The sequence below is a fragment of the Leuresthes tenuis genome, unplaced genomic scaffold, assembly GCF_036924035.1.
Source record: "Leuresthes tenuis unplaced genomic scaffold, fLeuTen1.0.hap1 SCAF_2, whole genome shotgun sequence".
NCBI classification, from domain to species: domain Eukaryota; kingdom Metazoa; phylum Chordata; class Actinopteri; order Atheriniformes; family Atherinopsidae; genus Leuresthes; species Leuresthes tenuis.
The window spans coordinates 26,438,429-26,579,447 of NW_027325356.1; the positions used below are offsets into that span (position 1 = coordinate 26,438,429).

At 39.6% G+C, this 141,019-nt stretch overlaps 11 protein-coding genes and 1 long non-coding RNA gene across 16 annotated transcripts; 4 read left to right on the forward strand and 8 right to left on the reverse strand.

Annotated features, from left to right (window-relative positions):
* Window positions 1-10,893: 10,893 nt before the first annotated feature.
* Window positions 10,894-18,016, reverse strand: stk16 (serine/threonine kinase 16). Its single transcript, XM_072380836.1, has 8 exons — window positions 17,933-18,016; window positions 17,516-17,640; window positions 16,891-17,110; window positions 16,681-16,814; window positions 15,087-15,174; window positions 14,197-14,325; window positions 13,134-13,255; window positions 10,894-12,398 (listed from the first exon to the last, which is right to left on the reverse strand). Exons 2-8 carry the CDS (start codon window positions 17,599-17,601, stop codon window positions 12,260-12,262), a joined length of 918 nt encoding a protein of 305 aa, XP_072236937.1. The 5' UTR covers window positions 17,602-17,640; window positions 17,933-18,016; the 3' UTR covers window positions 10,894-12,259.
* Window positions 18,017-18,709: 693 nt separating this feature from the next.
* Window positions 18,710-21,655, forward strand: LOC140302082 (PEST proteolytic signal-containing nuclear protein-like). Its single transcript, XM_072380838.1, has 5 exons — window positions 18,710-18,805; window positions 19,407-19,633; window positions 19,945-20,019; window positions 20,114-20,169; window positions 20,316-21,655. Exons 1-5 carry the CDS (start codon window positions 18,757-18,759, stop codon window positions 20,422-20,424), a joined length of 516 nt encoding a protein of 171 aa, XP_072236939.1. The 5' UTR covers window positions 18,710-18,756; the 3' UTR covers window positions 20,425-21,655.
* Window positions 20,805-30,105, reverse strand: LOC140302081 (interleukin-18 receptor accessory protein-like). Its single transcript, XM_072380837.1, has 12 exons — window positions 29,948-30,105; window positions 29,537-29,768; window positions 28,950-29,103; window positions 28,600-28,768; window positions 26,961-27,032; window positions 26,513-26,648; window positions 26,210-26,361; window positions 23,880-24,017; window positions 23,536-23,646; window positions 23,340-23,444; window positions 23,149-23,264; window positions 20,805-22,230 (listed from the first exon to the last, which is right to left on the reverse strand). The coding sequence occupies exons 1-12, from the start codon at window positions 30,033-30,035 to the stop codon at window positions 21,991-21,993; spliced, it is 1,713 nt and encodes a 570-aa protein (XP_072236938.1). The 5' UTR covers window positions 30,036-30,105; the 3' UTR covers window positions 20,805-21,990.
* Window positions 30,106-30,624: 519 nt separating this feature from the next.
* On the reverse strand, window positions 30,625-35,829 carry LOC140302499 (interleukin-18 receptor 1-like). Its single transcript, XM_072381316.1, has 9 exons — window positions 34,462-35,829; window positions 34,012-34,192; window positions 33,736-33,871; window positions 33,535-33,600; window positions 33,324-33,441; window positions 32,127-32,266; window positions 31,867-32,010; window positions 31,343-31,495; window positions 30,625-31,269 (listed from the first exon to the last, which is right to left on the reverse strand). The coding sequence occupies exons 1-9, from the start codon at window positions 34,773-34,775 to the stop codon at window positions 30,938-30,940; spliced, it is 1,584 nt and encodes a 527-aa protein (XP_072237417.1). The 5' UTR covers window positions 34,776-35,829; the 3' UTR covers window positions 30,625-30,937.
* Window positions 35,830-41,957: 6,128 nt separating this feature from the next.
* On the reverse strand, window positions 41,958-48,215 carry LOC140302500 (interleukin-1 receptor type 1-like). Its single transcript, XM_072381317.1, has 10 exons — window positions 48,108-48,215; window positions 45,780-46,029; window positions 44,868-45,054; window positions 44,605-44,749; window positions 44,399-44,461; window positions 43,814-43,937; window positions 43,500-43,680; window positions 43,224-43,410; window positions 42,908-43,060; window positions 41,958-42,337 (listed from the first exon to the last, which is right to left on the reverse strand). Exons 1-10 carry the CDS (start codon window positions 48,151-48,153, stop codon window positions 41,958-41,960), a joined length of 1,716 nt encoding a protein of 571 aa, XP_072237418.1. The 5' UTR covers window positions 48,154-48,215.
* A 279-nt stretch (window positions 48,216-48,494) lies between these two features.
* Window positions 48,495-56,663, forward strand: LOC140302083 (coiled-coil domain-containing protein 81-like). Its single transcript, XM_072380839.1, has 16 exons — window positions 48,495-48,594; window positions 48,694-48,755; window positions 48,839-48,992; window positions 49,413-49,597; window positions 49,694-49,768; window positions 49,858-50,029; window positions 50,945-51,059; window positions 53,099-53,192; window positions 53,616-53,762; window positions 53,868-53,963; window positions 54,448-54,617; window positions 54,710-54,788; window positions 55,270-55,380; window positions 55,506-55,615; window positions 55,696-55,821; window positions 56,078-56,663. The coding sequence occupies exons 1-16, from the start codon at window positions 48,519-48,521 to the stop codon at window positions 56,214-56,216; spliced, it is 1,911 nt and encodes a 636-aa protein (XP_072236940.1). The 5' UTR covers window positions 48,495-48,518; the 3' UTR covers window positions 56,217-56,663.
* Window positions 56,664-87,998: 31,335 nt separating this feature from the next.
* Window positions 87,999-90,973, forward strand: LOC140302086 (serine protease 23-like). The gene is made up of 2 exons (XM_072380842.1): window positions 87,999-88,299; window positions 88,920-90,973. The coding sequence occupies exons 1-2, from the start codon at window positions 88,274-88,276 to the stop codon at window positions 90,094-90,096; spliced, it is 1,203 nt and encodes a 400-aa protein (XP_072236943.1). The 5' UTR covers window positions 87,999-88,273; the 3' UTR covers window positions 90,097-90,973.
* A 1,448-nt stretch (window positions 90,974-92,421) lies between these two features.
* On the reverse strand, window positions 92,422-102,420 carry tmem39a (transmembrane protein 39A). Of its 2 annotated transcripts, none has more exons than XM_072380840.1 (10): window positions 102,378-102,420; window positions 102,114-102,290; window positions 99,466-99,628; window positions 98,085-98,307; window positions 97,834-97,917; window positions 97,559-97,713; window positions 96,320-96,677; window positions 95,994-96,181; window positions 95,783-95,903; window positions 92,422-94,117 (listed from the first exon to the last, which is right to left on the reverse strand). In XM_072380840.1, exons 3-10 carry the CDS (start codon window positions 99,576-99,578, stop codon window positions 93,878-93,880), a joined length of 1,482 nt encoding a protein of 493 aa, XP_072236941.1. In that variant the 5' UTR covers window positions 99,579-99,628; window positions 102,114-102,290; window positions 102,378-102,420; the 3' UTR covers window positions 92,422-93,877. The 2 variants fall into 2 exon arrangements, with proteins under 2 accessions (XP_072236941.1, XP_072236942.1); XM_072380841.1 differs by having other exon boundaries at window positions 102,384-102,400.
* A 4,695-nt stretch (window positions 102,421-107,115) lies between these two features.
* LOC140302089 (immunoglobulin-like domain-containing receptor 1) lies at window positions 107,116-112,582 on the reverse strand. Of its 2 annotated transcripts, XM_072380847.1 has the most exons (10): window positions 112,346-112,582; window positions 111,441-111,611; window positions 110,551-110,700; window positions 109,972-110,091; window positions 109,608-109,754; window positions 109,252-109,374; window positions 108,906-109,072; window positions 108,134-108,156; window positions 107,458-108,100; window positions 107,116-107,305 (listed from the first exon to the last, which is right to left on the reverse strand). In XM_072380847.1, exons 1-10 carry the CDS (start codon window positions 112,401-112,403, stop codon window positions 107,267-107,269), a joined length of 1,641 nt encoding a protein of 546 aa, XP_072236948.1. In that variant the 5' UTR covers window positions 112,404-112,582; the 3' UTR covers window positions 107,116-107,266. The 2 variants fall into 2 exon arrangements, with proteins under 2 accessions (XP_072236948.1, XP_072236949.1); XM_072380848.1 differs by lacking the exon at window positions 108,134-108,156 and having other exon boundaries at window positions 107,458-108,069; window positions 108,912-109,072.
* LOC140302092 (uncharacterized) lies at window positions 108,006-108,194 on the forward strand. The gene is made up of 2 exons (XR_011914946.1): window positions 108,006-108,089; window positions 108,153-108,194. It is a non-coding gene; the product is annotated as an uncharacterized lncRNA (long non-coding RNA).
* Window positions 112,583-116,478: 3,896 nt separating the features above from the next.
* Window positions 116,479-134,813, reverse strand: LOC140302087 (uncharacterized). Of its 3 annotated transcripts, XM_072380843.1 has the most exons (10): window positions 134,598-134,813; window positions 131,766-132,152; window positions 128,824-128,943; window positions 124,802-124,858; window positions 122,029-122,175; window positions 121,780-121,947; window positions 121,229-121,357; window positions 120,550-120,895; window positions 119,743-120,478; window positions 116,479-118,042 (listed from the first exon to the last, which is right to left on the reverse strand). In XM_072380843.1, exons 1-10 carry the CDS (start codon window positions 134,758-134,760, stop codon window positions 118,007-118,009), a joined length of 2,289 nt encoding a protein of 762 aa, XP_072236944.1. In that variant the 5' UTR covers window positions 134,761-134,813; the 3' UTR covers window positions 116,479-118,006. The 3 variants fall into 3 exon arrangements, with proteins under 3 accessions (XP_072236944.1, XP_072236945.1, XP_072236946.1); XM_072380844.1 differs by lacking the exon at window positions 124,802-124,858; XM_072380845.1 differs by lacking the exon at window positions 121,229-121,357.
* Window positions 134,814-136,146: 1,333 nt separating this feature from the next.
* LOC140302088 (cell surface A33 antigen-like) lies at window positions 136,147-141,008 on the reverse strand. The gene is made up of 7 exons (XM_072380846.1): window positions 140,823-141,008; window positions 139,906-140,072; window positions 139,603-139,819; window positions 139,039-139,203; window positions 138,086-138,202; window positions 137,835-137,964; window positions 136,147-136,688 (listed from the first exon to the last, which is right to left on the reverse strand). The coding sequence occupies exons 1-7, from the start codon at window positions 140,860-140,862 to the stop codon at window positions 136,271-136,273; spliced, it is 1,254 nt and encodes a 417-aa protein (XP_072236947.1). The 5' UTR covers window positions 140,863-141,008; the 3' UTR covers window positions 136,147-136,270.
* Window positions 141,009-141,019: the final 11 nt, after the last annotated feature.

Below are 141,019 nucleotides of genomic sequence, written 5' to 3' on the forward strand. Positions count from 1 at the left end.
ACACTAGTTGGTTTAGGACTACCTTTGGATTTAGAACAGATGCAGCATATTTTATGAAAACATGTCTCTCTCATCGTTAAAAAAAAGAATATGGATACGTGCGCTAATATTCTTAAACCTCTTCTCACCTTTATGACCTTCAACATTGTCCTCTCTGTTTTCTTGCATTTGCTTCCTCTCTTGCTCTCTCTTTTGTTCTTCCCTCCCTGAGGCTATCGGCTTGCCCTGACTGTGGCATTATGGAAATAAATTGTTCCATTAGGTGCATTGTGTGCTGCCATCAGGTCAGCCACACTGAGGTATTAATGGACACTGGCTTGACTTTGATTAAGATGAAAGATTTATGAAAAAAACTCACCGGTGGCATTTCATCGAACACAGTTTCTTTAGTTGTGTTCATGCACACACCTGACTTTCCTATTTTTATCTTTTGGACTTGATTATTGATTTTGGAACACTACGAACTCTGATAGCGGGATAACTTCCTTCCATGTTGAAGAAATAAATAGCTACAAATTCCGACAGAGTATTAGGGCCACATTAAAAAAAAAAGAAGATAATAATAAAAAATAAATATGGTGAGAATAAATTACGAGAATAGTATTAATTCTATCAGTGAGCAGAAACGTTTAATTAATGTTTAACATGTAGCCTATAGCACTACATTAACCAATTACAACTTTATTCTCGCCATATTTAATAACGACTTTAATCTCGTAATCAATTCTCGCCATATTTAATAACGACTTTAATGTCATAATTAATTCTCGCCATATTTAATAACAACTTTAATTTCGTAATTAATTCTCATCATATTTAATTACGACTTTAATCTTGTAATTAATTCTCCCCCAATTTTTTTTTTAAATGTGACCCTAATTCTCCGTCGTAACTAATACACTAGAAATATAAAAAGAAATAAAAAATTCTGAAAAATACAAATGTTCTTGAAATGTATCCTAATATACTAAACAATGTAAGTCTGGTAGTAACAACATCGTAGATAAGCAGCAGCAGCGTAAGGAGCAGCATAAGAATGAGGTCATTAAACACATCATGTGTTATGTTTCAGCACATGTGCAGCAAACAGGCTGTAATATCAGACCTATGAATGACTCATAACTTAAGATACTTGACTGGCAAGGGTGTTTGTTCAGTCAAAACTTCCTTGTGTAGGCAGATCCTGCTTGTTGGAGCAGTTATTTGTTCGGAGGATCTAAAAGCTCCCATGATGAGGAGGTTTTAGAAGCTGACTGTGTGACAAGATAGACTATGAATAGATTAACACAACAGTGAGGTCACCATACCTAATACATAGATGCTGAAGAGGAAGAGAGAATGGTACTTTCAGTTTAATTTACAATCTGTATGACTTCCACAGAGTGATATTGAGACAGTCCAGAGTGTGAGGGCACAGGTTAACAGGAAGAAACCTCTGGCAGAACCAGACTCAGGAACGGTGGCCATCAACCTCGACTAGCTGGAGTTTGAGAGGACAGGAAAGAGGAGACAAGAAGCACCGTAACACCAGCACAAGTATACCTGCAGAGAAAGAGAAACACAAGTTAATGACAACAATAATGTTACATGTACATAGAGAAAGAAGAGAACGGAGCAAGGAAAGGTGCCTCGTGGGAGGTCCTCAGCAATCTGGGCCTATAGCAGCATAACTATGGGATGTTTCAGGGTCACCCGAGTCATCCCTAACTATAAGCTTTGTCAAAAAGAAAGGTTTTAAGCCTAATCTTAAAGGTGGAGAGGGCGTCTGCTTCCCGGACGTATACTGGCAGCTGGTTCCACAAGAGAGGTGCCTGATAACTGACTCTGCCTCCCTTTTAGAAACTCTGGGAATCACCTCTGGAAACCTGCAGTCTGAGAGCGAAGTGCTCTGTTGGGAAAATATTGCACTACAAGATCTTTAAGATATGATGGAGCTTGGTCATTAAGAGCTTTATATGTGAGGAGAAAAATCTTAAATTCTATTCTGAATTTAACAGGGAGCCAGTGAAGAGAAGCTAAATCTGGAGAAATATGATCTCTCCTGTTAGATCTCACCAGAACTCTGGCTGCAGCATTTTGGATCAGCTGAAGGCTTTTCAGAGAATTTGTGGGACAGCCCAATAATAAAGAACTACAGTAGTCCAATATTGAAGTAACAACTGCATGGACTACTTTTTCTGCATTACTCCGAGACAGGATGTTTCTAATTTTGGCAATATTACAAAAGTGAAAGAAGGCAGTCCTAGAAACCAAGAGGCCAAGGCAGTGGGTGAGATCTATGCACTCACATTACACCCAGCATGTCCAAAGTAATTTTCAGGGAGTGAAAGGGTGAGCTTGTTCTCCAGCCCCACTTTCATCCCTGAAGTGTTGTGGCCATGTTCTCCAGTTGACTTAGCGCCATTTCACCTCCTGCCCTTGTTTCTGAATAGCAGCAGCGGTTACATGCACTTTGCCCACACTGTAAAAAAGGATTTGCTAACTCAACTTGACTCAGTCTTGTCTGTGTGTGGCTTTGACTGAGTTCAGTCAACATAAAATGTTACGTTTAAAACACTTAATCTTAAAACACAATAAGCAATATATTAGTTTATTAATACACACAAAGTTGTGTATTTTGATAAATTAATCAATATACACAACTTTTAGTACGTTGACTGAACATTTTTTATCAGTGCATGCTCTGCAGGTTAATGTGGATTTAACTAAAATCCTTAGAAAAAGTGTCCAACTTTTTGTACCTTGGGCTACGAATCATTTGGGCAAGCCTGTGTTGAAACAGCACCTCTTGTACTGGATTGTGGATGCAATAGCCTCAGCTCACAGCTGTATTATTGGCCTAACACAGCTGTATTATTGGCCTAACAGTCTTTCAGGTATTATTTTAGGGAGTTTCACCCACTCCTCCTTTTTTTTGTCCTTTTTTAGATTGTACAAAACAAAAAAATGATGTACTAATCTTGCTTGAAATGTTCAAATGAGTCTTACATCTTTATACTTTTTGGAAATCAGTTCAGGTATGTTTACTTAGCTGCTAAATAAGCGTATGCTTTCTACCATAAACTCACAGTTAAGGCAACTTTATAGTTTTGTCACACGTTTATGAGTGCAGACAGAGCAGTTGGAAGAGACTCACTATCTAAAGAATCTATCACATTACAGGGCTTTGGTGCAGGATATCAGATCCGACCACATATTGTTTTAAAACCTGTGTCATCTATTCATTTTGCTAGTATTATTCAGGCCTTAGTTATGTCTTTTCTTCACCACAGTTGTATGTGTGAGTGTGTTGTATGTGCATACAAGTGAGGCTGATCCCATTTATCAGACCAGTTAACCCCTGGCAGCAAGTAGTAATTCGGAGCAGGACACCAGCAGGGGAGGCAGGCACTCGTTCTAATTAAAATCCCCCCTCTATCTACCCACAGACTACCTCCTCTCCTCCGGCATGAGAGACGATGACCTTCCAACCCTGTTGCTTCCATCTTCCACCTCAGCCCTGCAAACAGCAAAGATACATGAAAACTGTTCTGCTCTACTGAGAGTTTTATAAAGAAAGAAATTATTTATTTAAATTATACGACTAATTTTAAGTAAAGGACTATTGCAACTCATTGCCCAATACTAATGCATGAAAGAATTTATAAATAATCATATATAAAAGTATCTTGATGGTAATTATTTTAGTCACATGGTAGTTGATGACCAACAAAATAGTTGGACGCCTTGGTCATAAGTGAATTTTGATTAAAGGCAGATCAGAAAAACAGGAATATTCTTATTATCTTTATATAAAGTGAATGTTTAACAGTTTCACACATTGATCTTTAGGAGACTGAGTGTTTATCTGCAATAACAGTATTTGCTTTCCCAGGACCATTGAGCTAATCGACACATGATGATGATGCTTTTCCCTTTTCAACCAAGTACGCCTTCACCACACTGTTGACCTTTTCTAATCCAGCCTGTTTTCGGTGTGACATATGATCTTAATGGTGACTCAAAATAAATGTGTCATTCCTTCACTTGTAAAGTGATGACAGTGAATAAAGTGGCATTAATGTGAATAAGTGTTTGCACTGGTATGAAAGTGTAGAGCTGGCTTTTGTGTGGCGCACAGGGTTCAAAAGGTGGGTTAAGATCGGGGCAATCTGTCTATGTGACAGCATCAAAGCAACTGACACCAATTGTGGTGACAGAGGCGTAGCCACCGTGGCTGTTTGTGAAGGTTACACATGAACCTGCATGTCAGCATGCAGGTACAGGTAAATGTTCTAAGGTGTGCACAAAATATGCACAAATTAGAGGATGAAACACTTTAACTCTTAAAAGAATATGTTATGTTTGCATGCAGCAATCAGTTAAAATAGAAAAGAAATAAGAAATATCTGCATATCAGATAAAGACAGAAAGCCCAAATTTGGCATTTGTAGCTGGCAGACAGATTAAAAGGTTTGCAGGTTCTGTGTTAGGGGGTAGGGTTCATATTTATTACATATGTGAGGATTAAATGCATACAACTGCAAAGGAGACTGACTGTTAAGCCTCTGAAAAACTGAAACATTGAGGTAAAAAATGTCATGGTCACAAAATTTCGAAAAACATCACTCTTTACTTTCACAATTCACAAGAAAAGTATTGTATCAAACAAGTAAAAATGTAGGTACAAAAAAATCTAAAGCAGCTGAGAAATAAAATGGTACTTTTTCCTGTTCCGCTACACTGACTTGAAACAGAAAGCAATCAAGATTTTGTTAGTTAACCAGGACCACAAGTCATTTTACAAACCCTTTAATAACCTCTAAATTGAGTGTTTCAGAGTTGTAAAAGTTCTGTAAATTAAATTAGATTAATAGCAAATACAGATATTATTTGCATTAATTGATGATTCATTAAATCTTTGGAAGATCATATTAAATAACTTGAGTGATGTGTTTTTATCCATTATCTTATCTATATTCAACATACAGTTTGAGATAAAGACACCATTTTTTAAATTCAGCATATAATGTGTAGATGACCGTCTTCTGATGATAGTACTACTGCTGTCAGTCCAAGGTATTTGGGCTCCTCTGCGGTAACAAAACTAATACAGAATGGGAGTTAAACATTTTATTTTTTTAAGTTGTGTTTCTGATATGTGCAATTTGTATTTCTAATGCTTTATAAGGTATTTGCCAATTTTTCTCCCTCTGTCATTTATTTTCATCTAATGTGAGGCCTCTCAAATTCCACAACCACCCTCAATCTGCAAAGCTGGTGCTCTCCATAAGCTGCTGCATGTATGAGATATCTTGTCAAGAAGCTGTCAGTGGGAGGTAAGACTTCCCATTCTACATAATGGTCTAAAGTCTACATAAGCTGATGTTCAAATAGCAGTTAGAGAGGCAGTCCAAGAAGATGCACTTACAACAATACTCAAGAATTATTAAAATATTCTGATTTACTTTTGCTTTGCTGTCATGCCAGTACTCATTTCAAATCTGCGGTAACCGTTTTCCAGTGGGATAGAGGCAAATAGCTTTTCAAGTTGATGCGAAACACTTTGATAGCTGCGCATTTATAGAGCCAGTTCCTGAGTTATTTGGAGTTGTGATGATTCACCTGCAGATTTTCTCAGTAATATTACATTTCCTTCACCACAGATTTGATCTTTTTTGTTCCACTACATTCACCAGCCAGTTGCATCTCTGTATTGTATTCAGTTTTAACACAAACAAGACGAACTTCCACATGACATGACGCCTACGGTCACTAAATTAATTTGGACTAATTGTGGTTTACATCCAAAGCTTTTGAAAAATCTTTTCTGACGCTGTTGGTGTCCAACTGATGAGTTCCTTGTAATACCAATAAATGGGGTTATTTGTTATATTTGTATTCTATTTACATAAACTGAAGAGATACGAGTATGTGTCTGCATGCATGCATGCATATAGAGGGTCACGTCAACATCTCATTTATGTAATGGCTCCACATTTATCGCACCCTGACATGACTGACGGCTGGAAATTACATCACTAGCATTTAAATTGTTGTCCCTCTCTCTGCAAAGTAATGCATACTAAGTGATGCAGATTTCACCAACAAGCCATTTTATACACTTATCCACAGCATCTTTATTCCACCTTCTCGAACACACACATACACACTTTAATCCCCGTCACACTTTCTGTGTTTCATTTTACTATCTTCACAACCTCTCTGTGTCACTGGGACATCCAATTGGCATAATTGAGCCAGGTCAGATGATAAAGAGACCCATAACAATCGATGGAGGTGAAATAAAAAACAGCTTCCAGTTATTACTTATGTGCTTTTCCTGTTTCAGTTACCACCTTTCCCTGTACATGGCAGTTTAACAGACTAGGACTGTTGGGTTTATTTGAAGAAAAACTTTGACGTCTAATAAGGAATTAGTGAAGAGGCACGAGGCAGTGAAGGGAGCAGAAAAGGAGAGAAAAGAGGTTCGGCAGTATCAGAGCTGAGATAGATGAGATGTGACAGCCTGCCACTCTTCTCATCAGCATGGCACAGCTGTCACAGCCCTATTTCAGGAAAATTAAACAGCCTTACGGTAAACTTGCTGGTCTGGGAGGAGGGGCTGCAGGGGCGAGGAGTGTGTCTGTGAAAATGAATAAGCTTAGGGTATGCAGATAGGCTTTCTGCTTTTCTCCTCCCCCAACTTGTTCCCCTCCTTCAAGCACTATCCTCGCCTTTTGACATGATAATGGCACCAAATTGATGAAGACACTTCACTCTTTCAGTGACAAGTCTACCAGCAAGGGACATAAATGCTTCCTCCACGCCTCCCCATCCATCATTCAACCAGGCCCTCCCTTCTGCATGCTCGGCATAAGAGGGGTGGAAACTTGTTTAATCAACTAATTTGCTCTCCTATGGCCACCTTTAATGACCATGCCACCTCTGGATTATCTTGTCATCTTATCCACTTAATCAGTGCTGATGAACTGTTCATTAAACTATTAGCCTCTCTTATGTTTTGCCATGCTTAGCAAAGGTTACAGGCCTGTAATTAAAACTAATATGTTAGGTCACACTTCCCTCTTTAACTTGTGAAATAGAGGCCATATTGGTAGCATTTTTATGACAACAAAGATGTCTAAATTCCACATTTAAAAAACGAGCAAATAAAATTAATATCCTGACAACTTTGAAAACATATAGGCAACATTTATGTGCATAAACTGTGAGAAAACTGTGAAAATATATATATATTGGCAGATACTGCCAATATAATGTACAAGTGATGAAGATGTTCTTAATATCACCATATTCATGTGTATCGTTTTTAATTATTTCTTACTATCACCATAAAAGTGAGTGTTTCCACAACTGGTGGCATCTGTTGTACCATGAAGGCTGTTGGGTTATTTTTATACTACAACAATTCCTGGTGTAATGTTATCTTAGATTAAAGTAACCCCGATGAGTTGTGTCAGACATGTGGAGACATGGAGACGGGTATCAAAAGACAACAACACACTTTTACCTCGTTACATAATTTTATATTAGAGAGTCATAATATCAAAACCAAATGCCTGATATCGGACTAGTACCACATATGCTACCAAATCAGCTCTAATTCCCTTTAGGCGTCCTGTGTTGTCTGGCCCAGGACCCCTCGGGTTGCGGGGTGAGGCCTCTGTGAATCAGGACTAATCCTTGGATGATTGATTACATTCAGTTTGAAGAAGTTTTCTTATCAAAGCCTTAAACGCTTTTATTCTGTCATAGAAAATACTCATTTTGATATAGCTTAGCTGGAACTCCGATGTGTCTTCTAATTGTCCCTTTATATAAGAACATTTGTAAAACATCAGCAGAGTTATGTGGACAAGACAGCTTTATCTTAAGACTCTTCCGTAGCCCTCCAAATTTCCCCACTGTAGACTTAGAGTCTGCCATAGTTCAGCGATTCTGAGAAATATATAGCAGCCCTGATATTTCTTCTTTTTTTAAATGCATAATACATGGTAACTTTCCTCTTCAGAAATCCATCAGCGTTCAAGGCAGAAATGGAGGTATGTATCTTTGTGTTGTGGTGTGGGTGACTTAGATAAAGTAGATCTGTCCGGTCTGTCTCTTCTAAGACCTATAGCTCCTTCCTAGCTGCCAGTTTAAGCCACTTTCTTGCTTCTTCAGCAGACCATGCACCTACAATGTTGATGAAAGGGTTGTGATGCCTTTAAAAGAATTCATAACATCCAACCTGTTCTGACCTTATATGGCAAATAAAAACTATCGATCCTTCCTCCCTAACACCTACTTTAAAAGACTTATTGTGGAGCTCCATTTCATCTAATCACTTGGCAAAAGAGTCAAGCGTCTAAATAAAGAAAGAATAAATAAAAAAGTCTCAGGGCCAACGTGTTGCTCTCACCTTTGTAGATGAAATTACCCGAAAAGCTGTTACAAATCAATATAATCAATGCAATCAGCTAACTGACACAGGCAATCTCCTGCCAGTAAGTAAAAATACCCCCAGCGGAGATCTTTCAATCTCTAGTGCCATAATTGCCCCCGAGGGCGACGTTAGGGTGTAGCATTTTGTACACTTAATTAAATTAGCGAGCTCTGTGGACAGGGTGGGTGGCTGATTTCACAAAGAACGGATAGCACTGGCTGTGTGCCAGTAATTAAGGCAATACCTTTCTTGATTACGCCAATCCTCCTTAATGAACTCATTATGCATTTTAACCCAAACACTCCCATGAATTAATGGGCACACAGAAAGCTCCTGGATGGAAAGAACGCTCCGATCACAAGTAGAAGTCATAATTCATCCACTCAACGCGGTAGACGCAATGTCCATATTTCTCCCTCTTTCAGCTGCAGCCAAGACTAATTTGGACTTGAGTGACAGCAAAAGTTCTGAGTCTGTGCACATAAAGCTTTAAAGAAATAAAATCTCCCGCCTGGCAAGTAACAACACAAACTTACTGGACTACTTTACAAGTTCTCCCTTGATTCACATCTGAATTCAATGTATTCAAAGGACTTTTGTATGGTCATTTTGCAAAGATAAGATAAACTTACACACGACCTCATGGGTTCCAAACATATGTGCAAAAATGATTTAAAGAGACCTAGGAGCACTGCAAACTGGGAGCAGCTCTACACTGACCCATAATGCTTTGCTAATTAAATAATTCAGTAATTGATTCATAGCCAAATCAATAAAGCCTGCATATAGTTTATGGTGTGAGAGCTAAAGTGTATTTGTGTTTGAAGTCTGGGCTCAGGTTTCAAATGAAACACACACACAAACACACATACATAAGATTAAAATCACCAGTGCTTCTTACAAAAGTGCATGGAACTGGTGCTAAAATGTAGACAAACATTGAGTTGACCTTGCATATGTGCTGTATGACATCATTCAGCCCCTCAGAGGAAAATGATTGTGAATATAAAAGGTGAAGCCAGAGTGTGACTGTGTGTGTGTTTCTGTGCCTGTCACCCCATAAACACAGCTCTGTTCTATACCCAGTCCCAGGGGAGTCTGGGTTGGTCGGTGGGTCTAGGGAAGAAATCAGATGGGATATTATCATTTCAAGTGTAATGACTTCTTAGGGTGTCTGTGTACTAAAGGGCATATGCATTGTAAATATGTGGCAGGTTGTGTGTATTTATGACTGGTCATATATGTGTGCTTGTGCCTGGAAAGGTAAGAATTACCATTGAAAGTAATTGCAGTTGCAGCGAAGTGTAAGATCTCACTGATCTGAGAGGATGTAAGGGTTGTAAATCCTGCTACATGAGCAGTTTGAGTCTTGTTTTCTAGTATGTGTGCACAAATATGGGCAATGGCCAACAGTGCTCAATACTGGCAGATAAGGGTTGCCAGGGGAGACAAATCTTTTAAAATTGTGACAGTTTAGGCTTTATGATTTAATTTTAAACTGTAGATGAAGAGTTCACTTCTTAAACTCAGTTAAACCTTATTTTCTTAAAAATAAAATTTTTCTCAACTCAGTCATTGGTTCCTCTGAATAATTGCAGAGTAACAGTGAGGGACAGTTACTGACATCTAGTGGTGAAAATGGAGATGGCAACCATCTCAGGTGCAACTTTCAAGAAAGAAATTTATATCAGAAGCCTGAATCATCTGTCTAGAAAGAAAAAAACTGTGCTCTTCCTCAGTTCCTTATATCTGGGAAAAGACAACTGATGAGCTGCTGCCTGTACATGCACCATGTAGTTTGATCCTTCATTTCTCAAAAGTGCCTTTTCAACAGAACTCTTCTACATACCTTTGTGGCTGTAATATGGTGATCTTTGTAACTGTTTCAATTCTAACTGTGCAACTTTGTGCAACAAGTTGTCTTTTTAAAGTAACAATGTTGCATGATTGCAAGGATTCACTCCCATTCAAACACTGTAGCATTCATGATCATCTTGGGTCTTGAGACTTGAGACAAAGGGAATTAAGAGATGCAGCATTTTCCTGGTGACCCTCAAAACAATATTTAACCCTACTAGACAGTAAAGAAGTGAATAAACTATCATAAAAGCATCATCTTTGTTTGTGATGTGATGCATTCTTGTTGGTTTACGTAAATCAAACACTTAAAATAAGAACTTGTTGGATGAGCAGAAAGGAAAAAAAACACATGGAATAAACACCACACAAACACAGCGCTTTCTTTCAGCATTAAGTAACTCTGTTTTAATAAATTGTTTGAATTGGGTCAACATCATCTACTAGCGTTGATCAAACGTTTCAATGATTCAACAAGACTGATGTAAGTAAAAGACTAAATACTTGTTCAAACAAGTTAATATTCCAATTTTATCTGATGCTGAGAGAAAGTTTATTCAACAAGCTAATTTTTTAGTGTAAAAGATGAAAATGCATTGGAGAACTGCTTCACATTTAAATGTAGGATGCCATTTTATTTCACAATTATTAAAAAGTATATACAGAGAGCTACACAATTATTTGCGATATATTCACCCTGTACTGTGCAGTGAATAAGGGAACATAGTTTCAAAAGGATTTTTAATAATCAAGAGACCCGGTCTTATTAATATCTGAGACTTTCACTAATACACTTAATATATTTCTTACCTGTAGCATCAAATCAGTTTTATTTTTGCATTTTACTGCAACAAAAGAGTTTTATAGTAACTGGTCATGACCACAATTTGCATCAAATGATAATATATTTGATTTGCATGTCAACTATGGGTCAGATACATTGCAAGTATTAACTGTAGCGATCACATGGTCCTATATCACTGCATTACAGTCACAGAAGCATTCAACTTAAATGCATAAAATATTCCTTTGTCATAAAGTTTTAAAGGTACCGTTTAGATCCATTGAGAAAGACCTGTTGAGATGTGACTGTACCCTGAGAGAACAAAAGTTAGAAAGAAAATCAGAAGTAAAAAGGAAACTGAAACAATGAACCGTTTAAAAAAAAAAAACAAAAAAAAAACCACCACCACAAAAAGTGAATTAAAAATGCTATTCTGTGATGCCAGGTACAATAACTCATTTACTTACAGTTAATACATCAGCAGTTCCACACACTCATGAAAATGTCACTGTTTCTGTTCTTTGGGTGTGCAAAAATGATGCCTGACCTTTTTCCCCCTCCATTTTGTGGAAGAAGAAACCCAGTACTGCATATTATACAAAGTCAATGCAAACGTGAACAAACGTCATGCAACTATGTGAAGGGATGACTGTAATGGTGGAGCACCTTTGTGGCCAAATGCAATATTGCAGACGGGGAGCACTCTGCCGCTTAACTTCTCTCCAGTTCAGGCATAAAGAAAGTGAGAACAGGTGTGGAGAAAAGCTGAAGGTGTACACTCAAGTTTACAGCACACGCATAACCGAGAAGATGTTACACCCAAAGCGATTAAAAAATTTAAATGAATGGGAGAGTAAACCTCCTTTGTAGGGAATTCAATCTGATATTTACTAAACTCAGGTAGAATTAATCCCATTTCTAAAAAAAATCAAAAAGACATTGTTATCTTACAGGAATGTGCTAGAAATACACACAGAGCATTTCAATCATTACAACGTTCTGGTTGGATTGATGATTATTCAGACTAAAACTCCCCTACATTTGCAAAGCTCGCCAAGATGTGTGGAAATCAGCTCCAAGGCTTTTACACGAAACCCAATAAATAAAAAACATTTGAGCTGGAATTAACAGAAGTTCATTGAGATGTGCAAAAGGTGTTCAAGGCTCCACATGAAGTGCACCGTGCACGATCAGACCATGTTGGTTTGGGTGTTCGGGCTGCGACTCTGCAGGTCCTGTACCTGGTCAAGAACCCAGCTGATGTTTGGTCTCTCCTGAGGATTTGAGACCATTATAGAGCTCAGCAGCATCTGCAGGCCCTCTGAGTAACTGAAACAAAAGATTTAGTCCATAAGGATGGTGCAAACCTTGGTAACAGACTCTATTTCCGCCTGCATTCTCTGCACTAAAGAACTGAATGCTTAGAATCTTGTTAAATCTCATTTGAATAAATGGTTAAATAGTACTCAGCACTGTCAACACTGAAACACACACCCACTTCATGTTTAAGTTATTTTACTGGATGCAGCCAGCTGTCAGTGTCTTCCTATCTGCTGCCGTTGGTCACTAATTTGCAACTATGTTTTAATGTCTCTGTTTTGTTTTTGCTGCGACAAAAATGTATTTTTATCAACTGTGTGAGTCTTTCATGTCTGTGATAGTGTCTGCTATGAATGATAACTTTATAAACTCCATTTCTTCTTATCTGTTACTATTCAGTGTGTTGTAATGATTTTAATTTCTATTCTAATTCTACATTATGTCACACCTGTCCAAGGACAATCTGCCACATTTACGATAATGATCATTAGTGTGTACTGTCCCGGTCGAGTAAGTTAATAAAATAAAGAAAGTGAACTGCATACTACCAATGGACAGTAAATGTAAAGGGTTTTAAGTGGATGAAATGTTTGGATATTTTATTTGCTGCTAATATGTCACACTCGGTCCTAAAAATCAACTCCATGGATACTTAAGAATTTGTGCAGTCTTACAACTATCAAATACAATCACAGAAAGTGACAAATCAATGGGAAACTCAAGAGTCACTGCTTAAATACTAACTTGCAAGTTGGTGGGATAGTCACTGGGTTCTGGACAGCCAAAGCAACACTGTCCCCTCTCTGAAACACCAGATCATACGGGCCCTCCAGCATCATCATGCAGTACAGCACACAGCCAAGGGACTGGAGGAGTATGTGAAAACCACAGACAATCAAAGAAGAAATCATTTAGTCACAGAACAAACAAGTCATTTTCATCTGACATTTCAGTAGGGATGGGAATTGTTAAGAATTGAGCAACTCCGGTTCCATTATTGATATCGCTTATCAATTTGATTCCTTATCGGTTGTCTTATTGATTCTCATCCAGGTATATAGTACAAATGGCTTTAGTTGCAGTAACACTTTAATTTCATGTATGCACCGACATTTTATCTATTTATCTCTGTCATTTTACTTTTCCCTGCCTCGATGAAAGGGGTAACTACAGGTAAGCGGGAGCCTGCCTCTGATAATGCCTCAGAGCCAGCCTCACTCTCGCAGTGCTCGTCAACTAAATGTTAATATCAGATGGAAATTATTCATACAGTATGTCGCTAACATTATTACAATCAACAGGACCTGGAAGTTCTACGTTACAGGGCTATCAAGTTTTGAAAGCAGGCAAGAGCGAAAGCCCCCCCCCCCCCCCCCCCCCCCCCCTGTGTTGTTGTTATAAATATTAAGTGCTCTGCTCAGACTCTTGGGAGACGTGCTTGTTTCCTGCCGTTTCCATGTTTCAGCACGTTGGAGGTATTTCCCCCCTTTGATGTGACCAAAGCTCTGCACATGTTGTAACTGGCCCTAGTATTGTCCTTTTTGGTGAAATATAACCAAACTTTGGAGCGCTTCTGCCTCGCCGCCATGTTGGAAACTTTGAGCCAAAATTTAAAGCGTGCACATGTCATCGCGCAAATGCGTCAAACAGATCGTTAGGCAGGCGGATTAACAATTCCACGGAATCCAACTACTGGGAGCTCAATTCCCATCCCTACATTTCAGAGATATGGTGATCTCACAAGACTGTAGAGAACACTACTGGGAACATGATAAAGCCAAGAGGGAAGAGGACTCCAATACCTTACCCAGATATCTGTGCGCTCATCTATGATGCAGTGGCTCTCTACGTTAAAGAGCTCTGGAGCCCTGTAGGATATAGTGCACCGCTGGGCTGCCCAGTCCTGTATGGTCATGGCTTCCCTGGATCCTCTAACCTGCAATAGAGTCAGTTATCAAAACGTTATCTTATTATGGAAATGATCGAGTCTATAATGTTAAAATAATGAGCCTTCAAACTCCTATAATAAACAGCTTAATATCAAAAGACTGCACGATGTTTGGCTATCTCAGGGATGCTCAAGTAGTTTCTTGAAACAACAAATGCAAAGTGTTCAACACAAATGTTATAAAAACAAACTTGCATAGCCAAAAGACCACAACAAAATTAAATCATCTTTATTCACCAAAAAAAAAAAATGACGTGGGAAAAAAAAGAAAAACATTGAAAGAATTTTAAATAAGAGAGCAAAAGAATAACTCAAGCAAAAACCATTACATGTTGCCCGTTTTAAGATGAATCCGTCACAACATAATTTGTGATTCTACTCGTTATACTTTTCACATTGGTGAATCATCAAGAAAGTAAATGGCTGTACTCCAAGAAATCACAGATGACGCACTTCAATGACATGAACCTCTTGAGGTTTGCTGACATTCAATCTTTCTCTGCCATCTAGAGGCAAAAATTCAGACACCTTAGAAAAATAAGATACAGTACGATGGTATTCACATTCACCCACACAAGAACTTGACTGTGAACAGCCCAACCACACTTTTGTGTTCAAAGCTATATGTAGAACAGATAGAGAAAGGTGACCTCAGTGAGAAAATCTAACTGCGGTTTCAATATGTTACTGACTGCGTGTGGAAATCATCTAGTGATCAGTGAAATCTTTCATACATCCTGCACACTAACCTCAATTCTTGCACAGTTCATTGAACCCAGATCCATCAAAACTGGTTTGTCACCTTCATCCAGAAGCACGTTTGTTGGCTTCAGATCTCTGTCAAATCACAGCACATTTCATGTGTTCAGATGTGGGCGAATTTGTTAACCCATTTAAACATGAGATCTCTTTGGATCTCTATGAACTGCAAAGTTATCTCCAGCAAATCATACATGGGTGACTCAGTGATAACTAGCACAGTGACCAAACATTATCACATTCCACAGTATTTTATTTTCTATTTCTTTTTACTGAAACTAGGGCTTTGCGCCTATCTTTACGCTCTGATTCACACAGCACATGAATATGCTTTGGGATAAAATCAAGTCTCGTTTTGCTGATGCTGACAAATACTTAAAAGTAATCATGGCTGATGGACCTCAACATTTCCAGCCGCAAGGATCCGGCATAACTTAGCTGTTAAGATTAGTTTTATCCTTAAAGCTGATTTAGTGACAAAGGAATATTTCCAGGAGAAGGCAAACATCCAGCTTGAAATCGTTTAAGGTCTCGCAGGTGCATCCAGACCGGATGCAAACATGCAGTCTCAAATGTTACTCTTGAAAATGCACTACGCATCCTGTCAGCACTACGTTCCTGTTCGAGTCAGCTTTTAGCATTATTGGTAGAATAAAACAAAAGCGCATAAGTGGCTTTCACAAGAACCCACAAAAATTCCCCACCACTGAGAAAGATGAACAGTATCATGAGCATTACTGACAGCTACAACGTCCTCCTCCATCTTACAATCTGTTCAAACAGATCACATTTTTTTTTGCAGTGATGTTATTTTTTTTGTAACAGAGGACTCTGTCTATGTATCTAAATTTTAATGGGGGTATATATATATATACACCCCCATTAAAATTTTACTGCATTCAACAGCAGTTTACCTGCATGTACCTCAACACGGCCTAATTAGCAAAGGGTTGAGTGGAAATACAGGTCAGCGAAAAGCAGAATGAAGCGTCAGCTCCCACCACTTGCACAGTAAATGGAAAACGTACCGATATGTTTGAACACTACCTCACTTATTAATAAATAAGACATTTTTCTAGGGCACTGGGTAAAAAATTCTGCAAGAAGTCCTGAGTGAATGCCACCGTCCAGAAAATCTCTAGAGCATTTGGGGACCTCAGTGCATGTGTGAAAACGGCCAGAATTAATCTCTCTTTCTCACAGATCAGGTGCGTTCCATGAAAAAAAAAAAAAAAGAGCCTCAACAGGGTCCAACAGAACCAACAGTGAGTTACACACCTAAAAGATAATAGAGACAGACAATTTTCCAGATGGCCCGTTGATTATCAGCTTGGTGTGTAATGGATCTATTGAGAAACTTTAAAAAGAATTCTTTCTTTCTTTAAAAATCTAATGATGAGCAGTTTCATATGACAGAAATTTTTGCTTGAAGATTTTTAGGTTCTTGTATAAACATACATTTAACCTCAGGACACAAATGGGAATAGGTCTTGGCGAGCATGTAGAAATATGGACACTTGTGGAAAACTACATATGATGCAGATTCAAAGTGAGCTTATAAATTCTCATTCAACATTACTTTACCTGTGGGCATAGCCTTTTTCATGAATGGCCTTCAGTCCAGAGCAGATCCCACGCAAGATTTGCAAAACCTGTTTTTCTGGCATTGAGCTCCCCTTGTCTCTTAACTTCTCCAGAACAGACCACAGACTTCCTTTCTGTACACACATACATACAAAAATCAGAATGGGAGAATTTCCCTAATGTTGTTTTGATGTAGCTGTTGCCACTTACTCTAATATAAGGCAGAAGCAGCCAGGCCTCTGTCTTGCCTCCATGATCAACAAAGGAGTACGCAACCAGGCTCAAGACATTGGGATGATTAAACATCTGATGCATTTCCACTTCTGTCTGAGCTTCATGGCGACCTTCACGGTCATGACAAAGGATCCTCTTCAGGGCATAGAAGTGCCCATCTTTGACCCCTTCTACCAGATCAACATAACTGAACCCACTGAACAGAAATCACAGAAAGAGACAGAGTTTAGAAACAGCATCTGAACACAGAATAGGACTTTAAGGATAAGAGTGGTAATATTCTATATTTATTTCTGTTCAGAAATCTTATAAAAAGTCTAAATTAACATGCACTTAACACGTCTGTTTCACTGGTTTGTGGCTTCCCTTGTTGTTAGAGACTCTCGTTCCTGCTAAAAAATCATCTTTGAAATCCAATTTTCTTTTCAAGCTGTGTAGGTTACTCCTTGTGTAACTACACAAAGCTGTGGCACCGTGGACAGTACCTGCACTTTTTGCAGTTTTAATTAGTTATATTACAAATATAAAGCATTAGCACACTTATCCATACTTCTGTAGATTAATGAAGATGAAAACATATTACACAAGCATGTCACCTTACCCTTCGTCTAGTTTCTGGACAAAGTAATATTTTTTGTTATCAATAGTGATGGAGCCACGAGAGCATATGCACAGAGTCTGCCCCATCTTGACTGGTACATTGTTTAACCCCAAACTTTGAAGGGCCTATGAGAAAAAAAACAACTTAATATAGAGACAGCATGACATATAGAAAGGTAAGTTGCTGTCTAAAACGTTAATCACTGACAGAAAACTGCGAAATGTTAGTCCAGTGACTTATTAAGATGGCAAAAAGAGTGCCAGACTACGAACGTTAGCTAACACAACACATCAACAATATCGATTGTTGCTAGGACAGACAAAAAAATTACTTTAGGGTCGATTTTTAACGTATCAATTCCCTGATATGATTAGTTGCTATACACAGTAACAAGCTGTGTCATCTTGTTATTCTTACCAGCTTTCTTTTCACCAAGTTAGCTTAATTTCATTTTTTTTTTCTTTGCTGCTGCTGTGGCGGCGCTTCTTCTTCTTCTGATATTAATTGGTGGTTGGCAAACAACGTTACGGCGCATTACCGCCACCAACTGACAAGGAGTATGGATGAAGACAGCCAGCCAAGAAAAACAAATAAAAACTCCCACTATATAAATATATATATATATATACATGTTCTGTTAATGTCCTATGTTCTGTTAATCAGACCAGATAATACCAGATGATAAAATATGATTACATAACATACATAAACTCAACTGTCTATAAGGTCAAACTGCACTTTTATTTCAATCATCTTTATCCTTCCAGTGTCATATTTCTTACACTTAACCATAACATGTTCTATTGTTTCTTCTTGATTACATAAATTCACATCTACCCGAGTCGTGTTTACCCATTATGTAAAGTATACTATTAAGCCCAGTGTGTCCCAATTTCTTTTGTTTCTTCCAGTCTATCTCACGTCTCCCACTGTCCTTTGAATTCTATAAACTCAATGTCCTTTTCTCTCATCTTCTCATTGCTTTGCCATCTTTCCTTCATTCTACTCTTAATGATAATTTGTTCTTCTATTTTACTATGGACCCCTTTGCTTTAAAGATTCATTATCTCTATTATCTGCACTTTCATTTTTCTTTAACCCTATCACTACTCTGACTCCCTTATGCGACTCTTCTTCTTATGCTTTTTTGTTCTTCTTCTTCTCTTGTAAATACGAAGCTTATTTGGAGCACAGCGCTTGAAGAAGACTATCGGCAAGAGCCGGTAAATTTGTGAAGAGAGATGATGGCGGATTACGAGCATAACAGCACAAATTGCACCGAAGATGGAGGTGATATTTATGGTGTTTAAAAGCCTAAAATATAGTTTTAGAAAGAAACATGTAAGAAATGAACTTGATGTGCCTCCTTTGGGTTAAAACTGGCCTGGCTTAAGAGTAGAAGTTCTTAGAACTTCATCAAAATAACTTATTGTTAGCTTAAGATAGCTAATGCAAGTAATATTAACATTGTCCTAACGTTACCCATGTAGCTACAAGATAAATTGCCCAATAGATATGATCAATTTAACAATATTACAATGCAAATATTTGTTTTCGTATACTGATTTCTGAAATAGTCCACACTCTCCTTGCTCGTAAACCTGGCGTTAGCATTGCTAGGTCGCAAACAGCTAACCTAAGCTAGTTAGCAAAAGCGTTATGAATTCTGGAGAACTTCAGTTGTGAATTAACTGGAAACTTTAATATTGCTAATACTTTCGTGCACACACAAGACCATGAGTGGACTTAGCAATTGAAATGGTATATGAGGAATTAAGGTAATCTGTGAATGGTTGATGGCTAGTCAAACAGGTAAAAAGTGATAGCTTTTATCATTCCAAGTTCCCAAAAAACAGTTGTTCACCTTGGTGAGTTGTCTTGCCTCAAGCAGGGCCGCAGGAGGAGGGAGACAGTGTGAAAACTAAGCCTGTCTCTTGTAGCACTGTGGGAGGACACGGGACCGCACTCAAACGCAAATCCCAGAATTTCACTCCTGAAGATGAAGACGAGTCCTCAGCAGACCCACCAGCACCTCGCAAAGTCTCCAAAATAGGCCTTAACTTGAGCAGTAAGATGGCGATGAAATCAAACCCCATATCCATCAAATTTGGTGCACCAGTAAGTGTGAAGCAACACACATCACCCGCTTACAAATTCTTTATATAAAGTTATATATTTGATAAAAGTGTATTGCTTTTAGTCGCACACAAGCATGTAAGCACCAACATGTAAGAACAACATATAGGAACAACAAAAGCATGCAAGGCAAAGTCCTTTAGGGATGTACATGCACACTATTTGTGAGGACAATTGTGAGGATTTGAAACTTCTGTTGTGATTTTAATTTTGACAGCAGTATGATATGATGCTGCTTGGCTTGTTTGGAATGTTTATGTATTTATTTGTGTGCATGTCCTAACCTGTACTAGAAACCCAAAGAGACTGTACCATCAGTTCCTCCAAAGAGGCCAGGGCTGGCATCTGTTTTTAATGAAGATGATGATGTAAGAGCCTACAGTACACAGCATTGTGATTGTTGTACAGATACACGAACAATAGATGTGCAGAGGCTGACTTTCGCTTCCACTTAATTTATAGAGTGAACCAGAGGAGATGCCGCCAGAAGCAAAGATGAGGATGAAGAACATTGGCAGGTACTTGCACAAAAATGACACACCTTATGATTGTTTCCTCTCTCTTCTTTTTACAATAGGAGACGGCTTCTGAAATTTTTACTTTCTGCACCTCATGTTTTGTGATTTAGTCTGACTTTTTTAGTAACTGTCTGCCATCTTTTTAGGGAGACACCTACATCTGCAGGTCCTAATTCCTTCAACAAGGGAAAGCAGGGCTTCTCTGATCATCAAAAACTTTGGGAGAGGAAGCTGAAGGCTCAAACAGATGAATAACTAACTCACTAACTTAGATTTCTGTCACTAATTGATTATTTTGTATTAGTTAACCATGTCAGATATCTATAAAGGCTCAAATGTTTCATCGCTGTAGCCTTCGTTTTTACAACTTATCAGCTTTCTGGACATTCAGTGAAGAATACTTTCAGCCTTCAATGGTTGTGACTGAACTTGTTTACGTTTCTAATTGCTGGTGGTGTATCTTAAGAGGAGAGAATGTCAATCCCCCCTTTGTATGAGAGGCGTGGACCGGTGATGGAGAAGGGATAAATTAGCCAGGCTATTGTATAGTGTGAAATCTGCTACAGTTGCTCTCTGCAGGCTAATTAGAAAATCGAGCATTTTACACCCCTCACGCTTTTTTTTTTTGTCCCCTGACCTTTTTCCAACCTGAAACTGGTTAGGTATGGTCCTTTGTGTAAAAATGTATATAGAGTGGGGCAGTTTTTTATCTTTTAAATTCACATATTGAAGTGGGAGTTTGAGTGTTATGTAAATGTGAATGTGTTGCAGAGCAAATTAAACTACATGTACAAATGCATTATTTTTAGTTGGTTTCTCAAGATCATTGTAAAACCCTTTGTTTTCACCATCTGTGCCACCTCTGAAACTATATTCCATTTGATTTGACCCTTTTGAGTTTGATTTACCAGAGCTTAATGCCAGTATTTATGGTTTTGCAACACTGTATTTCCTTTTGCTTCTCTAGATCTCTCAAACTTGCTTGAGAAATATGGTTTTGTTCATTTTATCTCATCAGTCGGTGTCTATTTTGTTGTGAACGATGTGTAAATCTGAACCATCCAGCCATGACAGCAGTTTACCAGAAAAATGCTATCTATTGTAAATAATCTCTTCATTGGTCAAAATACTTGTTTGCAGTGATTTGGCACTTCTATAAGCTCTTTTCATGGCTACTTTAACATCAGATATATAGATTCTGTCCTTTTATTTATACTAAATAACTTACCTCACTGACTTATCCTGTGCCTGAAACACTTTTAGGAATTTCTCCTCAACCAAAATATACACTTTGAATCCTTGTGCATCCCCAAATAAATTATATAAAAAATGACTGCCACCATCTGTTTATCAAAGATCTGTTGAGTGTGTGTTTCAAAACCTGTCAAAAAAGTATTTGTCAAATGTTTATTGAAGACTTGTTAGCTGTAACAGAATGCATGATGAACAACACTGTTGTACAGCCATAAAAAGATTAATGAATTGTTTATAGTCCCCATGTTTGTGTATCCATTCTTTTGATGTTTCAAAATGTTGAGTTAGTGGGAATCTGGAGTTTTTTTTTTTACCGTTAAATAGACTGATGCATGCAAATGAAAAAGTCTCACACGAGGGCCTGAGCTTTGCAGGGAGGGTGACTCACTTTCCCCTGCATTTGAAACACATTGTAATTTTGAAACTCTGCCAACTGTAACTTTTTTTTTCATACATTCAGATTTTGCACTGGACTGAAAGCAGTTAGTAATGTAATTACACAAGTTTTGTGTCTGCATTTCAAAGGAAACTGTACCTCAGGTTGGAAAAATCAAAATCACAGTTATTTCATTGGCTCTGCATAGCTGAAACAAGCCCTGATCTGTGATTGGGCATGGCTTTCCTTAAAGAGCTCCAGAAGCTGCTTGTGGCTGTGGAGGATTTGTATGAGTTCCAGTCCAGACTGGGAAGCACCCTCAAGGCTCTTTGTACAAGTTGGGATAGCGAGGTATCTGGGTGGATTAGGGATACAGGACGTCCATCAGTCCTTATTAAAAGGACTTTTACTCCAGACTTTTGCAGCAAAGCCTACAGATGTGGAAGAAATAACATCATTATTAGAGGTAAATGATTAGTTTATATATTAGAATAAATTTTCCTGATTAAAACGAATGCACATGTCAAGAGACATGGGAAAGTAACACATGAGCTCTACTCAGAGGTTAACATTGTTACTGATTGTGGTTTACGCTACTTTTCAAAGGAAGTGTCTCACAGTTTGGAACCACTGAGAGTTTTTTTTCCCTTTTTTTGTATGTGTTCCATTCAGGATGTGGGTTGCAAACAACCTCAACCCAGGTGCAATTGCTTCTTGTCCTGAAAAGGGTGAGGTTTACTAAAATTGTAGGTTATGGAAACTGATCAGAAAGTAGAGGGGTCATATGAAACAAACTTGTGAAGACACTCTTTTAGGCGCTATTGTATGTGCTATTTGTAGACCCACATTAGATTCACAGTTGTCAGTTTAAAATGTCATCTTCTTGCTAAATGTAGAAATGTGAGTTATACTTTTTTATGAGAGCAAACTAAAGGACTGAGCAATCAGCACAGTTAGACCAGGGCCATTGCACCTTCTTCTACATTTAGGCAATTCATTCTATTTTAGCATAAATTTCAGTAATGCTAATCCATCAATCCTCATTTTTCTACTCATATTGATCCTTGAAGCATTAAAGTATAAAACACAGGTAGCTGAGAATTACTGATGACTGAATTACTAATGATTATTTGATCTGGAATGCTATCCTACTGTCATGTTTTGAGCAGCATGAATGCGCTGTATAATTTCAAGAGAGCCTGCAGGGGCCTGGGTAAGTCTATGGACTGTGGTTAGTAGTCATTTTCTACATGTAACCCACCTAATCTATAAAATATTAAAATAAACTGAACAAAATAAAAGAAAGGAACGTTCATTACTGTCCTACTTCCTGGAAAATACAGGCCTACCTGGACTCCTGATTCCAGTACAAACACAGCATCGCTGTTGGCGAGGTAGTCAGCTGACAGGACACAGAGAAGCATTCGGCTTCTCTTTATTGCAAGAGCCACATCATTTGTATAAGCTACAAAGAAAAATGAATAAATATCAAGAATCTCTGTGGGCAACACAAATACACACATACAGCTAATCCTCTGACCTCCTCCAGGTAGAATATCTCTCTCCAGCAGGCAGAGACGATACCCCCACTGGTCCTCCAACACTTGCGGCAGCAGCACTTCCAGTGGTATATTAGATAGACATGCTGACAATGAAATAAACTCAGAATTGACTTTGTCACCATAATAATTTGAAAATTAATTCCAGATTGAGACATTATGCATGTAGGCTCATACCTTTCTCATAATCATAAGGTTCTGATTTGGAGGAAAGGGTCAAACCTCCTGCCACCTCTGCTGATGGGGAACTCCGCACATATGACAGCAACACATCGAACAATTTCTCCTCTGATAGGAGAAGGATGACATGAAAGACAAGTTGGATATCAAAACATGAGAGGTATCAACATGCTTGACATACTTTTTTAAAGGAGTGATGCAGGTTAAATAAACTGACATCACATTTGTGGCATGTTTTGTAATATAACTTTTTCTCAAAGTCAGACCCCAGCAACTGCTATCAGGATGGCAGAATATGCATATACTCTTCTCCGTGGTGATGTGTGTTTCTGCATTCTGACCTCCATCCTGTTTTCTATATTGGAATTGGGATCTCCAGAATATTCTTAATTCCAGCCATTTCACATGCACGATGATTCCCAGTCCAGTTACCACCACGAAGGATGCTAGAGGATATCCAACAAGTGATGGCCATATAACTGAAAACAGATCCAAAACATATTCTTAGACCTAGACTAATATGTCTATAAAGCAACAATAAACTTTCATTTAGTAAATATTTGCTTATTCATACACAAAGGAAGCACAGAGCAACTCGAAAATTTGTGAACAGTGACATTTGTGTTCACCTGATGAGTCCAGTACTTTCTTCATTCATTCTTCGCGTTCATATTTTAAATTTGGATGTCTGCCAAGTACTGAGGCTAGTTTAAACTTAGCTTTGGCCAGGTATCAGTTGGTGCTGGCAATGATGGTGGTGGGCAATAAAATAAAATAAAAAATCAGCTTAAATACACCTATCAGAGGAGAGCTTCAGAAGCAAAGGAAAAATCTCTAGGTACATCACATAGAGTTATTCAATTCACACAGAAACATTTTTTTTCATCAGCTGTAAAAAAAAATTCACTCTGATTGCAGTTTAAATATTTGATATCAGTCAATGAAAATGTGCTTTTTGTTTTTTTTTTCCCTTGTCCTGTCCAGCATTATGGTAGCAGAACTGTAATCTGTACCGTTTTATGCCAAACACATTTGCCTTGCCAAGGGAAGCTTTATGAATGTAAAGATCCTCTTGAACTGCTTATTATTTATTTTGGTTACAATACTTTACATGTAATAGTGCCAAACCTAACAGGGGGACAAGAAAAAAGGAAGTGCAAAGAAAAAGAAAGAGAAACAAGACAGAGATCGAAAGAAATGATCGTAGAAAACAATGAAAAACAAGGTAAAACCAGACAAGTAGCTGCCACATCTGTAGAAGCTAAACAGAAAACATCCTACAGTCTCTGTAGGGAAACCAGGTGGAGAACCATCAGGAGCAGCTCCAAGTAGGCAAACAGAGAGAAAAAAACAAACAAAACAACAACAAAAAAAGCACAAGCAGCAATAACACCAGCAGCAAGTACATATAAAATAACTGTGGATACAAATAGTTTGAAACCACATGACACAGCAACTGTATAACAAGCACGTGACTGGGTGAATGAATGTGTGTGTGCCAGGCTGCTCTCACTCACAGTTCGTATGAAAAAAGTTAAAACTATACATCTAGATACGTATTGGCACTACAACATCTAGGACCATCCTGTCAGCCTGGGCAAAGGGATATAATTGGCCATATTAGGTCATTAGAAAATATAATATTTGGTGCTATATATATTCTGTAGATTATGGGGAAAACCGAGTCTAAACTGGTCAAAATTTCAAAGTCTGACAGTGTATAAAGCAGATGTCAATATTTTAAACACATGTGGCCAATAATTTAAAACATGTTTAAATTGTTTCATCCAGCTTGGTCTTAATAAGGGTCTGAGAACGTACACCTCAAAGGGCCTTGCCTTGGAGGGAGATAATTAAACTTTAGTGTAGGACAAAAGTGAAGACATCATTGGAAAGGTCTTGACCTAGGGAGTAACATATGTCAGAATGAAAATTGTGGGCATCTCCTGCTCCTCAGAGGTGACCTTTGAACCTTGAACCTGAAACACTTACAGGCCTACAGAGCAGTAACAAAATGGGCTACAGACCAGTTGTAAACAGTTTTGGAAAGCTCTTGACCTATACTACCATCACCTGTGGGACACCTGTAGGGGGCACCACTAAGTAGGGTCAAATCCCAGAAAAAACGTGATTTCACCCCCTTAACTATAAGCAAGATCAAATCTGACCAAACCCCAAAACCTATAATAAGTCTGAAAGTTTCCTGGCCACAGTTTCACATATTAGAGAAAACACATTCAAACTACAAAACATATGGTGCTGCCCAACTGTTTTTCCTTTTCATGTCAAGTAATTAAATCAAAATAGGTTAAATGCTGCCTTTTGCCTAAATGCTGACTTTTGCAGCTATGTGAATATATCAAAAGTAGTATAAATAGGGGTTCTGGCAGCCTGAATTTGAACAGCTATAAAGTTTTGCTGCATGGCAGCCCATCCACCTGCCTCGTCATATACTTCATGCAGCTTGCAGCAAAGGCTCTGACCTCATCGACTTTCTCCACTCAACTTTTAATGTAAAATGTATAAATATCTGCCCGATCAAATACCCGATGCACCCTGCGCAAAGCTTTTACTGTTTTTTGATATTGCATGTGGAAATTTTTCAGCTGAAATCTAACATCATTATGAAATGTAGCATATCAAATTATTAAGGTGGCAAAAGAAAAGTTACCTTGAAATTTCCTTTTAAGTGCGATTGTGACACTGGAATTTCCGACAGTGTTACTGGCGATGCAGGTATACGTGTGGTTCAAGTGTTGCAAAGCCACATTTTCTATGATGGCTTTCCATATGACCAGACACCCTTTAAAATTGTTTTCCTGTCTGCATGACAAAGGGAGCTTATCTGTTTTGCATTATAAAACATACTTATCATTAGATCCTTAGATTTTGCAGAATCTCAAACAAGCATAAAATGCATAATAGTTAATTGCCTAAAAAGGCAAAAATGGATTTTGCATCTATGGTGACTCACTCAAGTTTCTCCATGTGTAGTAGAGTCCTATTCTTCATGTTGCCGCCATGGTTCATGAACCATTGTACTGAAATAGGGCAATGCAACCCTATTTCAAATTCAAAATATATTTTACATGTCAGATTGTGAGGCCGATCTGGAACGAGTAAAAACAGCAATTAGAAGTAAGCCCATAAAAAGTCTGTATATGCATAAGAGTGATAGTATATTCTACATGAGGTCTGTCATGCCTGATAAAGAGATGTACAAATGAGTTTATATATGTAAACTGAAACAAAAGTCAATTATAACAAGTCATTAGTAGAATGATGTTAAAAAGTTTCTAAGAGATATTCCAGAGTCAATTTCGTCAATACAAGTTGAACTAAAATTAAACCGAGAATAAAAACTGTTAATCATTGTCTAACAAATTCCTGATAGCTATTCTGTAGCAGCTTAATTAACTTACCAAGCTCTACTTCTTCTGTCATGTTGGCAGAAGGATATCTAATGTCAGGAGGAGCACTTGCGTTAAGACGTGCTGTGTGGTAATAAGAAATAAGGTCAATTTCACTGTCTATTTTACAAGGCTTCTAAAGAAAGAACAGACCACAGTGTGAGTTCTTCTAATGACATACAGCCACACCAACACGGTAGAAAAAAATCATGTTTGAATGTGTACCTCAGACAAGTGATTCTGTCCAGAAAAAACAAAATGTTTTCTGAATAATTCCTTTTTTCAAGTTGAAATAATGTTTGGGATGTTTGCCTTAGCATAGGGTTGTGATTAGGAGTTTGTTACTGTTAGTTTCAGCTGTACAGATGTAAGAAAGCTAAGCCAAATCACAGTGCCCAGATTACCAAGAAATGACTAAAAACCTAAATTCTAAAAGAAAAAAGTCCTTTAAGACAGCTGGGAGATGTACCGGTGTCAGAATGATGGCAATATATGTGTGGAAATGTAAAGGTATTGCCCAAGAGCCAAACCATAGCAAGTAAATTGATTAAGATGCTCCCAAACTCATCATTCCAAACTTACAACTAAAGTAACAAGGGAAATTTTGAAATCTATTAGCTATGTAATCATGAATGGCCAAGTAAGTCTGTCACCCAACATAAAAATGATTATGATCAGCAATCCAAACAAGCAGGAGTGGAGTATAGAGCCATTACAGCATCACCAGAGGGTTTTAACTGCAAAATTTAAGCAGTCCTTACCTACAAGCATGGAACAAATAGCTGGATATATCATTGCTAAGCTTTATTTGGTGGGCTAAAACTATAGGGACTACACATAAAATGCAATTATTTATTTCAACCAAAATATATACACTCTTAAATATATACATTAATGATCTATAAAATGGTTTGAAAATTTGAAAAGCAGTAGTGTCTTAGAAGGATTTATGAAATAGCCAAATAAACCTCCTTGCAACTCCTGTCTACCAGTTATTATTTTGATCTTGACACACCCAGTGAGTGTCAGAAAATAGCAGCTGTATTTACACATTATGAAAGCATGTTGTGACATAACATTATGAGCTACACAAACAAAACTGACTTAGAGTCAACCTTACTCCATACTCTGTTCAGTGATTAGTTCTCAGTGTCTGCCCTGTGATGTGAATAACATCTCCCAATGTGAGGGGGTAGAACGGTCAGATGTTTTACCTTTTCAGTGTCTTCTTGACAGTCTTATATTCAACCAGAGTCAAGCAAAAAATATGCTTCACAACTCTGTGTGAACAAACACAGGAGAGCAACAACGGTAACCACACGGTCAACCACTGGCTACAGAGGAAGCTTAGTGTTTTTTCTGAAGATAAAGTAGATGGCAGGAAATGTTGAGTGTTATGTTAGATAAAGATGTTTTATGATATTAAATATAAAATCTCTTCCAAATATGAACATGTATCTTTTTAATTGTTGTTTGAATGTTTGAAAGTTCAGGTGGAGTAGACACTCCTCAGTGTATTTATGTATCTTGTGGGTACTGTGAGGAAAATCATTCAATACAACAAAATTAACAAAATAGAGCTGTGTGAACACATATATATATGTTTATACTTATTTTAAGTAAAAAGCCCACTCTCAAACACAACACTTACGTATGACTGTGACATTTACAGCCCTCCTTAAGATCCATGTGACTCCTTGTTCCATTATTTGTCTATCACAGAAATATACACCGGAATCAATTTGACTGACTGTGCAGAGTTCTAGCAGTCCCTCCTTTTGACAGGAGTCTCTACGCTGCTCTGCGACAGCTTTGGCTCCCTGTAAGAAACAACACTTAGCAACACTTACTCACTCCCAAATGACACTAAAGGAGCACCATAGTGAGTTAAAAAACTGACACCAATGGATCCCGATCATGCATCTATGAAGAGTTGTAAGTGAGTTGGATGTAGATTATTTTATGGTAAAGTGGTTTATCTTACACTTGTATGTACTTTACCTTGAACCAAACAGCACCTGTGTTGTTACTACAGGCGAGGCCAGGGCAGGAGATAGTCCCACCAATATTCACAAGCAGCATCACACTGCTCTCATTTGGCAGAAAGCATCCCAGACTGATTTTCTGCAGTACCTGAAGAGTAAAGACCATCTCACTGCCACCAGACAGCAGAGACCTGAATATTTAGCAGAAATTCTTCCACTAACATGATTTTTATTCATATCCAAAAACATTAGATTAAGAAAATTGCAGTAACATCCATTAATGATCTCACTATTACATAAAGCAGGTTTAAGGAGAATGAATGAATGGGATCTTGAATACTGGAACAAAAACTATTCAAATTTCCACGATACCTGGGTCAGAACTACAGTATGTTATAAGGAAGAAATACCATTTAAAACCCTTTAATGAGTAAAGAGTTTATCACTTATCAAATTATAAGCTTTTTCTCCATTGTGGTATCCTAAGGAAATAAACATCACTTTACTACACTCAGTGATCACACACTTTGTCAAACATTTTAGTTAAAGTTGCTTTTGTAATGATTAACATTAAATGATTACATTAAATAGAGCATTACTTACCCATTAGGGCTTGTATATTTTCCAGAATGTTTTATTTCAGTAAGAAACCCCTTGCCACAGCTGAAGGTTGGGCCATTATTTCCCTCTTTATCTTCTTCAGTCCTAGATCTAATAAGCGTGTGGAGACCCACGGTATTGTTTGGAGATTTAACGCATGGTATCATGAAGATTTCCCCCTCCACAGCTTTGTAGTGCCGGTGTGTAAGTTGCCGATGTGTATGTTGCTGAAAACCTACATAAAACCACAAAGTCTGTAGATGTTTCTATGTCGCATTTTTGTTTAATTGGTTTTGTTCGCGAAGATCACAAATGCCATTGATAATTACATGCATGTCGCCTTTGAGCCCTTCAGCGTTTTAAGAAAAGATTTTTGGATCCATAATTTTGAGATATAATTCATAAATTAAATACCTTTCTCTTTTTTTTGGTGATTTATCGCACAGCATTCTTGTGAGAAAACGGGCAAGATAAAGCAAAACAGAAGGATTGCAGTTTCCATGTTGTGTTGTAAAAGCCTGTTGATGTGGTTCACAACAGCGATGGCATCTGCTGATCTGACTTCTTAGTATTTCCTCTTGTTCTCAGAACCAGAATTCTTTGTATTTTGCCCCTTTTCACTGTTAATATTCACACCTTGGTTGGTACATTCTATGGGTGAGTATTTCCACAGGACGTGTTGTGAGTAGTATAGCACTGTTTCCTGTTTGCTTGTGTTTGAACCTGATGTCAGCGGGAGAAGCCACTTCCTATCATTTATACTTAAGTGCGGCGCACAACAGACTATGGCTAACCTCTGACTGGTAGATAACCCAGTTTTCTGGGTCACACGTGCACTTTACTGGCCTGACATATATGAAAATGATAATCTGAGTTTTTTTATTCATTTTTTTTACTTGGCTTTGTTTACTACAAAATTTAAACATGATTTAAACTGTAATTTGATTGCAATTGGCCATGTAGCTTATGTGGACAAAGTAGGCCTGAATTTTTTTTATTATTATTGCATAACAGTATTTTTTTACTACAACAATATAAAGGGATAACATAAGTGCAGATGATTTACACTGATGCAAGGAAAACAAACAAAAAAGAGAAAGTTGTACAAGCACAGTGATGGTAACAGCAGTCTGTATTTTTTTAACAAAATTTGACCTATTTTACTGTACTTCGGAGTATTTCTAGATGCTTTCTAATCATCTATCAAAAATAATGAGCATTCAAATATTGGCTCTGGCCTGTGTAAGTATATCACTGTCAAAATAAGGAAAAAAAAGAACAAAAAAAAAAAGAAAAACAGCTGCTGTTTGCTAATCACATGTCCAGAACTTGATGTAAGATGCACTTCTTTAAGGAGACAGCTTTAAAAAACTTTTTGTGGTCTTGTATGTTATTGTAAAATAACTATAAGACATTGAACAAGAGGTGGCTACCAACAGACTGTGGTGCTGGTAAGTTATAGCGCAGCTGCTTCCAGAAGGTAGAGGAGGGCTGCCGGCCCTTCCAGGTGACACAATGTCCAGTCTCGCTAAGGAGATGCAAAGTCTCTGCTAAGGAGCCTGATCTTGACATCTCGGTTTGCTCAGTGTTGATGAAAATCAAGCGAGTGTGCCTCTCCACAAGGGCTGCATGGATGGCACTCAGCAGACCAGATCCTTGTTCTGATGCTTGAGAGCTGGGAACCAAAACCACTGTCCGGCTCTGCTCAACGCAGTTTAACACAGCCTCTGCAACAGCTAAAAGGAGGTAGAGTTCAGGTTAAATATTACTTCATTACCACTTACTCAATCAGGTGTTTTTTAAGCTTACCATCCCCTGGCAAGACATCTCGATCATAAAGACAGAGACAGTAACCAAATCTCTCTTCCAAAGTACTCTCCAGCCATTCCCTGTCATCTTCATTCAGTCCTCCATGTGCGTCGCTCATATACGACATCAAAAAGGCATCATAGCTTTTTCCATCTAAGTACACAACAACAAACTTTGTCACTGCCACCATGTTGACTACAGTTCACCACACAGAGTTATTCTTTTCAGATATACTTCTTTTTTTATACACCTTTTTCACACTTGACAAATGTTTTATCTTTGTAACTTTGAGACTTCTTTGGCCACTTATCTAATGACAACTGTAAATTTGTTTTAAGTTTTTGCTCTAATGGACTCTGATGAAGACACAGTACTGCTGAAACATTAGTCTCTTTGCACAACTAAAGGTTGCATTTCACTTCAGTGTGCTCCATCCGTCTTTTATCCTTTGGAAATATGCTTTCCTCCAGCTGAAGAACTGAGAAGTGAAGTTATATTTAGCTTAATATGAATATGATTCCTACCTGAAGTGCGCCTTCGACACCCAAGAGTGTCTCTGAAGAACAGAGTAATGTCAATTTTAAACTTCACATAGATAACTGCTGTCACGGCTGTCACCACCACGATGCTGATTACGCACTGAACCAAGGAAATGTACGAATGGAGAGCTGCAGGGAAATGATTGAGAAAACAAAGTTATCAAATAGCAGTGTCAATCTCTATAATTTTCAGATTATTTCAAAACTTGTCACAAAAACATTGAACACATTACAACAATACGAACGTTTTTTGGTGAGGGTGATGTTGACAAGCTGGGCAGGATTACTGTCATCTTCAAGCTTACAGGTGAAATTTTTGGACAAGTCTTCCGCGAATACTTCTGTAAAAACTAAAGATGACGTCATCTTTCTGGTATCCTTGTTGCTGAGAAGGACAGGAAGTAATGGTGAGCAATACGTTTATTTGTGAGCATGGACATCGGAACTATTTCCGCACGCACACTTATCAGATTTGATTTGAAGTTATCTTACAATAGCACGCCGTTATAAGAGAACCAGAATGGATGAACACAGCATCTTTATTGTAAAGAAAATGGAACTTTGACAACTAAATCAAGCCATTTAAGGAACATAACAGCATTATTTGTACCCTTGAATGTGTCGTTTATTCAGTTGTGATACTTAACATACCCAGGCATAGGATAGCACATAAAATACACCACAAATGAAAAAAAGAAAAGTCTGCGCTCATGACTCAGGGCTTTCATGCATTTCCAAAAGTGGACCTTTTCTCTGTTGACCTACTGATGAAAATTTTAAGCAGGGTCAAGACATCGTTTTCATCCATAAGGTCACTGTTAGCGTTCATAATGGCCAAATGTGTGTTAGTGTCTACTGCGTCATGGTGTTGCGCAGCCAGGTTTTCAGCCTGCGCAAGGCTGATAAAGAGCGACAGATAATATATATACAGATAGGGCCAGACAGAGCTTAAGGAGCTTCTCCACTTCTGACAGCATGGAGCGGGTTTGGGGCTGCAAGGTTTGCAGGATGGCCGAGAGACAGGCGGTTTTGAAAAAAAATCTGAAATCTTTTTTTGCGACATTTCAGCTGGCTTTATTGAACTTGTGACATTAAGCTGACACCAACAGATCAAAACAACAATGCAAATGCCTGCAAAACAAAAGTCATGTTTTATTTATTTGTTTAGCCTGCGTCACACTGGGCTGTCAGATTCTGGGCTGCATATCACATCAAAAGCATAGATCTATGCATTAATTATATGAAAGAGGTAAATATAAATCACACAATTTAGTTTCAATTCAGATTCTTAATTTTTTTCAAGCGTAATGCAGTGGGTAGGGAGGCCTCATGGGATGCGGGGCAGTGCGCATCTAGTTCCGACGTCTACGTTTGCGAGTGTTAAGTGTCTACAGATAACATCAATACTTGTAAAAGGTCTTACATTTGAGTTCAGTACTCACCATGTAAGATTGTAGAAAACTCGACCTTTGGATTTCCTCGATGGGGCTACATGCAGCCAGAACAGCGACTCATCGCATGCATTTATTGTGGCACTACAATCAATCACCACTGTTGTGCCTGGAAAAAAGGAATTTGTAGAATAATTTAAAGTAATAACGCAGATTGGTGGCAAATGTCTGTTTAAAACAAGGCTGCATATTAAAAGCTCACCCAGTTCCACCTGAAATACATCTCCATCTTGTGGTGAATTGATTGTTACATATCTCTCAGGCTTTCCTGAGCATAAAAGAAAAGAGAGAACACACACCTTTCCTCTCAGCATATGGTTTCCTGTAACCATAAATCCACTACTAGAAGTAATTTTCTTTATACGTGGTAGGTATTTTTTCTTTAGCACTTTCTTGTGTTTACCTGGTTGGACGTCGAGTTGAACTCTCATGCTTCTATGGTAGATTTCACCATCATACACGTAAGACCTGGTGCAGGTGTAGTTACCACTGTTATTTTTTTCAACACTTCTGAAGTATTGTTTTGATGGCTCATCATCCTTCCCAATAAAAAAAATTAAAAAGCATAATTAAAACAGAAAAAATATACATATATCTGTATGGTAAGGTGGAACATTCATACTTTTCATGTTATCTAATCTGATTTTATCCACACACCAAATCTACTGTGTTTTATTACCTTGATCCATGTAATATCTCTCAATGTAATATTAAGGGTATCAGCAGCAGGGATTTTGTCCTCAGGACAATACAATGTGCAGGACTCTTGTGTGTAACATTTTTGAAGATACTGGCCCCTCCCCTTATTCTCTTTGGACTGACTTGTGTACACTGTGAGCCTGGTCTCTCTGCTGGTATTCCTGTCACATCACAAGAAGCAAATAATTGAGTGATTTTAGTGAGTTCCACATCAAGAAAGGTTTGTCATTGTTTGACACGATCTACTTAGGATATTCACTGTACATTTATTTGTTGAGCTGTTTGTTTTATTGTACCAGGGAGAAATATGTCTTGCAAACAAGTCATCACTTGGATGACTGATATTAAAAACACACACATGCTATTCAGTGCAAATGCATGCAAGACATGTTCCCCATAGGCATAAAGGAGGATCAGTTTTGGACCCTACCTGTTAGAATAACACGTATAATTCCCCTGATGGTTTACAGATGCACGAGGAATTACAAGACAGTTCCCATGAACTGCCACACCCATCCTCTTCTGCTCAACCTCTGACATTTGGTTGGAGATGTACTGGTTAGTGTCCTTTTTCCAGAGCGTTTCAGTGTCATTGCAACACAACACCACTATTTCACCTGCCTTGACATATATCTCTGTAAGATTCAAGGGACATACACCTGCAAAAGAGAATAACAAGTTAAATTTTGTCAAAGCGTGTAATATTTGCTTCCCAGCTCCCTGTAATGTATTTGCCTTGCACATCCCAGTTGCTTTTGCTTGGTTCCCACTTTCAGGTTTCCCACCTGTCTTTAAAGGTAATACGCTCTTGTTACCTCATAAGATACAGTCTAATAGTAAATAATAAATGAGTAAACAAAGAGTATTTTTTGTTGAAACAACCATCTAGGTAATTTGTTCATACATTTAAATACAACCCATAACCATGTCCTGTGAAGTATTGCCCCTGTTTGAGGGTCAGTCTCGAGTGTATCCTTTAGGAAGCCACAAAATCCTCTTAAGGAGGAAGGAATGGCGCTGAATGGCACTGTTATGCAAAGTACTTTCAATAATCCATGTGCTTTCAACCATGGCACATATTCAAGACCGTCACTGTCATGGATGTAACTGTTTGTTTTGACAATAAACATGCATTTGCTCTCACACACTGAACTTCACATACTCTTCAAACATGGGTTGCTTTGGCCTGCTTGTTCAAATGAGCCAAAAGGTCATATACAGGAGGAGGACCATCTCGAATGTGGTATGACATTGTGCAATTTACTATCATAAGGTGTGGCCCAGTATTGTCTAGACTAGAGAAGATAGCAAAGAGTAAAGCTCCTTTCGTCAGTTTTTTTTAAGAATTCAACCAACTTTCTTTGAGGCAGTCAGATACAGTACCTCTGGGTCTTTCCACTCACTTAGGAACCTCCCTAGAAAACAATAGTCAACCTCTACATTAACTAAGCACTTTATTTCTCTAATATTGGTTCTGACATCACATTTCACTTCACCATGTTTTCTTGATGACTACAATGAAATAATATGCATTTAATAGCAGGGTTAAGGAGCGAGCCAAACCCATTCTGGTTAAATTGAAATAAAAGGCGACATATAAATAAAGCAGAGTTAAGTTGAGTTTAAATGATAAGAGCGTTTTATTCTGCTTAAGTTGTGTGTCTGTTACCTTCTTTGTTGTACATTTACCTTTGCAAAGTTGCCAAGTGCCGCAGACAAATAGAGAAACGCTTCAGCTGAGAACTTCAGCGGCTACATTTCATGCTGCATTCAGGGAACACAGATTTTCTTAATGCCTTCTAGATCAGGGAACACAGATTTTCTTAATGCCTTATAGAACAAGTCAAATAAAACTTTAAGAAAAAAAATAAAAAGGCCGAGAACCAAGTTTAAGTAATGGTTATCCAAAGACAAGTTTAAAGTACTGTCTGAAAATATTTTCTTGGGGAAAGTTATTAATATGTTTTAAAGCTGAAGTTCATAGTAATTACGGATGCGGGCTGCCGAGCAACGCTTCCTTTAGGTAGGACCTCTTTATTCGCTTGCAACAGAACGCAAATGATGTTTTTGGTCATTCTGTTAAGTCTATATTTTGTATTGCCAGTCCACCTTTAGTAACATTTTGATGCCATCATTGAAAGCTACTATGTCCGTAATGCATATTTCTGTTGCTTACGTGTTGTTCGGTTTTTTTATTTAAACGACCGAGTCTCCAGAATAAATCTGCTTTCTATTTGCTATACCTGCCTCGCGCGTCAGGTGGATTGTAACAAACATTTTAGAGGTAAAATGAAAGATTGAAGTGAGCAGCCAGCATGTGGAACCACTAACCCCTGTTCTTACCTACAATGAGTGTAAGGAGAAGCAGAGGAGTCACCATGACAGGCGTCATCAGGTTTCACCAGCAGCCTCATTAAAGTCGTGTTGCTGTGTAAACGCCAATTTATAACCCCTGCGTCTCCCAAGGCACGGGTGGCATTTCCTCTAACTGGGTTGCGTGATGAGGGAAATGAAACAAACTTTTAGAAGATAAATATCCCCAAAAGCATGCCATAGCACCCGCAATTTCTTGAATTATCCACCAAAATGTTTTTTTTCCTGCTATTTTTTTTCTCGTGTTTTGCCAGATTTTATGAACATGCATTTTGTTTTCAGGAATCCAACAGTTTTTTGTCCAAGATTTGTTTCCAGCTCAGTATCAGATGATAAAATACAGAGTATGTGTATATGATGTTTTGGTTTCGTGGTTCCCTCTCATAGCATGAGCAGCGCATGACATCTGAGGAAACACACTGCTATTTCTGTTTCATTTTCAGAAGAATTAAAGACCTTAATGTTAACATGGAACACGTGTCTGTTAGTGACTGGCGGTGAGACACCCACAGACACTCTTAAAATAGAAATAAATTGAAGAGTGCTGCAAAACGGAATTAAAGCAGTGGACATGAAGGAAGATGAGCTGTATTGATATGAATCAGTCAGAGAGTTTGTGTGAGGATTTTTTTGAACACGAGCGGCATAAGCCATTTATTCTAAAGTTCATGAGACATGCTGTTGGATTAATGGCGCGGTGGGTCCTGTTACAGCATTAAATTAAAGTTATATTAAAGCATATGATCTAGATGCCTAATGTGAAGAATCAGAAGTAAAAACATTAAAATAATACTAAAATACTATTAGACATTATTCAAAGTACCAACCCTTGTAAAGTTGTCAGTGTATGCTAATTCTAACAGTTTATGCCAGAGTGTTTTCATTTCTTCAGATTCATGACTTATGAACAGGTTTTCCCAAATAAGACATTGAGGTTAAAAAGTCAAGAAGTTCAGATGGATGAAATGGAGTATGAAGCTCTGAAATGAAGGGGAATCAGACAAGCCTAATTCGGATTACATGCAATTTGTGCTGTTCACACTGACATGAAAATAAAAAAAAGAAAAAGAAGAAAAATCAGATTTGACATTCAATCTGAACGTAGCCTTTGAGTCCCTTTATGGAAACACTCTGTCTTTCTTCACAGTAATACCAAAAGCATTGTTTAAGTGTTGACATAAAAGGACCTGACTAAGCTTTTCCATAACCACAGACATTGCAAAATTGTTTCCACTGACAAATGACAATTCTTCTTGGCTATGTGACCTTTAAGTGCGAAATCAAAAGGACTTTGCCTTTTACAACAAGTGGCTCATGTTTCCACGCTTGGATTTTTCTTTTGATCTATTAAGCAGACAACTTCTATATGAGCGAGATTCTTATGTGCTTCTTCTAAAATCAGCTAAATGAGTCACATAGTTGGCTATAAACACATAGACACATTAGCTGACTGATGCAACAGCACCATAACACATGTGACTACAGTATCATGACTATATGATGACATTGTAGCTGTGGTGAAGTTTAAGTTATAGCCCCAAATTGTAGCTACCCAGTGTTTGACCATAACTCACAGCTGGTTTGAGCAAAAGCCTTTAAATTTATCTGATTCAAATTGAACTGAACCTGACTGAAAGCAAAGAGACACAGAAACAGATGAGGATGAGTGCAGTGATGAAGTTAAAAGAAAAGGGATGATTTCAGGTGCTCACCGATTGGACGATTTGTCACAAAAATAATGTAGCAAATATTTGTGGTTTCACTGCTGGCAGAAAGTCTTGCCCTCCAAGTCAGAGCCTTTAAATGATCTCCACAGAAAATAACAGAAGGAAACAACTATGCTTATCAAATACACAGAAAGCTCATTAACACCGAATAAGTATCCAAAAGGAAAGGGAAAACCTTCCACACCCTCAGTACGGTTCATGCTCAACAGTGATCACCACTACACATTACACTACTTTGCAAAACATTTCACTTTCAGACCACGGCACTCTCCTCAAGAGGCACTGTCAACTGCCCTGTAAACTCAGCTCAGAACTTCCCACAAATGCTCCCCTCCACACCCAATTTGAACCGGCAGGCCTATAAAAATAGACAATTAATTTAAAAGGGAAAAAAAGTTCATTTAGCCTGCAGCCCTCAGCTAATGGCACACACGTGAGTTAAAACCACAATAGATCTTATGTTTTCCTTTGAATATTCAAATCACTTAAATTAAAGCTTAGACTTGGCATCTTCTGTTATTTCATTTCATAGTTAAATCATTGACACAGGGAGCCTGAGGAGCAAAATACTGAAACCGTCTAAATCCGGTGCTGTAAACGGTAAACGCTGTATGTTGATATTGTGTCACCTCCAAGTGGTTTTAGTAAGTTATTGCATGTTGTTTTTTTCATTAATGACAGTCTCTTCAGTGCAACCAATGCAGGCGTTATACTTGTACATCTGGCCCATCCAGAGCCTTCCTGGGCTCATCTTAAATGACAGAGTGATTATTAAATTAATTTTCATAATTAAAATTAACATCTAAATTCATAATAAGACTAAAAAGAATCCCCCTATTATATATATATCTATGAATATATATAAAAAGGAAAGTTAATATTCATTAGGTTAAAAATATGTGTGAAGTCTGCGCCAGTATTGGTTGTCACAGTAACTGTGCCTGTATTTCACTTGTTTACACTAAACATTTTTAGTCAGGCATTTTAGCCAGGCTTACATGAAGAAGAGAAGACGAGTAAATGGAAATGGGTGAGGGAACTCCTGTTACAACAATATGAACGCTCTGTTTAGCCTACAGATAAGTATGGCTCGACATACATTGCTCTCTAACTATGTCAAGCGATATCACATTTTTCAGCACCTGCACCAGCTAGGAAAGCTCGTGTGGGCTCAGCGCGGGAAGAGAGTCCTGTTGGCGGGAAAGAGGGAGCAGCCAGTCAAGCTCCGCTGGTTCATTGGCTCCAGTGGACCTGTCCGCAATAGATGAGCCGGCTTCACAGTTAATCAATAAATCAATTAATCGCACGATAAATTAAAATGAACTCAATAATTTTGCCGGCCCCGATATATTGCCATGTGCATGCATGTTTGTTTTCCTCGCCTCTCGCCTCCAAGAAGACCTGACAAGAGGGTTCACTCTGTGCTCGGTCTCAGCACCAGAACCATTTGTTCCATAGCGGAATGAACAGAGTGAACCCTCTTGTCAGTCATTCAGTCTCTTTTCTCTGTGGGAGGAGGCTGGGCCGCTTGCATTGGCTGCACACAGAGTGCAGCAAGTGAGCCTCGTGCGGAGCAGCGCGAGTAAAAACAGATGCTTGTAAAGCCAAATGCCACACCCCCGGTGTGGGAATATTCGGCCTTCAAACCGAATGAGCAAGGTGAGCCCATCAACACGGACGAGCCAGTATGCCGAATTTGTTCACAAGTGGAGGCAACAAAAAAAAAGGCAATACAACAAACCTACATGCCCATCTAAAGCATAACCACCCGACCCCAAACTACACCTAGAGATGCAGAGCCATTGTCCCACTGTCAACTGAGGCGTTTGGTCGTCGACGTAAACATAAACGGAACAGCGCAAAATGGTGTGCGCTCACAGCATTTTTATTCAAGTGCAATTTTTGCTAACACAGACTGAGAGTCCATTTTGTTTTTTGCTTTATTTATTTAGGATTTTTAGCGTCCTTAAAAATTACAATGGTGTACAATACTGAGAAATAAAAGTTTATTGTATCTGAAAGGGTGTGCATTATTATATAGTAATATACAGTATATGTTGACAATAATATCGTTTGTCGGCAATAATTTGTGGGACAATATATCGTCCAGCAAAATTTTTTATCGTCCCAGGCCTATTCACAGGCGAGACTGAAGAAGTACCCCATCACAGTTTTTGGGCACAAGGACAGGAGCTTCTCATCACAATGGTACAAGAAGTACATATTTTTAGAACACAATGTTTTTTCCCCTCCTTTCTCGCAGCCTTTTGTCTGTTGTTTTTATGTTCTGTGTTTTAGACCTAATGTTAACAAAATGCTCATTGGGCTACTTTCTACTATTCAAATAAATATGTATGTGAGTTAAAAAGAAGTAGTCTACGCATTTCTGATTTGATTTGGCTTTTCGTGCATTTGGTTTAAGACATTTAGTAACAGGAGAAAGACAGAGGAGCGAGAGAGAGAGAGAGAGAGAGAGAGGTCCGTTGGGTGAGCGACTTTCACTTTTAACGGGAGAGAGAGCGGCCTACCGCGCTGTCAAAGCAGAAGGCAATATAAACACAAACAAGTCAGGCAGGGATCATTTCCAACTCTATGTATGTTAGTAAGTATAATTTTTCCTATTAAATAGTGGCCCATCCTAAATTAATGTGGCACATCCAAAATTGAAATCCTGGCGCCGCGCCCCTGCAACCACTATTTTTCCAAAAACCTTACAAAACAGCATTTTCCCGTTCTGTACCTTCACTTCTGAACAACAGAGCCGGGCGGCAAGCTGCTCTCTCAAACACAGCGGAATCCTGTATGACTGTTTTCAAATGAATCTTACTGACGCCAACACTGAGCTGAGTTGTTCAGTAGCAGTCAGGTTTCTGCAATGCATCGGCTGAGCACTTACCTCTAAAGTTTACCTGGAAGTTTACCATGAGCTGCAACAAAGTCTTGGTGCTATGATGTTTTTTCATAAAATCAGGTAGCGTTCTTCAACATTGTTTTTATAAATGTGAGATTTTGCAGGATGTGTTGTATATACCACAGAGCAACTAACTTTGGCCCTGTGTGTATAAGTTGTGACTGGAATTGTGAGCTCAGTATTTGAGACAGATTGAAGTAGTAATCAGGAGTAATACTGATTTTTGAGGGTAAAAGCTGATTTTAGTATTGCAATGTACTCTGCAGTCTTTCAGTCACCCTCTGAAACTGCACTGGCTTGTTTTCTTTCACTAGATGGCAGGAAAACCTTAAAATAAACTGACCGAAACTGAACTTGTGTCATCTTCCTTTTTCCCATTTAAATTTTTTTTTCGTCCCACTGGCATATGTCACTTATCTTTGTTGACTAGTGAAGAAAAAAAGGACGAGCCAGGCTTTTTAAGGCTTTGGCACTGTTATGACGTGTGGTCTGCAGCAGACCACACGTCATAACAGTGCTTATTGAGTAAAAGCAATTCATTAATTTCCCTGAAATACATATACGATATATGTATATATATTTTATAGAAAATCTGTTATTTTACATCACAACAGCGTCTCATACACTGAGAAAGATTTAGTTAAGATCCTCACTTTTGCCTGGTAAACTGAAAAGTTGTTGCAGCATTATTGCGTGACTCAAGTGTTAAGCAACTGTTTCTGTGTTTATAAAAGAAGCGTTTTATAAAAGACAGCTTTTATGTCAGCTGTACCTCTGCTTTTTTATTTTCATTGGACGCTTTACATTAATCATCCTTAATGTTAATAAATACTGTGAAATTTATGTCACAGTATTTAACCATCTAGCAACTAGTAACCATCTCGCATAGTTTGGTACATGATAAAAATATAATAGTTAGATCTCTGTTTGTTCTCTGCTAAACATTGTGACTGCTTCTTCTGACATTTTGGTGTCAGGTAGAGGTTTTTGGGTGTGCTGTGGTGCAGGGAGGTTATAACGCAGCAACTTCCAGAAGGAGGAGGTTGGCAGCAAAGAGCTCCTGCCTTTCCAGATGACGCTGGCTCCGGTCTCACTGAAACATTGTAAGGCATCTGATTCTGAACCCGATACTTGAATTGAGTCAGGTTTGATGAAAACCAAGTGAGTCTGGCTCTCCACAAGAGCTTTGAGGATGTTGTTCAGCTGGTCAGAACCTGGACCAGAATCTGAAGTGCTGGGAACCACAACCACGGTTCGACTCTTCTCTGCATAGTTCAACACAGCCTCTGTTACAGCTGCAAGGAAAAAGACTCTCTGTTAAAACTGTATGCAAAGAAAAAACTTTTATGGCCAGTTTGTAAGTTTTATGCATTTTACTTGCGTAAAAATGTATATCCCTTTGGATTCATGAGTTTTCACATAAAACATATTGATAAAGTCCACGTGATGCCCATCTGTTGTTAAAACAATGACTGAAATGCATGAAACTGACAATTAAGCTAAATGACCAGTAAAGCTAAGGCAATTCAAATTACAAGTAATCAGGTTTAAGTATTTCTAATATTTATTTATATGAATCACAAACATTTTTGATAATTCAATCTGACTTTTCACAAGCCATACAATATTTAAATTTGTCTCTTAGTTTTTAGTTGATTTAATTTAATTGTTTCGACGACCAAAATATTAATTTGAACTCTAAGCAATCTAAATGAATAAAAGTTATAAATATGATCATTCAAATAAAATCTAATTTATGTAAATATTTATGATAAACAGTGTCATAATCACACATCTTTACAGTATTTGGAGTAAATGTTATTGTTAACAACGTCTAAATAAGTGAAATGAGTACAATGCCTTACCTTTCTTTGTGAGGACATCACCATGATGGTGGTAGAGTCTGTAGCCAAACCTCCCTTCTAAAACATTTTCCAGACACTTTCTGTCATCTTCACTCAGTCCTTCATCTGTGTCACTCTTGTAGTACATCAAATAGGCGTCGTAGCTTTTCTCATCTTATGAAACAAAAACACAAAACCACAGTTCAATGGTGTCCAACAGTCTACAACAACACTCTTAGAACTGGGTACCAGTGAGGCAGAACTAAGATGGATGTCTGCACAAAGATACAACTAAGAAAAATCTGAATCTGCAAAACAAAAGTTATATCACTCCCACCTGAGATGCTGCCATAGCAACCAAGAGTGTCTCTCAGGAAAAGAGCAATGTGGATTTTGAATTTCATATAACCAACTGCTGTTATAATGATCACAACTACCATGATGCCAACAATGTAGAGGGATAGGGAAGGGGAGATTGGATGAGCTGTAGGGAAATAATAGACATAAAATATGTAATACCAGTCCTGAAGAGGTCAGCTCTAATTTCAGTTCAGTTAGTTCACTGTGGTTTGAGTTTTGTGGCAATTCATCAGAGACAAATCGCTCAAAAAGCTAAAGCTTCATATATCCATGATATATCTGACATACTTTTCTGGGTTAAAGTGATGGCGATGAAGGTTGAGAGCTGGTGGTCGGATTCCAGTTTACAGGTGAAATTCTTTGACAGATCATCCTTTGACATGTTTTTGAAGACTAGAAATGCTGTCATCTCTATTTTGTCATCATTCTCTATCCTAGGAAAGGAAACAAAGGAAAAAGGAAAGGAAAGGATTCAGATGTGTTGAATGATGATTGTTGCAACATATAAAACGTGCTTTCAAAGTCACAGTGGTTGCGAGAGTTTGGGTCTGTGTGTGAAATGTTTACCTCGAATAGTTGTAGAAAACTGGTAGTTTGTTGTTAGTTTTTATAAATGATGTCCCACTTAGCCAGAACACATCATCAAAGCGTGAATACAAGACAGCTTTACATTCAATCACCACTGTTGAACCTAGAAAAAACAGAGTTGACACAAAGTGTGCTATTGATTCAGTTTAAATGAGGCAATCTTCTTCCCCAAAATATGCCCATGTAGCTTTCATTCAATCAGGCAGATACAGCCAATAAGTAAGTTTATAAATATGTGCTATCCAGTGGTTATGAGAGCATCCATGAGGATGACAGTCCACTCGTAAAAAGATTGCATTTTAGGCCTAATCCTAATGATTTTTTAATCCCACACCCCACCTGCTTCTTTAAAGGAATTTGTGTTTTTTTCAATGAGACTTGGGAATGACATCTGGTCTGATGTGGAAACACTCATATAAGGTGTATCTCCCTTCCGCTTCTTAGAGGGGTTGTACATTACAAGAGTCCATTATTAGTCATAGTGAAAGATATAAACAAATTACCAAAATGTCTGTTGGACATTTAAAAACCTACCCGTTTGTGTGAATCTAGACAATAACTCACCTAAATCTACAGGAAATACATCGTTGTGGCTGGGGGACAGAATCACAGATTGTCCAGTTTGTTCTGTGCAACAAAAAGAGTACTTTTAATCCATCAAAATCACAAGTAATGAAATCAGAAATGTTCTCAAAAGCATGTTAAACATCACCTTGGAACATATTAAAATGATGAGTACAACTATCATAGTACAACAGATGTTTTCTTACTGATTTGTTTGACATTAAGAATCACTGTAAAGGTCATGTTGTAAAGTTGACCATTATACAAGTAGGACCGGGTGCAGATATAAACACCACCGTCCTTCTCCTCCACACTTGTGAAGTGACTCTCTGTTGGCGATGTCTTCCCCTCCTACAAGGTAGAAAATTAATTTTTAGACTGTGAATCCTCAAAAGTGAAAAGACATAACAACACATCAGTATTGTGAAATGAAACCTAATTTCCAAATCCAAATTTGATGTTTTCATACCTTGTGCCATGTAATGCCGTTGCTGCTGATGTTGGAGGAAATGACCCAAGGGACATTTACATCAGGACAATACAATGTGCAGGGCTGTTGTGTGTAACATGTCGCAGGATACTTGCCCCTCCCCTCATTCTCTCTGGACTGTGTTGTGTACACAGTCAGCCTGAACCGGGTCTTTCTGCTGGTATTCCTGTCACATCACAAGAAGCAATGCTGAGAAGAGGGTCTCACTTTGCACAAAAAGCTACAATGTAAGTAATGAATAGAGGGCTTTCAGTACTACTCTAGAAAATACTAATTATATGGTTAACCAGGATGTATCTTTTCTCATCCAGATTTGTCCAATAAGATTTTGTGCTTCCAAGAACAGATATAAACCGAAACCTTTGGGGTGGAGAGACAAAGTTAGACATAAGAACCTCTTATCTCAGCCTGGCATTACTTTGAGTATGGCTACTATGAAATAATAAGTTACTGAAACCATTTTATGACTCTTGTCTGTCCAATGTCCTTCTCAGTAAAACTGGTGACTTATGTTTCAATTCTGGACTGCAGGAATTCACTGTTGCAAGAACAGAAGTCCTTCCTGATATAAAAGCCTACTCAGTGGAAATAACATCAAGCCTACAGTATAATTATATCTTATAATAAGGCAATGTTGTGCTGGGAAACCTTGAGTCCAGGCATTCATATGGGTGTTACATTGATTTCATCCATTAAAAAATACTGTTTTAAACCAATCAACAGGACTCCCTCTGGGGAGATGTCTTCATCACCAGCAGGATAAGAAGTTCTGCTGTCAATGCCCTGGTTTTAATGTCATGACTGATAATTTTAAGTTTTCTGAGGAAAAAAATCCCTCACTCGTAATACAGGAATTTCATGAAGAAGTTCAGATGAGTGTTTGTATCTTACCCAAGAGAGCATGAATAATTACCCTGATGATCTACTGAAGCTCTGAGAATGACTAGGCTCTGTCGATTAATCAGCACACCCGTGTGACTTTGATCAGCAGATGTGGACATGCTGTCTGTCACATTCTTCTCCTGACTGGTGTGACGAGTCCAGATCAGTTGAGCATGACCCTCTTTATACTGAGGACAGTGCAGGGCCACCATCTCACCTGCCTTGACATATATTAACTGGGTTCTCAGCGAGTGCACACCTACAAATGAGAGTCACATATTTAAGTCAATTTTACTGTGCAAAACAAAAAAGATAGATGTATGTGTCAGAAACTAGCTAGTTTATTATTGCTCATCACTATGCAAACTGAAGCTTTTTTTCAATGAGTGACTCCAGTAAGTCACTCAAACCTCAAACTCAAATTTTTAATCTTCCATATCTTCATATTTTTAACATTTAAAAAGCAATAATGTGCTAATAAAACTCAAGTTTAGCTGGTGTGACATCTGTGTTGCCACAGTTACCTTAGTTAAGCTAATAATCTCTGGCTACAACCTCTTATAACACTCATGACATTGAGAAAAGTTGAAAAGACTTTCTCTTTTAACATAAATTTAGATAAAGAACATTGTAATTGGGGGTCTAGCAGCGAAGCTGCAGACACCCATTGCGTTAGTAGCTTTTCCTATTATTATTGATCTACTTTCTGCTGCAATTGATCTCCATGGCAGCCCCATGAACGCTATGGTAAAAAGTTTTTAAATTTGGCACAAGTTTTTAGGACAGTCCCATTAGCAAACTCAAGAATTTTCGTGCCCAAAAAGCAAACTCTCCAGCGCCACCAACACGTCAAATTTTGAAGTGCATTCAGCTGCATAACTTTGGACTCGTTGGTCCAAATTTCACAAATTCAGTACCGTTGGAATCCTTGGATCATGACGAGTCCAACACACCCTATGACGTGAATTTCCGCCTAACTAGATTTTCCGCCATTTTGGATTTAGTTGAAAACCAATTTTCAGCGGTCGCAAATTTTGACCGATTCTCATGGAAATTGGCAGTATCTTTGGACCAATCCACACAAAAGTTAGGAGATTAATTTTTCAATTTCAACTTTGTTCACCCACTACAACCAATCAAAGTTGGTGGCGACTACGCCAAACAGGAAGTGAGGCCATATCTCAGCAACCATTTGATCTTTTGACATCAAACTTCTAACACAGACTCGTGACCCCTTCTTTAAGAGGCCCAAGAATCTTGGTGACTTTTGACCTATAGGGGGTGCTATATTTAGAAAAAATGCATTTTTGCTCATATCTTTGGACCCGTTTGTCCAAATTTCGCAAATGAGGTACCGTTGGAATTGTAGACGAGGTCAAAGCACCCAATGACGTCATTTGCGCCATCTTGGATTTTCTGCCATTTTGAATTATATAAAAAAAAGCATTACAGGTCACCCAAATTGTCTGATTTCCACAGGACTTGACACATAGAATCTTCAGACCAAGCTTCATGAAAGGTATTGTGTGTACTACTGTGTGTGTCTGCCCGTAACAGCCAATCAAATTTGGCACCGACACACCAAACAGGAAGTGAGGCCATATATCTTTGATCCATTGATATATTGATGCCAAACTTGGTGTACGGACTCATGATGCCTTCCTGCGAACCCATAGGCTTATCTGCTATGCTGCGAGACCCCCCCCCCCCCCCCCCAATTGCTGCTTGCAGCTATATTTATTCAAGTGTTTTTGTGTGGATAACAAACTTTTTGAGGAGCATAGCATACACATCCAAAAACTATGTTAAAAGGAATGATTCTTCATCTAAATGGATCAACAGCCTGTGATTCTTAGATGTAGTCTTACAATGAGCTGTCGAGACACGTTTTATTTTCCCGATTACATTTTCGTTAATGCTGTTATTGTTATTAATATTCTTATTAAAGCTCCTAAACATCTGAGGCAGGACAAGCTCTGAGTAAAGATACTTAAAATGACTTGTTTGGATATATCTCTCATTGCTGTTTTCCTGTTGATCAGTTTGTTCTATTTTCTGTCTATAGTAATACACACAATATACAGAAAACACAACGGACTACAAAGTAGAGATCTATATGTCCTCAAACAGTTAAGTTAAAACTATATTCTTCACTTATGGCTTTTGCAAATCTCACTGAAGTTTCTTGTTTTTATTTCATAGGCAGCAAAAGAAAAAGTGAGTGTGATCCCATCAATCCTTCTATATTACACCTGATGAATCTGTTATCCCACTTTCTAGTGTCAATATACATACATACTTATACACTATAATGTAGTAAAAATGTATCCCTCTTACCTGTCAGCAATGTGAGCAGGGCAAGCAGAAGTATTTCCACCATCATTGCTATGCGGCTTCTCTCCAAGTATTTACAAGAGTCTGACGTCTTCTCTTAAATACAGAAACAGAGGAGGTGGTTCCTGCAACACGTAAGCAACAACAAACAATGTCCTCAACCATCTGCCGGTAAATATCAGTTTCTTTTAGTGAATTTATCAATCTGAAACTGTTCTAATCCTAACAATTAACATGCCGAACATGAGTTACGTTTTCTTAGCTTTCAGTATGACGCCTGAATTGTTTACTCACGTGCGCTGTAGCTGCGTGCCCTGCTGGAGCTCATTCCACTCTATCAGAGCGCGTCCCCTGAGAAGGCAGCGTCGAGAAGGGCATGTCCAGGCCGCTAGAGATGATATCTGGATACTGAAGATGACTGAAATACTGCGACTGGTATCTGAAGAGGACAGGCGGACATTGCCTGCTCTCTCACGTCTCTCTAAAAGCGGTTTGAAACTTTTTCTTTGCTTGTCATTCATGTATGAAATGTACGTTTTATTAACGTTTGAAATCATCGTGTCCATATAACCATATTTATTTTCCTCAGATATTGATTGTGTTTGGGCAGAAATATCCTCTTACATTGAACATCAGATGACCTTAGGGAAGGTAAGAGTGAATGAATGAATGAATGAATGCACGAATGAATGATTGACCACTCACTCACTCACTCATTCATTCATTTATTCAAGGGGGTCCACCTGCCAGGATTGGGGACCTTTACTTTCTCTCAGCAGAATATGAACACAGGAAACAAGTTCAAAAAGATCCAACGACCTATCTTCATCCTGGATGGGAAACGAGTCCAGTCTCTGGGTTTAAAGCAGACAATGCCACTTGCTGCAGGTGAGCCAAACTATCACAAACTAAAATTTGAACAAACAAGAAAATAAAAAAAGATCAAAATTCTGACAAGAAAATGCTATGGTTGTATTAGGCAGAAATATCAAAGGCATCATCTACTTGCCCTTTATTTTTCCCAGGCTGCTAAATTGTTGCAGCATAGGGCCTGGTCGAATAGTCAAAAAAATTATGTCCTATCGCCTTTTTCCAAGCTTTTTTTCAAGACCTGGTGTAAAACCCCATGGAATTAAGGAAAGAATTGTGATATACTGGAGAAAATGGTCACTGATCAAATACCGGAAATTAATTATAACATTTACAGGGTCCGTCTTAGCATTTCTATAAGATGGGAGTGGAGTTGCTTATAATTGTGTTTGACACAGTAACAAAACAACAGTGTGAATTTGTGTATGTCTTTTGCAGTAACACAGCTACCAGTGGTGCAACTGAACTTTACAGCTGTGTCACAAGAGACTCCATTCAGTCGTAACATTGTGGACGGCTGTGTTAAAGAAACTCTTCAGCTGCTCTTTAGAGCTTTGGCCTCTCAAAAAAACGCCTTCCTCACCTTTAAGGGAATTGGAGTTCTGTCTTTTAAGAATAAAAAGGTGCTTCATCTTCTGGTACTATATGTTGATTTGACATTGCTGACTCTGACAACAGCTGTTACGTCAAATTAATCATTGTTTGACATACTTCGAAAGGTCCAAATGAATTTCAACAGAGATTTTATCAATGCCATGGAGGGAACTGGCGGGCAGCTGAAAGGATTTAAAACTGTGAGTAAAGAAGTTTGTATTGTTTTCAGTATATAAACAGTGTCAAATACATGTATTCATACAGATTATTTGTATTTTTGCTTCTCTAGAAAATTGGGAGCAGTATTTCTTTACTGTCTGGTCCACTGTCTAAACTTCAAAGGCCAGAGACTGCTGACCCTGCCACCCTGCCAACTCTCTGCTCTCCTCAGCCTGACAACAAAGCTGGTGGCAAAGATGGAGGGGGTTTGTCACCAACTCCAGATCAGAGAAACGCAGGAGGTGAAAGAGCCTTTTGCAAAAGGCTGACAGCTCGGGCTGGGGTTTGACAGAAGTCTAATGAATTAAGTCTGTTTGAATTGAAGCAAAGAGACAAACACACTTGTTCCTCACAATGAGAACGAGCTGGAACTGCAGTAGCTGAAATAAATTTGATCTGTCATGTTAATTTTTATTCATATTTGACAGTTATGCTCTAAATGTTTTAGTTTTAAAAACTTAAATTCATCCCTACTGGCTTGAAGTAAAGACAGACAGTGGACCTATTGCCTACCAGTCAAAAGATGATTAAACCCAGCCACCTATTACTTACCATAAAAATGACTGTTTAACAGAGAGTTATTACTTGCTGGCTCTCTTATCAGGTGCATAAGGCCTTCTGAATCTGACTTAGCTGTCTATTCTTTTTTTTTGTCTCCTGGAAGCTTGGCTTATTGGCTGGCAGTAAAATCAAGAGTTGAGGATTTTATACATAATACCTATATATTACCTTTTTCTTTATATGACAGTGGTATCAATATTGTCTTTAAGCATAACAAACTTCCTAAAATAACGAACTGTCCCTTTAAGCCATGTTGTTGCACTTCAGGATTAACTGGTTGCCCAAGCAGTTTGATGTAATGATGCTTGTTCTCACATTACACAAAATGGGTCAAGCTTGTCAGCTCTTTGAGTTTAATAAAAGACCATATCAGCGATTTGTTGGACCTCAATGAACAAGGCATTATGTGAACTTCAATTTGGCTTCTGAAACCTCTAAACGATTTGATAGTAGATTGAAATGCTAGAAAGAAAAGCCATTTAATGCAGAATGGGAGAGTCAATGATAATAGATATGAAGCTGCTGCTATGTAGAGTGTGGTGGGAATTTCAGCCTATCAGCAGCAAACCTACTGAGAGTGTTGTGTTTCTCTGCAGAGGTTCCCCAACAGAGAGAGTCTAAATCTAGTCAGACACTGCAATCTGCCAAGATGAAAGCTGTCAACCTGACTGAGGAACTGAATCCAAAACCCCCTGTGGAGGCCTCCAACAAGTACTCATCACACAAAGATACAAAACCTACAGATGAACGAGCACGCACAATCACTCACACGCACAATCACTCACACGCACAATCACTCACACGCACAATCACTCACACGCACAATCACTCACACGCACAATCACTCACACGCACAATCACTCACACGCACAATCACTCACACGCACGATCGCTCACACGCACAATCACTCACACGCACAATCACTCACACACACAATCACTCACACGCACAATCACTCACACACACAATCACTCACACGCACAATCACTCACACGCACAATCACTCACACGCACAATCACTCACACGCACGATCGCTCACACGCAATATGGAGCAGCTCAGTTTGCAGTACATTGAGCTGTTGTTTGCAGGGAGATGAGTTAGTGAGAGCTGAGAGCTCTGTGGTGGTCTCTTATTGTTACTGCCCCAATGCAGCTTCCAGCTCCATCAATGATGCACAACAACCTGTGAGACAGATTCTCTTCTGTCATCACTTCTGTCCATTGTCAGCTTTCAAACACACACGCACACACACCTGTAATCTGTGAAAACTGTAAATGTTTTCCACTTCGTCCCTAAATTCCTAATGGATTTGCCTTTACTCTTTATACAAACTAGTATTCATTAAGTAAGGAATGTGCAGAGTTAATAGGCATGTCACATGTAGTCTTCAGAGTATGTTTACACGTTTTTTTTATGCAGTCTTCTGAATTTCTTGAGAAATATTTCTGCCCAGTCCCTCAATATTGTTCCACCAAACATGCATCACATTCCCCCGCAGCTCCTTTCTTGTTTGAGAACAAATCTCTGGCAGAAAATCTTCAGCAGATAGCAAAGAAGTTCGGGCAAAACTGTCTGCACATTCTGCTGAGCATCCCCAGTGTTCATGTAAGAAAACCCTGATTTAGGTTATTAGAGATGTCACACCTGATTTAAAAAAATACAATTTATCAGTCACAAACCATATTGTCAATAATTAATTGTATGCCATATGTCATTAGTCCTCCTCTTTTAATTTTTATTATTGGAGGACGTTTCTTTTTTACCTCTGTCGGGTCCTTTAACCTGATCATGCAAAGTTTATATTTACTGTTTTACATTCATTGTTTTTCTCTCTGATTCCAGAGCTAAGCTACCAAATGAAACACATTTGCTTTTCTCTACTTCTCTATAATGAGTGTTTCACCCTCACGCTTGATGCAGCTTTTTGGCCCCTGTTTCCATGGTCATGGCTAATATTTGTTGTACAAACAGCATTTTGATACTCAAACGATTAGCTGAGGGAGTGCTCACATCCATTCATGGCTAAAGATTGGTGTGGATATCAGGCTCGTGACTGCGTTAGCCGTACATCTACATCAAATTTCAGACATCTGGCCGCTGGTCTCATAGAGTTAGATTTAGACCTTATTTAGTTTATCTCTACATTTTTTCTGGTGTGCCAGACATCAACAGTATAATAAGACTTAATCGACGCATGCCGCTGCAGCACAGCTCATTCACTCCGGTAAGGACGTCCATCATATTCAAAGTCATTTTCAAAATCAATATCCTGACATGTTGCACAAAACTAGCAGTAGCAAACTACATGTGAAGTTAGACGCGTGTGTAGAAATCCCCCTATAAGTCCCCCGATAGCCCTAGATAACAGCAACTCGGCAGCTCTGAACTAACAGAGCTATAGTACGCATTCATTCATTCATTCGTCTTAAAGTATTGGGGAAATAAAGACAGCTAATACCTTATTTATAGGCTGTATTATCTATGCACTGTTCACTCCCGTTATATGTATATACGCGGAACTCGAGTAATCTAAATATCTTCCCAAGGACGCCGACTTTCACCAAACTGTTATCGGTGAGTAGATGAACGTATTTTATACCAGAAATAAGGTCCCGGTTTAAAAAAACAAACTTCTCCTTAAAGCAAAGGGAAATTAGTACAGTCAAATAACCCACTTTATTGTAATATGACATCACAATGTGTTTGATTAGCAGCATACAATAGTAAATGACTTGGTTCCATGTCAGGCTCATGACCTCCAACTCACCACAAGCGGTGCCTGACCAAGTGGCAGAACATCTCGTAAATGTGACCTGCTCAGGCAATACCCATGCTGAACAAGTAAGTTTGTACATATTCATGTATTAATATTGGTTTCTATGGTTCAGGGTGGACGTATTTCATTAGTGGAGTGGCAAATCCGTCTAAAATGACATGTTACCATTCGAGAAATAAGATTAACAATTACTACTACTTTACAATTTATTGCTGTTAGTCCACATCGCATAGAGGGAGGGAAATGAACCAATGTGGCTCCATTGATGCAAAAGTCCCAAAAGTCCATCTGGTTCAGCAAAAAAAAGCTGACAGATATAGTGAGTGATTACATGGTATAATATCTGCCAGCTAAAGAGACAGATATCTCCATTAGAAGTTAAAGATGAAAACAAACTAGTTTGTGAGATTGAAACAAACACATTTCAGACTGAAAGCAGATGTTGCTCTTTGTGTTGTGGATGTGAAACCAACCACCTGTCTCTATAGGAGCTGTGCTATCTATGTATGCAGCGGGAAAAAAGAGATGTTTCAATTTACCTAAGGGTGGAGCAGCAGGTGGAGAAGAACATTCAAGAGGAACTCTTACTGCTAAAAGAACAACTGAAAGACAAGCAGAACATGAAACAAGAACTGGTGTGTTTATGTGTGTGTATGTTTCTATGTTCATCTAGAACAGATATATAGGCTTTAGAATTACAGCAACATTTAATTGATGATTAAAGGTATGTTTTTTGGCAGGCAAAACTAACTGAACAGCGTGAGCACACAAAGCAGGTAGCTGCATTCAACCTGCAAATGTCAAAGAGGAAAGAGACTTCCTGTTCTGCCTTACAGGTGAGTAAACATGTTAATGATATGAAACGCTAACCATATGACATAAATTCCCACCTCGTTAGAACAACTGTAGATACTGTGGTAACAGCAAAGGTGATGTGGTGCAAACATTTAAAGTTCATTTAAACTCATGATTTCAGTGGCGGTCACTTCATGACTAACTGTGGTTGAATGTGGCGACACACAGTACAGTACAGTACAGTACAGTACGTCACAGCATTTCCAATAAATTATTCACAAAACCAACCACCTGTGATTGCCAGTAGGAACAGAAACAATAGGTAATGCTGTGGGAGAGTTGTCAGTAAAGGCTATGGCTGATACCAATGAGATGAATTTACAATGTGAATTTCACATGAATGCTGCTTATCTAAAATACTTTGAAATACTTTTTAAAAGTTTGAGTTTAGATTAGATTTCACAAACCTTGCCACTGTTTAAGCAAAGATATCTTGTTCAAATTTTTCCTCTGGGTTTCCATTAGAACACATTCATCTTTCCGGCTCGGCCACTCACACCTCCCAAGAGGCTTCAACAACAGCATTACATGAATGACCTTCAGAGTCAAATAGAGACCAGAAGGAAACACGAGGCCCAAAATCAGCAGAATTGTCTTCTCATGGAGCGCCTTGACCAGGTCCAGTTGCTCCAGGAGTGAGTAACTGTTCAGTTACAGTTACAGTTCAAGCATTCAAATATCTCTCGTAAAGACAATGAGCAGGTTATCAGGCATGTTTGCTTTTCAGGTTGGCTGTGCAGAGGGCTCAGCAGCTTCAGCAGAAACAAGAGAAAACCAAGCATTACAAGAATGCTCTGGACACTCAGGCAGGGAAACGCTCAACAGAGCTGTCTCTCACACTTCTTCTCCTGTTTTTTAAATTTTTTTATCATTAAATAGCTTTGTGTTCTTCGTACAAGCAATTTCCATCAGTGCCAACATAGGTCAAAAAGTTTTAGTTCAACACAGACTCACTTCAAAAGTAGAAGAATATTTTAAAAATTGATTTCAAGTGACTGTTTTAGGTTTATTATACTTATAACATCCTTGAAAAGAAGAAACAACTAATTTTATGGTTGTTGTTTGGTTATTGATTATCATTAAGAACACAGTAGTCATATATTCAGAAATGTTCAATCATAAATCAGCCAGTATAATTCTCACTTATTTAGGACTGTCAGAAAGCACTATGCAATAGTGCAGGCAGACTGCCCAGAAAACCACTTTTAACATGCTTTTATATCATGATCCACACCATTTTTGGATGGGATACTTATATCTGAAATTAGCTTGTTGATTGTACTTTAGGTGGAGGATAAGAAGCGTCTTGAAACTCCAGAGTTTCAACCTGTCAACCCAAGATTTAACCGCTGTGAGACAGCTGTCAGCAACGCAGAGAGCAGAGAAAGGGCACAAAAGGTCACCTTTGATTTCTATTGCATCCATTAGCCAATCTACAGATACTCAGGGCTCTCACTGCTTGTCTTGTGTTAGAAATCATCTGTAAAACTTAAGTGGATGTGATATGTTCAATATGCTGACAGCTCTTTCAGGTCAATTTTAGTGCTGCCACTCAGAGAAAGAAGGAAGAGCTGCAGAATCATCACCTACAGCTGAAGAAAGAAAAAGAAATGCTCAGACACAACAAAATGGAGTAAGTAAACAGAAGTGGAAATGTAATAAATGGATAGTGAGGAAAAAGGAGGCACTCTGTGTCTAACGTGTGCTTTCCAGGCTGATATTGGACCGCATCAGTCGTTTTGAAAAGAAACGTGACATCAGTAAGTCACTTGAGGACGAGTGGAGTCGCAGTGTTAGGCTCAAACATAAGCGTGAGGATGAGGAGAAACATTTCCAGAGGTGTGTAGGAGCTGACCTTTAAACTTTAACTTTGAATATTTACGAAATGGTAGAGAATGGAAACTTTCCAACTTTTGTGAAAGTAAAACAATACATTTTATCCCTTAAATGTCAGAACTTGCATGTTATTTGTGATAAAAACTAGTAGAATAAAAAATTGAAAAAACTTTCAAATTTGCCACTCACCTCCTGAAAAGATGTTTCCCTAATTCATGCTAACAAGTTTCCCTGCTGAATCCTTTCTGTCTGCGAATAGGTCTGCTGGTCAGCTTCTGGTAGATAAGTTTCCAGAGTACAGACGCTGCTGCAAATGTAAGAGGAGAACCACCAACTGTGGAGAGACCAACATCTGGAAAGATTCTCATTACCTCGCTGGGTCACAGTTTATGATCTGATGAACAGTGAGGGCAAGAACAGCCCTTGAACATCAGTACCTCAACTCTTCAATTTATCTTGTGATCAAACTATTAAGTTGTGATTATACATAGCATACTTTGATATTATGGTGTTCTATTTTCTATTTTACATTGCCCCTTTCCTGAATCAGTCTTAGGAAGTCATGCGTTGTAATTTGATTTTCACTAGATTATAGCTATTTGTGTGACTTGTTGGTTACTTCTTGCTAGTACAGTGTTATACTGCCTTTTGAATTGTTTTTTTAGATTCTTTGAAACAGGGATCTGTCAGCCTTTGCTGTTTCTAAGTATGAGACTGAGAATTACAACTAAGTTCACAAATTTGATCTTTACAAGTATTCAAACTGCAAACAGAGAGGATTGTAAATCGATCATAATCCTGTCAAATTCAGTTAATTAAATTGGACTAATTTGGATTAAAAAAAAGTCTATGTTGTCGTTTTTAAATGCTATCACTCATCCAAGTCATATGCATGGTTTTTAAATTATATAGTGTTATATAGTAAAATATCCATCCATTATTTGCTGCATCTCCGGGGGTCGGGTCGCGGGGGCAGCAGCTTGAGCAGAGAAACCCAGACGTCCCTGTCCCCGGCCACTTCCTCCAGATCTTCGAGGCGGACCCCGAGGCGTTCCCAGGTCAGCCGAGAGACATAGTCTTTCCAACATGTCCTGGGTCTTCCCCGGGGTCTCCTCCCAGTGGGACGTGCCCGGAACACCCCACCAGGGAGGCGTTCAGGAGGTATCCTAACCAGATGCCCGAGCCACCTCATCTAGCTCCTCTCTATGCTGAGGAGCAGCCGCTCTACTCCGAGCCCCTCCCGCATGACCAAGCTTCTCACCCTATCCCTAAGGGAGAGCCCAGACACCCTGCAGAGGAAGCCTATTTCGACCGCTTCTTTCCGCGATATTGTTCTTTCAGTCAGTACCCACAGCTCGTGACCATAGGTGAGGGTAGGAACATGGATTGACCGGTAAATCGAGAGCTTCGCCTTCCGGCTCAATTCCTTCTTCACCATGACGGGCGATGCAGAGCTCGCATTACTGCTGATGCCGCACCAATCCGCCTGTCAATCTCCCGCTCCATTTGTCCCTCACTTGTGAACAATACCCTGAGATACTTTAACTCCTCCACTTGGGGAAGAATCTCATTCCCAACCCATAGAGGGCATTCCACCCTTTTCCAGCTAAAGACCATGGTCTCGGATTTGGAGGTGCTGTTACCACTGGCCAAAAAGGCCCGATAGGACTCCTTCTTCAGCTTGACGGCTTCCCTCACCACCGGTGTCCAACAGTGGGTTCGGGGATTGCCGCCACGACAGGCATGACCACCTTACGACCACAACTCCGGTCAGCCCCCTCAACAATGGAGGCACAGAACACGGCCTATTTGGACTCAATGTCCCTCACCTCCCCTGGGACATGGTTGAAGCTCTGCCGGAGGTGGGAGTTAAAGTCCCTTCTGACACAGGATTCCACCAGACCCTCAACAATACCAGACACTCACAATAACCTAGGAATAGGAATAACCTAGCCAAGATAAATCTGATCAAATCAAAACACTTTTTAATTAAAAGCTTGTGGGGTTTTTAGGCTTGGCTTGCAATCCAGTTTTATCTGTGCAGTAAGATCTTTCCATTGTGCTTTAAATCTTGCAGAAACTTTCTTCACATATGTTCATTGGTTTTGATTTTGTATTGTTGAAATAAGTGAATAAACAAATCTCCACTATGAATTTCTCACTTTGGTTCACAAGGCCCACCAAGTGAGTGTTTGATCAAGGACACAAGTCACTGATAGTTAGCATGCAGGTAAAAGTACCTTGTGTACAAAATGTGCTTTACACCTAAACTTGCCTTACCTATAAAAAATTGTGGGTAGTTTGTAAAGCAATCTAGGAACAAGATTAAATCATATTTGTTGACCATTAAAGATCAAATTCCAATAGACAAAGTAAAGAAAGAAAGTCTATTCACACATAGATGGTGCTCATCAGTGCAACTCAGTGGTCTTTCCTTACCCTTGGACATTAAATATTTAGAGGCGTAGCTGTCCCACATTTGACTCCAACTCCTGATGAAGTTATCTGTCTTTGCCATAATGCAAACCAAGCAGCATAAGGCATGAAAAACAAAGGGGCCTCAAACTGAGTCTGACTGTGGAATAGGAAAACATGAACAATTACTAATTGTAATGGTTCATTTGTTTAAGTTTAAAATTGGAGCAAAGATGAAAGTAAAGAAATGAAAGAAGATAAGAATGCAAGAACATATGCGTCTTTGATATGGGAGGCTATGTTTATCCAGAGTAGAGTTGCAAGAGATGATAAATGTTGTGTTGCAGGATCATGACATTAGTCCTCTGGCTGTAGTACCAGTTCGCTGCATAACCAGAACTCCCTTAATGAGCTCATGGGAACATGTTGAGGCTGAACAGATGAAACAGATGCATAATACTGCACCCCACACAAATCTGTCTGATTAATCTACAAACTGACATTTCTGTATCTTCTGTAGGGGTCAGAAACAGTGACACAGAAGTGGATCCACCAAGAAAATACATCTACAATCACTGAATTATTGTCCATAAATTTACAGATTATTAGTACTTGTATGTACACATAATATGTGGGGAAAATCAGTAAAAGACTTAGAAAACACAGACATAACATGTTTTTAAACTGAAAATCCCCTCAAAATGTCAAAAACAAGTAATTAATATTCCTTTCGATATCAGTCATTTAACAGGTCCTACTAAGGGCTTTATTCTATAAGAGGTGAAGAAGCAAATATGACCTATGACTAAGCAGCCTATCGTAGAATATCGTGGCACGACTGAAAGATGACTCATTTGAAAATTTCCACATTAGAGCGGATGTCAACCACAATATTTACCCTTAAAGGGGAAATTCGTTTTTTATTTAAACATGGACCTTAGTTTTGGCATAAAATACATTCATCTACACATCGATAACATTTTGGTGAAAGTCGGCGCCCTTCGGACGCTATTTAGATCACCCGAGATCCATGTATATCCATATAACAGGAGTGAATGGGGCATTGACAATACAGCCTCTAAATAAGGCATTATCTGTCTTTATTTCACCAATACTTTAAGACAAATGAGTGAATGAATGCGTACTATTGCACTGTTAGTTCAGAGCTGCCCTTTTAGTGCTGTGGCGTGCCAAAGTAGTTATTTCCGCCAGGATTTGTATCCCCTGATGTGGGAGTATACAAACTATTTCCCCTTACTTCCAGATAAAAATAACAGTATGCTGGTTATTTAATACATGCTTCAAACATCAGTTTCATAATCTTTTGACAAAGTTTAATGCATGCGTGTCTTCACATCGATTACATGAATACTGCACAGAAACGTTGTCCAGTAACACGCTGTAAGAAGTTTGACTGCACCACTGTCAAGATATTCTACAATGATTTTCTCTCTTTCTCCAGTTCAATTAGTTTATTTGAGATTAGAATATGGAGAAAAATATAAACTGTACTCTCTTGTAGCTTACTTATGTTGAAGCTGTGACTTTTTCTTTTTAAATAAAAGTTAAGCAGAGAAACATGGTGATAAAATCCAAGTTCTACATGTCACATGCTTTTTTAATATTTGAGTACTACTGTGCATAGTTTATCAAAATCTGTTTATGCCCATTAAGAACTGCAATGATTTGCTTTTATCTAGGAGAATAGTTGTTTTATTTGCATTACAAAGGAACCACCAGAAGCCTGAAAAAAAGTGGTCTGTGGTACGGAATAGGCTGATAGAATCTTCCAGGACTTTCACACCAGCTCTACTGGGGCCCCTTGTGGCCAAAAAAAGATGCAATATCAAAAAGATTCTACTGGCTAGGCATGTCAGTAGACATCACCAAATGGGTATGAAATCACTACATACACAAAATACATTTTATTCGCAATGACTTTAAGTGGTTTATCTTTTTAAATGTTTAAGTTATATGATTTATTGTACATTACTTTACAGTACAGATTTGTTCTTCTTACATAACATACTGTGCTTAAAGGTCTCCCAGTGCTTAGCCTGTCAAACAAGCGCACCATCAATCAAGAAGCCCTCAGAGTTGACATCAATAAAGGTTAGTCCATTAACAATGAACATTTTCTTTCTTTTTTTCACAAATGAGTAAATTGTTAATCACCGAAAGAAAACATATATTCAATTAACGTTAAAGGGATTCATTTTATTTAAAATGATAACTGTGCTTTAAAAAAATAAATAGTACAAATTAAGCTGTCATTGCGAGAGATGGTCTATATTTTTTTTAATCTTTTGTTGTTTCAGGTTTCTGAGTCATTTAAATTGATAGGAATGCACCTTATTGGCAAATTGACAAACACAACTAAAGGAAACCAGTACATATGTGTAATGGTGGTCTACTTCACCAAATGGCCACAGGATTATCTTATAAAGTAAAAATCTGCCAAGGAGGTCACTGAGTGCTTATTGAAGTTTGTTTATTAGTTTGGAGCCCCCAAGAGGATTCTGACTGACCAGGGGAGCAAATTTGTTAATTCTGTAAGTACTTTGGTCCTATCAGGATATTATAAACATGTCTGTAAAAAGGTAAAATACTTTGTGCATATGTGTTTTGGACATTAATGCACACACTGCCATTATATTTCTAAAGAAAAAACATTTAAAGTTGCAGATCAACAAAGAAGTCTGGAGCACTTTCATTATCCAAAGGAGGCTCTGCTCTCCATACCACCCACAAACAAATGGACTTGTTGAGAGGATGAATGGGACTATTCAGAGGTGAGTGCTCCATTTTCCTTTGTACACCTAATGGTACTTGGTACAACCCATTTCAGAAATATTTACTTATATTTTGTTTAGGTTGTCATATGAAAACATATATATACAATATGACAAATTGACTCTGATATTGAATACTAATACTTTTAAAATTCATTGATCTCAGAGCCTTGAGTAAAGTGTTGCAAGCCACCCTGAGGAATTGGATGACTTCCTGGATCCTGTTATGTTTGGTCTACGAATCAAAACGCAGGGGACCACAACCTCATGTTTAGGAAAGAGGCACATCATCCTTTGGAAATTTATTGTAGTAATTATGTTACATTTTTGTTGTACACTTGCACTCATTTGTATAATAACAGTGCCAAATATTCTGGAAGAACCTTCAGAAAGACACTATGTGTTTGTATTTGTTTTATTTGTCACATCTCTTGGATCCATCTATTTCTAAATGAAACGTGAATTGGCAAAAATAACTTTTAAAAGTAATAGAAGGTTATTAAAAAAAACTTGTGTCTTTTGCTCAAAGACTGACAGCAGTGTGGAGGATGCTGTGGCAGCAGAAGAATTGTCACAGGACATTGAAGGACAAACAAGGCTCTTTGAGAAGGTTAGACAACATCTTGCCAAGGGATATGATACAGCAAAGAGATAAAGCCAGATAATAACTTTGACTTCAAAGTGACTTTAACAAACTTGAGCGGGTCCCTGTAAAAGATAGTCCTTACATATTCTTTTTTTTTCGCTTTTTCCCTAAGATATTCAGCCCTTCTGAGTACTGCTAGCCTGCTTCTCAATTCTTCCTGCAAAACATCAATTCCCTCCCTCCCTTCCTCTGTAGCTCTTTTCCACTGGTTTATTAAGTTTCTTACTGCCTCCCATTCTTTGTTGCTATTTGCCCTAGGCCACTTAGCTCTAGCTTTCTGCTCCATATTTATCTCTAACTGGCCAGTACCAGCTGCATCCCTTCTTAGAAAAAGGTGACAAGATGTCCCCGATTAAAAGCTGTCCCCGATTTTGACACTGAATGGGTGAAAATGCGCGCAGACTCAAAGTAACATCAGTTATTATGGTAGCCTTTTAACGCATCGCCAGAGACCACATCATATGACGTACAGACGCAGCAGCAGCGTCAACAACAACAATCTAGAGGTGGCAAAAAGGAAAGAAAAGGAGACCGTGATAAATGGTATGTTGTGTATTAACTTATTTATTTTGTGTGAACTGGCAGTAGACTTGGCTGTGAGTGCGCACGTGTATGTCTGTGTGAGGTGATGTAACATTAAAGTAAGTATGATTGTTTTTCTGAATTGAAGACCTAAGGTAACTTTATAAAAGTCAGTGAACGTTAACATTATGACACTGTTTTCATATCTGTCATTAGTGAAGCTGTAACGTTAACATTAGCATTAGATTACCAGGTGATGACATGTTTTTCTCATGTTCTCCTCTGCTCTTATTCTACCCAGGCTCCTGAGGTGGAGGTGGATGTATGAGGAGATGTAATGTCACTCATTTTTTTGATTGCCACCTTTTGTGTAATAAAAGCTGGTTTAAGATACATGAAAAAAGTACTTGTCCCTGTTTTTTCTTTCATAATGATGCTATTTGATGATTTTTCTCAACTGCAATGAAAATGTCCCAGATTTTCATTTCAGAAATCTGGTCACCTTATCTTAGAACCTTCTCTTCAGTAGCTGAATTATTGATATCCTTCGAACTGTGGTTTTCTACCTGCCGCTGGACTTCATCCGACTTACTCGATTGACATCTTAAAGAGTACTGATCAATGCGGCCACACTGCCCTTCTTTTACCACACATCTCTTTCTTCCCTGTAACTGAAGTTACTTTCTGCCAGCCACAAGGACAAACCTGGAGCTTTTTTCCCTCTAACCTACCACTTTTATTTTCGCTACGCTCTCTTTCTTCTGAGAACTATTCTGCCCAGCTCTAGCCCTAGAGAATAGAGGGTTTTCACCTACATCACGTTTTGGGTAGTAACCCGGATGTGCAGCCATATTGGAGGCACTCGGATGTAAACACTGCACTGGATACATATCCGAAACCACAGAAATACAGCATACAGGGAAGGACTTGGTCCGCAGGAAAGGGCACGATATTTTGAGAAGTTACGGTTGATTGGTGGTGCAGATCTGTACGAGTTGGATCAATGACGACCTCGAGAGTCTTCTGTCTATTGCATATCCTGATATCGTCATCCACCTGGTTTTCTCACCAAGTCCATACACAATGGAAGACCTTAAATCTTACAAAAATCTGGAGGCCTATAACCAGATGGTGTGTGGATGTGTGAGGGAGATGCTGTATCAAGTCATCAACAACAGATGTGTTGTGAAGGCAAAAGTAAGTAATGCAATAATGTCTTTAATCAAGCTAACCAAACTGGAATCTGCCGATTTTGTTGTGTGGACAGAAAAGGATTTGCATGTTGAGCAAATTCTATTTGATAAAGAGTTCTGGGACATGCCAGAAAAGCAAGCACATTTTTGACACAGCCATTATACCAGAGTTAGTTGCCAAGTTTTACACAAGGCTTTCATCTACCATGGTCAATGTGTCCTCACAACCTGGAGTATCTGCCTCGGCTGAATCACATGGCTCTGATTCTGCTACAAGTGCCAGTGGCCAAGAAAAAAAACGGTGTTTCTGTGGCCAGGTCGAGTTTGGAAAGATGATTCTGTGTGACAATGCAAAATGTCATATTAAGTGGTTTCACTACTCGTGCATTAATGTCAAAGTTGTACCAAAGGGAAAATGATATTGGCCAAAGCGCCAAAAGCTACCTCAGTTTCTGTCAAATAAAGGGAAAGAAACCTCTAAAGTAAAAAACAGAACAGTTTTAGTTGACTGCTGTGAAGCTATGCACTTCAGGCCCGTGATCTGATAACTGTGCTTTTCCTTTAATAAATATGTTCTGATGATAGTGTTTTACTGTGTGTTCTCTTCCACAATGATGCATTAACAATGACTGTAAATTAACAACCATTTATGAATAATTTTAGGCTATATAAATATAGTCCAGACTTGGACTGATTCACATTTTTATGGACAAAGTGCATATAAAAATATACTTTCGTCAAAATCAACAACTGATGGGCAAAGGTTTACCAAAGCACAACAGACAAGTCCAATCTTATCAATGGTACAATAACCATCACTATCTTTGCACATCAAATCAACTGGTAATATACTCCCCAAAATAGTATATTTCTGGCACACACTACCAATCACATGCTCAACATGAACCCTGATGTGGGCAATTTTCCTTTTGGTTACTAGGTCAACAGGAGCTAACTTTGACTTTCCACAAGTGAAGGCTGGAATTTTTACATGAGCCATTCTGCAACCTAAAGTGGCCTGAATATTAAAGCCACGGTCAGCAAGAACAAGATCACCAGGAACTATGTTGTCCAAAAAGCCACAGTTTTCAGTTATGTATTTGTCACTTAGTCTTCCTCCTAAAGCATTTGAAATGTAAGACACTGTGCCCTGTGGTGTAGTACCAATCAAGAATTGAACTGTGTTATGGTGCTTGTAGGAAGACCATGTTTCTGCTCTGGCTAGAAGGTTAGATGGACGTTCTATAAAAATCTCAAAACAGTCAATAATAACAGCACATTGGCATGTTTTTTTGCAAATGCTCTCTTTCTGGCCATATGATAAATGGCATCATACGAATAAACATGACATCAGTGACTATCCTAGAAGCAGTGGCTATTGATATGTTAAATGCATATGACAGGAAGGTTGTGGAAACATTAAGCCTAAGGCGTATCAGTGTCAGCATCAACTGCTTAAACTTATCAAGAGACTTCTTCACAGGAAGGTTGGGACTAAGGAATGTGAAGAGTAAGTAAGTAAGTAAGCTTTATTTGTACAGCGCCCTTCACAGACCAGGGTCACAAAGTGCTTTACAGTTACAACAGAGCAATAAACAGGAAATACATACAATTTTAAATTTAAAAGGCCATGACAACTCAGTAACAATCATATCAGCCCCAAGACAACTAAGCAAAAAAAACATAAACAAATAAATAGGTCTTAAGTTGTCTTTTAAAGGAGTCAACAGACTCCATCAAACACAGAGAGAGGGGAAGATCGTTCCAAAGCCTGGGAGCAACAGCTTGGAAGGATCGGTCTCCTCTGGTCCGGAAGCGAGTGCGTGGCACCATAAGTAAATTCTGATCCACAGACCTCAGATCCTGAGCTGAGGTGTAAGGCTGGATCAGATCACTGATGTAGAGTGGAGCCTGACCATGTAATGCTCTGAGGGTTAAAACCAGAATTTTAAAATTTATCCTAGAGGAAACTGGTAGCCAATGAAGGACTTTAAAAATAGGGGTTATGTGAGTCCTCCTATTAGAGCGGGTCAGAATTCTTGCTGCAGTGTTTTGCACTAACTGCAGGCGAGACAGCTCCTTCTTGTTTAGACATAAAAACAAACTATTACAATAGTCCAAACGTGAAGACACAAAGGCATGGATTACCAGCTCTAAATCATTTTGTGACACCATTGTTCTGAGTTTGGAGATGTTGTACTAATGACATGTCTTTGTCAAACACAACACCCAGGTTTCTGAGGCTCGGTTTCACAGACTGGCCCAAGTCACCCAAGTATTGTTTAATCCCTGGAATGGAGACATCAGGGGCAATAACCAGTGTATCTGTTTTGTCCACATTTAACTGCAAGGTGTTATCACTTAGCCATTGTTTGATCCCCACCAAGCAATTTACTAAGGATTTTAGCCTCTGGAGCTTAGTTGGCTTGAAAGAGCAGTAAAGCTGGATATCATCAGCAAATATGTGGTAGGAAACATCTGAAAATCTCTGGATGATTTTTCCCAAAGGATCATATAAAACAAGAATAATACAGGACCAAAAACAGAACCTTGAGGTACTCCACACAACAATTCTGCTGACTTAGACCTTATTTGGTTAGCTGAAAAACCAAAGCTCCGCCCAGAAAGGTATGACGAGAACCAGTTCAGAACTGAACCCGACAGTCTTGCTTCATCCCTCAGTCTTTTCAGCAGGATTTGGTGGTCGACGGTGTCAAAGGCTGAGGACAGATCTAAGAGAACTAGAACAGTGCATTTTCCTGAATCAGCAGACATCATAATGTCACTGGACAGTTTCAGCAAGGCTGTCTCCGTAGAGTGATGTTTGCGGAAACCAGATTGAAATGTCTCATGGATGTTACTTTGATACTTTGAATAATGACAGCTGTTCAGAGACCACCTTCTCTAGGATCTTGGACAAGAGTGGTAGTTTTGAAATAGGCCTGTAATTACTGAGGACAGTCGGGTCTAAGCCTGTCTTTTTAAGTAAAGGCTCCACTATGGCATGCTTAAATGTATTGGGAAACACACCTGTAGAAAGAGAGAGGTTTACCATTTCGGTAACCCAGGGGCCAATTACATCAAACACTTTCACAAAGAGCCTACATGGAAGGACGCCGGATGAGCAGGAGGAGGGTTTCATCTTCGTCACCAGTGCCGAGATATCAGCAAGAGTCACAGACTTAAATGAGGACCACAAGCTGGAGACAGGCTCAATGACAGCAGGGGATCCACACAAAGGGGGAGGGATTTTCTCCTTCATCATCTTAATTTTGTCAATAAAAAAATCTCAGCAATGCATTGCTGTCAGCGTCACAAAAAACAGGAGTAACTGGCGCGGCAGGACATACAAGAGAATTAATCGTGTCAAACAACACTTTTTCTTATTTACTGTTACCAGTTGACGAATATAGTCAGATCTGGCATTTTCTATCATCTCATCGTATGAGGACACAAGATACCTGAGATAAAGTCTGTGCACCTCAAGGTTAGTGGATTTCTATCTATGGATGGCTATCATAAGGTATAATTCAAACTTCCCATATTTGGAGGCAGATCAGAGATCCAAAACAAAATAGAACAACCTTGCAGCAAGATCATTAGAACCTTTAATGATTGACTGGATTAAAGGTGACTGAGGTGACTGCAATGTATCAACCATATTGCCATCTGCTCTTTCCTTCAGATGAGATATTATTCTTGAAGAGACCCAACTAAAAAATGTGGACTGAATTCTGAATTTAGAGCCTTCTTGTGTCAAGCTCCCATGTTTCCTGAGCTCTACTTCAACAAATTCCATTTTTGCTGCTTTGCTAGTCCTATTTCTGGATGCATTTTTGCTTTCCAGGTGGTTTCTTGGAACTGAATGTTGGATGTAATACTCAGGATTAGGTATTAGTTGTCATTCTTAATATATACCGTAATGTGAATGTACAGTGGAATTATTGTATGGGAGTGTGGAATATATCATGCAGGCATAAAAGTTCCTCTGTGAGAAGCAGGAAAAAAGAGGAAAACAATGACAGCTTACATTTAAGTGTAATCATTTGGTTTAAGTGATCAGCCTTAATCTACGCTGCATCTCTGTCTCTGCTCTTTGAGCCTATTTGTGTTTTGTGCTTGTTTCCCTGTTTTCAGATTCCCAGGCTGTTGTAGAATTAAAGGATACTGATCTTTACTGGCAGGCAGCTGGTTATTGGCTTTTTGACAGTTGGTCTCCAAGCTTCTTCTCACACCCAGATGTTCCCACACTGCCCGCATGCCTTCCCACGATGACCACAGTACAACCCCCAAAAACAAAAAAGGAGAGAAAACAGGATGTGTCACTGAAAGACATCCAGCACATGGTCATTGTTGACACCCTAAGAGAAACCAAAAGGAATAATTTGCATGTCAACAAATAGAAAACCCTATCTTTCTATTTTTAATATTACAATATGTAAGAATTAGAACACTTAAACTGGCACCAACAATGTGAAATGTGACATTGCCGACACACTAAGTGCTCACTGCCCTTTTGAGAAAGTGACAAAGTTAAGAAAAAACAATCAATGGACACAAAATTCCTTTAATTTAGTGTATATGGGCATAGAAACATGACTGTTAAATCTTTACATTTTGGTTTTATTTCAGCATCAATAACCAACAGCTAGCTTGCAGCGGCCACACCATATGTAATATCGAAGTAATTTAAACTTTCAATTTTTCTTTTACATTAGTCAGAGGTAATGGCTATTGTTAGTGAGAGAAGAGCTACATTTTAAGTTTTAGTTGACTCTTGACAAAAAAAGGGTTTGGGTTAAATACTTTGTTTCCATCTGGATCAGAACCAGAATTAGACTTGACTAAAGATCTGAGTGTTTCCATCCCCAACAAAACCAACCACAACACACAAAAATCAAACAACTTGCCTTGGCTCAATTTAAAACTCAAAGTCTGTGCCGAAAGCATGAAATAATGGCTAAACACTAAAATAACAACGAAATAACTAGATTTCTAAACTATTTATGATGTTATTAATAATTCTATTTAAGTTTTATCCTCACCTTCTCCAGAACTGAGGTTAAACTGCCTGAAAAACTTCTAATCCATTTTGATAGTGATCTGTAAGACGTCAAATTTACGATTTCTACATTCTTTCCATTCCTACCATTTCTACAGTTTCAAAAGATTATCATCAATAATGTTATCAACTGGCCAATTGTTGCTACATTCTGCATTGTATCTTTTAACAACTTGGAAGAGTTTAACACGTGACTCCAAATGAGATTGTGCCTATAAGACGGATGGCAGGTTACCGGCTGTCCATGGTGGAACTGCAGATAAGGGAAATTTAAGTATTTGAGAATACAAAGTGCCAATCAATGTTTTTCCATCAGTTTTGCATGTGGTCTAAGCTCTCAGGTTATCTATTGCTTGCTCTCATACCATAATAAGGTGCTCCAAGGGTTACTGAGAACTAAAGATCTCAAAAGAGACCGAGCCGTGGGAAGAGAAGGGCAGAAGGTCAAAATAATGATGACAAGTCAAGACTGCATTTATCTTTAAAAGCGAGATCTGTTTTTGATTAGAGTCATTTGGAGACATTTTCAGCACATCTGACAACTGAAAGCTGTCAGGCCAGATCCCAGAAACAACCACGCCTGCTCCCTCAGCCCCTTAACGTGTCTCACAAATGAACACGTGAGAGCAGACACACTCGTATGCACGCGCAGTTTCCATCTCCGTGCTCTACAAAAAACAAAACGCATGTTCAGAGGTTGTCTCATGTCACACGTTCTGCATGTCAACAAATGCCACTTCCTGAAAAACAGACACTTCAACACTTCCTCTGAGGTCTCCTCCTTTCCTTTTCCTCTATTGATCATGAAGGGACTCTTAATGTGTCAAGTTTAAATAGCATCACACATATATACGTGCAGATACCATTAAATGTGCACTGCTTAACAAAACAATTTAAAAAAGTTCTGAATTTTGAGGCCCCGCCCCTTTAAGCTTGATCTCTGCCTCTTGTTATGTTGTCTGCTTTTTCTCAAACCCCAAAAAGATCAGATGTACTTTCATCTCTTTTTCCCCCGTTGTTGAACTTTTGAAAAAAAAAAAAATCTGATTAATATCCTTCTTGACAGCTTTCTTTCTTCCTCCTAATCTATATGATCTACTATGTTTCTTGTTTTTGCCTAAATATTGTACAACACAGCATTAAACTTTAAGCACAGAGACACAGCTAAGTCAGTGAGCCCATGCTGGCAGCAAACACAGGGAGCACGGCATGAATGTGCCAAAGTGTGTGTGTGTGCATGTTGTGGTGCAGTGCTGCTTGTTTTTCAGATATAAAGTGTCTCCAGAAAGTATTTCTCAAGCTGACAGTTGCTTCACAGCAGCTCAACTGCTCAGACAGTTGCACCCAGCTTAATAACACCCATATTAATCAGAGGATAAATCAACTCTAAAGTTTTGCAGACAGAGCCTAAAATGTGTGGGTGGGAAGATGGATAAAGCATTATTTGCTTGGTTGCAAGTAGCTTTAGCATCTCAGACTCCTCAGAACAGAATCATTTTTCTGTTTTGTGTGTGTGTGTGTGTGCATGTATGCGTGTACGTGTTATGTGTGTGTGCCGCTGTGAAATATGCCCTCTCTCATGCCTGTTTATGGTCAAACTATGCCAGCAGTATGTCATTGCACAGCTAGTGGGCATGAGAAGAAAAGGGAGGAGAGACTGAGTGACAGGGACAAATGAAAAAAAGAGAGGAAGAAAAAGTTCTACTTCTTCCAGTTTTGTTATTTTTAATTAACAATTGTGAGCCACAAAGTCAATTGTCAAATAGAAAGCTCTCTTGGTGTTGAGTTATTTCACACTCATTTGGTCCTGATATGTTTTCAGGTCAGTAGTTCAGTATCCCCCAAGAAAAATGTCATTTCTGCCCTTTCATAACAGGAGTAAAAACAAACCATCCAACTGTAGCAGAGGGTCTTTAGTGTGCATTACTTTTGCTAAAAGAGTAACATTTGAAAATTAAAACATTAACCATACTCCTATAATCCTCACACCTTTAGTCACCTGGCATCATTCTACGATAAGTTAACCAGAAAGTGTGGAAGAGGAGAGAGCTCATGTCTGCAGTTATTTAGTTTGATGCTGCTATCTTGAGATCATGTGTGGATTATTCTGTTATCTTGAAAAAAACAGAGCATGTTTTCTCAAGATAAATTATTTTGTCTTGTTCTCCTGAGAAATCGGCCTTTTGTTTTCCTAAAAAAATAAAAAATCCCCAAATAGAATAAGATGTTATCATAAGAAAATATATTTTGGTTTTTCAAGATTACGAGGTGATTATGGTAGGCTGAGCTTTGATAAGTTTTCAGGCTCCTCTCCTGTGGAACCATCATCCAACTGTTTATAAGACAAATCTGAAAACATACTTTTTATAGTTAGTTTACTGATTTATTCGTTTTGAAATCCTTTTGTTTTTATCTTTATTTCATTCTTCACTTTTATTATTATTTAGATTATTGTTAAGGCCATATCCAAATTGCTTTAGGGGGTGTTTCTAATCTTTCTCACATTTTTTGTAAAGAACTATGTGTTACACTTATTTTGGAAAGTTGTTGTATGAATCATTTTGAGTTGAGATTAGTTATAGTGATGAAGTCAGTTTTATCGTTCATTACTGCTGTCATTGTGGGGGTTGATCTGTAACATTAACAGAAGGCATGCATGTCATTCTGATTGCTGCACTGAGTTTAGTAAACGTCTGCTCTTGAGAACAAAAAAATTCAAGCATGACTTTCTTTTGGGTCTGCATGGTGGTGTGGTGGTTCTCCCGTGTATGCATGAGTTCTCAACCATCTGTCCCTTCCTCCCCCAGAGGTAAAAGCAGCTGATATCCTTTTCCAGTTCAATCAAATAAATATGATTTCAATCATTTTATATCATGTTGTCTTTATTCCTTGGTTGTTGGTATGTTACACCCCCTCGGGGGTTTTAACACTGATCCTACTGTCTGAGCACATAAACACCATCCTTAAATTAGAATTTACGGTTGTACCTGCAAAAGACAAGCGAGAATACAATATGTTGCCTAAAGAAACCAACAAGTTACGTCAACTTTGCACTTCTTATAGAGTTATGGAGTCAGAGATTTCTTTCAGAAACATCTGTTTATGCTTTGTTTATGCTTTTCAAATTAGCACGTCAAGCTCTCTAATTTGAACTGTTAAAGCTGCACCTCTACTTCAAACAAAGTATTCTTATGGAGCATTAAAGGGAACTCGTGGTTTCAGGGCTGGTGTCCTGAAACCACATACTGTGTTTTGGGTCAACTGTGCCAACCCTTCCAATGCACGGACATGTAATCAGTTCACATTACATTGTAGAGTTGTGTATTACTACACAGTCTGTCATATTACTATTACATTTCTTTATTGTCTGTTTTGTATTTTGTGAATATATGTTGCATCGAGTTCATGGAGAAATGTTGTCTCATTTCTCTTTGTACTTGTATACTGCTGTTGATGACAACAAAGTAACCTTGAACCTTGGATACTTTTGGAAGGTCTCTCCTCAGAGCAAGCCTTCATGCAGTTCTTCTGCTCCTCGTACTGTTCGTCAGATATTTTTATCTTTTCTGAAAGATCAATCCAGGCACATATGCATCAGTCCACGCCGTTACAAATATTTGGACTTCACATGCTCAGCTGCAAAGGGACCTGGCGATATTTTGCGGGCTTTACTTGTCAAGAAGATGTTCAAAAGATGAATTCCCTGTTACTGTTTTCACTTAACCAATTAATTAAAGTAAATGCTTCCTTCTTCACTCAGTAAAAAAACAAAAAAAAACAATACTAGGTTTATAAATTTGCATCACTGCACAAGAAACATTTTTTTATGATTAATCTTTGGGGTTAGTATGAAACATTGGAGGATTTTATCTATTGCACCCACACATCCAGACTCCATGCCAGGCTGAAAGGTTAAACATATACATCTTTGAACATAAAAGAAGCAGCAAACAACTATTTTCTATGTGAACATAATATTGTATAACAGGCATTCTTTGCAGAGTAAAGTCGTGCAGTCAAGTCGAAAGCCGTTTCCAACATAGTTGCAACTAGTCCGGCCTTAAGTGCATGCACGTGACTCCTTACTGGTCAGTTTGTAATGGATGAAGCAACATATTATCTTTAAAATAATAAACCATTTTATTTTTGTTAGATTCCATATATTCTGATTTTTAGAAACAGAGAGATGAAGAAGCTGCCAAAAGGAGACTTTAGTTTGGTTTCACTTTTAGTGTTTTTTCTCGCTCCGATCTGTGATTTTCTTTACTGCAAACAACTCTAAATAACCAGTTACTTCACTGAGCGATGAAAACAAGTTGGTTTGACAGAAAACAAAGGGAGCCATGAAATGTCAAAGTGAGATGAGTAACTTTGAGATCGAAAGAGAATTTCTACATAGTAATCTCTTGGACCACTTGCTCAAAAGATTTCCGTAGTGATATCTTACTCCCTACACCACACCCTCCTCACAGACACATACACCTTGTGAGTCACAGCACTCCCAATATCATCACCTGTTAATCAAGCACAGTTCATGTTCTCAGATCTCTCTACACTTGTTCTATGTGCTTTATTAACTGTCACAGCTCAGCTGAGTCTGACAACACAAACAGGATTTTTCTTTTGTTGCCATTTGTTTTGTTTAGCTTTTTATGCAACAGTTTGGCAGAAAACACAGGGAGGAATCTCTGGAGATTTAAGTATGATCTAGCTGCAGATAGATCACGATGAAGGTATTGAAGCAGCTTCACTAATTACACTGCTGATCCCCCTTAACGAAAACAACACATGCAATGCTAGTCTGTGAGTTTGAATAGGATTTAGTGAAATATCTCCAGCTGAGCTCCATAATTGCCTGTTCCTAATGAGTGGTGAACTGATCGATGAGAACAGCTGGGGATGGAGGGAAAGAAAAACAAATGGAAATTATGTTGATAACCTGCCAAATCCCAGAGGTGAGGCCCACTATCTTCTACTAATACTTTCCACTAATCCTGACAAGTCAAAGACATTTTCACTTGTGAGGATATTTTTCTTGGATGGGTTAGAACCATCGCCTCACAGTAAGAGGGGTCCAGGGTCAATTCCCAGTTGGGGCCTTTCTGTGTGGCGTTTGCATATTCTCCCCGCGTATGTGTGGCTTCCTCTCACCGTCCAAAAACATGCATGTCAGGTTAATTTTGGTGATTCTAAATTGTCCCTAGGAGTGAATGTAAGTGTGTGCGTGGTTGTTTGTCTTGCTTGTCTCTGTGTGGCCCTGTGATGGATTGGCGACCTGTCCAGGGTTTAGCCCGCCTCTCACCCAATGACGCCTGGGCTCCAGCACCCCTGCGACCCTACTGGATTAGGTGGGTATAGAAAATGGATTGATGGATGGATGAAAGTGTATGGACAAAAACCATCACCGAGTGTTTTATGGAGTAATTCTATAGGGGAATAAATGTCATATAGATCAAAAAATAAAAAATGTTTGTAATTGGCAAAATGTTTTTTTTTTATTATTATTCAATTTCTAAAATTGGGCATTTTACCACGGAGGTATGATATTGTCAAATATGGAGAGCAAAAATACACAACAAATGTCAAAACCCAGGTAATAGGATTTAAAAAAAAAAAAAAAAAAAAAAAACCCTAAATTTCCATTTTTTCACAAGCCTATATTTTTACTTTGAACAATTCAAATTTTATGATTAATTTTTTTTTTGCTAACATTGAGTCAACAAAAATTTACAAATGATGAAATGTACCCTGCCTCTCGCTCAATGACCCAACAAGTTTGGGAGCAGATTGCAGGAAAGGCAAACCCAAATGGAAGCTAATGTTGCTCTGTGTTGGCTGGATGAATATATAAGACACCATTTACTAATGTGTTACAGCTCATTTCACTCAGCTTACTCTGCTGTCTCTAAGTGTCCCAAATATAAACAAATTGTGCTTTACAGATTGATCAAAGCAGTAATCAAATTAATCTGTTTCTGTAAAAATAAAGAGTGTTAAAGTCTTGCTGCTGTTGTGACACAGCAGGACTAATGAGCAGCAACTGCTGGCAAGCTAACAGCTAACACCTAGACAGACATGCACAATTCAGTGACTGTGATCCTTTGTATTTTTAACTGATCTTTTGGTGTTTCTTAGAATTGTATTTCTTTCCTTAAAGACCTAAATATGAGGGTGGAGAAGAGTAGACACAATATACGTAATGAATGTACATGGTTCAGATTTAGCAATGACTTTTTAATATTTGACATGCCCCTGATGCTGATGCTTAATTGTCAGTTTATGATTATTGGTACACTAAATTTCAATTGAGCATGCCAAAATGTAAATAGATTAATGTCAGACTAAACTCAATGGCATGAGTAAATCTAAAGATCACAACAATTTCTGTTAGAGTTTCACAATTTCTAACACTTGTGTAACTAGTACTTTAGGCAGACAGCAGGTGAAATATTGTGCCTTCACAACAATATTCTGTACGAGTTTATATCTGTGTGCTTGTGGACTGAAACTCAGATCCAAGATCAGCACATATAACAAAATAACTCACAGACCCGAAGTCGAGCCAAATTGGACACGGGCCATTTCCTGCCTCGGGCCTCTGGTCCAAGCTGCATGTACTGAATATTTCAACTCCTCAGCCTCAGACTGTAGTGAACTGTTATTAGAAAACTTTCAGAAACATTTCAGGCATAGAACCCTGGAGGAAATGTTGGATGACAGTTTACCCCACAGATAAGCAAACTGTAATATGTGCTTCCATCTTAGTCAAAAACTGCCTTTGAATTATGTTGTTATTTTTTAAGGGAAACATTTTGAAGAAGTTGGAAAACATACAAGTGTAAAAAGCCTGAAATGTCACTGAATAATTCATTCTTATTATATAAAACTAAACAGTCCCACTTAAGCTGAGACAATGGAGGATTACATGAAAACTGTAAGTGAACTTGATAAAGTGACTTTTCCCCAATTTCTTGTAAGAGAAAATTGAGTTACAATCTTTGTTCAAAGACACGAGGGTGGGGTTTAGATTGGAACTGTCCACAGGTGGACAATGGACGGAATCAGTTATACAGGAACCCTGACAGGAAAGATTTAAATACCTGGAACACAAAGCTGTCCGGATGGCGTGATACTGAATGAGCTTGCAGGAACGTTGGAATAACATTCCCACATAAAAACATGGAAAACCCCTTTGTCAGAATGACGCAGAGGTCTCCCTCCTGCTGTGAACGCACTCCTTCCCACACGGAAGCTCTCATTAACCCAAAACCAACCACACTTCCTGCTGGTCAGTGACTGTGCCCTGGTTAAGGGGCTACTATGGGAACGGTTATTTTGTGTGAGCTAAGAAGAGAGGTCAGACGATGGATACAGAGAAATGTGTTTGGACACAGAAGCAGATTGTCCAGTCAGATGAGTTTGCTCATGCAAACGTACATATGGATTTTATTAAAACTCAAATGATTTCATGAAAAGTAACAAAAATGTAAAATAGCATTGCTCCTTTAAATATTTTTGTACATAGCTTTAAGAAACCTTTGAAAACAGACAGTTAAAAATCCCTACTTAGAAAGAAAAGAAAAAAAAAACAACTACAGGAAACTCTTAAAAACAGAAACTGCACCAAAGCTATTTTGGGTTGGCTCTTGAGTCATGCAGGTAGTTTCACAGACAAACTTACATGTCTTACAGGTGCAGTAGCCATCTTCTATGGAGAACACTTCAGCCCTAAGTGCTTCCAGTTTGGTCCCTCTGCCTCCAATGAGGTGTGTTAAAACTTCTGGCAGAGATAAACAACTTCACGCTTCCACATGACTTCTAGAATCAGTGCAGAACGTCTGCTTCTTTTCACACCAGACTAAAACAAACACACTGTCAAAATACTGTTAACTTTGGCGGGACAATTAACAGCAATCTCTTGAAACAACTTCAATTGTTTGGCTTCTTGATGAAAAGTTTAGCCTGTAGAAATTGAGATTAACATCCTGGTTTCATGGTTAATTAGGAAATAGGCATGAAAATAAATGTTCACTAAATTGCTGCAGCTATTATGAAGTGCTTTAATCTGACCAGTGTTGTGCGATGGTACTTTAAAAGTAACCAACACCACTATCATCAAAATATATCTTATTACAGCCTTCTCCACTCAACTCAAAACGGTAACTTGTTAGAGTACTTTTGCTACATTGTGAAGGTATGTAGCCAACAATACCTTTGCCTTACAATATAGCATCGCTTCCACCAGGTATCTATAAAAAAGCTTTATCATTTCCTTCTTGGTCAACATAAAAGCTAGCTTTTTTTTTTTTTTTTTAAAACTATAACACTGGAATTACCACTTAAAAGTCTTTCACCAACACAGTTATGAAGCTGTACCCATTGTAGCTTTCAGGTGTAGAGTTACACATTCATTTTGAGATTTGTCTTTTTAAAACATACAATAATGCATGTTGAACAAAATGAAATATTACTTTATTTATAAAGTAATACTTTATAAATTATTTTGTTGCATTATAATAATGCAAGTCCAAAGTCCTTTCAGAGTCCTCATGTAAAGCTATTTCTGGAGGTCAAGAATGACCTTTGATACCAGTTCTTATTGCAGCAGTGCTGAAGAAGCCTCTGAGTAAAGACACTCTTTGTTTAATCACTTTACGTAAAAGCATGTGCTGTGTTGCCCATGATGTTTCGTAACTCGTGCAGCAGTCTTTTCTAGGTATGGTAATAAAACCTTCAAAACACCAACATGTCAGCATTACTATTGTGAGCACATTAGTGCCCTCTTTCTCCAGATTCTTTTCATGTGTCGTTCCATGACGGTGGAATGACCTACCGAGCGCTACCAGAACCGGGGCGTCCCCATCTACAAGAAACTCTTGAAAAACCAGCTCTTTAGAGAGCATCTTCTACCCTAGCACCTCTCCTTCTGCACTTCCCTCTGCCTGCACTCCATTTCTACACGGTCACCCCCGTCACCTTTCCTTCTATGTAGCTTATTATTAGCTTTGAAATGAGCTGCATTGTTCTATCCTCATTTGTAAGTCGCTTTGGAGGAAAGCGTCTGCCAAATGCATAAACATAACATTCTCCTGGCTTTGCTTTGGAGGACTAAACATAATGCTGTCCTCCCTTTGAGGCACAACACCCAACTGAAACAGCCACAAAACATCTGTAACATTTCAAGCCTCTGGTTTAGAAACAAAATAAAGGTTTGCTGATGCATATGAGACGAGGTGGGAGCTGAACACATCAAGCTGCACAACAACCTGGAAGTGACTCCATCCATCCATTTTCTATACCCGCTTAATCCGTCGGTCGGGTCACGGGGCGGCTGGAGCCTGTCCCAGCGGTCGTCGGTGAGAGGCGGGGTACATCCTGGACAGGTTGCCAGTCCATCACAGGGTCACACAGAGACGAACAAGACAAACAACCACACACATTAGGCCTTCTCTCTTTTCTGTGAGAGTGAAACCTCTGACATTTTAGCGGTTAGATAGTCATGAATACAGAAACATGAAATTACAGAGAAAAACAAGTAGGCTGCCAGAGGTGTTTACCATAAGAGGAAACCAACAACTGAATAAATTGTCACCGTGTAGTTTTAGGTAAGAGTCCCATGGTAAATGCAGTTCCTGCAGCTAAAGAAAAATGAATAGCGTCTCTTGTGTGTAGATTCTCATATTTCTCCCTACATTTGATCACATACTAATCTACATGCTGCTCCCTCCACATGCATACTCACTTGAATTTCCATGGGGCAATATATCTAAACTCTGACTGTGAGACATTAAATGGTAATGTTGTATAGCGCTTTTCTAGTCTAACTGACCACTCAATGCGCTTCTAACACTACATGCCACACTCACATACAGCACGTCTTAAGATACTACACATAACTACGTGCTTTCTAATCATTCATACCCCGATGGATACATCGGGAGGCAACGTGGGGTTCAGTGTCAAGGACGCTTCGACATGTAGCCCGGGGAAGCCAGAGTCGAACCACCGACCTTCCGATTGGTGGGCGACTGCTCTTCCTCCAAAAAACAGCATCTGCAAAGAGCTGCAGGGTTTAAAGATGGCTTGGATTCACAGAGATTTCTAATATCTGTGGTTTATCAGTGGCTGACAGCATGCCACTTTCATTAGTTTGTGGTCGCTCTCTCAGGGATGGGTGGATGCTCTCTGTAACTCAACTTGAATCAGACTAGAGGCAACCACGAGTTAATAATGCTTGTTGGGGTCGCAGTATTTTTGGCAGGCTGTGGGTTTGAATTATAAAAGCATGTTGCTGATATTTGATTAACAGAGTGAATGGGATGACGGATAATAAGACTTGTTTAATTAAGTTTGCTCGTTTTTTTTTTTAAGGGGATTTGGGATCCCATCTGTTGCCGCTTTGAAGGGTCCATAATGCACCACTTTGTGAGGGACAGATCACTAAAGCAGTTTGCTGTAGAAGGGGAACATTTTGAGCAGAAAAACAATTTGTTTTTTTATTTAAGAGAGAGATGAAAAGTCTGACATTAGTTTGAAGTTACTGTATTAAACCTGAGAAAGTTTAAATGGGGTTTTAAATAGTTTTTACTTAATGCCAGACTAAGCAGAATATTTTTGTGAAAGAAAGAATGTGAACAAAAAAATAAATAAAATAATCCTTCTCAGTCATGTCTTACGAGCCCCTATAAGTGAGCTGAGGTGCACTGCTCTCAATTTCCATTGATCTGTTTTAATTTTGATGGCCATGTAAATTCACAGCAAAATTTCAGCTATTGACCTCACTATAGATAAGGCCATAGTCTCATTTAGATGAGTAGCAGATTGAATATTCCATTCATTTTCCAGTTTACATGTTACAGATCACGTCCAATTAATGACTAATGCGTTCAGCACTGTTCTGCAACCTTGCTGCGTTCCGGCTTTGCAAACGTATTTCTACAACTTAGTCTGCCTTGAAATACTACTGATGACTACATCAATGCTCTGATTCACTCACTCTGTTCAAACAGGAGTTTATTTAGGTGTGGTCCTTTCTGCAAGTCTTTTGAACTGCATTAGAATGAGCCCTGATCAAAATGCCAGGTAATCAAACCAGTCACTGCATCATTTGAGCTTCATGACATGAACCAAATACTTACAAGTGTCACGTGGCTTGTGTGGCGTGGTGGTGGAGGGAGGACCCGGATGCAGATATTCCAAAGAAAACTTGATTTATTTAAAAAAACATTAACAAAAAACACAGCTGAAAAAACCTAAACTGAGACTACTGGAAAACAAACAAAAGAAAACAACAAACTTTACTGGGATTAAACAAAACAAAACAAAACCTGATATGAAACTATGCCAAAACCCTGACAAGGACCAGCCTGATTCCAGCATGGGTGACTTGGCTTAGCATGAGGGACGGTGAGGATCTGGCAAACATATGAACTAACCTGGAGACTAAATACAGAGGAGGGTGATTGAGTGCAGCTGAGGGGAGAAACACAGGTGGCTTGAGTGAAGCTGATGGCAGGACAGACAAACTGAGGCAAAGAAAACACACAGAATATGAGAATAAGTATATTTGTTTGCTTAAGAGTGGGGAACAAGTGTCACATTTTCATGTGTTAATTTGAGGTTAAAACTATCCTCACTCCCTCAACTCAGCTGGCTCTCTGATATTATCACAGCTGCTGCTATTCAGCTCTTTTCCCTCTTCAGACTGCATAGTTAGAATCTAGTTTTCAAAGAATATCAAACAACAATTAATTCCATTAAACATGGCTATTATGAAACATCACACTTGACAAGTTAAAGCCAGCTGTCAGTCACATCATTTCACCTTTGAATAGCCTAACTTCATCCAACACAGGCTGGCAAAGAGAAACTCCAAGAAAACTCAAGGAAAAAAGACAAATTGCAATTCTATGAGAAAAAAGGGAAAAAGGAGAAGAATGTTTACCAGCTCACCCATCTCATCATTCCTGTTGCCTCTGTGCTGTAAGATCAAGTCCATAACTTGATTTTTGATGACTCGTTAGTACAGAACGTTTTGTAGGACCAAAAACTCAATGTTTTGATTGAATTCCCCACTGATCTAATTGCATGTACTGGCCTTGTGTGTGAATAATGACTTCAGTGCAGGGCTGAGAACAAATAATCGTTACCTGCTGAATGAACCAAATTTGTAAGAAGATCAAATGACATCAAGCTGAAATCCAAAAAACTAGCAAAAAGAAAATCACAAATCCTGTAGGATGTCATAAATGCTTTGCCATATCTTTCATAAGGATATGAGTCATTTCCCAAATAAGCTTGAGTATCACATGTCTTGCCAAGCAATTTGGCTTTCCCAAAGTCACGGTGCAGAACTCCTTTCCTGAAGGCAAAAACTCAGCTCTCAAAAGCATGTGCCTGTTTGAGGACACGGAGGGAGAGAAGAAAACTGGAAAGAACGATGTTTGACATTAAGATTATTAGTTAATTTTGCTTAAAGTATTTGACTCAACTGCTGACAGAGTGATATTTACATGGCTTTATACAGTAAGTGACTGAGTCAAACATCATCCTTTAAAGGTCAGTCACAGACTTCCAACAGCTCTTCTCAGAGAGAAATGGATCATGGAAATCTGTAGGTGGATGTGTTAAGAAGTGTGCTCTATCACACTAGATGCATTAAAATGCATAGGTTCATACAAAGAAAGAGATTAGACTTTCTAATAAAAAACTGCCATAATCATACCGGATAATTTAATCAATTAGAAAAAAAGGATTTCTTTCTGAGTTCATAATGCATGTTTATAGGTTCCTAATCTATGTGGGGCTCCACTAAAATAAGTTCATATCTGTATGCAAAAACAAAAAACACACGGTCCTGAATTCTCTGTTGTAGCTCTTTTCGCTGTTAGACTCCTGTAAAGCCCACTCTGCTCTGACTGGGCAGCATATTGATCCAAAACGCAAGTGCAAGGCAGCTGCTCCTTCTTTGTTTGAGTGGTGCCAAACAATCTTTAAGGCAGGCACTGTACAAGCGTTGTTCATTGTTAAGTCATGAAGTAATGGAAGAAAAGTCTTGTCTACAAACAAGAAATCTAAAGCAGTTCAGAATGTGCTCCTTTGTGGGAAAGAGTAACTCCCTTTGGGGTGGAGATTTGCATTATGCAACCTTTTACATGCACAAAAGGCTACAAATCACACTGTAGGCATGGAAAAACCCCAAAGAGGATATTATGGTCTCTTTAAACACACCCTTTATCTTATCATAAATGTTAGAGTAATTCTTGACAGAGTAACTACCCTCTCAAATTATGCTACATTGTTCTCCGCCAGCATGTGAGTGAGTGAGCAACAGTGGCTGTCTGTCAGAGATTCTCAGCCATGTGAATCTGCTGTCACACTCTGCTTCTCCCATGGAAAGAGTTAAAAGGAGAAATGAATGCTTTTCATACATGACATTTTTCTCACTGCCAGTGCTTACAAACTTTCCTTAAACACCCCACAGTTATATGTGGAAGAACGCATAGTCATCCACTGTTCTGCTCTTTACTCTTGGTACTGTAGCCCCTAACAAGCTTAAGTAGCACAATTTAGCATGACATTCCTATTTAAAGTTCTGTGGTTTTCTTTACTAAACCACACCTGGATAAAGGTAGCAATGTATCACCAATAAACAGCAGACACAGCTAAATAAGGACATTATCAACGAAGGATATTAATTAGGATAAGGCATTATCTGGAAATAAAGTATCAGAACGTTGCACAATGCACAGTGAGGTTAACTGCATCAGTTTTAAGCCTGAAAAATATTGAGGTCTGGATAAGACCATGTCATTACTGCTGTGAAAAGGTTCCCAACCTATTATTTTTTTCCCTGGAAGCCCCCCCTTTAGTATCCACAAAATAGCTGCACCACCTCAACTGCCAAAGATGTGGCAGCAAGCACGTGCACATGTGCACACAAACACTTAGAGAATAATTTCCAATAGTTTATTGGCATCCAGATCAGTCACGCGTTTCCTTTTATCAAAAACTAAACGGTCAGCCTGAGCTAGCATAGCCTATCTCTGGGTGTTTGTTACAGACTTTTGTTTTTCTTGTTATAAATGTAACCAAAGGCTGTCTTGCTGAATGGGAGAAAAACCAAAAACTCTGTGTTTGGCTGGATGGAGCAGCATGTCATTTGGGAATTGAAAACTTTGTGTACCCGATTTCCTCGACATATTTCTTCATAGCCCATGCCAGGTCCTCGTGGCTGTAAATGAAGAGGACCAACACTCATTATTCCTATAAATAGCCTCTTTGTCTAAATCTGCACCTTTCATATTCTGAGTAAATCAATGTGAGTAACTGTATCACCAGGCTTGATCCCCTGCCTTTGAAACTGTTGTTTTCCAACCATGCACTCCAGTTTGCACATGAATGCTGTTGTTTTTGTACCGAACTTTAATCCAGGACCCTGTATCCACCTGTTGGTCTACTTGTAGAGTTTGAATGTGTCTGCAGGGTAGGCTACATGGTTTTAACTAGAGACATATTAGTCAGCGGTTTGTAGAGTTGCGCTCAGTTAAGAGTTTTTATTTGGATTGCTTGCTTATGGCTTCTGATAGCGCCGCTGTCACTGCATCAAGATAACACCATCAAAGGATAACATGAGAGTATCACAGAAATGTCTCAGCTTTCGACAACAAGGCAGTATTGCTCTGGCAATAAGAAAGAGTTGACCTGTCTGAGACCCTGTCCATATAAAAAACAGTTTGCTCTTTGCTCAACTCCTTAAAGCTAACAGTTTGTAGCTAGTCAACCTTCAATGCTCCAGATACCTAGTTAGTCCAACTATAAGAGCTTTGAGTTTGTACATTTTGGTCAGACTAACACAAAATGTGTTTTTTTCTTGTGTCGTGTTAATGTGCTGGCTAACATGTCTAAATCTCTGGCCACCACATCACTGCTGGTCTCTTTCGTTGTGTATGTGTTGTTCCTATTCGGCTTGAGCGATTTGTAAACATATCTGTATTTAATTCTAAAATTTGCCCATAGGGTTCATTTAAAAGTGTCTACCAAAAAATCCACTGACATAATACTCCATCAACGTCAAAGGCTGAACAATGAATCATGATGCAGGTATATGGGTCATGTCTGGAGAAACTCCAGAACAGAGAGTGCTTGCAATGTGTTTTTGATCACGACTGCATTGTTTGTCCACTTAAGACCACTGACAAGCTTGATTTTCAACTATTAAACTCTTATCAGGGTTTTTGCATAATGTCGACGTTGTGTCATATGTAAACGTAGCTGTATGTAAATGAGTTCCCATACTTTATGTTTGATGTGTGGAGTGTTCAGTATTAAGTTATTGTTGGGAGAACAGGCTGCAATCAATTTAGGTAGACGATTTCTCTCTCTGCAATCGTCACTTATTGTTGGAACTCTAAAGTGCTTACTTGGCAACGTGGTTATTCACTAAATGACAGTTTACGATGTGCATGCGGGTGGCAGAAACCAAATACTCCATGAGCACGGAGAAGGAAGTTTAGCTTAAATGCAGCTGAGTGAGACTGGTTTTGCCACTTTTTATATGACATGTTAAGATGTATCTCTCAAATGTGCTTGCCAACATTTCTAATGTCTTCCTATTTGCTTTGCCTTGAGCAGTAAACTTGGCCTCGGTTCATCTCAAGATTTCACAGAAAATAATTTCTCCAAAGGCCTCTTGTTATCACATTTTGCCAAACAGCTGTTTCATGACCACAAGGGAACAGCGAGAGGAGAGGTCCAGGATGGGAGAGATTATTCAAACTCAAGAGGCACAGAGACGGGGAAAAACACAAAGACAGAACGGAGCAGACAGAAAGAGCGAGCAGGGCAGTAAAAAGGGAATTTAAACTTGTGAGACCGTCCACACTCGCTTGATTGTGTCTGCGACCAGAAGCGAGAGGAGGAGAGTGGGAGGAATAAAACAATTAGCATGAACAGTACTCTGGGGAATGTCAGTTTCCTTGACAACAGCGGGCATAGATAAACAAACGGGCCCTTTCACAACAATTCAAAACAAACAGAAATGTCTCCCTTATTAGCAGCCTGGCATTGGTGTCATTTCCTGTCACAGAAAAGGAAATGTAGTAACGTTTTCAAAATTCTTGCTTTATTTTCAATTGAACTTCTGTACTTCATATTTCCAACATTTCTCAAATGTGGAATTCTGCATATAAACAAGGAATCTTCTGAAACAGCACATAGTGATCTGTTGGAAAAGTATGAAAATACTGCCGTATCACACCATAAGATATTCAGGCTGTGAAAGTGATCAGAAGTAAAGGGATCAGAGGATGTTCAGATGGTAACTCTTTTGCCCCAGATACAGTCCCAGAGAAAAGAAAGAGATATTTGTGTCAGCTGTAGAAGTGTGTTAAAGGATGGGTGGAGGTTTTATTATTCAGAAAAGTGTTTGATGAGCCAGCAGGTCCACCCTGTGTCCTGGCAAAGGTGCTGATCTATAATCAGTTGCAGGAGTGCCTGAATAATAGCTCAGCATTCTATTTGCTTTTTTTGCCAACGGTCATATGAGAGACTTATGCAACTTTCATGTCTGCACAGCGAAGCCACAGTCACCAGCTGGTAAGCTTAGCTTTAGTTTGTCCTGAGGCAAGGTCTTGACAACAAACTATTTAAAAGTAAAACAAGATTTTTTTCTCAGAGTAAAACTGCACTGCAAATTGGATCCGTTTATTAATTATATATCATTTCTGCAAAAAAAAAAAAAGAGAGAATGTGGAGAAACCTCATGAGGCAAAGGACAAAACCTACACTGAATGGCCATTGTTGTCTTGGTAACAATAATAAGACATCTTTTTGTGGTTGAAATCGCTCCAGGTGGCTGAAAGACACTTGTGAAAACCATTGGCAGTAAACAGTTTTTTGTTGCATCTACAAATGCAAATGAAATAAAACCACTGTGTAAAGACATAAACATATAAGCAAAATGCTCCCAGAGTCGCAGCTCGTTGAAGATGGACTAAAGTTAAATGGGAATCTTTTCTGTGAACTGCTGGCTGAAAATGTATTTTTGGAAAAGACAGGATCCGTCCACTTTGTTTAGACAAAGTTTTTAGGAAGTCTTTGTGGTTATTCGGATGTACATCAGAGGACATAGAATGAGTAACTTGTACACCTGTGAAGATTTAGCTTTGGAGCAACTTGTCCTGGAATTCAGATTAGAACTCTGTCATTGCCTTGCACAGTTCAGCAAGAAAATTGTAAACCACATTCTACAATGCTTACAGCATGCTTGAAGACAGTCTGTTTGCTAAACTGACCTGCCTGCAGTCCAGACCTGTCCCCCACTGACAACAATTGGTGCACTATACTGAAAAAAATGGGACAGCGAGGTACTAACCTATTTAGCTGTTGAGAAGCGGAACATGTCACTCTCATAACTACAGTCACTGGATTTTTCAGTTCTCAAATGATGAAGATAATGCAACAGTGGCACCTCATGGCACCTGTAACAACACCATCAGTGATGTGAGCTTAGCAAAGACAGATTTCAGTTATTCAGTTTTCAATCCAACTATGAACTCTCTGCTGTAGAGCAAAGAGGGATGGCGTGACAGTTCAGACATCCGTTATTCGGTTATATCTCACCACCTACACCTCTCTGCTATTTTCCTCCCCTTCCATATTTCTGATTGAAGCCAAGGAAATCGTTGCCTAGGATTATATCCACTAACAGCTAATTGTCAGCATGGGTGGTTCTGGTGGGAAGCAAACTTCCAACACTGGCATCAGATCAACTTTCTGCCCACTCGACTAATTCCTCTCAGCCTTACAACATTTCCTTACAACAGCTTTTTCAAACAAATGATCAAATCACAGCTACAAGATGTGGAACTTGAGAGGTTTTGTTGTGAAATGATCAGGTTTCTCCTGTGGTAAACACCAAGATTATCTATTATAAACACACTGTGAGTTTGTTTGGGCAAAACATTGACTTATGTGTTCTACATAGTTACTCAATGAGTTGTTTGCATACATTTGTGTACGTGTATGTGACCGCAAGGAGAGAGAAAAACAGAGTATTGGGGGTATTGGGTCAGTGTTTGTGTGATTAGCCAGTCTCAGAGTTATGTGCAGAATGTAAATTTTTTCCCCGAAACGTTCACAAACATGCACTCTGTGACACAGGGTTCAATTTCCTTTTTCATCTTCCTTCATGCACGCTCACATGTCCACTCTTCCTTCTCACGACAGCATCCGTTGAAGACATGCAGATCAGAGCTAAGTCCTGCTGTCTGCTCTGTCTTGTTGGGTTTGCTCTCTGAGTTTGGGGGATAAGTAAAGTGGGGGTGTCAGCTTCATATATAATTCATTAAAAGATATTACATGAGACAAGGGCCTACATAGTTGTGTGGTTGTTACCACTGTCGCCTCACAGCAAGTGGATTGCTGCTTCGAGTTCAGGCTGCGGTCTTTCTCCCAGTTCATGTGTGGATCCTCTGGCTAACGGGCAATTCCAAAATTACCCGATGACTGAATGTGAATGTGCACGTTTGTCTCTGTGTGGCCCTGTGACGGACTGCCGCCCTGTCCAGGGTGTACCATGCCTCTCGCCCAATGGCATGTGGGATAGCTTCCAGCCTGAAGTGGGTATAAAAAATGGATGGATGGAACACAATTCTGTTCTTTGAATGTAGTGCTCATATCTTTACTGAGGACCTTTTGGTTTGCAAGGCTGTGAAAAATCCTCATAGAAGATGGTAACCTTCGGCAGAACTCGTGAAAGACCCTCTAATGGATCACTTTACTTCTCAACTTCTGCTGAGACTCTGGAATATATAATATTCCAGTATATCATCATCATTATTATTATTTGAGCTGCTGCCTCTTAGATAGGCCTGACAGTTACTGTACTTCCAAAGAAGTTTCAAGTACAAATAAGAGTTTTATTATTATTTTATTTTCACAACATGGCAACCCAATAGTTTCACAGACTGATTTACTCAAGCACAAATCTATAATAAATAACTTTTCAACAATAATAAGGCCGTGATTTAAAAACAACCATAGAGCATAAGCTCTATAATGGATTAATTTCTGAGAAAATGAAACCATATATTATCATCGAAATCTATGTTCAGGTTTGGTTAGTCATACAAATGAGAAGGAAGAGGCCCACTGTACTGAGTCATATAGTGCGGTGTTCTCTTTTCATGTCACGGTTTTCTTTGTGTCAGTGTGATTGAATCACTTTTGGTTGTCAAATGAACGTCTTGGCAAAATTCAAGTAAAACAGTCTAAAATTAGACAAAACATCTGGACATTTATCAGATGAGATTATTCAATAAAAGAAATCATGTTTGGACGCAGCTCTGATACTATTTGCGTGATGTACCATATGCAGAGTAAAATGAATAAATATATTTGTTTTTATTTACTTTTTTAATAAACTCACCCGATGACAGCATGATAAAAAGCAACAAAGCTGGTAATTAGCAGCGGTAATGTGACATCACATGACAGTGTCAGGCTCTGGGCTCGCTCTGTATTCTCCTCGGCGGATGTGACACTTCGAAGCTGCAGGCAAACGGGAGACCTCCTCCTCCTTCTCCACCAGCAGCGCACAATGATCAAGCTTCTCCGCCGTGGACCGGCTTGCTTCTTTTGGACCACTCCAGACCTTCACGGAACAAGTCAAGTCTGCAGTTGCTGAGCAAAAGAACGGAGGCCACCGGTGTCTGTTTGGAGTCGTAGCCTTTGCCAGCCCAGCTTTTTTCAGAGGCTCTGCCTGCTGTGGATTGAGGGGTTTCCCTCCGTGTTCGGCCACCGGCTCACCTGCAGAGGCAGGACCATGCGCTCCCGCGCAACGCTCCCCCGGTAAGTCACCGCAAAATAGGTTAGTCTGTGCGTAAAGAACGGTTGGATGTGAAAATGTCGGTTAAGCTGCGGAAAAAATACGACATAATACTGGGTGAAGATATAGGATTAAGAAACTGTTGATGACGATTTGTTAAATAACAATGTTGACGTCTCCTAAAATAAGTTATGAACGTTCACCTCTTTACTGTGAGCTGCAGTAGGAGTTGCAAGAAACATGTAGGGACCATCAGAAAAGAAACAGGGGGAAGAAGGTGCGTGTGTTTAGATAAAAAAAAACAAAAAAAACCAAGGGATAGTTTCGCTGTTTAGTCATATGCAAAAAGACAGCTCGTCTTCTACACAGATGGGTTTATGGCCATTCCCTTGGGCTACTTCAGGAATTTTCCATTAGGGCCAAGAGAGCCCTGATCTTTACCCTGTTTATCATATTTGCAGCATTAAAGCCAGGGGAAAATTACTGCTGCTGAGTAAAAATTCTTGAAGTTTAAACAACCCCCCAGTAAGTATAAATACACGATGCAGGCTTTATGAATGGGGATGTTTGATCAGAGCCGATGTCCAGACATCTGGTCATGTTAAGTTAGTTGTTTACATGATCGCCTTCTGTCCATCCACAGGCTCACCATCCTCCTATGTCTCCTTTTCCTTGCTCCCGTTTCCTCCTCACGGCCTCAGTGGATTCTCCAGCGTGTCCCTGTGGTCCTACCCCAGCAGACAGAGGCTAGACCAGCCCCCAACTTCCTGTCTCCGGCCCGCTTAGATGTCATCTCCCATTGTGACCCTGAATGCCACAAGAAAGCCCCTCGTCCGAGCTACTGGGACTTGCGGCATCTTCTGGCCTTTGAGACTCTGCATTCTGATGGTCAACTCACTGAGACATCCATTGGGATTTATGGCTACAAACCCACATCCAACACCAGTCCAGAATACTCCACTGGAACTGCTGGAAAGGCAGAGCGATCACACGTCAGAAGAAAGCGACAGATCTTTGGCCATGATGGACGTTTCAGCATTGCGGGGCAGAACTTCTTGCTTAAGTATCCATTCTCAGTGGCTGTTAAACTGTCAACTGGATGTTCTGGTACACTGGTGGGGAACCGTCATGTTCTCACAGCTGCTCACTGTGTCCATGATGGTAAAAATTATGTAAAAGGAGCCCAGAAGCTTCGGGTTGGCTTTTTAAAACCTAAGCATCGAGAAACACAACATTCTTCCATTTACCTTCCCTCAAACTTTACTAATCACATTGAGGGAGGCCCTGCTCCATACACCCCACCAATCAACGACAAAATGAAGTTCCAGTGGATTAGAGCCAAACGCACCCATGTTCCGAAAGGATGGATTAAAGGGAATGCTAATGACATTGGGATGGACTATGACTACGCTTTGCTCGAACTCAAGAAACCCCACAAACGACGTCACATGAAGTTGGGAGTTAGCCCCCCAGCTCAGAGACTACCTGGTCGTCGAGTTCACTTTTCAGGATTTGATAATGACCGTGCAGGAAAGCTTGTGTATCGGTTCTGTCCGGCCGGAGAGGAGACTACGGATTTGTTGTACCAGCACTGCGATGCTCAGCCCGGGGCCAGTGGCTCGGGAGTCTACGCTCGGATGTGGGATGGACGACGCCGGCGCTGGGAGCGAAAGGTCATAGGTGTGTTTTCTGGGCATCAGTGGGTAGAACGACAAGGGGCATCTCACGAATTTAATGTAGCGGTAAGAATCACACCGCTAAAATATGCGCAGATCTGCTACTGGATAAAAGGAAACTTTGTGGACTGCAGAGAGGGGTGACGAAATGATGGAGAGGAATGACCAAACAGAGACGGAGCTACAAAACCACTCATCACATCCTCAAACATCTTCCGGAGACAAAATAATCCACACTTTGCCACCCTGTTGTGTGTTGCACCGACATAGCGTTACTAAACATATCCAAATTTTGTTTGTCACTCTAATTCTCAGACTCCAGTATTAGTATAAGACAGCAAAAAGAAAAGAAAAAAAGCAATGCCACTGAATTATGTAAACAAGCTGTACTAATTCTGTGTTGCATCTTTGTTCGCATTTTTTTTTAAAAAGATCTGCTTGTTGAAACATTAATCTGGTTAATCAAGTTATCGTTGAGCTCCTATGATGTGGAACATGGACTGAAGGAGTGAGTCGGTGCAAACTACCTTCACACAACTATAGCCTTTTCATTGAGCTAATACTAAAGACTGCACTGTTAAGACTTTTTTCTACTGAATATTGTATCTGAGAATGAATGTACAAGTCAGCTACCAAAGTTGCAAACTGTTTTCGTTTGATACCATCTTTTGTCTTGTCTTAATGGACAAACAAGTTATCTGCAAGCATACTGTGCTGACTTTAAAATGATGAAAAGCTTTTGGAAGAATACTCAATTTATGGTAGATGATTTCATCAACTGCAACCGTCTCCTCCCAAAACTGGTGTGCGACTTGTTGGAGCCACAAGTTGTTGAATGTTGTTTTATTGCTTAGTGCCATCTGGTGGCCGCATAATTCACTGCAGGTTTCCACTATTTGAATAATGTCAGCTTAGCAGAGGCTTCTGTATGCACTTTTGAAGTTGCTCTTGTGACTTTTCTAAAATGGAAGAGTTTGGAGGATTTAATCAAATATATTGTCTGAAATAAACGGCTCTGTCACTTTCTTTTCCTCATCCCACCCATATATGTCTTTTGCACATAAAAGGGCACAATGTTGGTTTAACAGCGTTTTATTTCAGGTGTCAGAACATTCTGAAATGCTGAACACTGTCAAAATCAGAGATACGAGGAACAGCTCCCAAGTTCCCTGACACCGGCACACTGAATAACCATGAGTCTGAGCCTGGATCCTGGGACATGACACATTCAAAAGAAAAACAAGTGAACCCATGCTTCAAATTGCTTTTTTTTTTTTTTTCTTTTCTTTAAACTTTATAACAAATGAGCCACACAACATCAGGACCATTTTATCCTCTCTATAGATTTCATGTAAAGTTAAAGGAGATGAACACACTTCAGGTCACTGTGGTTAAAATGTGATACATTTGAAATCTTTCCATACGTCATTCTTTATCTCGCTTTTTCAGCCTTTACTGATGTCACTAAATGAAAGTGGAACAATCTGATCATTTAAGGAACTCAAACAGAAGCCTGACTGGAAAGCAAACCTTAAAAATGACTCACGTCAGTGTTATCATTTAGTTAAGGGCAAGTAAAAGAAGCCAAAACTATAACCATTCAAAAACTGCTTTTTCAGTGACGGTGCTCAGTTTGAGGCTCGTTTCCATCAACCACACAAACGTATCAATACAACTCAACAGCACCATCCAGCTGCAAAGGTTTGCTACATTCAAATGAAAAATGCAAGCAGAACACAGGCATCAAAGAACTGAATTTAGAGGCAAGTTCACAGACAAAGTGGCACGTGCATGGAATTCGTGTTTAATTAAGGAGAGGTTCAGCTTGTGTGCTCGTGATGAACACATCGTCTCATCTCAAAGTAGTTTCCGTCCCTTCATTAAAACTCACACCAAAACCTAAGCGAGGCAGTTCAAGTGGGAATGAAAAAAAAAAAAAAAAAAAGGACAGGAAATCTTGATTCTTGGGTTTTCCCAAGATAAATTTTGCATTTCTATCAGGCCTTGATGCTAATACTGCTCACAGCTGAGTGCAAACTGCAGCCCGAAGCAGCCGGCAGAGACGAAGCTCAAACTGAGAAAAGCAGTGATGTGTAGGTAGATGTTCCCAGAGTGTGGTTAAACAGAAGGGCAACTTGTTTGGAACATCCCTTCGGTGACAGAATACAAGAAATGGTGATATGACGGCGTTATCCCCCTGCTGTTGATTATATTTCCATCACTGCTTAAAATGTCCCAATTAAGCGGTGTCTGCTATAGAATCCACACGAGAGTTTCATGACAATGAGATATTTGCAAGAGGAGGTGGTTTAGGTCCTGGAATGTACCAGTAGAAAATTTTATATTATCAGCCGCATTCATTTTGTTATCTGCATTTGATTCCAAGAAGAAGGGGAAAAAAAGTACCCTGATGCAACTCCATTTCAAATCCAATGAGCAGAAGAACTTAAAGAGAGCACATAAGAGTAATTCACTGTCACTGCAAGTTGATTTATTGGTGTCAAAGTGTGGACAGACATCCGTCATTTCGTGTTCTGAACTTAATCATCTGCTTATAATACCAGCATTTCACATGTTTAACCAAAATAACCAAAACCAAGAGCGGCAGGACTGTATCTGTAGAACCATAATTAGGTTTCTAAATGTGCTTAGAGTTTAGGGATGCCAATAGTCTTGGAAATATCTCAAAATAGTTTAACACATTTAAATCAGCAAAGGGTGGTCCTGCAAATGTCCCTTAAGAAGGACAATGATATGACACAAACGGATACTGAAAGTAAGAACAGTAATATGATGAAAGACAGAAGACAGCATTCTCTACACACTGTGAATAAGAGTCTTTCCTAATGACTGATGTCAGATCAGTTTGAATGGGAGAGTTACTGCTCTTGATAGTAAAGAGAAAAAAAAAAAACCCGAAATGACCAAGACTCTATGAAATAGTTCCACATTTTGGGGATTTCCTCATCTTTTTTGTGTTGGTTCACAGTCGAGTGTGAAAGTTCTCTCTTTTGGCTGTACAGTAAATATGAATCTGTAACCAAATTTGGATTTGCTTAGCTTAGTTTGAGAGAAGAAATACTGAAAGAGCCAGCGTGTCCAAAGCCAAGTCAAGGCAAAGAAAAAGTAGGATTCTGTTGCCTTTAGCTCTGTTAAAAAAAAAAAAAAAAAAAAAGGATCTATTTGTCTGTGTGCATGAATAATCTAATACTTCAGGTTTGTGTGGTTTGAACAAGGGGAGAAAAAAAGTAAGTCTATAAACTTGCTTTGAAGGTATTTGTTCTTAAATTTTGCCACACTAACTGTTTCCACTGTATCCAGGTGCTGGGCTACTGTGAGCAGTACTCATACTCTCATTTAACTCTTTGCCCAGAAAAAAACATATAAGCATTTGGAAAAAAAAAAAAAAGGCAAACCATCTCTTTAAGAACAGTGAAACAGGATTGACAAAAACTGCTGCACCAATGCTGAAATGATCAAAAAAAAACAAAACACCTACCTCCACATTTAAGAGTTAAGGTTGAAGCTGAATTCAGAACAATCAGGATCTCAGGACCGACTCCTTCCTCTCGTCCATGTTGCTCATCCGGTTTAACTGACAATCCGAGGCCAGGTCTGCTTTGTGATTGGCCACGTGCACTTAAAATATCTTTGGTGAAAGTCACCCCCAGGCATCCTAATTTCCCTGTCGCCTAGCAACAATGTAACACAACATGCTAATGTCGTCAGCGTGGTAATGCCCGGTGTAACACAAAATAGTATACAAAATAAAAAAAATACTCTTTTAAATAGGTATGTATAAACATTGCATTAAAAATAGAACCGTATCAAAACACAATTATGAGTTCACAGTCTGTCCCTTGACACACAACCCTTTCCCCTCCACATCCAGAGTTTGTAGACGAGGTCCTGCTGTGCAGGTCCTTTACTGTGACTTGAGCCCTAAACTGTTGGAGGACAGAGGAAAGGAATAGGCTTTGCCCAGCACAATGCGGTCTCGGAGCAGTTTAAAAAGCACATAGTAGTTGCAGAAGAGAATAAGGCCCAAAGACAATGTGTGGTTCCAGCGCTCAGAGCGCAACAGAGAGTATAACTGGTATAAAACCACACTGGACTCTATCCAAATCAGCAGGTTCAGGATCCGCAATGGCTTGTGGAACAGGAACTGCAAAACCAACAGACAGCAAAGTTAGAACTACAAATGACGAGTATGAAGTTGGTCACAGATGAGAACAACCAATAAAAAAAAAAGGAAGTAGGCACAATGAAATTAAGACTATAATATACACATACAGACAGTTTAAAGAGAACAGTTAACTTGACTTGGACTGCTGGGGGAAGCCCAGCTGGCTGGCAGATGTAAAAAATGTGGGAACATGTAACCCAAATTTGGTCTGCATGGGACGGATGTCAGAAAATCCATTAACTGTATTAAAGAGGCATTAAAGCTGTACTATACTACAGTTTACCAATGATTTTATAGGCAAAGACTGGGGTTCTGTCAAATGGTCTATTTTGCTTAGTAACATTCGTAACTGAGTGAAAAGGTCCAGAGTATCTGAGCAGCTGCCAAGATAAGAGCTGTTTGGATTCTCCAAATGCCACAGAAAGGAGCTCCAATGCTTCTTTTAATATCTCCTTCAGCACAGAATACACCACACCGTCCTATATATAGTAAAAGGAGATCATTTTGTCCTACTACTTCATTCATTTATTTATAACTACAATTTGTGTGGATAAATATGGGAAAAGGAGAGAGAGTGAGCAGCCTGTGACAGTAATATACGTTTCCTCCATTTTTTCATTACGAACCCTGAACAATAAAGTTATATTTTACATTATCTCTGATACGATACGAGATAACCTTTGTGTAACAACGTGATAAGACTTCATCAGTATCTAAAGCACTTCTGGCAGAATTTTTATTGAACATCTGCAGTTTCAGTGCTGCAAACTCACATCACTCAGTTTTGCTTAGTTTAAATGTAGCTGAATTGTCATTGCAGCGTGGTAATTATTTCTTAAGAATTTTTCCTGCCGTCTTTCCGTAATCCCAGCAAAGCTCTTAGATAAGAAATGATAAGAGATCAGTGATCTTTTGCTTAATGTGCTTCAGTCAAGTTAACTGTTCTCTTCAGAAGAATTAAAGATGGAGCTATTTGGCAGATGTTTCTGTGGAAGATGGTGGTGGACATTTAATGGTTTGGAGTTACTTTGGTAGCTCACAGTCCCTGCTTCAGCTGTGAATTCTGCATCATACGAGGCCATCTGACCACAGATCAAAGTTTAATCAGGAAGTTGAGCTTCATCAAGGAAATCCATCAAGGAATAGCTCAATAAAATGAGATGTGGGAAGGCTGAAATGTTATAAGGGGATTTTAAACAGGCAGCACTTACAACTGAAGCAATACTGCATGGAGCAATTAGGCAAAATGCCACTGAGGTGGTTTGGGTCAAAGGGGACAAATATAAGGCTTCTGAGGAGTGTGTGCTGCTTTTTCCCTCTGAGGAACATAACATGCATTAACATTTCCGTAGAAAGTTTCAAAGAGAGTAAAATGTCAGTATGTCTGTATACACGGTGCTGGGAGCCTTAAAGCCCTAAACACAGAAATATGAATTAAATCATCAAATATGTTGCTCTGGGATAAATCAAGAAGATTTTCACATGTATGTGATAGTGGACGTCAGAGTTTACAGCAAGAACATCATAGTTTTGTCGTGTATTTGCATTGTATGGAAAAGATGTCATAAATCAATCAACCATCATCAGTGTGAATAAACAGCAGGTTATGTCCTCTGTGACAAAAAAAAGAAAAAAGATACTCACATAAAACCTTGCATGGGAAACATCAGAGGGCAGAGCAACATTATAAGGTCCGACTGCTCTATATAGACATCGACTGTGCCGTACCAACACCCCCTGAGGCCAAATGGTGCTTTCTGACCACCTGAACAATTATCAACACAAAAAAAATGTTTTAAAAGTACAATTTCATTTGATTTCAAGTGAACAGATGTGTACACCAAGGGATACTCACACATGCTGAGGTGCGTTACTGTATGAGCCGTGCTCCAGTTTCTGCCAGCGGCCCAGGTGAGCCGCCGAGCGATGAAGCAAGTCACAGTAGCTGGGGGGTAGCAGTTGGCTCATCAACATCACAAATGCATTGATCCACACCATAATCAGATGCTCACATGACCAGCGCATGTCATAGTACTGGGTACTCTGTTGAGAGAGTCCACAACAAAATGAACAAGAAAGCAGGCACAACTGCAGCAGCAACATGACGGGGGATGAATTAATGGTACGGTAGGACAAAAATGGTTTGTGCTTTAACACTGAAAGCCACATAAAGATACCAACCTTAACAAAGCACAGAGGCAGGAAGGCGACATAGTAAGCACTGAACAAAGAGTTGAACAGCACTTCCTTGATTCGCCGGTTGAAGTCGCTCTTCAGCTCTTCCACCTCTGCTCGAATCAGCTCTGGCGTATCTGAGTGTGTGTGTTGTGGGCAGGTGTGAGTGGGCATGTGTGGAGGGCTGGAAAACTGCTCTCTGAGGTTCTCTCGTAACAGGAGGAGGAAGTCGCGTGGCCGAAAGAAGGGGGACTCCGTCAGGTCGGCCTGCTGGTGGTCAGCTGGGTAATCGCAGTCAGCTGCAGCCGTTTGGCTTTTCCCTCCCTCCTGATGGAAACAGCAGAGCGGGACATACACACCAAATCTAGTGTGGAGTAGTGAGCGGAGGAGGACAACAGCACAAAGCAGCATGTTTTAGTTCCAGATGATTGAGGGAGGAAATGAAGATGTGTCGTCATTAAAAACATGCATATTCAAAATGGTGAGACGCATTAAAGAAGAGCAGACTCCAAAGTTTACTTCCATTAGCACATACAGTGCGAACCTGCCTCACAGCATTATAACCAAATTACCAGATCAAACAACATCTTCGGGAATCATTTGCTTTAAACATTCTCCGTGCAGATAAGTTCAGGTTTTTCTGCGACACGTGATGCGATAGCTTGGGTTTTAAGTGTGACCTTAACGGCATCATCTTTACCCAAATAAAATAAGGCAGGAGTTGTTTTTTGGGGATTTTTTGCAAATCCCTTCATCGTTTGAAGTACAAAAGGAACAATGTGCTACAGACAAATGTTAGTACAGGTTTGATAAATATCTAATGTGGTTTCTGTATTGTAGTTTGAGAATTGTGTCCAGATAGGCTGGCAAATTTTAACCAGCCGACACCCTTTTTTCAACCAAAGCGATGATACAGTTTTGACAACGTGTTAATTGGATCCAAGATGTCAGTCTTACAACCCCCAACATTAGAATCAAAGGCTGACTCAGAGAGTTTCTGTAGCTTTTCAAAGGTGACTGTATTTTACACTCATTACACAAAAGGAGCAAGCACTCTCAAGTTCTACCTCCTCCCCACAATTCTCCACCAAGCTAATGGTTTTTAATGAGAACCGAGTGCATCATAAGAATATATTCTAGGAGAAAAAGTTCTCTGATAGCAGGCTGTTTGGGTTAGGGCCACCATTCAGAAGAGGAATTGAACTAAAACCGTGCTTTAGAGAGTGAAGTGCATCACAGACTTACGGGTATCCCAGGAAGAGAAGATTGAGCACAGAGTGGTTCTTGCACAGGTTGACCAGCGTCCAGCAGAGCACCCAGCCGCACAATGTCAGCAAGCTGAGCCGAGCTGTGATTAGTACCACATACCGGAGCAGGGATCCTCCGCTGCTCTGAGACACCTGCACGAGACACATATCTGAGGAACTGTGGCACTGAAAAACTGCCATCACAGAGGGTTCAGCTCCCTTTTGTGAGATATGGAGGGCTAGATGACGCAATACAGAGCAGGGTGTGTTTACCTCTGAAACAATTGTCCAAACAAGCCTCCTGGCCAACATGACTGTAATGAAGATAGCAAGGTGGTAGTCCATTAGATGAAAGTTCTACAAGAGGACAAAAATAACGTACTTATATTAGTTTTCCACAGTTTTAGTGTACTTTTCAGTTAGACCTGAATCTCACAATAAAAATCTATTATGAGCACCTCCTACACAAGTTTTAAAGTTAAGAAAGCAAGAGCATGAAGAGGGCTGATGGTGTGTGTTCTTACAAGCGAGGTAGAGGCAGCAGGGTGGCTGTATGGGTACCACCACACCGTCCTGTAGATGTTGATGTACTGGACAAACAGGGCAACCAGCAAGTAAAGAAAAAGCAGGAACTCAAACAGCAGGCTGCTGTCCGAGGGCAGCTCGGGAATCCTCGAGTGACGGACCGGCTCCGGAGTGATGAGGGCAGAAAGAGGCGGGGCAGACAGACCCATCGAGTTACTGCTCCTGAGCGGACGTGTGCAACACAAATGAAAACAGAAAAACTCAAAAACAGATATATCTGGGACACAGAGGGAGTATTTAGTACAATATTAGTGTCACTTTACACCTGCTACAAATTTTGGTGAAAATAAATAATAATAATAATAAAACATTTACAGAAACATTTGCCTGGAGAGTGAAGTGTGAAAGCCAAAGATTGGGGCGCATCGGTACAATTGATTATTTCAAGCAGGAGAAAAAACGTTAATAAGCTCCAAGGGCTCTTACACACCAAACTGGTGTGAAGAACCAGCAGCGACTGGAGGCTCCCTGCTGTGTTTTTGTGTGCTGCAGGTGTCTGACGAAATCAAAACAGCCCTCGAACACACCACAAAGACCACTTCAAAATGCTGGTCAAGATGTACAACCTGCACCTGCGCAAAAGGTCACAACTTGCCAGTACAGACGGAGGTGGTAGTAAATTAAAACTAATATAGGTAAACCAATAAATAAAAGCAAACGCAGCAGCCTCTCCTTTGAATCATGATCATCAGCTGTGTGTCATGTTAGGTTAGCTGTTAGCTCTCGGTTGTCTCACCGTTCCTGTGTACAACTGAGAGTCAGAGTCGGAAAATGCAGACTATACGGTACACATCAAGAGACCGTGTTCAGTGTTCTGGCTCTGACAACTGATGATGAGAGCGCAGTCAGCAGGAAGAGTAAAGCTGCAGGTACCGCCTGTGGTTGACAGTCAGCACAATTTAAGCTTAAAATGTGGAAGTTAGAGAGCGATGGTAAGACATTAAAACAAAACTCACAGGGACGGATGCATGATCAGAAACATCAGGCCCCTTCCCCACCGCTGCTTAGTGGTTAAACAGGAGCAGATGCTCAACTGTGGAAGTGTCTGAGTGTCTTAATTTTTACAAGAACATTTCAATTATTTGTATCCATCTCAATTTTGATGTTAACTAAAAACTAAGAAAGCCCATTTTCTTTATCTCTGATATTATGATAAATAACATTTAATTCAATAAATGTATGCTGCCATCATAAGAGTCTGTTGACATTAAGTTGATACTGTTTTCTTTCTCTCTGCCCCCCAAAGTGTTAGTCCTTAGGAATGTGTTCTAACTAAACTGTTGTTACAGCGGCTTTGAGCATGCATGAGGGTCAACGTACCTGCTCCTGAGGCCTGTGCCATTGCCAACGTTGCCACCAACGAGAGTCTGCAGGGATGGCAGAGCGGAGCGACTTATCTGCTGTCTGCTGGGACCCCTGCGGCCTCCTGGCATGGTCGCCAGTTACCGTTCCTCTCAAAATGCCACCATGTACTGCCAGGCCACTGCAGGGCAAACAACGGAAAAATCTATGAAGATCATAAAAACAGATCATTAGAAAGAAAAACAATTCAAGAAACCTGAAAGCCAGTGGACCTGAGTTAATCAACAGCATCTGGGAGACAATTGAAAAGTCTTTGGGCATAGATCTGCCCAAGGGATTAACCTGACATGACACGTGTGATAAGTAAACAGCAGTAAAGTTAATTAAGGAAGGAACATCGGAGCACTGCACATATGGTCATGTATGTCTGCAATTCTGTGGCTCTCAACTTATCCCCCAATCAACTTGTTTTATCTTTTTAATGTCAGAAATTTCATCAAACAGTATAAGAATAATATTTGTTTGTTACTAGTAGCCATATATCATATTAGCCACACCTACCAGTATAATGCAACAAAACTAACACCTCAAACAATGTCAAACAAAGTGACTACATGCTGGCTAAACACTGAAAAAATATAAGCCTCAGTGAGTTGGGATTTATTGCAGGACCGTGAAATACACCCATTATTTTCAGCTCAACGCACTGGTAACACATATACTGATTGAGCTAATGGTCTATCCTCTGGAAATGTAACGTCACGGAAACGATTTTTCATAATGCCACCAACACAACATCAGCGAACCATCCGAAAAGACTCCCTGGTTGTGGTCAAACAGCTTTGTAACAACACAAACACAGCAATAGTCAATTTCCAACCACCCAGAACACCAAACCAGTTTATAAGCTGTCCTGTCCACTTAAACTAATCGTGGGATACGACTGCCTGGAGGTGTTTGCAGAGGCAACTTCTGAGTGCATCTCAAAAACAAATGACAGAGGAGTTTGTCTTCATTGTTTCTTTTATTACCTGGCACGTCTTCGACACCGAAGCTTTCAGCAGGAAGCTGGAAGTACCTTTTTAAAAACACACGTCAACCCAGTCAGCAAAGACACACATGTAACCAACAACATTAACAACCGCTATTTTATATCTTAAAGCCAGCAAGAAAAATCCCCTGAATGGAATGCAGCCATTTTTGGGCTGATATTGATCACACCTGGGTGTCTCCTGATAGGACGACAAGGGCCAATCCGAGGCGATTAGATAGGCGATGACATTCCTTGATGATTTGTCCAGCACCTCTCCTTTCGATCAGTCTCCGTTCATTCACACCAAGCATATCAGCTTATTTAAGCTATGGCACTGTTCATTTCTACAACGCACCTGTCTGGCAGTTTAAAATCACTCTAACAAAACACTTATCTAACAACATTGTGTTTAAATAATGCAAAATATCAATCTTGATGGAGAATGTTGTGCTTCACCCTTTGCTTTGGGAAGCAGATTAAAATTGCTGCCGCTGACAGGTAGTCTGGCCATTATTTTCATTTTAAAGTGTTTAAATGATGAGAAAACGGTGAAAAACAGCCAGTAGTCAGATCCCTTAAGTATAATTACTCTGTTAATCCAGAAAATAACCAAGAGTAGTTAGAAATGTAGATAATCTTAAGATTCAGTCCTACTATGTTTCATGCTACACACCTCTTGATGTAACCTGAAACTCAACAAAGTGCCAAAACAAGAAATTTGAAATAATGTGACCATACACAAACCAGCTGTGAGTGGCAGTCCTACCACAACCAAAGACATCAAAGCGGCATCTGAAACTCGTCATTCAAGGCCTTGATATATTGTACAATTTATCTCATCATCACTCAGTGGCTTTTATACTAAAAGTCTGGTTCCGCCCCTTTTTAATGAGTCCGTGACGGGCTCCTAAATGAAACTCGAAGCAGGCTGACAGCATCCATCCTCTGTGTAAATCCTCATTTCCTTGCTGCCGATGCGCACTATGAAACACGATGGGGAAAATAATGAAACCCATTCAGAAGCCACTGTATAGCTGCAATAATAATAAGAAAAAAAAACAGTATTAGAGCGGAGTCTACAAACAGGAAACGGACGTTAAGACACGCGCGATCCACACAAACACGCCACAGGGGACCTCGATTACTGCTGAAAGTCAACAGTGAAAACAGGAACTATAAGAAACTACAATAGGAGATTGCATTGCAGCGTTTTGTCATTTTGTGGAGGCGCAGTATGTTTCTCGTTTTCAGGAGTCACTTTACACATCGGGGGTTGTTGTGTGCGTGTGTGCGCGTGTGTGTGTATGTGTGTGTGTGTATGTGTGTGTGTGTGTATGTGTGTGTGTGGGGGGGGGGGGGGGGGGGGGGGGGTTGTTTAACTCTACTGTCTTTCCTCGGTGGAACATTTCAATGGGAGGTGTTTTTGTCTGGAGACTTGCTAAGACATGCAATAGAGCACCTTGTGTGAATCATGGCATCAGGCAGCGTTGACATTTTTAAATCGCGGAAAAACTTGGGAGCTCACTTTAAAAAGGCTGTTTTAAACACAAAGACTGGAGCCCGTAGCTCTCCGGCTGGTTGAGGAATCGAACTTAAGATAGTTAAGAAGCTACCTAAAGCCACATCTACTCACGCAACATCGACAACATGCGGGGGACTGAAATGAACGAGGATGCATCAGTCAGTTGTGTGACGACTCCAGATAGCACCGAGCATTTCTCCGCCGTCCAGCTTCGATATCCAACACTGCTCCGATGTGGCGACGAGCTACGACCGCAACAGCGACACTGGGGAGTCCTTCGCTCCCCGACTGAAAGCATAAAACAGGTCTAAAACTTAGTCCGGGGCACCAGGAGCAACAGTGTAAATGCGTTGCACAGAGACCGACGTGGCAAACCTGCACCTCCTCTCCACGTGCCGTCATCAGGACGCGACTTCAGCGCTCGCGCACTGCACAGTCGCAGTTCAGTTGAGTTTGGCAGAGATAACTTAAAGAGGAAGTCCCCAACTGAAACCGCAAAGGGGAATGGTTGCTGTAACTCTTTTCAGAGCACAAGTCCTCAAAGAGATGCTAAACCCCACTTCAGCAACACTTCATAATTTCACGAACTTTGTCGTAATCTCTGAAAGTGTTAGGTGTAATTGTTATGCTGTATGAATTACCGATTTGAATGCTCATTAAGATGGAGAACATATTGAAAGAAAGGTCTTTAATTAGTTGTGGTTTAAGCCAAATAGTGAACTGAATATGGCCTAGTCTGAATTTTGAATTACAGAAAAACAGAAATAAGCCTACATTACGTTTTAGATAATGATTGACTGTGAAATCGTTTTGTCCTTTTAATGGCAAAATTAATTATATCAATCTCTCTGTTTTTTTCTTCTGTCCCAGGTCTCAGCTGGCCATCAACCATGGAGAAATTCTCACCAAGATCATTAAAAGATCTCATTAGTGTGGTTGATAGCATGGAACCTTCCTCTTGGCCACTTCATATTTTACCCACATCTTTATTCAAGAAGGTTTTCTACAACATTGAGTCATATGTTAAAAATAACTGTTCACTGATTTTTGGCTGTCTCCCCCAATAGTTTACACAAGCTGTTATTCACCCTCTTTCTAAAAAACTATTTCTGATCCCTCTCTTCCTCAGAATTTTAGACCAATTTCTAATTTGTCTATCTTAAGAATTTTTAGAAGTCGTTTCAGTCTTGGTTTCGTCACCTGCACTCTGCTGAAACTGCTCCTCTTACAGTTTCTAATGAAGAGAAACAGAATATGCTGTTCTTGTACTTTTGGATTTAACAGCAGCAATTGACACAATTCATCGTAGTATTTTAATTGACAGGTTAAGGACATGGGTGGTTATCTCTGAATCAGCCCATGGCTAGTTTTCTTTTCAAAAAGAACTTTCTAGGTTGCTGCTGATAGCTTTGTGTCCTCAGCTGCCACTTTTTCCTGAGGTGTGCCCCAAGGTTTTGTTTTGGGACCTGTTTTGTTTGCATTCCATTTACTATTTGGACACATCTTGGGCACCTTTAAAGGGGTCTCCTAGCATTGCTACGCTGATAATATCTAATTGTATATTTCCGTTTCTCCTCTTAATGTTGCAAACATATCTATAATTTAAGACTGTATTGATGCTAAGCTGTGGTTCCTAACCTTTTTTCCTTGAAAATCCCCCTAACACAGGGATGTCCAACGTCAGTCCTCGAGGGCTGCTGTCCTGCAGGTTTCTGATTTTTCCCTGCTTCAATACACCTGATTCAGAACGAAAGTTCTGCACAAGCCTGCTAATGATGCATTGATCTGAATTAGGTCCCTGAATCAGGGAAACATCTAAAACCTGCAGGACAGCGGCCCTTGAGCAGTGGATGTGGACATCCCTGCCCTAACACAACTGCCCAAAAGCTGTGAGGTCATCTGCACTGTGTTGCACAGACATGTTTCATTGATGAAGTGGTGCGCAAAAATCAAAGTTACCAGAATAGATATGAACTACTCCACTATCGTAGCTCCACTAGCTCGCTGACCTCACTAAAACTGCACAGCACATGGATGAAAATTGACTGGATGCATAAGTCACTGAGATGTGGCCTACTAAGTAGCTTTTTATTTTTGACTAAGGATACATGCTTTAAATATTGTTGTATGGCAGATTTTGATGTTCAAGTCAGTAGGTTATTATGATTTTATTTAATAAGTGTCTATTCAATTTTTACAACCAACCAGGCTCTGTGCAGTCATAACCCCATGGACCCCGAGTTGGGAACCACTGCCATTAAGAATTGGATGGCTCATAATTGTTTAATTTAATACTGGGAAAACATAAATTCTTGTTTGTCCCCCTAGCAACTTTGTTCCCACTGTAATAAATATCATCATTGGTTCAATCAAAAGTCAGAAATATAGGCGTTACATTTGACTAGACTCTTAATTTTAATAATCATATTAACAGTCTTGTGCAATCCTGAACAGTGTCCATATTGGAATTAGAAATTATTATTTGTGCCTTTGTTTCCTCACAATTGGTCTATTGTAATTCACTGTACACTGGCTTACTGAGGTAAGTCATCTTTGGATCACTTACAAATGGCCCAAAATGCAGCTGTGAGGTCACTTACAAAGTCATTTTGTTGTCTTTTCAATAGCGTCCCATAAACTTTATACTTCAGTTTAAGATCTTGGTGATAATTTTCAGAGTTCTCCAAGGTCAAATGCCCATTTATATTTGCAAACCTTTGCATCCCTATTGAAGGTCATTGAGGTCCTCTGACCTGTTGGTGGTTCCTCGCTTTGGACTGAAAACTGAAGGAGACTGTATGTCTGAGGTTGCGGCTCCTAAACTATTAAATGGACAACCATGATATTTGAGATCTGTGAACTCTATTGAAACTTTTAAAGAGCAGCTCAAAACCTATTTGTCCAGGTGTGCTTTTAATTAGTGGATATTGCTGTTGTATTAAATATTTGTATTTTTGTTGTCATTGTTGTTGTGAAGCACTTTGTGATCATTATCGAGAAAGGTGCTATATAAATAAACTGAAGTTATTTTCTACTTACATGATATTGCTTGACAAACGTTGTTTCAACATTTATTCAGTCAAAATGTAGCTTGTTAGACTGACATTTTAGATGACAGATGAATATTAATAGAGTGTCAGTTTGGTTTACTTTCAGATAAAGATTCAATATTCCTGGTTGATGATGCGTCAGTATTGATTCAGTTAGACTTAGCTGTCTGGGTTATTTTCCTTCACATTACAAAAATGCGATATGACTAAGAAGTGTAGGCTGTATAAAAATAAAAATGAGATACAAAAGCGTACATACAAAATTACCCCAAAGAGACTAAGAATATCCTCAAACTGACGCATAAATGATGACAATTAAATCCAAGCAATCACAAAGATCAATAAACAAGCATGAAGACATGTAATGACACACAAGTTTTAAGAAAAATGAACAAATCGCACAAAAAATTATCACAGAGTGAATGAAAATGGAAAGGGACATGAGGTGAAAATTCTTCAATATACCTGGAGACTCACTAACAGAAAAAAATGGTTTGTTGTCCTGTTTTTTGAACATTTATTTAAAAAACTTTACATAGAAACTCTAAATTTACAGACACTGATATTGTTTGAAAATATAGAAACAAATTCTCACTTGGATTTCAGAGTGAAATGTCTGAAATGTTTTTGTCAAATCTAAAATCTAATTTTTTGAAGCTGCAAACTTTGTCTTCTAGGAGGAAACACTACAGGTCACAGTGGTTAAATTCATTATTATTTACTAGTTGTTCCACGAAAATACATACATTTAGCTTATGGCTACTCATTCTTCTTAACAGACTCTGAAAATCAATATGGCATCTGCAATATTTAATGTACAAGATAGTCTTACAACACAGAGCTGCGTAAGACAGAAGCTTAATACTGAATTTATATTATTGAACTAAAAAAGAAAGAAGCAAAACTGGTTCCCCAAAAGCTAATTAGCAAACTAGCGAAGCAACCTTGAACTCACAAATTATAATATATATCAACCACTTGTTTTGATGTGTGTCCAACTAAAACATATGGAGTCTTACAGTTAATCTGCCTCGTTTGTTGTTGTTCTAAGGAGTGGCCGTTTGGGTCAAAAGTTGATATCTAGCTTTTGTGTCTATTGTTAAGCACATGCTATCATTTAGGCATTGTGATCTCACCAAGCTTTACTGTAAATCATGTAAACAGTTGATATATTATCTTAACTGGACAACTTCATATCTGCTATTTTAAGTCATAGTTGGAAAGGAATGAGAACAAATATTTATACCCAAAAGGGAACAACGTTTATTATCAATACAATTAATGAACACATACTGACTGTACAGTGTTAAAACAAGAGAAAGTTCAAATAAAAATGTACATTTTCATGTTCCAACAACTAAATAGGTCAAATTAATCTTCAAATCAGTAAAAATTCTGTACATTTCTTTAATCCTACATCACCACCATTCAAAAAGACTGACATACACATGGAGGTTACATCTGCTGATGAGAACTAAGCGCAAAAATGTGATTCACTCTACACACAAAGCATTTTTACCATTTAACAAATCCGCTGCTGTCACGAAGACATCCAGGAGATGTGAAAGATAGTTTACCAGTATTTACAAAAGTGATTAAAACAAACAACAACAAAAAAAAAAGCTTTAACATGCGTGTTTTCATATTTATGTAGGTTTAAATAGTTAATGTAACAGTTGTGGCTTGTTTACTGGCCCTGAGTGCAATTTCTTCATCATGACATGCTTACTGCCTTATGGCTTTAGCACACATGATGATTTAACTGTGTTGCTACCCAATAAACATTATACTTTAAGTAACACAAAATTATCAGGCTTTATATCTAAGAACAGGTTTTATATCCCTGATCCATTCAGAACATTTTAATTACAATAACAAACCAGCAGAGGGGACTGATCTAGCATCTACTCAGCTGTCACAGTTAAAACTTGCATGGCTTTCCTCAATCAAGATATGTAGAAAAACAGACAATTTACAAGCGTCCTTAAAGGATTTCTTTTAACATCTATCATCTCAAATTTTCTCAGACTTTCAGTTTTTAAAAGAGAGCTTTTCACTTCACTTGTCAAAAATGTAATAAAGAGTTTGTGCATTATTCCTTTTAAAAGATCAAATGATGACCTTTAAAATTTTACCAGTAGCCAGGTAACAAGGCTAGTGAGTTGTGCATGTTCTCTGAAACAGAGATCACAGGGCGTTTCACAGCCGGAGGGCTCAGATGACGACGCTGGTGCCACTGCGAGAACTCTTGTCCTGAGAGAGACACACCAACTTTAGATTCACTTCACTAGTAGTTAGCATTGTGACAAGGACTATGTTTTTTAGAACCTGTATGTTTGTTGGAATGTTAGTGCTTAAGTTGTACTCGTATGCATTTGAATCTTCTAAAGCAGTGATTGTCTTACAGAGTAGCGTTCATTCCTCCGTGCTCCTGGTTTCTGCCCAGGCTCGTACTCTGTGTAGCTGGGAGGTTTGTCGGCCCACCCTTCACCTGCTCTCCTCCCTCCTCCTGATGCTCCTCCTCTCCTGCTGCTGACCTCATCATCTGAGCTCCAGGATCCTCCTCGGGAGCGTCTTGTTGCTGGAGGGGAGTAGTTTCCTCTGGACCTGCTGTCAAACAAGTCATCCCTGGAACGGGAGCGAGGGCGGTCCATGCCTGCTCGTGACCTGCTGCGACCTCTCCCGTCCAGCGATTCCTCGCTGTAGCTCCGGGGAATACCTCTAGATCTGGCTGGTGAGGGGTAACGCCTCCCTGGTGCTCCTCGCTCATCATGGCGACCGTAACCACTGCGGCTGCTCTCGCTGGAGCTTGGTGGGCGAGACTTAGGCGCCGGGGGTGGAATTCTTCCTCGTTGCTGCTCCCTTATTGGAGGAAGTGTAATGACGCGACGCTCTGTCGGACCATCATCAAGCGCGGAAATCATGCTGGGAGGGCCAGGGGAAAATGGGACATTAACGGGCATGTGCTGGGGAGGAGGTTGCATGTGGTGCATGTGGGGGGGTGGAGGTTGCATGTGGTGCATGTGGGGGGGTGGAGGTTGCATGTGGGAGGGTGGAGGTTGCATGTGGGAGGGTGGAGGTTGCATGTGGGAGGGTGGAGGTTGCTGGGATTAATGGGAAGAAGAGGCCACAAGAAATCAAATCAAAACCACTGCTGTGACGTGTAACCACATTCAAAGCTATGAGCTGTGCCCAAAATCCTAACTGCAGACATTACAATGCAAAGTCAATACAAATTAGTGGGGGGGCTTGGAATCTTTCTTAAGGACATATAGACATGTGAACGAGGAAGTTGGGAATGAAACTTCACTCCACTGTATCCCCTGAATAACTCGATTAAAAAAAAAAAAGTATGAAAATTATTCAAATGCATTTTAAGATAGAAACGTAATCGTCTCCCTTCACATTCTGCTGCCTGTAACTTAAATTCAAAACATCTCCACATGCTGGCTTACATTTTAAAAAGGAAATCTCCAAGATACGTAGTATTCATTCAGTGTCTTCCGACCTTCGATTCATTTGCGTGGGACAAGAGAGTTTGCACAATGGTGGTGGAGTAGAATGATCTGTGCGACTCCTCTGAAAAGCAAATTATATGCCTATAACATAACTATACTGTACAATTCCAGAGGGATTGCTGAGATTGCCCACTGTGTCCTAGTTGCTACCAAAAATATCACCCTGAGAACAAATTAAGCTGCCAATAAAAGTGACACCACAGTAAACACCTCAGCAGAGGCCTCCTCATATTAAGATTAATAAAATCAACAACAGCAGAAAGGGTTTACATGTAAACATTAAAAAATTATAATCTGACACTCCTGTGTTTACATAATAGGGCATGAGAACACACCTGTAGCAGAGGACTTGTCATATCCATTCCCTGCATCTGTCTCTCCAGGTAGTCCAACATCTGACTGTTATTTGCAGGGGTGTGAGCGCCCTGGACACTGTGAGCAGGCATGCTGTAGGCTGTAGACTGAGGGGGTGGAAGGGGCATACTCTTCCCTGAGGCAGATCCTAAAGAGCCAAAACAGAGTCAAGTTAGGTGATAAAAAGTCAGAGACACTCAGTGGATGGATACCAGAACACCTGAAGGTACCAGAGTGTAGTCAAACACAGGTTTGCTCTGCAAACCTTTTGTGGGTTATGTGTGTGTGTGTGTGTGTGTGTGTGTGTGTGTGTGTGTGTGTGTGTACCCGAGTAGAGCAGCGGGTTCATCTGGGTGGAGGCATGGCTCATCGGTGCATAAACTGGTTGCCCACCTAACCAGGGAGCCATGGCCCTCTGAGCATCCTTCATCATGCGATGCTGCATGACAGCTGAAAGATGAGAGAAATACATCCTTCAATATTCAAGGTTAACACAGAGTATGCAGGCTCTTTGTCCGATAAACCTCAAAATGTAAATTAAATTAATCCCTCAAATCATTTGCTTTTATTTTTTCCCCCAACCTTCCCAATGACTCTGAATGTGGTGCCTTTCTGCAGCTCATGTGGTTGTTGAAGCCTTAAAGCATATGTAGGCGCAATGTGCATCAGTCACCGATTTCTACCTTTTTCAGGGCAGCAGCATTGCTGCGGGCAGCAGGGACAGCGAACATAGCAGCAGCACTTCTGAGGGCAGCACTGGCAGCAGCAGATACCGAAGAGGATGATGAGGAGGAGGGCACCGATGACGATGAATAGCACTGTTAACCAATCTGAGAGAGGAGAGAGAAACATAGGTACTCAATGTGCTGTGCCCTAAGAAGTCAACGTCTTCCTCACAAAATTGCATTAGTTCTGATTTTACGGACACACCCACTGACTTTGTTCATGGAATCAAACAACACTGCGCAAATTTAGATGTAATAACATCAACAGAAGAAGCTGTGACTGAACATTTAATCAAATGTGTATTTTCTGTCTGCTTCTTACGGTAGACAATGAGCTTGATTTCTTTGTCTGAGTCTCCGGTGGTGTCTCCAGCTGCATCAACAGCGCAATAATACACTCCGTTGTCCCACCACATCACCTCATTGATCACCAAGTCTGCCTCTGTACAAATGCACACACACACACAGGTACATCAGTTGTAATGAGAAGATGTCCATATCAAATGATTTTAATTTGCTCTGTTAATCAACTTATCATAAAGCAAAGCTGTGAATACTCATATTATATAGTGAGCACTACCTGGAGCATTTTCTCACTTAATTAATTGTTTGGTGCATAAAAAGTGACAAACAATTAAAATTCTTCTGAAAGCAACCCAAAACATAACAACACATTTAATTATCTAAAGAACAAGTCAAAGGCCATCACAATATTCCAAATACTTAAGAAAATACAACCAGAATTTTGAGAGAAAAATATATTTCACAAAGTTAATTCTTATCAAAAGATTATTTCAGCTCCATTAACATTAAGCAAAACAATAAGGTGTAACTTGATGATAATTAGCTCTGTGCTCCTTATAATAAAAACTCATTTTGGCTAAACGTAGCGTGAGCTCACTGTTTTGGATGCTGATCTTGCGTTCCCGATATTCGGCTCCCAGTATCGCCTCGCTGCTTCCCCTCTTCTGGACCACAGTACGAACTGTCCGCTGACGGTCTGGGCAGTCGTTAGCTGGGTCCTGTCCCAGCTGCAGAGCAGACTGGTAAGCTGTAGAACAAGAGGTGATGTTTATTGTAGACAATAATCTTCACGACGGGCCTGAAGAACGACAGCGTCGGCCGATCCAGCACTTTGGTCCACACAGATACTTCTCAACAACTGCTGGATGGAATGAGCTGAAATTCTGAATAAATATTCAAGGCCACAAGGGGACTTGACTGACTCTCATTAACACTTTGTCCAGAACTTTGATTGAGATGATTAAAGATCTGCAGGACCAGAGACATTCTCACCAACTGCAGTTTATGGGAATTCCAAAAATGTTTGCATGCAAACTATGCATTATCCTTTATCAAAACACCGTCCCTCACTAACTGAACACCGATCTCATCTATGCAAATACACAGAGGTTTCTCAGCAGCTCCCTAAACTGTAAGTGTTTTATTTGTCTAATGCACAACAAATGTGAAGGGGAAATTAGTATGGTTACTGACTGAGCTCCCGGTGGAGCTTTTCTCTTGAGTATCAGTGTTTAATCTATATATTTTTATGCAATATAATGACCCCTCTTAATTCTCAATAATTAAAATAATCCAGGCGAATAAAAAGAAAATTTTCACTCAAGCACGGAAGATGTCTTTTCCTCAGCAATTCATGCTTTTTTTCTGCGAGCTGCGTTTTATGCCATCAGGTAGTTTATGCCAAATCAAATCATGGAAAAATGGCTTAAAATGCTAATTAAACCAGGATGCCTGTGACCTTAAACATATCTGTGGGTCTCGTATTACCTGTAGAGTAGTACTCCAGCACAGGGTCCTTGCAGAAGGATTTGAATCGCCAAGTGACAAGAACATCTTGGAGGTTTGCAGAGGTGGTGTAATCACAGCGGAGTATCACTGAGGCAAACAGGGCTGTGCTGCGCTCCTGCTGAGGAACAATCACCTGAATACCAAGACACCCTGTGGAAAACAGCAACAGGTGGTTACACACAGTGTTTGTTAGAAAAAATTTATTCTTGAGGAAAAAAAGATGCTGGTAGTTTGGAGAAAAGGGCAATTTTCATCATTTAGCTCCAGGAAGCAGAAGAGTGAAACAATGCGTGTGTCAGCTTCTCTCAAACAAGGGGTTGATGTCAAAGTGGCAGAACCAGAAAAACAGGTGACACTGACAAAAGACAGGAAATGGCTTACTGTGAAACTGAGAATACCAACCAAACATTCGAACAGGGTTGTAAGGAGAACCGGCTGAGTGCAACTAAATTGGGTCATGTAGCAGTAGTTCTTTAAACAAAGCTGGAAAAATATTAAATGAATGCTGAGCTATAATTCAAACATATCGCAGAACCACAATCTGCCTGAGGGCAGCCCATCACTAAAGTAACCAACATTCAGAAAGTTCATTTGAAAATTATCTGAAACTCTGGGGGGGGGGGGGGGGGGGGGGTCTTTGCGCAATCACAGCAGATCTTAACTGTGTAAAAGCATATTTTTGGGAGGGGGGCAAACATAACCAAAGTTTGACCTGTTTATATTTTATAAACAAACGCTGGCACGTGACCGATACTCCAATATCATTCGTTTATCTCGAAATAAATGAAGAACTACAGTTTAATGAATCCATTCATCTAAAAAAAGAAAATACTCAACCTGCTCTGAAACATCATTCTGTCAATAAGCAAAGAATCGAAAATGACCTTTCAGAAGCGACAACAGGAGGAACGCGGCAGGTAGCCTCTCCATGACGACGACCATTAAACGCTGCAAAATGTCCTCCGGCTCCGCATAAAAAAAGAAAATAATCGGATGCCAAAAAAAATGATAAAACGAGGAAGAATCTAAGGGTAAAATATGCACAAAAGGGAGAGAGTATTAAAGTGGACCTGAACTCTGCTGGTCATTGTTTCATCCTGAGCGTCTGACGGAAGTCTTATCTCGCTGGCTGAGACTGAGCTCCTCTCTGACCACACCCCGAAACAGGTGAGTTCGTCCGTAACTGTGACGTAGCCAACACAGGTACACTGAATTCCCCCAACTCACAGCAACAACAACTATCAGGAAGCTCAGCTAACGCTGATATGATGTACACACCATTTGGTATAATTTATTTTCTTTTTTTATCAGGTTCGCTCTCAATTTCACATCATGACATCTTGGAGAGTCTCGCTTCCTCATGTTTTCTCCCAGACTGATGTCTTTTTTTTGTCAATACATATGATATAAACCAACAGAAACCGCAGTTTCAAGCTGATATCTGGAGTTTCACTTGTCGTTCAGGTGACCCTGAAGGGCTCTTACAAAACTCTGAATTCTGATGCTCTGTACTTGGTATTTAGAATACAGCGCCTTTGTGCCTGTCGAAGTAAACAACCCCATGTTTGTGTTTCTGAAGCATATACATGTAAAATGGTTCAAGGAAACAGACAGTGTTGAAAAGTATTTCTAACAAATTGTCCACAATTAAGGATGTCTTTTCTAACCGGTGTACTAGAAATCCGTTTTTTTATTTGTTCTTTTTTGGAAAACATGCAAAATGCTCCGTTGATTATGTTGTACATTTGGAATGATGTGTATGAAATATATCTGATAATACAGCAGAGGCAACATGTCATCCTCAGCTTCAGTCCTCAGTGGAATAAGAACAGATGAGCAATTAGGGAAAAACTTCCAGAACCGTCTTGCCGATTTGGCAACTTGTTTCTCATGATCTAAACATTTTTCCAGCTGTTGAATGATGTAAGCGACAACGCACCGTTTACGGTTATCCATCACTTTACAATTGTTTGTTTTCTCTAACATCTTTATAGGAAACATACGTGCTGTATATCAGGTGCCTTGCACCACCGCAATCCTATTTCTCCTCGTGTTTCTCCATCATACTCATTGATGCTTGTTGTATTTTATCTTTAAAATGCTCTCTTTCTCTTCGCTGGTGGTGCGCTGAGGAATTTGGCAGTGGTGACAATGACAAGGTTTACGTGGTTGCTCATTTCAAAGTGGCGCAACCAGTAAAACTGGGGCACGCACGCAGCCAACTGTGCTACTTGTGAGTCATCAACCAATCAAACAGTCAAGAGGTAGAATGAAAATTAATTAGTTTATTTTTCAGAGTCGCAAGTCCTCTGTGAGACCAGCTGTTTAATAAAGATAACTGTAAATAAACTGAAATTGTTACGGAAGAGACACTTTAGCAGGTTTTCAGATAGATAACCATTCAGTTTCCATTCATGAACCTCTTTATTTTTCACATCTTTTTGGATCACTCTCAGACAGAGCTGCTGGTTTGTTTGTTCTTTCGCAAAGCAGGTCACACTACTCAGACTATTTCCACACGAGGAGGAGGAGAGATCTCACACATTACACCATACAAAGGGGAGCAATGTCTTTAAAGAACCATGACAATTAATCTTATGCAAAAAGACTGAGGGAAGGTTTCTTTTCTATTTATTTATTCATTTATTTAAAACAATCTGGGTACTTTATTCGTTTTTAAAGGAAATATATACAGAACTTTGACATAAATGTTTGTGTGGTTTAATCATAACAACTTTGTATAAAAGAAAAAATGCAGGCCGAATAAAAAAGTGAGAATGGTTAGATCTGTAGCTCTGAACTAAAGCCACTAGATGTCATCCTAAAAGTTTTTTTTTTTTAAATTTTATCTGAGATGGAGCCTCATTATCCTGTCATTCCTTCATTTAAAAAAAAAAAAAACAGACTATTACTATTAATTCACGCCCTCCTTCGTAAACTTCTGGATCCATAAGAACGGCACTTCCTGTGTCTGCTGTATTTTGCGCTGAGGTCTTTTCCATGACCTTAAAATACGCCAGGGAGGCGTTATTTAAATGAGTTTCGTTGATTCCAGTTTTGTCACCAGTGCAAATTACTTGCGTCCCATTTTAAATTTTTTTTCAAAGATAAATGCCGTCCAAGTGAAGCACCTTTAAAAGAAAAAAACCTTTTCACGCTGTGGTGTTTGGTGATGTCATTTCCCCGCTGATGCCTCTGTGCAGATGGGAGCTGCTCGACAGCATTCCTGACATGACATCAGGAGTGAGCGGTCACTGCATTAACCGTTCCCTCCCATCGCAGATGATACTACAGAATCACGTCAGTAAAGGAACTCCTGTTGCATTATTCAGGTTTTGGGTTTTTCTGTAATTGTGGAAGTATTGAAATCTTTGACTGAGCTGCAAAGCGGAAGTCTTGTGTTCAAAAATTGTTCTTTAGATGACTCAAAAGGCTGCTATGATTACATTTAGTCACTGGATTATCGTAGATTTGAATGTGCAAGTAGTAACTTTAGTAACTTCTTATGTCTTCGTATGTGTTTTCATCTTCAAAGGAAGTAGAAACTAGTTTTCAAGCATTAACTATCATGAAAACATACTTAGCTGTAGCTCTGTAGCTCAAAACAGGCCAACAGCACACCTTCGGGTATTTACACAAAATGTTCCAGTGAAACCAGGGGGTCATATTTAGGTTTATTTGATGACAAGTTGTAAGGAAACACACAGTTGGTCTGAACGCCTTCCATCCTGCAACATAATAAAAACAAAATCATGCGGACAGAGCAGATATCTATGGCTGAGGCGGCAGAACTAATGAGAGTTTTGACACAGCTGTGCAGTCAAAATAAGCTGTCTGTGATCACAACAATGAACAAAGACATGAGTCATACTCAGCCACACATTGACTCCCTTACAGAAAAGTAAGGAGTCATCGTTCTCTAGCGAGCAAACGCGCGCGCGCGCGCGCACACAGACACAAAAAGCGTGGATGTCAGTACCAAACAGCAGAAATCACGATGAAGGCAACCAAACAAAGGGCTGCTGTGGGGCACTGCTGGAGAAATTAGTAACATGACTACTGCAAAAAGCTGCGGACAAGTGTGTGTTGCCGTGTGGAGCTATTGAGAGCACATGTTAGGATTAACTCTTGACTCAGCAGCAGCAAAGACTGGATTATAGTCACCCAAAAACACCTCGACTCATGAATACAGTCACACTCGAGTGCTTACACAAACACAAGCATTTAAAAGTTAACAATCCCATACAGCACCACACATAAATACACAGGTTTACACTCAAAATGTTCTCATATTTCACCACAAAGATCTTTCAAAGGCTCAATGCATTAATGTTTAGAACAAATGCAACATCACATCAGGTTATGGTCCCTTATGGAACACATCTGTTTTGCGCATGTTTTAACCATAAAACAGATTCAAACTCTTTTTTTTTAACTGGAAGACGAACTGAAATACTGGATAGAGGCAAGGTAACATTACTGCTTTAGAAGCTTCAACGCTGCAAATCCCAGAGCAAAAAACACGAGGTCATTTAGGAGAGTTAGTCCACCCCCAAGTTAGTGAAATGTTTTATTAAAACAACGCCCACAAACACACAAATTTGATACTTTAAAAAAATAATACAGGTTGTTTCTGTTTCACGTTGTTTAAAAAAAAGCTGGGGCAAGTCAACAGAAGACAGGAAGTCACAAAAAAACTAAAAAACAGCTTAATCACGAGGTTAATGTGCAACAGGTCAGTGTCACTATTACGTACAAAGAGGGCGTCACAGAGACACTTTCACAGGAGAAGAGGCTCGCCACACGCAAGCCTGTGTGATCAAATACTTTTACAACTGAATAAAATGACATTTGTCGGCGTAAAGCTGTGATGAAAATGAGTGGATTTCGTCTCTGGTACATTATAGCAACAAAACATTCAGACAACAAGAAAAATATCTGTACGCAAGTAATCAGGTCGAAAACCCGTGTTCAGTGGCTGTGATCACTGGGCCTCAGGCAGCGCTGCGATCATACAAATAAAAACACAGAGCCTTAGGAACACATACAGAGTTTGTAGCTGCATATGCTGCCATCCAGACTATGGCTTTTCAAGGAAGGTCTCTGAACGTACCAAAGCAACATTGGGCTGTACTGCGGGGAGCCCCGTTCTTCACTGCTCCCCCCGCAGTACAGACCCGTCACTCACTGAAAACATCTGGCACATCGTGACAAGAAAAATAAAATGGCATCCCATATCAAGTAAGAATCGGAAAAGCCTTGGCTTTTGACTCTACACAAAGTCCTTTTCTCCGCTCCCAGATGATTACAAAGTGATGTTGAAAGATTAGGCGATGCGACACGGCAGTAAACATGCTGGTGTCCAAACTGTTTGCCAGCACCAACTTCAAAATGAGCACACACTGCACTCTGTTTCCAATCTGCAGTTCACAAAGGCCTCAACTTATTTGTAAATGTGGTTGTACCATTAAAAAGTGTCTTGCTACATGGCGGTGAATGCTTTTTCACGTCCCTCGCTTGCATGTGTGATTAAATGACTCAGAGCTACGTTAGAAGAAGCTGTAGAGACAAATTAAAACATTCTATTGTGCTTGGTAACATTTCCAGGAAATTCAAATCAACATGAAGATCTCTCACTTTCGGCCATCTCCTGAGGACTATAAGTGAGACCACTTTGTTCACCAGCTGATCATGGGCTGTGTAGTGCAGGGCAGGCTGCGTTCAATGTGTTTATAAAAGGCTTTTTTGACAAGACACTGGCAGGAAACATCACTGAGGAGAGCTGTGAAACTGAACCAAAGACAAAGCAAGGAGCTGGAAGATGCTAAAACACTTAATAGAGCTGAGGGGGCGTTACAATGAGCAACAACTTTTACACTAACTGTTGAGGATTGCTGGGAGAGAGCTGTATTACATTTCTGCTATTTGGTCACAACTTTAAGCTTCAGGTAACATTGAAGCTCTTGCAAACCCCCCACCCACTTAAGTGTTTTAGTCCTCGAATGTGTCACTGAATGACACAGTGTGCTTATTGTTTAGAACTGCCGATACAGTGTGTCCTTTACAATAATGGTGTTGTCATTCACCGTCTATTCTGCAAGGGTGCTCTTTAATTCACATATCTCATCAAATGGAAATGAATGCCCTCGTTGTACTGGAAGCGTAAAGCAGGTCTCTGCTCCAGAGGCTTTTCTAAAGGGGTGAAGGGGGGGGGGGTGAACAGCGCTGTGCTGAGAGGAACACTCCAGGTCATATGTCCTGCTCACACTAGTTAAGCGTTAGTCCAGCAGAGATATACGTGACACAAGCCTGTGACTTCATCACTCAGTGACGTCACAGACAGAGAGCCTCCTCTTCGCTTATCAGAACTGATCCAGCTCTCCTTATGTTTCACAGGCAGCTGTCTTTTGTTTGAAAATCCAAACTCAAAGTCAATTCCATCTGTTTTTTTTTTGTTTTTTTTGTGGCTGGGATGCCGTTCCTGCAGAGCATCGTGGCTGCACCCGCTCAGCTCAGCGCTTGCAGTCTCTGCGGCTCGATGACGATCACACGATGAGGGAATCCCGGCTGAGAAGAGTGCTCTGGTGAGGACAAAAAAGTTCAAGTGAGCAGAGCAACAACAAAGAGTTACCACAGAAGTATTAAAGCACTGTTCAGCAGGGTGAGACACTAAAGAGACCGTTAGCTAATTAATATGGTTAATATGGTGAAGTAGAACCTGGGGCAAACTGCTTTTCGTCTTTTTTCCACATTATTTTATTTATTTTTTTTAGAAGGCGCTGCTCAAAGCCAGGAAGCTGATGTTTTAATGCTGAAAAACATTTTGGACCCAGGTTTGTCAGTGAGTAAACAACCAGTTAGATTGTTGGATACAGAACAGAGTAGTCTACCTAGTGTTCATTCTGGTAGCATCTGAACCTGACCTGTTAAAGGTACAACAACAACACTTACTGTAGGCCTATGAAACTTTGACAAATGTTATATATATATTATACCTCCCCACACAGAACCCCCAAACGTATGCCTTTAACTAAAATCACATCATAACTGGGCTGTCTTTGTGCACGATTGATGAAAACTCTGGGGGATTTAAACCAGAAAAGGTGTCACAAAGGAGGAGACTACTTATTAAACGACTACTTATTGTGTATGCAAATACAAATAAAATATCATGGGACCGTTTAAAATATCAGACTCAGTGGTTTGTAACTTTGGACAACAAAAAATATATGAGCTCCACACTCATTTCTCCTCGTATCTTGCTCTCGCTTCTCATTTCATCTGTTCCCTACAGGAAAACGCTAAATTACTGCACATCCCACGCAGTCAGTGTTGGTTCTTCCGATATTCCACGCAGAACACACATTATGTTTGAGGCTGTCGGTGTTGCTCTGCAGAGTCAATGCAGAACTCCCCGTTCAGCCCGGTCCAATTCAAAGAGAGTTCCATCTGGCCTTATCCAGCCCAGCCAATCACAACCTATCACTGAATAAGTGACGGGTTTGACATCATCAGACTCAAAAAAGGAGTGTGTTTAAGGTATGTTGATCTGCACTATGCAAAACACATTTTCTGCTCTGATTGGTTGTAGGCCGATACAATTATTTCCAGAGCCATTTGGTCGGGTCCCTTACCAAATATTCACTTTATAATTTGTCTTACAATGCAAGACCATAACATACACTCCCCCAAAAGCAGAGCACAAAGAGTGTTGCTTAAGCCCCCTTCAGACAATGCTTTCCATCTTTCGACAGCACATAAATGGCACACTGTCATGAGCACTAGGGTGCTTTTCCATGAAAACTATTAACATCTACCAAATCACTCCAAACAAGTCTGAACTGCAAGCATTAGAATGAACAGACAGAAGCCTTGGCTGTTAATTTGGCTGATGATTTATTTTTCAGAGCAAATGCAAAGATGGCGTGATTAAATTGTTTATTAAACAGTACTGTCCATACGCTCCAACCCCATGAAATTCCCTACCAACAGTTTCTGCAGAGGTTAAACGCTTTATCACATCGCTTGAGTCCAACCGACTCTGCAGCGCTGAATGTTTACCACTGTGTCATACGTATGTATGAATGGAGCCATGAAGGACATTAACGTTTGAATGCTTTCACTTTAACAGAATAATGACATTTTTCTCATTATATTTCAGTAAAGTAACCCGTTTTAAGCTATGGAAATGATCCAGAATACCCTTTTCGCCACGTCTCTGAAAATTTGAATAACCAGAACACAATCCTGTCAGTAATCTATAGACTTCGCTGGTACTCACCACCTTCCGGGACTTGTCTCTGGGTTCCTCTCTGTGACTGGTGTGGGAATGAGCAGGTATCTGAGAGGGGCGAGTATTTGTTGGGAGCGGCCGTGGAGATGGCCTGTCAGTTCTGGTTCTTTCTGTCTCTGAGGAAGGAGACAGTGAGCCTGCCTCAGGCCTGTTATTAAGAGAGCGGCTGCAGTGCCGACTGGATTCCCCACTGCTCTTTTTTGAGCTGCCCTTTGAAGGTGTATCTGAGTCTTCCTCACCCCGGGCCCCACTCTTCCCCGGGCCAACTCCTCGCAATTTAGCCTTCCGCTCCAGCAGGCTGTTCAGGAACGTAGCGTCATAGTCCTTTTCTTGAGAAGAAGTTGATGGTGGACCTACTGTGGGAGCAGGTGGGACGGTGCTCTCTCTTTCCCATGTGCCCCTCCCCCTTTTAGGAGAAGACAGTGGGCTAATGTTATGTCTGCTTTTCTTGTTCTGTCTGGAATGATCCTCGTGATCGCTGTGGTCACTGAGCTCATCTTCGTTGTTGTGATAATGCTGAGGAGGACCATGGCGGTAGGAGGGATATCGACTGAACTCCCTCAGCTCTATCTCATAATCTCCACCTTCGTCTTCCCTCAGCTCTGCTCCTCGGCCTCCCCTTTGCTTGTAAGAAGCAGCAAACTCCTCCAGCTCATCCAGTGAGCCCGTTCGTTCGGTGGTACGATATGTCTTTCTCTGCAGGTGCTCTGAACGAGGGTTCCACCTACAAAACATGGAACAGATTTAGTGTATGTTTTTATCTATGAATCTGCTATGAATCACAAATATCTGTACCTGCTGTGTTTGTCTTCCTCACTAACATTCTGCTGCCTTTGCTTCCGGCTGATTCTGTGTGACTGAGAGGAGGACGGAGGGTCATCACTGTATCGTCGTGGAAGCAGTAGCTCCTCCTGACAGTCACGGGCGTCTGAGTCAGGGTTGTGTCGATAGCGATGGGGTGAAGGTGGATTATTACGGTGACGCTGTGGTTCTGGACTGTGATTGTCACGGTAGCGCTGCGGCTCGGGCTGAGAGTCATGATCAGGAATGGCTGGCAGAGCTTTCTTCTGAACGTTTCGGTAGGTTTGGCGGAAGCTGGTTTCACCCTCGTGAAGGGAGCTCAGCTCAGAAAGACTAGAGGCTGGATAGGTCAAAATGAAATTATCAATGAAGACTGCTGAGAAAAAATTAATAGATGAAGAAACAATTTCTCCAAAAGCAAGATTCACAGATGAAGAAAGTCTGAAAGAGAGTGTTGGAATAAGAGCTGTTAAAACTTTTTCTTTCAGGTAAGCTGGCATGCACATCTGCTGCTATTTCACATCTGAACAATAGAAAATCCAGTAGGCAGAAAGCCAGAGTGCAGCAGGGTGTGATGAAACAAGCGTAAGATAATAAAAAGCTTAAAGGACACTATCAGACCAGATCAGCATGCTTCAGTAGCAAAGCGGCAGAGGGGGTTTATGGCGCTTACACTGGTGGCTGCTGGACCTGGCAGGGTTGAAGTGAGCCAGTTGTTTCTCTACATACTGTAGCACCCTGAGAGAGTCCTGATCCTGTGGTGAAGGCATGCGGTAGGGAACCCCTACAGCGTGCATGGGCACTGGAGATATGCACACACTTGACTCAGCAGGATGAAGAACTTGTATTTATTGGCTTGAGAAGTGTTCTGATGTTTTAGCATGTTTTGTATTTCACAATACTTATATAAATGCACACTGTGGCCCACTATATTCTTAGGAATGCTTGAGGTTTGATCTTCAATCATAGACATCCAGTGTTTCACACAGAATGAGATAATACTGTGACACTATGGAAAATTGGGGGAGGGGCTGCTTATGTAATTTAATGATGTTAATGTTCACATAAAGCAACTTAAAAGAAAGTGAACGTGAGAATCTGTTGCTCATGAACCTTTTTGGATCAAATATTTGAAATTCTTCATTTTTCTACATGTCCAGAGTTAGACCCAACTCAAAAACTCAGTTTTTCTAAAGAATTTAAAGACAAAAAGCTTGACCTCACCTGCTGTGACCAGGGTGCCATCTGACGGTGGAACAGAGGACACTTTGTCCACCAGAGATGGTGGGGCAATGGGGACCATGGTAGGCACACCAGAGACAAAGTACGGAGGGTAGGCAGGTGTGTGAGGACTGGAGGTGCCTGACTTTATGCCTTTACCTGCCTCATACACTAAAAAATAAAACACAATCGTATTCAGACCAGAGTCAGTTTCTCAGGACAGAGCTCCTCTTCATCTGTGTTTACACTCACAGTGTCTGGGGCAGCAGCATGTGTCAGGGCAGCACCAGCAGCTGACGTAGCAGCAGCAGGAGTGAGGACAGCACTGACACCAGCAAATCCCAACCAACAGCAGGAACAATACACTGCCGAGCACCACGGCCACCACAAACACCCACTCTGCAAGAACACACAACACAAATGATATGTATCAATAAACGCAGACATAAATAAATAAATAAGATCCATCTTATTTCACACAGTTAGCAGCGGATGCTTGTGACACTGTCAGTCTCAGTGGAAAGGAAAAAAGTAACAAAGTAAATCTTCTTCCATGTACATTTCTCTCATCTGCCAAGGCCTAATTCATACGTTACCCAGAATGCAACCATAGTTCCAAGAACTATCTTGTATTTGATTAAAAAAAAAAAAAATCATACACCACAAAAAGTCAGATTTCTTGGTGAGTAATTCAAGGTAAGGTTTCTCAACCCTGACGTTTGCATTTGACATAAATCAACAATGACTTAATGCAGGGTTCTGATTTCCCACTTTCAGGCTATATCGAATGCAGCATTTGTTCAGCATGCGTATAATAAGCAGACATCCAAGACTGTGTAAAATCAGTTTGTCTGTATATGTGAGCTAACTTCACCTGTTTCCTCCCATTTTCCCTCTGAAGTATGTCAACAGTGATTGTTCATACGTCGTGCTTTGATTACACAAAGATGCTACAAGCCTAACAGTATGCGCAACTTTGTTCTGAGAATGACACATTTACGTCGGAAATGAATGGTACATTTACATTTATTAAATGGTATTTAGTAAATAATTGTATCTGAAAAAAATGACCACATGACAATATGTTGTAAGATTGTTGTATTTGTGTGTACCCTGTTGATGAGCAGGAGTGTAAGAACTTAAAGCTAGAAAAATGGGCATTAGTGGTGATAAATAAGTGAAATGCTAAAAAAAACAACATTACAGTTTAAACATCAAAGGCATAGCAACTAAGTAACAGTTAATGCAAACAATCGCCTCACGGCCTTTATATCAAATCAGTCAAGCGTCACTGTTAAACAAGGCCGCCACTAATGTTTTAACATGTAGTTGTACATAAAGTCTGTAGCAAATAATAAATCCGACAGATGGACACTGTGACCTCCTAAGGAAATTGTTGTTAGAATCACAAAAGGATAACAAAGACAACAACAAAGATTTCATCCAAGTTAAACAACTTTTGAACATGTATATATATATATATATATGTATTTTTTTTCCATATGCGTGTATGACAGCTGCTTAGAGGTGTGTTATTGTTTTACTGTATTTGCTGTAGAAATTCAGAAAGGAATCATAAAAGCAATGAGACACCAGATGGGGCCAGAAGGCTTGATCAGTGAAAAATGACCCGTACACTATTTTGAATCGTTATCTAGTCAAGTGATTGTTCCTGTTTTCGGGAAGTAGCAATTGGATTGTGTTAAATCAAAAAACATGGCCAACTTAAGAGAAAATGAGTTACAGTAACAGGCGAGATAGTTTGACATGAACTGCTGAAGTACTGCGGTGTTGAAGTGGAAGATGCAATCAGTACAACTGATACGACTACATGTATCTGTCTTTGAGGACAAAGCAAAGGAAAGGGAAGGACAGGGCAGATAAGGAAATCTTCAACAATGTATAACCAAGCTCACATTCTCTTTGAGAAACACACACACACACACACAGCCACGGACACCAAAAACACACACACACTCACAGGAAATCTGTTTTTGCTAAAGGAAGGAAAAGGGCAGTTTATGCTGCTCTGTAAGATAGTGAAGAGTTGGCTTTTAAAATGGCTTTTAATGTGATCTCAACTCACTCTTTGCAACCACCGTGACTCCTCCACACATAGACACACACAGCTTTATTCCAGCTACCACCGAACATGCAATCATTTCGGAGCACTGTGTATGAGTCAACATGAACACGAACACCTTCAAATGCAACGGTTACAGTTGAAATAAATGTCTTGTAACAATTCAGGCAGAGTCGCTTACACATTGTCCAAGTATTCACTCACTGCTTCTTTAAAACTATGGGATTATCAACAATATATTAAAGGAATTTGATGTGTAATAAACAAAGTTCCCTCCCTCCTTATTACTGCCTTTTCACTAGGCAGTGGACAAATGATGTTGACATGTAGACCACAACCACAAATAACTGTAATGACCATAATAGCTGTTTTCCAGCACAGCTCATCTTAGTGGGAGTAACGGTCAGCTCATTATTTGATGGGTGTGGATCAGTCTGTCGTCTTAAAAATGGCTCTGAATGCAACTCTGTCAAAGCCTCCTGTGAGCTGATTCACAAATAGGTGTTGTTTATGATTCTGAGAAGAGAATAGATTAGATAGTACAGCATTAAACAAGGTATAAAACAGTCTTTTTCCTGTGCCCAGTGTCAGAGCCTAGTCATCTTATTAAATGTGCCTAGGAGGTGCTGTGGTATGATTGGTTTGTTTATTAGCAAGATTATTCTCAATGTTTTGGACACATTTGAGAGAAAAAATTCAACCTAGATGTGCAGCCTGATCCAGCTTGGAAGTGACTAAGTTTTGATATGGACCCAGATCCAGATGTGAAAACAGGAGTTTTTTTTCCCCGCTCTAAGCATCTCATGTTGAGTGTAGAAATTCCATTCCAGGGTAGATCCTCCCAACAAATGGTTCCTAAAGCTACTGTAGAGTTTAAGCAGGAAGCAGGGTTAGTATGAATGAAAGGAAGCAGGGCAGGGAAAGAGTGCATTATGCCCCTACCTGGCATAATCTTCAAATCAAAGTCTGGCAGGAGATCTTCAGGCACTCCTGAGAAACCTGGAGAGAGACAGAGCAAAGGTGACCAGAGGAGAGGAAAGGGGAGAAGAGGGAACGGAGTCGATACAAATTGTAATTCAGCAATAAGGATATCACTGCAGCAACATGCATTAAAGATAATTAAGACCAAAATGCAGTAAAATACGGAGAAAGTACAAGAAAAAGATAGAGCTGGCAGGTCAACAGAAGCATGCATAAAAGAACATTCTGGACTAGTTTCTGAAAGTCTTCCTATCGGAGCAGCTGATGGGCACACGGACCATGTGATCTCTGACTTTAAGTGCTGGACTAGGTTAACTGCAGACTGAAAAGTGATTCATTCTCAGGTAGATAAATGGACATGAGCTGTGAGTAATGTTACATGCAGAACTGCAAATATCACAGGTGGGAACACGGCTAAGGTCCAGAGCACACAAACAAGATGGCAGAGAAACATCCATTTTCTTCATAGAAATGTCAAATTACCGCAATCCTCTAGTCAAGTCAAGTTGCATGTATCACCAACCCATTAGCTTCTGTATCCTGATGTGTTCTCGACTTCAGTTATGCTGAAGAGCGTTCCTGATATGTTCTGTCAGTATTGGTATGACGCATTTACAGCACAAGTAGAGAAGATGGTTCAAGAACAACGATTGGGGGGGCTTTTGAGGATGTGACAGTGTCACAGCGGCTAATGGTGATTGGTTACAGTACTGTTGAATGTTCAGCACACACAGACCGCAACAAAAGAAGGTTATTACTTTTATTTCTTTCAACTGAAATATGCTTTATGTAAATACATAGTGATGAATTTTCTTTAAGGTCAAATCTTGGAAATTGTACTTTTGGTGGACAGTTAGATTAATTACTTATACATAAAAATTGTTAAAAAAAAGAAACGTCACTTTAAGAAATAGAGAAAAGCTATTCAAATTCAAGCTGATGTTCTGGTTACTGGTGTTACTGACGTCCTCCTCTCAGGTTTTCTTTGAGGACTGCTGTAAGGAGGCCCACAGATGTCTGAGTGACACGTAAAGATGGTAGATTAAGTGTAAGTGTGTCACAGGCTGGTACAAAAATGTGCGTCAAAATGTTTGCAGGCATGTGCACAGGTTCATCTGAGCAAAGTGAAGCTTTATGAAACGTGAAAAAGGAAGCACATCACAGTGACCTGAATGGATACTGGTGCTTTACTGTTGATTGTGTGATCATTTCAGAAAGGAGGAAAGGACTGCTGCTTGTGAAGAAAAGGGAGGGTTGAGGAAGCAGAGAGCAAGCTGGACTTTCTTGGCCTCGCTCTGGCTGACAGTGCACATACCTCACTTTGTATCTTTGGGGAAGGCTAAATTTGTTCTTTGCTGGATTTGAAAACAGAAAAAAGAAACTATTCATTTTATTTAGAAGGAGCTCAGTCACCACATAAACTCCAGGAACTACGAGCAGAGCTGGCATTGCTAGCTTTTGTATTTTTCAGACACCTCTAGTTTTTTTTGTGACTTTGTCTGCTGACCCTCTCCTGCAAAAGCATCTGAACGCAGCTCACTTGTGGAATTTGTACTGACTGTTGAATTTGCCTGCAGGCTGCTGTTCACTTTCACAACATGTTGAGAGCTTACAGTGAAGAGCAACACTATCACCGGAACCTCAGATAACATTCACCACCACAAATATTGACCCCATTTTAGAATGCTTTTAGGAGTCTTGGTTTGGAACTGGGACCACCGATTAACTTATTTTAATATCCTATTTAATGTAACTCTTGCTTACCAAGTGGCCACGATGCATGGAGAGCTACAGACCTTTTATTAATGCATTCATGGTGCTTGAGCACCTTTTAGTAAGAAGCTTCCATCTATCACCCTCCATCTATTGTATCACTGTGCTCTGCCATGCCTCCTCTACATCATTAAATCTTCCCTGTCTTCTTTTCTGTGGGGCAGTTTGCTAAAAAGACAAAAGGCCCCCTGAGCCTGGCCCCAACTGTTGTTATGGAAACAAGTGCCTCACGTGGCATATTAGCTACAAGAAGACCGAGAAACACAGGCCTTTTGACGCCATGATGGATCTAGCGGCTATCATGCCAGGTTAAATATTGTACACAAGATCTCACACAGCAGAACCGTCCCATCCTCAGTTGTTTGTAGCGTTACATCATCCCATTTTTGACCTGAACGTGTTGTCACACTGGGGCCGTAACCAATTCACTCAACCTGAAACTGTAACAATGTATTGCTCTTGTGAGTGTGTCTCTTTGTGCACACAGATAAGTCTCTCGAGTGCCAGCCAAACAAAAAGTTCAGCCTCAGAAAGTTTTAAGGCACCAAGGAGCCATACAGCCTCATGTCAGTTTCTATGGTAACACTTGTAAATGAGCACACACACAAGTAGACAGTCGCTACCGCACCACACATTGCAGATATGTTGCAGTACACGGGAAAGAGAAACACAAACACACACACACATGCATCAGAATATTGAATATTCATGTGAGTATCAAAGGCTGTTCAGAAAAATGTCAAACCCCGGTAACACAGCATGAGCTGCTACACATATTATCCTGTCCAGACTGTCCTGCTTGTTGTAAATCAGCCCATTAATGAGCTTGGATTGTGCTGCTGCCGATAAATAAGACTGATTATAAAGGCTCTGTTACACAACAGTATCTCGTGAGAACATTTGATTTACATTGTTAGGCAGTATTCTGTCCTGCACTCAGTAATAAAACAGGACAAAGAGAAAGAAAAGTATCTGTGAGAGTTTCCATGGTATTGTGTCATTTATACAGAACACCTTTTCACTCAACAGCGATGTTTTCATGCACAGCAACAGTCAGATGTTGCAAATAAGACTTTATTCTAAATAAGACAGTGACATTTAAACATTTTTGACAATCCAAGAGCTGAATAAATCCATATTCATATCAAGCAATAAACAAATTAAGCTGTGAGGAATATGCGAGTCTTAGTCGTATTATGTAGACATATGTCATGTATCCATGGATACCACTGACGTCACATCGATGAGACCGCTGCCAAATTTGTGTCCAATTTGACAGCTCTCCTCAGTTTTTGCATTAGACAGTGGCCACTTATGAATTGGCCGGTGAGTAACTACAATATTTCATTGTATTTAAGGACCCACGCCACGACAAAAGTAGGTATGAATAATAGTTAATTAGTGACTGACATCAGCTCAAACCACAGCTTTTGAGTGTACCGTAATCAGATAAAGTTAGCTAACGTTAGCATAACACACAATGTGAATCTCCATTGAGATAACTAACATCACATTAGGTAACGTAGTGTCAGCGTTAATCATGTTTTTGGTGTGTTTTGTAAGGGGTTTCCGGTGAATAAAATAAAAATTAGATAGAGTTGAGGACTTATGGGACAGGAAGTGTTGATTGCACAACCTGGAGTTAGCTGTTGGCTGCCAGTGGTCTCTTCTTATTGCAGCCAACCATTTATTCCGCCGGTCTACGTCCTTTGGGATGGAATAAAACTGCTATCTAGGTTTTCTTTGTCGACTGCTATCACAGCCAACAGCACAACATGTTCCTGGCATCTTTCAAATAATGTCACCTTTCGGTCTGTTGCTGATTTTCCTCCTACTCCACTTGTTCTGGTAACGTGACAACGCTGTAACCTGTGATCTGAGGCGGACACAAATATGGCGGCGCGAAAATACAGTGATGTCATGTGGTCCTAATTAATACACCTAAATCGCCCTATTACATCCTGCCAGAGTTTCTTGTTTTGGGCCTACTTTCATAGATTGGGTTGCTTGTTTCTATTATAAGATCTGGCAACACAGGCTCTGTAATAATAATAATAATCTGTAAACAGGAATATGACTGGAATATCATACCGGCAACTCGTGTAAGAATATATTCTCATTTGGATTAAGGTCAATAGTCAGAAAAATGCTGTGCATGTACACAAAAAATCCTTTACAATGGTAACATTAGGAAAGCAGAGGCAGCTTACCAAGAACCAGCAGCTCCACTGAGGCTTCATTCTGTCCCTCTAGATCATCAGATATAACCACTTTGCAGATGTATACGCCACTGTCTCCCCACTGGACCTCCCCTATTCGCAGATCAGCCTCTAGGTGAGGGTAAAAGGGAGAGGTTTAAAATGATAATATGTCTTTCTACATGCATCTTCCAGAACATATAAATGGTACAGGTTTGGAATCATTACCCTTAAGCTCCTTCGTGTTTCCATTTCTATATACTGTAATCTAGGGATGTCACAATACCAGACATTTAGTCGTCGATACTAATACCAGTAAAATTCCACCAGCTCTCGATACCCAATTCGATATCACGGTAAAAAACAAAAAAAACAAAACAATAAATTCCATGTACTTCAACATACTCCTTTATTAAAAACATTTGAAAATGACAAAAAACAACAGTGGCACTGGCATGTGGCGTTCAAGTAATAAATAAAAATGACCACTATTAACATGTGATCCATTTGAATTGGGTTTAGGCAATATCAGAACTATGATAGTGGGATATTCTATGATTTAGTCATTTGAAAAAACAACATATTTATTGCCTATCGTGCATGTGCACTGTAGCTTTAGCTTACCGGCGGTATGCGTATGTCTTTTGAACACAACTTTAGTCTTTGCAGTGTAAGCAGATACATTATTTAATCTATTTCAAAACCGGATAACTTGCGTTGTCTCAGAGAAACAAGGAATACTTTCGGAAAGGGTGCGTTCTGCTGTTTATTTTTATATATAGTGCAATGTGTAGTGATGTGGACTTTGCAACTTATTCAGCCGTACTTTGCAAAGACATAACTTTGTTCTGTTCGTTTGTTGTCTTCATAACGTGATTATTTTGGTATGTACAGATACTCTTTGCAAAGTTCTGTTTCCGCTGTTTCTTGTGATATGCGTTTCATATCTATTCGATGGGGAACAATAAGTGGGAATTTTCCAGCAAAGTGAACGTTAACATGACTTCAAACTCACTCACCTTGACTTCTGTGAATAAATCTGCATGTCTGTCTTTGAGGTGCTTTGCTAAATTGGAAGTGTTTCTTCCTTTTATCTGAAAAGCTCTTTAGCTCCGTTTGCATATAGGTTTTAGCGAATCTATTACTAATCCCTGATCATCCGCCTCAAACACAAAGTACTTCCAGACACGACTCTTAGTATTTTTCTTTTCGACGAGTTGAGGCGGAGCTGTGGCTGCAGTTGTCATCTTCTGTGTTCCTTTAGCATTTAACAGCACACTAAAACACTTGTAGGTGTATATGGTGCCTACGTTACGTCCGGAGGAATTACATCCCCGGTACCTATGGTACCTGCGGTACAGTAGAAAAACAAGTACCGACACGTTTTTAGAATTGTGGCAATCGTGACATCCCGACAGTATTAACTTTGAAGACTAAAACACAGTATATCTCAACCCAGTTACTACATCCAGCACATTTACAATCCCCTCATTCTAAATGCACAGGCTTCAATCAGCTAATCCATTATTCTGGGAAGACTTTCTACTAGATTTTGGAATCTGGCTGCAGGGATTACCTTCCTCTAAGCCACTCAGTCATCCTTTTACTGAGGTGACCATTAATGTTGGGAAATAAGACTAGGCTCATTGTTTATGCTCCTATTTCTCCAAAAGTCACTGGATGGGGTTGAGGTCAGAGATATTTGTATTTGCAATCTTCCTGATGAAAGCCCAGAACTGAAAAATGTTAGTAAAATGAAAATGAAAATTCTTCTAACTACTTAAATGTTGTTAGTGAATGTCTTTTTTCCTGTTGATAAGCTGGTGACATGATGACACCTCCACACCTAAACTCAACAAACCAGACAAGCAGAAAGAACGAAACAATTTTTAAACATGAACTACACATACAATACACATGAAAATAGTTATTTGGGCTGGCTTATGCACCCCTAAGAGCTCACGATAATACATAAAGTTTGAATTCAAATATAAGCGGGGTCCAAGAATCGAAGAACACGTGACAATGCAGGGCTGCTAACTCTATTGTTAGCAGTCACACTTATACAGCAGACAGGAAATGGGTTGTATAATTCCTTTCACTTCCCTTTTCCTGTGGCCAGTCTCTGATATGCTTCCATAAAAGCTGCCTTGTAGAGCTACATCTCCTCTTGGAGAAAAATCCTTTTCTTTATAAGGTGTGAGTGTATCCGCTGAGCTGCGTGTTAACTGTGTTGGTTTGAGTGAGTTAGCCTTGTGATTAACAGAGAACCCCCTGCCCAGTGCATGCTGGGAGCGACTCCAACCTCACTGTGACCCTGAATAGGATTACATGGGTATGGATGACTGGGCGTCTCCAAAGGCAACGAAGCTTTAACTTTTTTGGCCGTTTACAGCATCACTACTCTGACCTGGTGTAGTGAGACAGAAAAAGATGGAGAAAAAGGGAAAATGCAAACTCAAAGAAAGCCTTATACTGACAAAAACAAGTTTGACTGGTGGGATGTTGAGAGAAAAAAAGTTAAAAGTGGGTCATTGAAGTACATCAGAAGGAAGGACTAGGGGGTCAAGATGAATGAGAGGACAGCATGAAAACCATTACTTTTGTCTGGGATCCTGGCTTGTGAAGAGAAGGGCAATTCTTCAGCCAGAGTCAGGGCCCCATAAATCTGAAGACTACCTCACTGTATTCAACAAGTGCTTACACACACATAAATGTCAGGACAGCAGTGTCCCTTAGATGACACTCTAAAGACATGGTGGTAACACTACAAGAAATGGAGAACTAAAGACAAAGATATGGAAAAGGCATGTTTACACATGGCTGCTGCTGAACGTCCATTCAAATCTGAGCTGGGGAGCTCAAATCAGTCAATAACACAACAGAAATGTGGTGATTTGAAGAGGACTGGAGGCGGGCATGAGAGAAATTCAACCAGAGGGGGAGTGTCTTACTGTTGATGATGGAGATGTCTCTGTTCTTGTAGAACTCTGACAGCGTGACTGAGGATCCAGAGATGGAGGCCACAGTTCGGACAGTGCGGCTGTTGTCAGAGCAGTCGAGGTAGCTTGCCGTCATACCCGTCTCATAACCTCCGCTGACCCCAGCATTTCCACTTGTAAGCCCGCCTCCTCCCAGGTTTCCACTCAAACTGTCGGGGAAGCTGAATGAGTCCCTCGTCCGGTCTCGACAATACGACTTGTAGACCCACTGCACCACGGCGGTCTGGGTGGACACACTGGTGTACTGACAAGGTAGAACCACTGACTGGAAGAGAATAGCATACCTCTTCTCATCTCTCACAAACACATGAACGCCTGAGCAAGACGGGGGGAAGACACCTGTGGGAGATGAAAATGATTAGGGATTAATAAAGAGCGAACAAAGGGAGGGTTAAAAGATTTGAAAGTCTAGATAATCATCGCATTTACTGTGTCATCAGTGTTTCTAGAGCTGATATATAAAAAGATGCCTTAGTCTTTTAAATCTGTCTGAAAATATCTCCTACATTACATGATCTCTCCACTATATCCCAGGATGGCATGTAAATCACCCACACTAACCAGAAGAGATTAAAAATATTAGTATGAACATTTTTCAATTTACATTTCCTTTCAGTTGGACAGAAAGGTCTTAATGCACAAACTGGCAAGATAAACAAGACCGCGGTGCAACTGTCGGAGTTGCTTGTGCTCACGGAAATCTGAGTTGACCTCATGTTGTTTTGGAGCTTCTGAAGCTGCCGGGGGTTTGGGTCACATGATGACCAGGAGCATGGGCCCAGCAGTTCAGATGCAACCCACACTAGTAAAGAAACCTTCTTTAATAACAATAAAAAACCACCCAGAAACATCTGTTCATGCTCCCGTGTGTCTGTGTATTTGTCAGGCCGAGCAGTGGGAGGTAAAGCTAAACTGAAACAGGGAACACTTGTGGGGGGTTCACTTAAATAAGACCAGACCAGTTTTGTTGTCTTTACGCTAACAATAATGAACCTGAATTAACTTTTTTTTCTGGGTGGCAGAGAGCTGATTGATGAAATTTAAATAAAGCACAGTCTTAGCTTTACAAAGAGTATTTGTACATGGTTCTTTACAGACCTTTACAATGAATAAGGCATTTTTCTAGTAGAAATCATTAGACCACACATTGCTATCAAGTAGTTCTAAAATAAATTAGAAAACATTTTTTCGTTTTCTCTGAACTTCTCTGAGCTCGTTATCTCAATTTTCAAATTCTGCTCTTTGAATTGGATAAAACTAACAATTTGTGTATAACAAAGACTGGGCTTTTCACCATCCCCATTATAGAGATAGAAAGACTGTTTATATTACTCCCATATGATACAGAAATTCAGTTGTGAATATTCTTTGTTGTTCTTCTTCTAGCTGCAAACAAAATTACTGACAAAGTAAAACAAAACGGAAATCCTGAAATTTTCTGCACAAAGCCTTTTAGGTGTGTTTATAACGTAAGCGTTCTAATAAACAGAGAAAACAGATAACTCACGTCATTACAACTGAATGACATGAATGCTTTGTTCTCAAGGTGGAAAACAACCTGATAAAACCAACACAAACATAAATCGTGCTTTCTGAGTTGTTTTTGCTTTCAGCAATGTCAAGTACCCCCCCCCAAAAAAAAAAAAAATTCCTCAGGGAGAACATTACTTTGACTTCTGAGAACTGGAACAAGAAAAAAAAGAAACAGAAGAAACAAGGCTGGTCTTCCTGGGATCACAGAGCTCTGAGGCAATCCTGGATTTATTAGTTTTCAGTGGAGGCCACCTCCGGAGGAGAGAATGAAAGTGAGAGGAGGGTGGAGGGATAGTCTGTGTTTTAGACATCAGTATAAAGGAAGTTTGAGTTCAAATGAAATTCAAACATGTTTGTTTTGTTGCAAAGACAGAAATAAAACCTCATTTACCAGATAAAAACATTAAGCTCGATCAATCAGCGCTCACACTTTGTGTAGCACAAGAACAAATATGGCACGTTGCCCTCAAGTAAACTTAAAAAGATTGATCAAAGCGTATTCATAATACAACATAAATGACAACAATAAGCTCACAAGCTACTACAGTATTTCTATGATGTACTCTGTCATTATTACAGCATGTCATATTTACATGACTTTACAGGCTACCTTAATATTTGATAAAATGGATCTTACAGATAAAAAACACTGATAAATTGCTTACATCTAAAATTTATACTTCAAATAATATTTTCAAAGACAATAACTTAATGGGATTGGCACATGCTTTTTCAGTGATATGCTACATATTGCTTTTAAAATTCTCATTTATTTGTATTTTAAAGTTTCATCTCATCCCTATCCCAATAAGTTCTTGATATATTGCTCCTAATTTTAGGATAGTTTTTTTATATATATTACAGGACTATATTTAACTATAATTTCACCTAGTTAAATTTGTCTGAAGTTGGGCCTCCTAATCCACAGCCCCCAAAGCTTCTGGACGGATCATTCACACATGACTAAATCCAATGTCAGTGGACAGCAGCACAGCGAGCATACCGGGAAAAACACAGCAATACATGGTAAATAATACACGTACATACTGACACAGGAGCATACATTATTTGTGGGACGAGATATTGAAAATAACTGCGTAATTCGCCCCAGTTTTTGGTGTTAGGTCATTAACACACAACAGTAGGTTATTTTAGCGTTACGTCGCAATAGTCGTAACTTTACTGTTACTCCAAACTCTGAGTTTAGCAACCTGTTACCCACAGATTGGACCGCATCCTTTTCTCTCTTACCTGTCAGACAAACGATGAAAATCCACCACATAGGGGTCAAAAACAATTTCCAAATCCCGCAGGAGAATTTCACGAACATTTCTCGGCGAATGTTGATTTCTTTCCTCTTCCTTCTCATTCCTGGACGTTGTTTCAGGCTCGTGCAGACCGTTAACTGGCTCATAACCTGACAACAGCGCTCGAGAAGCTGGACCGGCGTCAAGCGTTTGACAATAAAGCCTTACATTTCCGGTAGAAATCTTCAAAATAAAAGCTTCTTTGAGACTGACATTAAATGTGTCCCGTGAAACAGACTTTACGATATTCATTTATTTGTTTTAATATGAACTGCATCCCTCTGTTGAATGCATTAAATAAACGCGTAAGCCCATCAGATGTCAAATTACATTTAAAGGACATGAGTTGCCCTTGTAAAAGTCTTTGTCTTTTTTCTGTCAAGATCACTTGGAATTTCTTTTTTCTGACATTGTGAAATCTGCATTTCAGTAGATTGGAAATAATATATTTTTGTTTCTATGACAAAAGGTGACATGTACATGTAGAGAATGACATGTAATGTCACATTTTGAGGGCCGCTTTTAAAACGGATCTAATTTTATTTTTAAATTCAGATGAGCCCACCTTGGGTGTCATTGTTTAGCTTTACACAGCAGGGAGTGAGGGGTTCAAACGGCTCAGACAATGGATGGGTGGTAAATTGGAAGTTGAATTATCAACCATAATAGCTTAATAGCTCAAATAATAGCTTAAAAACTGCAGACATGACAGACCCCCAGTTAAAAAATATAAATTACTAGAAACGCTACAGCACTGTCTCTACGACTAATGAAAATTCTATTTATTTTTATCACATGCATGAAACGCTCTTTATAAGGTTCTGTGCTGCCATCTGGTGTTCAGGATCCAGAGATGTTGCCTTGTTCATTTTATTTAACCCCCTTCGTTTAACAGCATATTCATACAAAAATAAAACAGCATAATCCAGTGGTGACATTATGAAGCACGAAGTTTGACATCGGACGTTGTGCCAATTTTCATAACATTGAACTTAAAAAAGAAAATTAGAATACAGAGAGCATTAAAGCAGGCAAAATATTGTTTCTACATAGGAATAAAAAGCAAGTAAATTTAAGCAATATTATTCTGGGTAAAAATAAAGAACACAAAGTTGAAAAATTGTTCTCTAGTCAATACACTAAAACATAAAGGAATTTTGTGAGACTGAAGCTAAAACACCACCTCATTTATTTACACAGCTCACTTCCACACATCTGGCAACATTTGTGCTGCATATTTTTCCTGTGTTTAGAGCAATGCACCAGATTGGAACCATACATGTGTGTGTATGTATGTATATATATACTGTATATGAACTAGACACTGTAACCGTTATCTCCAGCCTCAAGCTCACTGTTTAAATAAAATAATATGAGCACTGGCTGCACCCTGCACTTCCCAAACTGATCCTCATTTGTTGTTGATGTTGTAAACAGCTCTATCCTTAAAATTTATGGTTTGTCGTATGTCAATGTTAAAAGTATAGCAATTTCTTTTGGCTAATAATAGCGTAAATAGGCCAATTGGGGCAAACTGTTGATCCAGTTGTGTGTAAAACCAACAAACATAAAACCGGAGGAGGATATGGCGGCAGAATGGACATTGGGTGGATGGCTTTAATAATCATCATCCCTCCTTGGTGATTTATTGGACGGTGCTCTGTCACGGTCATCATAGCGGTCGTCATCCTCATAGCGTTGGTCTCTGCGATCATTGTAGCGCCGCTCATCATCATCATAGCGATGGTCGTCATCATAGCGCTCATGGCGGTCACCATATTTTTCACGCCGATTGTCGTAGTCGCTGCGGCGGTCATCGTAGTCGCTGCGGCGGTCATCGTAGTCGCTGCGGCGGTCATTGTAGTCGCTGCGGCGGTCATAGTCACGCTCACTTCTTTCCTCATATTGGTCACGACGGTCAATTGGGCTCCTTACGCTGGAGTCATCATAGTCTCGTGTGCTCTCTCCGCCATCACCTTGGCGACCCTCCCCATTTCTATCCGGCTCTTTGTCATGGTATTCCTCCTCACGTTTCCTGAAAAGCAGATGCACCACTGTCAGATACTCGGGGTAAAGAAACAGTGCAATAAGATGGCTGAAGAAATCTGGTAGCAGGTATGGTACATTAGTTTAATTTTCTATAGCTATCTGATGGTCAGCTGAGTAATCTGAGGTATTTCTAATGCTCTGCACACCATCAACTCTTGGAATTCTGTTAAGAAATGTGACTAATTATGTATGTTAGATAATGCAGAGTATCAGAATGACAACGCATTCACTTTCTATGGCTATCAACAGTATTACAGCGGCACTGCTTGCCAACAAAGAGCTACAGTGAGCATAGTACCCAGCTCAAGCAGCATGTAGAGCTCTTGTCTCACAGCCGATGGACAACTCAGAGGTTCTTGCATTTGGCCACCAGTTCAGCGAGCTCTTGAGTTTCCAGCCGAGCAACGGACTTCTGTAGCTCGGAGGAACCAGCTCTTTCACCCACTAGCTCGACTAATTCCAGAGTCTCCAGAGAAATGCCCAGCCTCTGTGGCTTGGATGTCCCTGCTCTTTTGGTTGTTAGCTTTGCTAGCTCCTGATTTCTTGGCCAACCGAACCCAAGTTGGCTAGCTTCTCGGCCAAGCTCTAGGTTCCCATGCCTCGCTCAGTTGGTCAAGAAGTCTGGCTTTATACTTATTCTTGCTTCTACTTTCTTCTTCCTTTGTCTTCACCTTGCTTGCATCTACATCTCCTTATAATCTGCTAGCTTCTTATTTCACAGTTCGTCACGGTGGATAAATATTAACTGTACAGCTCCATCCCACAAATAGTCAGGGCTGTTTCATGAAATTATGCTACAGAGAACGCTACATACGCTTTTCTGAAGATGTAAGTGGTGCAAGGGAGATTCAAAGCAGAATTTTGGTACAACCAAAAGTCTTGCAGCTATAACCAGTATCCTCTTTGATTTTGGATTTCATAATCAAACATATTCAATTTTCTTCTGAAAAAAAATGTGCTGTACAAAAAAACACTTTGTTTCTGTGTCTTAGCAAGTTTATGTGGTTGTAAACCTGAATGTCCTGGTATGACCAGAGTCAAATATGACATTTAACTAATTTTACACTATGGATCTTGTTCATCATTCAGTGTGAATGGGTCTGTGTGCTTGCATGCACAAGAAAAACCTTACCCCATGGCATACTCCTCCTCCTTTTCTTTCTTCTTGCGACAGCAGCAGCAATAGATGACGATAATGAGGATAATCAAAAAGATGACGACCGCAGCAATAATTCCTGCAGTGGAACCAATGTTCATGGATGCTGCGGGATTGAAGAAATATGAGTTTAAAGAAGGAACAGGGGAGAATGAAAATGATAATAAAGTGATAGAATTACATATTCAATGAAAATAAATGAAAAGCCACTCAAAGGTCTCTCTTACGTGGCATGACTGTGACGGTAATGTTGCAGGTAGAAGAGCGGATCTTATTCCTCGATGTGCAAACATAATATCCTGAGGTGTCTTTGGTGATATTGTATAGAGACAGAATGCCTCCCTCTGAAAGACAAAAAGTCAGTCGTATAAACTGTATATGTATGTCACTAATATTGTGATTTAATTGTTTTCTTCTTTTATATTGTAGACAATGAATATTACAACACTGCATAAACAAAGTTTTTTTGAAAAAAATGTATTGTATATCATGGTGATGCAGAGGAGGGGAATATGTCTTTAACACACACTGGGAACCAGTGCTGGTCTGCCTTCGTCTGTCAGTTATTCACCTGAAAACCTCTGCTATGTATTGTTACTGTCAGCATACACTCTATGGAATATAGCTTTTTCAAGGAAAGCATTAAAGTAGAGGCTGTTTTTGTCTTATTATGAATTTGTTATTGCAGTATTAACTAATACGCAAGACATTGACATACAGAAGAGTCAAACATAAGCTACATTCGAGCCAATTTTGAAACAATGTTGTTACAATGCGCGTCTTCAAGAGAGCACTTATAGAGCTTTTATCTATCTGTATAATGTCCCACTCTGTTAATATTTTTCATATCTTTCTTCAGAAGCAAAAAAAAAAAAAAAAACACTAAACATAAAATAACATTAGCCTTCGTTTTTACTCTAAAATTTCCTTTTGGGAGAACTATATGCCGATCTGTAGTTCACTGTTGATCAAACCTGGCTGAGAATTGTTGTTTGCACGCATTTGACTGTTTATAAAAACACTCATTTCCAGTTATTTCCAGTTGTCATTTCCCAAAAGTAAAGATTCCACCTTGTATACTAGAATTGCAGCACTGTGTTCAATTCCCATGCTTATTCCACCCATATTATTTTATTGTAAAGGTAAGATATGATGTTTCTAGGATGTCATCGGTACTTACTGTCAGTGGTTCTAGGATCAGGAATTCGAGGATTTCTCTGTACATCCTGGCTGTCCCATTTATAGGTGGGAGGAGGGGAACCTTCCTCGGAATAACAGGTGAGGTTGATGTTCTGGCCATACTCTGCTGTTCCCTGGATCTTACAAATAGGCGGAGATGGAGCCACTTGGAAAAGAGAAGTAATAATAAGTGTGATTTTTTTTCCTTTGATAAAAACATTTCCCATTTTTCGCAGTTTTCAACTGCTTTACATAGGAACATATGATTAAATCTATGCTTGCATCCTTCACACCCGTTTGCAATTGTGGCTGAAGTCAGAGGCGGGTTACACCCTGGTCAGGTTGCTTATCAATCACAGGCAAGAACATATAGTATAGAGAATGACTACTCTTCATGCTCATATTAACCTCAACAGGCAATTCAGAGGCTCTAATTAACCAAACTGTCATGGCTTTGAACAGTAGATGACACTAACCTCGCAATGTTAGGAATGGAAAGCCAGAGTGCAACTCAGCTCAAGCACTTAAAGGCAGAATATCTACTTGAAAACAAATAAAATGTTACCTAGAACCACTAAACGTGCAGTGTCGACCGGTATGCCCTCATCGTCACCGGGGATCTGGATACGACACTCAAAAATTTTGTTGTCTGCAAGTGTGATGGAGGAAAGCTTAAGGTTAGCTTTCCCTGTTTTGATATCCTGATCCAGGGATACCCGACCTTCATACTGTGATTTGATGTCAGTGGTCTTAGAAGGATAATAGTGGGTGAGGATGAGGGTCTGTTGGAGAAAAAAAAAGCATGACAGTAATACAGACAGCAGCCAGAGAGACAAACAAACAAACTAATGGACAGATAGATACTGACCTCTTTAGCATTAACTACTGCAGCCTGAACAGTCCATGAGATGACGACTACTTTTGGGTCTGTTTTGATGGTTTTAAACGAGCAGGGCAGTGTGATGTTATCACCTCTGGCAAACTCATACTCAGTTTTAGGGATGGTAACAGTGAGGGCGGCCACACCTGACCACACTGTCATGACATTAAATGAATATATATCATTATCAACTCAATACAATCATCTTTCATTGACAAAAACATTGAATGGGAATTAAGTTGACAATGCTGTACCTGCTTTAGAGCATTATCATAAATGGTTTGGCATCAGATCTGCTCAACTCAGTAACTCCACCCTCCCGCCCACATACACTCACAGCAAAATAGTATAATCCTTTTCTTTTAATTTGTATTTATTTATTGGCAAAAAAAAAAAAAATCCCATCCTACATGAATGTTTTCTGCTTTCACTTTTCTGCTATACCGAATATTGATATTTGAATTATGTCGAACAATGGACGTCTTGACAATACTTAATTCTTCATAAAGTAGATTTATTTATAATAAAACATATACTTTGGCTGCAATCCTGAGTTAATGTCTTTCAATGATTCATCGCTAATTTTCGGGAAAACACAGTGAAACAAAACTCTTTCGATTACTTGTTTGTGCTGGGCTGACCAATTTACAATTCGCAAGACTGATTTTAAGAGCTGTTTCTTAACTCTGGCGACATTTTCTCGTGTAGCCTAATTGTCGAAAAAATAAGAAGGATCCGAACTATAAGTCAAGGAATCGTTAAGACAGACCAACCGCGTATTAAGGCTTTCAGGGCCTGGTTTTCTTTTCAAAAGGTGAACCGAAGGTGCGCAAACAGGTGTGGTCGATCCTTACCTAAGGTGCAAAGTAAATGAGCAAATGATTATTTCTTACAATGATACTCACCCACACACAGCAGAGTCAATGTAGAAGTCCACCTCTCCATGGCAAAGACTTTATTTGTTCGAAATAACCTTCGCTCACTTTTCTCTATTTGGTCGTTTTTACAGAAATGAAAATGGGAACTGGAGCCGTCTGGGACAAATTTGCATCGAAACCCGAAGCAGCCGATATACTGATGAGCGCGCTGGGCGAGTCTGCAG

What these genes read in the sequence shown, in the direction of transcription:
- stk16 (XM_072380836.1), bottom strand. Translation starts at nt 17,601, where the DNA reads ATGGGGCAGACTCTGTGCATATGCTCTCGTGGCTCCATCACTATTGAT. An exon ending in TGAACTGTGCAAGAATTGAG is followed by an intron (nt 14,326 to 15,086) that starts GTTAGTGTGCAG and finishes ACTCTATTGCAG; the next exon opens with GTTAGAGGATCCAGGGAAGC. An exon ending in ATGAGCGCACAGATATCTGG is followed by an intron (nt 13,256 to 14,196) that starts GTAAGGTATTGG and finishes ATACTCCTCCAG; the next exon opens with TCCCTTGGCTGTGTGCTGTA.
- LOC140302082 (XM_072380838.1), top strand. Translation starts at nt 18,757, where the DNA reads ATGATGGCGGATTACGAGCATAACAGCACAAATTGCACCGAAGATGGA. An exon ending in CCATCAAATTTGGTGCACCA is followed by an intron (nt 19,634 to 19,944) that starts GTAAGTGTGAAG and finishes AACCTGTACTAG; the next exon opens with AAACCCAAAGAGACTGTACC. An exon ending in AGGATGAAGAACATTGGCAG is followed by an intron (nt 20,170 to 20,315) that starts GTACTTGCACAA and finishes CCATCTTTTTAG; the next exon opens with GGAGACACCTACATCTGCAG.
- LOC140302081 (XM_072380837.1), bottom strand. Translation starts at nt 30,035, where the DNA reads ATGGAAACTGCAATCCTTCTGTTTTGCTTTATCTTGCCCGTTTTCTCA. An exon ending in TCACCAAAAAAAAGAGAAAG is followed by an intron (nt 29,769 to 29,947) that starts GTATTTAATTTA and finishes GGTTTTATGTAG; the next exon opens with GTTTTCAGCAACATACACAT. An exon ending in ATATAGAAAACAGGATGGAG is followed by an intron (nt 23,647 to 23,879) that starts GTCAGAATGCAG and finishes TTCTCCTATCAG; the next exon opens with AGGAGAAATTGTTCGATGTG.
- LOC140302499 (XM_072381316.1), bottom strand. Translation starts at nt 34,775, where the DNA reads ATGTGCAAGGCAAATACATTACAGGGAGCTGGGAAGCAAATATTACAC. An exon ending in TATACGTGTTATTCTAACAG is followed by an intron (nt 34,193 to 34,461) that starts GTAGGGTCCAAA and finishes GTGATGTGACAG; the next exon opens with GAATACCAGCAGAGAGACCA. An exon ending in GAGATATTACATGGATCAAG is followed by an intron (nt 33,872 to 34,011) that starts GTAATAAAACAC and finishes TTTATTGGGAAG; the next exon opens with GATGATGAGCCATCAAAACA.
- LOC140302500 (XM_072381317.1), bottom strand. Translation starts at nt 48,153, where the DNA reads ATGATGGTGGAAATACTTCTGCTTGCCCTGCTCACATTGCTGACAG. An exon ending in TCTTAATGTCAAACAAATCA is followed by an intron (nt 44,462 to 44,604) that starts GTAAGAAAACAT and finishes TTTGTTGCACAG; the next exon opens with AACAAACTGGACAATCTGTG. An exon ending in TGATGTCCTCACAAAGAAAG is followed by an intron (nt 42,338 to 42,907) that starts GTAAGGCATTGT and finishes TTTTCCTTGCAG; the next exon opens with CTGTAACAGAGGCTGTGTTG.
- LOC140302083 (XM_072380839.1), top strand. Translation starts at nt 48,519, where the DNA reads ATGACTGAAATACTGCGACTGGTATCTGAAGAGGACAGGCGGACATTG. An exon ending in GACAATGCCACTTGCTGCAG is followed by an intron (nt 48,993 to 49,412) that starts GTGAGCCAAACT and finishes TGTCTTTTGCAG; the next exon opens with TAACACAGCTACCAGTGGTG. An exon ending in AGATCAGAGAAACGCAGGAG is followed by an intron (nt 50,030 to 50,944) that starts GTGAAAGAGCCT and finishes GTTTCTCTGCAG; the next exon opens with AGGTTCCCCAACAGAGAGAG.
- LOC140302086 (XM_072380842.1), top strand. Translation starts at nt 88,274, where the DNA reads ATGCGCTCCCGCGCAACGCTCCCCCG. An exon ending in TCCCGCGCAACGCTCCCCCG is followed by an intron (nt 88,300 to 88,919) that starts GTAAGTCACCGC and finishes GTCCATCCACAG; the next exon opens with GCTCACCATCCTCCTATGTC.
- tmem39a (XM_072380840.1), bottom strand. Translation starts at nt 99,578, where the DNA reads ATGCCAGGAGGCCGCAGGGGTCCCAGCAGACAGCAGATAAGTCGCTCC. An exon ending in AGTAACGCACCTCAGCATGT is followed by an intron (nt 95,904 to 95,993) that starts GTGAGTATCCCT and finishes ATAATTGTTCAG; the next exon opens with GTGGTCAGAAAGCACCATTT. An exon ending in TTTCCCATGCAAGGTTTTAT is followed by an intron (nt 94,118 to 95,782) that starts GTGAGTATCTTT and finishes TTGGTTTTGCAG; the next exon opens with TTCCTGTTCCACAAGCCATT.
- LOC140302089 (XM_072380847.1), bottom strand. Translation starts at nt 112,403, where the DNA reads ATGGTCGTCGTCATGGAGAGGCTACCTGCCGCGTTCCTCCTGTTGTCG. An exon ending in GCTGGAGTACTACTCTACAG is followed by an intron (nt 110,701 to 111,440) that starts GTAATACGAGAC and finishes CTTGTTCTACAG; the next exon opens with CTTACCAGTCTGCTCTGCAG. An exon ending in GGAGGAATGAACGCTACTCT is followed by an intron (nt 107,306 to 107,457) that starts GTAAGACAATCA and finishes TGTCTCTCTCAG; the next exon opens with GACAAGAGTTCTCGCAGTGG.
- LOC140302087 (XM_072380843.1), bottom strand. Translation starts at nt 134,760, where the DNA reads ATGAGCCAGTTAACGGTCTGCACGAGCCTGAAACAACGTCCAGGAATG. An exon ending in TGGCACCCTGGTCACAGCAG is followed by an intron (nt 121,358 to 121,779) that starts GTGAGGTCAAGC and finishes GCATATCTCCAG; the next exon opens with TGCCCATGCACGCTGTAGGG. An exon ending in GAGACAAGTCCCGGAAGGTG is followed by an intron (nt 118,043 to 119,742) that starts GTGAGTACCAGC and finishes TGTCCTCACCAG; the next exon opens with AGCACTCTTCTCAGCCGGGA.
- LOC140302088 (XM_072380846.1), bottom strand. Translation starts at nt 140,862, where the DNA reads ATGGAGAGGTGGACTTCTACATTGACTCTGCTGTGTGTGG. An exon ending in TACCGTCACAGTCATGCCAC is followed by an intron (nt 137,965 to 138,085) that starts GTAAGAGAGACC and finishes TCAATCCCGCAG; the next exon opens with CATCCATGAACATTGGTTCC. An exon ending in GAGGAGGAGTATGCCATGGG is followed by an intron (nt 136,689 to 137,834) that starts GTAAGGTTTTTC and finishes TCTGCTTTTCAG; the next exon opens with GAAACGTGAGGAGGAATACC.